A 120,293-nucleotide genomic window follows, 5' to 3' on the forward strand; every position below is an offset into this window, starting at 1 on the left:
AGAGACCTGGTCCACTGTTTTTAATTTGTGCCTTTAAATTCAGGAATGAAAGATTTAAATATTCAAAGGAAAAGTTTAGAAATCTTATCTTACAAAAAAGGATAAACATGGACATACACATCACCTGGTTCCTACTGAAACTTGGATCATTTTGATCTTGAGAATTGAGATGCTGGAATATAATTAAAAACTAGATGTGTCCTCACAATTCTCTCAAGCAAAGGTCAGAGCATAATCTGCCATAATTCATGCAAATTTTAGTGTCCACTGGATCAGTTGTTCCATAGTTAGCTGACTGCACACTTACCATGAAATTCTGAACAGTGACCTCAAGTGAATTTTAATACACACGGTTTGAATAAATAGTGATTTCATGATTATTTGGAAATAAACTTGAGGGAGAAAAAAGTAACAGAGAATCATATAAAACAATTTTTTTAATTATTAAGGAAAAATGGTACAGAAAGCAACAATAGTCACAAAAAACCCCTGTATAGATGTATGTATAAATGAAAATGTCTCAGAGGAAGTGTACTGAAAACATCTGCCTCAGACTACAATTGAAGGATGTAATTAAAACTTTACTTTCAGTTTGTTTGACTCTTCATCCAGTGGGTTATAAGATCAAAACACTGTTTATTCTGAAACTGAATAACATCTTATCTTTTCTTACAATAAAAATCATATTGGTTTGCACTTGAAGTCTCCCTGAAACCAAATTTTGTCAAATATTAATATTTCTCTAGAGTCTACTTTCTTCAAGTAATACTTTTGCTGAAAAATTTCTGACTGACACTTCTCCAAAAGCATTTGGGCTCACAAGACAGTAAATATATGACCAGCTTTTGGAAGGTTTTGACAAATACATTCATAAAGATAAATACCACTCCAGATAACTTAATTTAAGATGTCTGTTTAAACCATTGTCAGTTTGAGATACCAAGACTAATCCATCTCAAAGCTCAGGTTTGTCTTAACCACAGGATACATCTCATCTGTCTGAAACTCAAAATCCCTCCAGCACAGCCTGAGTAAGGAAGAAAGTGGTTTCCTTCCTAACTGCTTGTTTTCCTTCAGACAGCCCCGTTGTTACCTTAAAACTTAGTGTATTACCCTCATCTCTTAACTCCATCTATGTTTTGTTTAAAGATAATGGCAGTTCAAAGGTACATGTACTTACACAGCCCAAAACAAGTTTTGAAGCAGTCTGTATTAACTTCAGACCACAAGACATGTATTTGGTGTGCTTATCTTACTTTCACAGGCGTATGGGACTGACAGTCAAAAGACCTAGATGAAGCCTTTAGAAATGTGTACAGCCTTCTGTACAAAAGGGGTTCATACTCTGAACTGAAACAATCAGGCAAGAGTGGTTTGTCTCTGAGTTATCTTGCAGTGAGTGATGTACTTTGAAATTCTGTGTTGCAATGTGCGGCAGTAAAGGTATAAATTTCCCACAGATACAAAAGAACTGTGTTCAGAGGAATTGGAGGTAAAGATTACTGCTGCAAGCTGAAATCATGGAGCAGGAGAGTGTCCTGTGGGACACATGATGGCTTTTGGATCAACTCTGGTTCTGCATTTCTGTCATTAAAGACCACACGGCCTTTTCATTTTGCATGAATGAGCAGGGCCTGTGTGTGTGATATCAGAAACCAGATCAAAGAAAGAATGGGTAGGTGCCCAGAGGCAAGTGAAACTCTCCTAAGAATACATAAGAGAAGACTCAGTCCTGCAGATTCACAAGAACAGAAAAACTCAGAACATCAAGACTCTCAAGTCCCTCAAGGCCACAAGCAGATCACGATACCAGGTAAGAGTCAGTGAGTGTCTGAGTGTGAGGCAATAACTGAAAGTAATGTGTGAATTGTTATCTGCTATTAATAATAACAGCTTGATTCTACTAATAGTCTACCGAGTAAGAAGTGATCTAATAGATATTAATTGTGATCTTTTTCTCTCCTGACTTGAATACAAACCAGTAAAATTTACAAATTTACTCATGAAACCATCACATCCTTGCTTGACTCTCTAGGACTAGTACAGGCTCATTAGTGGTTGCCTGCCTGAGTCCCATCTGTACCTCACTGACCAATAAATATTCCACTAATCCTGCTCATTGTCCCTTCACTGACCTGCCTACTTTGCATTGTGTTGATATTAGTATAGGGAAGTCTGAGATGTTGCAAATCCTCAGGGCAGAGTTTGTTGTCAAGTACCAGATTAAAATGCCCTGTGGTCACTATGAAATAAGGCCTTTCTGTCTGCTCTACAGCAATCTGCTCTTGTATCTGCAGCAAAAGGATGATTTATTCAGAGGATCTGTTGTGGTAATTCCTGAACAATGGAAAAGGGATTTAAGGGGACCATTGGAGTCATCAAATCCACCCTTGTTTTAACTGAATGAAACATGCCCAATAGTTCCTTTCAGTGACTTTGGTCATTACTGCAGAAGTTTTCTGTCACCATTTTTACTCAGAGCTAATTCCAGGCCCTTATTTTTTTCATTCCTTGTGATATACAGTCTTAAATGTCTCATAACAACTTTATGCTTTTCTTTACATTATATAGTCTTTGTTCCAGTTTGTGTTGACCTGTCTCAAAATACTTAGAAGCAGAAGTTTGTTTTTTGTTAGGCTCTTCATTACCCTTTGACTGTAAAATGGACTTTGTATTCATCTGATCATCCCTGAAGACATTCTTTGTATTGTTCCAATTCTAGCACATCATTCTGGTAAGCAAAGTGTTGTGTTCAGTTTCTTAAGCAAAATATCTCAGTTGTTCTGCTGTTTCCTGCTTGATTTTCCCAGAATCTTAGCACCACTTTAGTTAGCAAAGATGTTAATATCATCAAGTCCAACCATTAACCTAGCACAAAACCTAAGGGCCTGTGGAAACCTATGTGTGTCATCTACATACCTTTGAAATAAATCTGTGGGTGGCAACTCAGTCACTTCCCTGGGGAGTCTGTCCCAGTGCTTGACAACTCTGTCAGTGAAGAATTTTTCCCCAATATCTCACCTGAGCCTCCTCAAGCACAATGTGAGGTAATTTTCTTTCATGGTGTCTGTTCTAACACCCATGGGCACTGGCACATACCTGTCTACAAAGACACAGTGCCCATAGAAGAGGCACTGGTCATCAAGGGCTTGTACACTGAGAAACAGATCTTACTCTACAGCTTCCTGGAGTGGGTTTAAAACATCAGTGAGAATTCAATTGGTGGACACCAATCAGCAAAGACTAGTGCTAAGTGAAACCACTGAACTTCAGTATAGGAGCCGACATGATAATGCATACCTTACCTATCTCTCATTAGCATGTCTGTAGTGGGATTTTCCCCACTTTGACCACATTTCCAATGGAGTTTCTGGTTTTCAGAGGTCTGTATCACATAGCAGAAGCAGGATGCTCTGCAAGGGAAGGTCAGCCAGTAACTGAAGCTGACAGCAAACGAGGCATGAAACAAAATCCTCACAAGAGTTGCAGTTCCATAATACCTGAAAATAAAAACCCTCCAGAATAGGTCAGCAACAGCAGCAATGTTAAGGCAGTAGTCCAGGCAATCCAGACAAAACCAAGATCAAGCCATAAAGTCAATCAGATCAGGGTCAGATATCAGCAAAGTTCATGGCCAGACCTCAGCCTGGCTGCCCTGTAGCTCTAGCAGAGACCATAGGCGAGTGGCTGAGCTCCTGAGCAAAGAACAGGCAGCCTCCAGCCAGACTCTCTGCTCTTCCTCTCAGCTCTTTCTGCAGCAGTCTGACCCAAGGCTGTCCTGCTGCAAAGTTACACAGAACTTGAACAAGCAAAGCCAAATGAGAAGGGGAAGAGGTTGCAAAGATTGGTGTTCTAAGGACTCAACAGCATGGATGTTACTGAACTCAGCATTCTGGATAAAGAACAGATAGATGTCATCAGAGAAAAGGAGGATGCTGTCATTCTCATCCCATCACTCATAATAGTACGTTTAGACTGGTATGAACAGCATTCTGCAACTTGTTCCAGTTGTCAGAATGAGCCAAGTAGCCACTGTTTAATTAGCAGCTTTTATTTCCCTAAAGTTGCCATTCTACGGTAAATGAGAGAGGGAGTAGAACTACCAGCAGTGGTCCCCTAAAACAAAAAGAAACACAGCAGAGGAAACATGAAGGCCTGTAATTCAAACCCTAAGGAAGATTTATTTTAAGAGCTTCTGCCCAAAAAGTTTTGACCAAATAAGAAAGCCTTAAGCCTGCCCCAAAGGCAGAGAGGGTATAGTTTTTTACTTACCGAACCACCTCTAGTTATAAACACCATTTCCGTTGATTGGAGTACAATTTATCCCAATGAGACCGATAAGCTACAATTTAAAGGATTTTTCTTTGCCTTTTTTTCTTCTGAAGTAATTAATAAATGACCAGTGTTCTGCACGTTAATATTCCTTTGTCAGGTGGGAAATAACACCTTGCGCACAGCTCTGCCTGTGCCACCAGTGTTGCTCCCTCAGTAAAACAATTCCGATGATGACATCAGCTACATCATCATTCTTCATATAAGGTCACAAGTACACTTTTTGAATTTTATTGGATGTTTTGGTTCCTTCAGATTGGAGATGAATCTTCTGATAATGTCTAAAAAGGTGAAGAATATTTCTATTGGTTCCTTCAGGTAGCTCATGCTAGCATGTGAATCTATATATTTCCTCCTTTGCAGTCATTTGTGAGATACAGGAATGCCCAGCCAGAGTTTTATCTAGGCAGTGCCTGGAGAGTGAAGTTTCATCCATCTGCGGTCAGGATGGCAGCAAAACGACATCTTTCAGCTCCAGTGCTGTGGTTGATTCTCCTCTCCATTCAGGTCTCCCTGGGTAAGTACATACTTTATTTCGCATAAGGCAGTGAGATAAAAAAAAGTATGCAAATTTCATATAAATAGGTTGTTATTCTACCAACCTCTAAAGCAAAGTGACAAAAAGGTGTTTAAATATGTTTCTGTTTTTGATTCAATCTCCTTGGTAATCCTGAGATAAGGAAGGGTAAGTCTTTTTTAAAAGTTTTGTATTTTACTCAGGTATCAGTGACTGGCCATTCTCAAAAGAATTCAAGTCCAAATTTTGTAAAGAGTTTAGCTGTACTAAAAAACAGGTGGGTATTCTTACTACTGTCTTATCTCTCCTGCTGAGCTCTTTGTAGCTGGAATTAATAATTCCAGGTCTTCGTTCAACACCAGTTAAAATTATATAGCTCTACCCTGTGAGTTTGGGTAACACAGCATCTCCTCAGTTTTTCCTGTATATTGGAAGCTTATCACTATTTGTCTCTCTGCTCTTCTGGAGCTATGTGTATATGCTTGATGCTGGTGATGAGAGGCAGATTTTGGAAACCTCATTTTTTTCTCTCTACACACAGAGGTGACATGGCATTGTGGTGGTGGTCACATCCCCATATGATGAGAACAGGACTTCACAGTTGACGTTTTGCTCTAGCAGGGCCCTAGTCTTGAAGGTTCTCACCAGTTGTGCGGACACAGTCAGAGCTCACATGGCCAGGAGCAGGAGGTGCTCCTAACGTACATTTTCACAATATGAAACATTTTTTATTTTGATACTTTAGTAGTGATGTTTTAAGTGTCAGCTGAGCTGTACTGCAGAAATGAGAGTGAGTTTTCTGACAACTCCTTGTTAACTTCAGGGAACAGTAAGAGACTGACTGGAAGATGCAGACAAGAGTAGCTTTACAAGGACACCATCATCAGCACCACCCTCATCTCTGCTCTGGCAGCACTTGCATTCTCCATGCTGCTACAGGAGTTTTGATGTTCCCTAGGCACAGAGCACTTTGCAGAGCACTGCAGGAGTCACAGCTCTCTGGGAGTGAACTGGCAATCTGCTCCTGAGGCAGCAGGCCTGGGCTGGAAACCTCCTCTTAGGGCCTGGGGACAGGAATGCATGATACACTCTCATCCTTTTTCTGTGAGAAGAATTTGGTTTTCAGCTGGATCAAGCAAAAATCTCATGCCTTCTCAGCCAAGCAGAACACCAAACCACTGAATTCAATGAAGGTACTTGTGGGACATGATGTGGACTGTGAGGAAATACAAAATTGTACCTGTACATACCATAAAAAATTAACAGAAGAGTGATTACAGCAAATGACAGCTTTTATTAGGAAATGTTTAAATCTGTTAGTTGGGTTATGCCTACCTCTGCATCCAGTCTTCCATACTGTTACATGCTGAAAATGTCAGATGTACAATTATTCAAAAATTCAAGTGCACAGAGGTCATAGAGTTGACTGAAGAGCTGTTTGTTTTGCTCCTGGATATGGCTAATAGAAATTGGTTATCTGGTTCCTTTAAAAATGCATTAGGAATTCAACTTTTCTTAGAACTCATTTCTCTTTTAAGTGTATAAATGTTATAGCTGAAAAAACTCCTTTTTTGGACTGTGTTCTTCAAATAGCCTGGGGGTTGCTCTCCAGAATATCTTTCTAGAGATTTATAAGACTTACTACAGAAAGATCATGCTCCCTCTGAGACAACTTGTTGCAGGCACAAAGTGGTTTTGTAGTTACCTGAGGATTGTGCTATGTGTGTGACTTTCTTACTCAGGAGACTTGAGGAGAGAGGATATTTTGCAGAAAGAAATAGGTTTTGGAAGTTACCTATATTGAATAGCCGCTTTTTGTTTGTTTGTTTGTTTCTTTGCTTATTAGTAAATAAGCAAATATTGATAGGCAGGAAATTGTGATGAAATCCAGCAGTGTTAGCAAAGAGGTAAAGCCTTTGCCTGTGTATGAGAGGTGATCATGTCTCAAAGCCACATTGTGTCTGATGAAACAGTTACAGACCACATGAAGATGGAGGCAAAATTGCCTTCCAATTGACTACTGCCAGCAGTTTACTCTGCAATAAGAAATGAAACAATGGTTGGTTTTGGAAAGAAATGGCTTCATTAGCACCAGCTTATGGGTTAAGACTGACACACTTGCAGTGAGTAAAGAGAATAATTGTTTCCAAATGCAAAGAAAAATTAAATATTCTCATTTCACAGTGTCAGATGACAGCAAGATGTGTGATATGTAGAAATACTTCTCTCTTTTGAAGAAGAGAGAGAAGGTGATATTTTACATAAAGGATTATTTTAAAGGAATCTTATAGGAAAACCCAAGGCTCTTAGTGCAAATTATCTTTTGTTGTTTATCAAACGCCTTCATTGATAGGAGATTATCTTCCTGGACTATTTGCAAGATTTTCACAGCTGCACTGCTTTCTATCCGCATCAGTGCCCAGTGCTGGGTCTGGATGAATACTGCAGGTTTCTCTTGGCACCTGGTCACTGTGGCTGTGAGTGCAGAACAACAGGGCCCAAGGCCAGGCATGGCTGTGCCAGAGTGGAACACAGATGCACCTCCCACTTCGCACAGGCAGTGAGAGAAGGTGCAGGTCTGTGCTTAAATGGGCCCATGGGCAGAGCGCATCTGTGGAAAACCCAGGTGGGGAAGGCCAAGGCCATTAAGGGTTCTTAGTCAAGACATTGACAATTGGATCCAGCCTGTCCTGTAAATGTTTGCTTTAATATTCCATTGTGCGTCAGGTCTTGAAACTGTAAAAAATTGTGACCAAAGTTATTAGGCTTCTTATGTGACTGTCCTGTAAACCTCCTTTAGCCATGTGGTCAATCCGAATAATCCCCCAGGCCCAAAAGAAGTTGCCAGCCCTCTTCAGGGATTTACCTGTTTCATAACATGCTGAAATGCAAACCTGATCAAACTGAAGACGAAAGTCAGATGTGGCCAACTTCTTCCTGTTTCCTTTTCACATTTAGCTTGTAGTTTGTCCTTAACCTGAGAATACAACGGTCCTGCATGTGGTTTTCTACTGTTTGATTTTCCACCCATTTCATGAGTAACCTCTTTCATGCTTCAAACAGCAGTGACTTTGATCCAGCTGGGAGTGAGGCAAACTTTTAGTCCAGTCACACGTATGTAATACTCATACTAATACACACCCACATACACCACAGCTGTACATGGCTGCCCACACTGGTGGAAACACGCGACGTGTGACACGTGACAGAAACATAAACAGCACCAGTGGCCTTACAATGATCTATCTTAACTTCTGTAAGGCCTTTGACACGGTCCTACACAAGTCTTGTCATTAAATTGGACATATGTGGGTTTGATGGATGGATATTCAATAGATAAGAAATTGGCTGGATGGATACATCCAAAGACTTACAGTCAATGGCTCAATGTCCAAATAGAGATCAGTAACAAGTGGTGTCCCTCAGGGGTTGGGAACTGTTCAAAATCCTTATTATTGACATTGGTAGTGGGATTGAGTTCACCCTTGGCAAGTTTCAAGAAGATACCAGGCTCAGTGGTATCTATCAGTGGCAGCCACTGAGGGAAGAAATGCTATCCAGAGGAATTTTGACAGGCTTGAAAAATGAGCCTCACTCCATGAAGTTCAACAAGGTCAAGTGTAAGGTGCTGTACCTGGCTTAGGACAGCCATCAGAGTCAGCACAGACTGGAGGGTGCACAGCTTGAGAGCTGACCTATGGAGAAAGACTTGGGCATACTGGTGGGACAAATTGGATATGGGCCAGCAATGTGCCCTTGCAGCCCAAAATGCTAACTTCGAGCTGAGTCTTCAAGTAGACCCCCTGACCTTACCACCTCTCCAGCAGCTGGCCTGGCCCCTCTTATCCCTCTGGTGGCCAGCTCCTCCAGTTACCTCGTTCCCAAAGACATACACACAGACTTGGCTTCCAGGCCAGTTAACTCACAGGATAATGAAGGTTGATCTACTGTAGCAATCACACACTGATAGGCAGTCCCCTCACCCACTCCAGTTGCCAATGTTTATTGTGGCAGGCTTTGTGAATCACAAAGCAGGGACATTACTCAGCATTTCCCAACCCTGATAAGTCAGTAAAAGAGAAAGTTTGCCTGTCATTAGAAATAATTTACATTTTAGCAGTGCAGTTAGTTCAAACTTGTAAATACAGACATAACTACTTGCAAAAAAATGCTCTTTAAATTGGACTATTTAGAAAGGTGAACCAAATAAGTCTGATGTAAGAGTAAATTAGGAGCAATAATGAATCTCATTAACATCTGCAATAAATAATCGTGATTAAGCTCTGTCCTTTCTATAACCTTGCTCTGTCTGAAGGCGCTGATGAATTGAGGCTGTCAAACGGAACTGGCCCCTGCTCTGGGAGAGTGGAAGTAAAACATGAGGAGCAATGGGGAACTGTGTGCGATGGTGACTGGACCATAAAGGATGCTGAGGTTGTCTGTAAGCAGCTACAATGTGGATTTGCTGTTAAGGCCCTTAATCGAGCTCCTTTTGGAGAAGGAACTGGACCAACGTGGTTGTACCGAGTTGATTGCCATGGTGATGAATCTGCTCTCTGGAACTGCACACATACAGGATGGGGTGCTTTTACCTGCCCTCATTACTTTGATATTGGAGTGATCTGCTCAGGTAAGAAGTGATCCAACCTTGTATAACAGAAGACAAGATAAGAGCCTGGGATCAAACTTTATCCTAGTTGGATAAAGCCAAGTACTCCCTCTACTCCTCCAAAGCAAATTGCCCCAGCATTAAGTCTTCTGCTGACTATGCAAGCTGACTTTGCCTGGGCACAGCAATGACATAGAATGAGCATATTAAATGACATATAACAGAAAAATAAAAAGCACTATTTATTTCTACCACAGCTCTCCCAGGCAACAGGAGAGCAGTACTGAACTTGTCTTTGACCAGAAATCGGGGCTAAAAAAGCAGGTGTAGGTAGAGAAGCATGAAAATGCAATGTTATGTCATACAACTGCCCTTCTTCTCCAGATCTTCAGGTAAGCTAAGCTAAGACAGTCTGCAATGGCAAAAAAAGTCCAGTATCTGTTTGGCTGCTTCCTGTGCATAATGTTCATGGTTATACTCTTTGGAAAAAGAACCACTGAAAGAAGTTTTTCCTTCCCAGCTTCAGGACTTTATATTTGTCCTTTTTAGATTTTTGTAAGGTTCTTATCAGACCATAGTTCTAGCCTGTCTAGATCTCTCTGAATGGCAGTTCTGCCCTCATGGTTATCTCCCCCGCCCCCCAAAAAGTGATATTCCACTTGCTGACAGTCTTCAGGTGGAGTGAAACTCACTAGTGACTGAGCCTGGCCATTCAATCAGCTGCTTAACCATGCTGTCCTTCCAGCCAAGAACATCCTAGTTTTTGGACATAAGAATATTGTGCAAGACAGTGTTAATGGCAGTGCTAAATGTGAGGTAAATGTGAGGTAAATGTGAGGACGTGCTGCTGCCCCCTCATCTATAAATCCATTTTAATCAGAGAAAGCAATACAGTCCCACAGGCATGATATACGCTTGATATAACCATGCTGACTCTTCCCATTCATCTCCTTGTGCCTGCAAATGAGTTCCTAGAAATCTCACTCTATTTTTTACAAGTACCAAAGTGAGGCTGGCCAGCCTGTAGATCTCCAGACTGTCTTTTTAGCAATTTCTGAAACTGGGTGCAACATTTCCTGTGTCCTCTTCCTAGGGTGCTTCAGCTTCCTATCCACTGAAATAATGAAGTCTCAAGGACACACACTAGTAAAAAGCTGTTTGTCTATTTATATGTTTGGGGATTACTACTTCTCAGTCATTGGCAGATGTTCAAAGCTTCCTTCCTTCTTTCCCAAGGATTTAGTATTTTCAGTTACTGAGAAATAAGCAATTTCATGCACCATTTTCTTTTTTATCAGTGCTATACAGGAATTGCCCCACTCACAATTCAGAAGTATCAGTGGTCCTCAGAGAAGTGAAATGTGTCTTGCCCATTAAGGTACAGGAGTTGTGAAAATAGACCAGTACAACCAACCCTTGATGCTGGACTTCTTGGTTTTTTTATTTTTTCCAGGCTTCTCTGATCTGCGTCTGACTGGAGGGGGCACTGCCTGCTCAGGACATCTGAAAGTAAAGCAAGAGGAAACTTGGGCCACTGTCTGTTTCTCACACATTAATTTCAAAACTGCCTCTGTTATTTGTAATGAGTTAGAGTGTGGCCAGGCTGTGGATACCTTGAGAGGAACTCACTTTGGAGACAGACATGAACTGATCTGGCAAGAAGAATTTCACTGTGAAGGGAATGAGACTCACCTTGCAGACTGTCCCAGGAACATACACCATACTAACACATGCTCTCATGATGCCACTATTGTGTGTTCAGGTGAGACTTTGGACTGACAGACATAATTCACCCGTGTCCTATATGCCTTCTTCCTGTTAACCCACAGTTCAGAGCATCTGTACACTTCTGTGGTCCTCAGGATCCTTGGATGCCTCCCCTACCACGCCTTGAGCCATTCAAGGGGAAACAGAAAATAACAGAGTAGTCCCACAATGTCTCATTCACTCTACTGAGAGTCTGCATCTAAAATGCGCTGTTCTAATCACTTCACTACCACACAGAGATTTCAAAAGGGCTGTTATTTATTTCCTGCTATTAGAATTATGAGCCCAACAGACCTAAGAATGCTCTACACATCCTTCTCTTATAAATAAAAGGAAAAATGGCCAGAGGAGACAAGCAGGAATATTGAGACATTAATTTATTTCCTGTGGTGCCACTGTGTATGTTAATACCTGGCACTTCAGTTAATTATAAAACTGGAAGATGTACCATATCTGCAAAAGGTTGAAGGAGGCACAAGTTACAAATGTAAGTAATTAAAAAGTAAAAAAAGGTTGCCAGAGGCCTAGATGACTTCCATTGTGACTGGAAGGTAACATTACTTAAGAACTCTATACAGTCATGGCTGCTGGGGGCTCTGAATACAACTATGTATTGCCATCCACTGAAAAAGTGAATATTAGGCCTAACAAACATAACTTTTTTCCTGAGGCCACAGTTCTAAAGGAGTAAACTAAATGTGGGGCAGAGCTGCTGGCAACAGTCTGACACAAAACGAGTCTGGAAATATGTTGGAGTTCATGTCCAAAGGGCTTCAGTCTGTTTCAAGACTGCCTTGGACACTGTGACCAGTGGCAGCCAAATACCTCAGTTAAGGCATCCAACAGGCCTTGGGTCCTGACTCTATCTTGCAAGAGTCTTAGCTCAGAGCTGAAATCCTGGGCTCATTTGAGGTACAATGCAAGGGCAAGGTAAGGGTAGAAAGTATGAGAAGACAGGGACTGCACGGGGCTGGCAGTAGGACACCACAGTGCCATCCATTCCACCCTTAATTTATTATCAATGCTGATGGTTATGGCCTGTGGTGTTCAGAACCTTGCTCTGGGGCATGGATGAAAGCTGAGAATTCCTCACTGCAATTTCTGTTTACCGGGAAATGTGACATGACTAACTACTGTGAGAGTGATACCACTTGCCTCTACTCTGAGTTCCTCATATGCAAGGCAGGGCAGAAACTGTCTCTGCAAGAGATGTTGAAGGTGGCAGCAGTATTGTGAGGGGAGGAGAGAACAGAGCAAAGAGGAGACACTGAATTTAAAGAGACAAAAGACTTTTAGTCATACAATGCAGGCTACAACATGGACAATAGAGACTTTTTCAGAGCTGGCTTATCAGCATCCTGTTCTAAGATGCCTTCCAGTAAACTGTCACATTACTCAGTGCTAGTTTCTTGCAGATAGAGAGAGCTCTTACAATTTTCATTGCAATAGCATAATACCCAAAAGTAACTGCTAAGCTTTTTTATTCTTTCTGCAGGCTACGGTGGGTACAGGCTGGCAAATGGCAGTACCACATGCTCAGGGAGAGTAGAGCTTCTTCACGGAGGCACATGGGGAACGCTGTGTGACTACATGTGGGATTTACCAGCTGCCAATATCCTCTGCCAGCATCTAGACTGTGGAGTTGCACTACTGATACCAAGTGGACGGTCCTTTGGGGAAGGAAATGGATCTGTCTGGAACGGCACATTCAGCTGCCAGGAGAATGGCTTGCCCCTGAGAGACTGTCCCGTGCATGCTCTAGGTCATGATGAATGCCCTGCTGGAAAAGAAGCTCGTGTTGTCTGTTCAGGTGAGCAGTGGAAAGGTATAAGATGGGAACTGAAAACTTCTTCCTTGAGGAAAAATACAGACTCAAAATTCAGAGGGCATATGTGAAGTCAGCCTCTGTCCTTTGCTGCAACAGGAGTCAGGGCTGCACTTCAGCTGTACCACAAGGCTGCTGTCTCTGAAATGCTCCTAGTGTCAGGTGACAGCAAGAGCAGGGCTGCTGCACAAGCCAGGATGAGCTGGGCACAGAGGCTGAGCACAACACAGGCAGAGTCCTTGCCACCAAGACACAATCCAAAGCATCTGCACAGAGGACAGAGGAAGGTACTGGTGGTAAGGTCCCAGACAAGTCAAAGGAAACAAAGAGATGCAGGGTCTGGCTGGAGGGAGCAGCCAGGCATGGCATGAGACAAGACTGGAGATGGTTACTCCTGTCATGTACTTGAGGCAAGGACTGAATCCCTGGTCCAGGTTTAAGTGAGGGCTTGGACCAGCAGTTGAAGGATGCAGAGCTGTAGGCCCTCAGTCATATTGATCTGAAAAATTAAGGTCTATTGGTAGACCCTAAGCCCCAAAACCTAGTGCCCTAATTTTAAAAATTGCAAATGGGACCTGATTCCGAGTTCTAGTAATACTTCTCAGTAAAATAGGCTGGACTGAAGTCTAGTTACGAGTATGGAAGTTTCTAGTTATGAGTATGGCCCAGTAAAGCCATTTTTACTACTGAATGATAAGGAAAACTCATTCCCATTTCCCAGTCACTTCCAAGTCCTCCCCATGACCAGCTGCAAATGTAATACTCCAATAATCCCTTTCTCTTACATTCAGGGTGTCCAGGGGGAAGGTTGGTGAATGGTACCACATGCTCTGGCATAGTGGAGATCCGCCATGGAGACACATGGGGAAGACTCTGCCACTCCCACTGGAATTTGCAAGCTGCCAGTGTTCTCTGCCATCAGCTGAACTGTGGATATGCAAAGTCAATCCAGATGGAAGATGGTTTTGTGGAAGGAAATGGGACTATATGGAGAGATGCTTTTCACTGTGAAGGGACAGAGTCCTGCCTGTGGGATTGTACTCAAGTGACTTTGGGCAATCCAACCTGTTCAGCCAAAGAGGCAGCCACTGTAACTTGCTCAGGTAAGTCAGAAGCAGCCTTTTATGGGTAGTGCAACTTCAGACCAAAGCAGTGCTGATGACCTCACTGATAGGATCTAGTCTTTGAGATGGAGAAGCCTTTCTCGCTTCCAATTGTAGGCCCTTGTGTGCACAAAAGCAAACAAAGCCTTAACAGGGACATTCTCCTTAATCAGTGGTGAGAATTAATATTTCACCAGCGCAGAAATTTGTCTTCCATAACTTTCCTGCAGGTTATTTCTATTGCAGTGAGATCAGCAGATGTTACTCAATATATTTCCCAACTCTTTTGAGCCCAGGTCTTGCTGAATCACTCAGACTCTCAGGGGGTGAGAGCCGCTGTGATGGGCGAGTTGAGATCTCCCTCCATGGTGTGTGGAGCAGAGTCCTGGATGATGACTGGGACATTAAGGATGCCCATGTGATGTGCAGACAGCTCCAGTGTGGAACTGCTGAGAAAGCCTATTACCTTCCAAAGGCCGAGCGAGGTATGGGTGTTGTTGGCCTAAGGAGTGTCCAGTGTACTGGAAACGAGACTCAGCTGATGCTCTGCAACACCTCCCATTATCAGACAGAGCCAATGGGAGTTTCTGAAGACGTTGGTGTGATTTGTTCAGGTGAGTTGCTGTGTGAAAGATACAGAATGTTTCCTAGGGTTTCTCCAGCCCACATTGTGCTGTGGCATCACAGATCTTAAATTGGCATGAGTCTGACCTTGATGATAGTTAAGGAAGCAAGTGTAATTTACATAGTGGTTTCTTCATCTGAATTTCTTACAGAATTATCTTCCAGAGTCAAAAAGAACTATATGAACACAGAAGCCATAAGAACACTAATTGCACTATGATTGCCAAGCATTCTTACTGCCACTTGAGAATTAAATAGCTTTTATCTTGTGACATTTCTATATTTATAGATACTTGCAGCTATTCTACAAAATATTACAACAGTTTCTACTCTTCTCTGATTTTGTAACCCATCTGTAACAGGAACAGTATCTGTCTCTAACTAAATGAGTTGAGAAAGAAAACAGGTTGTTTGGCTTTCTAAGATAAGGGTACCTCTGCATATACTTAGTATGACACTTCTTGCTTGCAGTATCTCACAGAAATTATTCAAACATTCACCTGGTGCAGGAGTAGGCCTTTCCCTTAATGCAGTTTTAGCCTCAGAGGACTTCTGCCCAAGCAACCATAGCAGTAGAATTGGGATATAACAAGAACATGATGTCTTAAAAGTGCTTTAAAAATATTGCCATTATTATGCTTATTATTATACAATTATTATTATTGCTGACCTGTGCATTATAGTTGTGTTGCATGTTGACAGCTGGATTTTCTTCCCACAGGCAGCAGACAGATGAGGTTGGTGAATGGAACAAACCGCTGTGCTGGGAGAGTAGAGCTTTATCATCATGGCATCTGGGGCACCATCTGTGATGATAACTGGGATCTATCAGATGCCAATGTTGTTTGCAAACAGCTTGGATGTGGGCATGCCATTGAGGCATTTGTCTCTGCTCATTACGGTGAAGGGTCAGGGCAGATCTGGATGGATGATGTGAATTGCACTGGGGCTGAATCTGATCTCTGGGCATGCCCCTCTAGGGCATGGGGCCAGCACAACTGCCAACACAAAGAGGATGCTGGAGTCCTGTGCTCAGGTGTGTTTGGAAAACGCTTTTCTAAGCCTTTGGGTTCAAACAGGAGGGTTGTATGAAAGGGAAGCCAAGAATAGTGGGGACTTGCTTGGACAGCCTCTTCCTGTCTTGATGACAAGCAGTTGGTCAGCACATCTTCATGGGCCTACCAAGATGCAAAGGACCTACAGAAGCCCATATTATGCACCAACACACACGCACACACATGAAAGTGTGTGGTGTGGTAGAATATTTGGGGGATAAATTTGAGGAGTTTGTAAAGATTTCCACAGCAAGGGGCTGTGTGCTTGTTACAGTCAGTTACAGCTGGCTCTGAAACCAATGGGAGCAGCCCACTGTGCACCACAGCATCAGACAATCCAAGTAGCTTATGGTGGCTCTGCTCATGTGTATTTAAGACAGAATGACAGCAGCAAGAGAGAGGAGAAATGAAAGAGAAGTGAAAAAAACCACTGATGACCCCTGAAGGAAGTGCAGCCTGTTAGGGCCCATGTTGGAGCCACTACAAACCCTGAAAGGACTGCAGCCTCTGGAGCATCCATGCTCCACAATACAGGTAGAACCAGTACAGGTAGTTAGCACTGTAAAAAAAAAAAAAGTGTTATTACACAGGCAGGAAAGCAACATATCACAAGAAGTTTGTGGCCATTTTTATGTTTTCACTTTCAGATTTCCTGGCTCTGAGGCTGGTGAATGGCAATGACTGTTCCGGACGTGTAGAAGTTTTTTACAACGGGACGTGGGGGAGCGTTTGTTCCAATAGCATGTCCCAGCTCACCGCAGTAACCATGTGCAAACACCTGGGCTGTGGAGATGGAGGAGCAATAGCCACGGACTTCAAATATGGCAGAGGGTCTGGGCCCACGTGGCTGGACCACATTGAGTGCACTGAGCAGCACAGCTCGCTCTGGCAATGTCAGTCAGACCCCTGGGATCCTCAGTCGTGCAATAACCGAGCTGAAGAGACCCACATTACTTGCACTGGTAATCAGAAATGCATTTGTATATGGCCAGACATGTACATTAACCTATGCATACACATAAGGACGTCACAGTAATTACTTTGTGTTCACTTGTTATTTGGTGTATATGATTTCTAGCTTCATGAAAATGACAGCAACTTTTTTTTTTTCTATATCATTGACTTAAATGAGTGAATTAAAATTACAAGATTATCACAGAGTGCTATGGTCCAGTGAAATCCTAAGGAATTCCCTAATAGGATGGTGCCACTGCATATTTTTTAATGCAAAAATCTATGATACACAGTCAGTCTGTGAGAACTGAGTTAGGATGAGACTTCCCAAGAGGTCTAGAGCCAAGTCTATGTTTCTACATGTAAGGAGGCATATCAGTGTATACACATAGCCATGGACAAGTGTACAAATCTGTTTGGTTCTAAAGGTCCATTTCTAATGCCTGCCCTTATGACAGTATTTCACACCTATGGATATCAATATCTGTAGTCATATATATATTCACTATAATAAAAATTAATTCCACATGACATTCAGATATCCTGAAAGTGATTGCAGCTGCCTTATGAGAAGAAGGAAAGCATAACCATCAGGAAGATTATTACTCACAGCAATGCCAAACAGACATCCACCAAGAACTAAACAGGCCATACACATATTTCAGGAAATAATTAACCTGATGGTTAATTTTCAGGTATCTTATACTCCCTCATTTTTTTTTCCAGAAAATAATTAAATTACTTCATTATTTAAATTCTGCAGGAAGAAAGGAAGCAGTATCTCCATCTGCATTTGCTGAGTGTCCAAACTCTACAAGTTGTTCAGGTACCTCCACCTCTTTGTTTTTCCTTATTGGCCCGTGTGGAACTTCCTGCTGTTTCAGTAAAACAGAAGGTTTCTGTGTTTTGCAGACAGGGAGAAGTTACGAGTCGTGGGAGGGGAGGATGAATGTTCAGGCAGAGTGGAGATGTGGCACCAAGGATCCTGGGGAACAATCTGTGATGATGCCTGGGACGTGGCAGATGCCCATGTTGTATGCAGGCAGCTGGGCTGTGGATCTGGTGTGTCTGCTCTGAGTGAGGCTGCCTTTGGGGAAGGGACTGGTCCCATCTGGTTGGAGAAGGTGCACTGTAAAGGAACAGAGCTGTCTCTTTGGGACTGTCCTGCCAAGCCTTTGTTTGGTAAAAACTGTGATCATAAGGAAGATGCTGCTGTGAATTGCTCTGGTTAGTGACTGGTCCTTTATTACACAGTTCTGGGAAGGAGGTGGGTAGGGGAGCATTATGCCAGCTGTGCTTCCCAGTGACTAGCCCTTTCATAATTTTGACTGCAAAAACATCACAAATTATATGCCTTTTCCTTAATCTGGACTCACCTTCCTTTTTCAGGTGTGACAAAAACAACAGCACCACCCACAAGAGCAGGTAAATTCTTTATCTCTCTTTTCTTTCTCCCATCAAATGACAATTTAATGTCCCTAATACTTATCAGATGAAACAGCAGCTTATTTTAGCTCATCAGAAAGCACTTCCCTCAGCCTTTCATAATGGAACACTGAGTGGCACCACCCCTAGCTGCTGAATTTTATCTGCTTGAGCAGGACCCGTAACAGAGCAGCAGGTGCCCTGCCTCTCCCTGCTAGCATGGGCACAGCAAGGGGCTTCACTTTGGGACACGTGATTCTCTACCTGTTTCCTCTTTGTTTCCATTCAGATCGTCCCCGGCGCCCTGCCATGGGCAGTACGAGACTTTCAGTGCCTGTCATCCTCTGCATTATCCTGGGGACCCTTCTCTGCCTGGTCCTTGCCATTCTTGCTGGGCAGATCCGACGTGCCAGGGCACAGCAGAGAGGTGGGTCTCTCAGCAGGACTGGTATGATATGACTCCTTTACAGGGCCCAAATGTTTAGTTGGCTGGAGAGGCAGTGGGGATGGGTAACTGAGATGAACTGCATCTTTTGCCACACTGAGATTTTTCACTTACTTTCTGGCAGTGAAAGAGCCCAGCGGTGCTTATCCTCAGTCAGCACCTCTGAGTGCCTTTCTAGGTATCAACCAGGCTATGTAGACCTAGGTAAGGCACTTCTTTTCATGGCCCCAGCCTGATTATGATCAGAGACTGTTAAAGTGATCATTACCTTTTATTTTCAGGCTACAGACTATCCTATGATCCCTTCTCCGAGGCTGTCTATGAAGAGATTGATTATAACCTGATGAAGGAAAAGCAGGGTGTGACTTTCCTCTCAGGTCTGTGTGTTTGTGTCTTGCTTTTCTCAAGGGAAAGCTCCTCCTTTCTGAGCCTGATCTGATACTTTGCAGCTCTCAAATCTACTGGGAAATTTAAAATTCCTGGATTTGAGGAGAGGAGCTTCCTGCCCAGTGGAGTCTGTCAATTCCTTTCCTAGGGACAATTTGTTTTGTGGAGTCCTCACTGCAGCCACAGACCATAGATCAGTATAGGTCAAACAAACAAAAGCCTTTTGCTGCAGTTATTTAAAGCAGAGACAAATAAAGGAATAATTTGCATCTCCCTCACGGCAGCTGGGTCCCTGTAGGTTTCCTTCCACCGACTACCTTTCTCCCTCTGTGGCTTGTCTCCCCCATGATCCATGAGAGGTGTTATAGGGCCCCTGAAGGTTATTCCATTGTATCCTTGCAGAAGTAATACTGACTGCCAAAGAATATGCTGGGCTTGGATGCTATTACTGGAGCCTGCTCTTTTTCTCATGGTGCAGTCTTAGCACTTAAGCAGAATTTAATCTGGTATCATGTTCTTTCTCATTTGCCTAGATTCTTATTCAGAGAGCTCAAAATCAAAGGAACAGTTTTATAGAGCAGACAGTGATGAAGAAAATGGTCCTGGAGCAACTCAAGGTAATGTGAGAAAGGGTTTGTACAGAGAAAGAGATCCCAAATCAGGGTAACTTTTAATATCCAAAGCATTATGAGTGATTAAGACTTTCATGTCCTAGTGATGTTTCCTTGTGATCCAATATCTTCTGTGTAACTCTTGTGGTGGAAGAGTGTCATACAATCTCATATACAAGTACTAGTTTTCTCTTCTATATGAGAAATTCAAAATAAATGTTTGCTGGTAGTTCTGCACACACCTCACAGGATCCAGTCACATGAATCCAATAATCCAACTGCTTCTCCCAGACATTGCAACCAGAATAGCTTGTAAATTGCTGCCTTATTTCCGAGACAAATGGGGAGAATTAAAACAGAGGAAAGAAATATTCCAAGTAAGAACAGACAATAAGTACAATTTGAGCTGATCGAGGGATATTAATCCAAGTGATCTGGAGAAAATACAGGTTCCTAGCTGTAGGGTTTGCCTGGGAAGGACATTTGGTTTGTTGGCTGGGTTTTTTTTGATAATTTGAAATAGGTAAGGGAGAGCAAGTGTTTGGAGAAGAACTGCATTTTCCTAGAGTTGGTCAAAAAGCTCTGTTAACTATTGTCTGGTGTCCAAGAGATCAACTGCCAAAGGCACAAGAAGTTTTGGACCCCAGTTGCCCATATCCCAGACTCTGCTGCACCATGTCTTTATTTTCTCCTGCTTTTCTTATATTAAGGACTTTTTTAGTTAAAAAATAAAGTAAAAGTTTACCTTACTTGCTTTGAAGTGCTTACAGAAAAGACAATTCTAAATAATTTCTCTTTCTTATTCAGATTGAATATTGATTTCTTGGTAAAAGGTGAAACAGGAATGTTTTGATTAACTTTTAAGTTTATACATGTATTATTGGTAAGCATATGTATGTACAATAAAACTGTGCACACTAACATTGCTGAGGGATGGATTCCAGTTAGTACAGACATGTCAGTATTACAGCCCTGTGTTGCTGGATCATCAGCTACTGCTTTCCCTAGTGGAAGTTAATACCTGTACTGTTCCAGAGACCTCTTCACTGCCTGAAAAAGCCCTGGAAGATGCTTATGATGATGCAACAGAAGCTCCTGGACCTAGAGATGCTTCTCTTTCTGGGCAGAATGAACAGGAAATCATTGGTATCCCTGGAGAAAGTGACAGAAACAAGGATTCACAACCAGGTGAGGCTAGAAGAGTAGTGCTGTTCTGTTCTTACAGCCAGCTAATCCATACCCATGCTCTGCTTTCCTTATGTCCATAAAATTCCTGCCTGTGGCCAGCCTAGCCTAAGTTTCCACTGCTGTGGATTGTTACTTTTTAGAATGACCATGGAGACAGAGGATAGCAGTCATCTTTGTAAACAGCCTTTTAAGTACCTGAAGGCTGATAACAGTTTGTTCACATACCTGTCCCCAGTCCTGTTTTGTATTTTGTTTCTCTAGACAGCCACAACCTCACTTCGTCAATTTTCTACTTAGGCCTTGCAGACTACAGTCTGCTCATGATGTGTCTCTAATCAGTCTGTGTCAGTAGGTCTGCATCTTTCAAAATTGTTTCAAACCCAAAATTTTGCAGTATTTCTTTACAGCATTACCATGCTGAGATCTTACTAGTGTCAGGTAGAGCAGAGGGACCAGCTCTTATTTCTTACAGCATATCCTTCTGTTTATGGATGCTAGTGTGATACTTCCCTTTTTTCCAACATGGCAGGCTTGAAAGGGCTCAATGTCTGATGCAGCTTCAAATTGTGCTCTGTAAAATACTACATATCATTAGACATGGATTTTTCAAATTATGCAATTGACTGTTTCTCCCTTCATCTGTAGTCTCTTAAACGTCCTTATTAGATATCATTCTATGTCCATGGAGGATGGATTCAGCTAGGTTTTTAACCTGGCATTAAAATTTGTCAGGCCCATATAATTCAGTAAAAATTAACAATAAATATTTAAGACAGACTTCTTTATCAGTGCATTCAATATTACTGTGGAACACCTGATCTGAACTCTACTTTTTGGGGTAGTAATAAATATTTCTGGCCAAATTGAGATGTGGAAAAATAATCAAAACATAGGACTCAAAGTAACTAGGGAGACATTAGAGATTTTTTTTTTTTTTATTTAGCAGCCCACGAACATATTCCTTTTAACACTGTGTATAAAGCTTGATCCTTGGATATGTATACAAGCAGCAGAAGGCAGAGTGACACAAGCATTTCTCAGGTCTTTCACAGCCACTCCTATCTAAGGTTCTAATTGCTGGAGGAGACAACTGGCAGCTGCACGACCACACAGAGGTAACATGTACAGGATGTCCATTTATCTATCTTTGTGTTCTTCCCTTCATGCTTTCAGACTGGATTCCCAGAAACAGGACCTCTGAGGCTGAGAGACCCTCATCCCCTGCTCTTGAAGATACGAGCTATGATGACATTGAAGATCTGGGGCCCTGATAGAGACTGCTGAACTGTGCTGACTTCTTCTGGAAATACACCACTGTTCATAAAATGCTAATCCTGTACTAGCAGAACCAGAACAACCTGCATTTAGGATTAGTTTACATAAGTTTGGGCTATTTCCAGAGAAGAGATTACATACATAAAAAATAAGCAAGCATGGCTGTTAAGAAAATATTTCAAATTTCTCTTATAATTTCTTGTTGCTAAGACTTAGTGGACACTTTTTGCTTTTATTTTCAAATACTTTCATTTTATTTTTTTTCTGAGTTAATTTTTAAAATTATGATTTATGTTTTTTATTAGAAACTGATCCAAAGATCTCAAATCATGCTTTTCCTTCTGGATATATGGGGACAGCTTTTGGGAATTATTCAGAATGGAGACTGAACTGCCAGAAAATCATCAAAATTCTGTTTAAGCCAAGTCTTTCAGAAAGGAATTCTTGCTGATTGCTTCTGCAGCAACATCAACAAGATCTGACAGGTGTGCTGCAGGCATGCTGCAGGCAGAAGGAGGAAAACACATACACTCATGGGATTTAACTGCATCATGCGATCTACTTTTCCTGGCTCACTAACAGGAAAACTCGGGAAACAGAAAGTTCTTGCAAAGAATAGGAAAAGACAGCAGAAATCAGCAGGGGCAACCAATTTTGTGTCAGAAAAAGGCGTAGCAAGCTATTTATCCCTGTCAGAACTATCTACACAGGACAGAACTTCTCTCCAGGTGCACCAGGCAGTGACCAGGAAGAAGGAATCCCTAGGGACTCAGAGATGGCAACAACTGATACCATAGGCATGATCCAGTTAAACTGAGTGCTCCCCAGGTGACTGGGGTATATAATCCTCAATGTGATTGAGTAAGTGGGATACTGGGAATGTGTTAAAATTTGTAGCCAAGCTCCTACAGAATTCTGCCTGCACCTGAATGGCACCTGCACAAGGAAATTTTTAGGATAATTGGAGTAATTGGATTAAAAGCATATTAACAATACAAGATTAATAAAAGATGTAAAATGGCTTAACTGTGGGATCTATCAGGAAAAGTTTCTCTTCTAAGGCATGAAAATAGATGCATACAGGATGAAACCCAAGAGAATCAGGCTACAGCTGAGCTCATTACAAATCCATCTTTCAAACTTTTGGAAAAAAACAGGTACAAAAGGAAGTTGTTTGTGAGTGGGGTTACAGGCAACAGTGCTTGTTGCAGAGTGTGTAGCCAGCTGTGTTGGAGTCACCTCTGTGTGTACATGTGTATCTCTCTGGGACACACACTCAGCCTCTCCACTGGCTGAACCAGCACTCGGGAAAGCAGCAGTCACATCCTCAGGCTCCAGTGGCCTGAAGAGAGGGGCCCACAGACCCCAGAGGATGCCGGAGGCAGTGACTTATTGCAACTCTTTGAAGTCACACTCTGCACTATTTTTGACCCTTTGAGAAAAATGTAAGGCAGGATTTCCCTTTGGAGAAGCCCTAACAATTTTCCTAACCAGAATTTTTATTCAGTCACTCATTCGTTCTTTTTTGCCACCAATATGCTTGGTAAGGACTTCACACTTAAGTTTCCACCTCTCTCCCAAATACTTTCTTAACGATTGACTCACTGCCCGGTGCTCAGGTGTTAAAAAAATACTTCAGTGAGGGGTCACAAACTGTTGTTGACCTTTCAGGTTTTTCATTCTTGAGTTAAACGTACTCGTAATTCAGAAAGCTGCTTTGCTAAAAAAAAAAAATCAAGATTACAGCCAAAGGAGGGATTCAGGAGCACGTTCCAGATCACATCCAACACTAAAGGGTTCCACTACACCGGGGAAGGAGCCGTGGCAGAACTACAGCGTCTGGGGACTGCATAAGGACTTCCTGTGGAATGGGCAGGGGAGGAACCAAAAGCGGGGAAAGAGAAGGGCTTACGTGAATGGAGGAGGAACAAGTGTGGGGAAAATGGAGGGTAAGGGGATAAAACCGCTTGCTGAACCGGCAGGGAAGCCGTGCTCCCGGGAAAACATGCTGCACTGCTCCGCTGAGTCAGCCCCCGGGTTCCCTCCTCGGGAGCCCGCTCTCCCCCGGCCTCTAGAAGCATAAGGCGAGGCGAGGCGCGGGGCCGGGCCGAGCGAGCAGCAGCCGCGGGGAGGCGGAGCCGGAGCCGGAGCCGGAGGGGCGGCGGGGGAGGCGGGGGAGGCTCCGTCCCGCCGCGGCGGAAGCGCCGCCCGCTCCCGCTCCCTGCTCAGGGCTGCTGCTGCTGCTGCTCCGGCACCGCACGGCACGGGGCCAGGATGGGCCGGACGGTCGTGGAGCTGTTTTACGATGTGATCTCCCCGTACTCCTGGCTGGCGTTTGAGGTGAGGGGTCGGCAGAGGGAGGGAGGGAGGCCCTTGCCGGGTCTTCGCGGTGCCTGAGCGGCTCTGGCTCCCGGCCGGTCCCGCCGCCGCCTCCCCTTGGTAAGGCTGCTCAAGGGCAGCTCGGCCGCTGGCTGCTGGCAGCGCCCTTTGCGCCCCGTAGTTACTTTTTCCCTCACCCCTGAGGGGTGCCTGGGTTTCTCTCTCGCGTGTTGAAATCCAGGGACAACAGGGAAGCGTGTCCGAGCCAAACGCCAAGTGCAGGAGTTAGTGCTGAACATTTTGCTTAGGGGATAGTTTTCATATTCAACAAGTGCGAGTGTCCTGATCATTAAATGAGCCTGATCTTTCCCTTACAGAGACCCCTCGGTTTTTCTGAGATCAGAGTTCTCTGGCAGCATCCAAGAAAGGCTTTAGGACTAGCCCTAATACAGTAGGAAAGGATTTATCTGTAGTATTTACTGCCTTAGCTGCACACAGCTCTGTAGACATCTATAGACTGTGAATCCCTCACAACTCTTTCACGTTGCAGGTTCTCTGCCGGTACCGGCACATCTGGAGTATTGACCTGCGCTTCCGTCCAGCTTTCCTTGGTGGCATAATGCAACAAACTGGTATGGAGTACAGGGAGATGAGCTCTGTAGGGAGACACCTCCTTCACTAGTGCACAGCACTAGTGTGCAGGCCCTTGGTGTGTGCAGAGCCCACGCAGAGCCAGCTCTGAACTAAGTTTTGACACCAGTAACAGATTAACTATAGGGCTGTGGAGCTCCAAGGGGATTGAGAAATTAGTCATAAGGAATTTCACGCTGTTGCAACTACACAGAAAGTCTATACCAAAGTTCATCAGTTCTAAAATACAGTAAAATAAATAATAATAATTTGATATGGAGTGTTTTCCTAGAGTTAGATTTTAAACCAGAATTAATTTGTGGAACACTTGCACTTTGTGATAGGCAGGACGGATTACAAGTATGCCCTGAAACAGTATTCATGACCTTAATTACATTACCAAGACTTATAAATCATGAATTAACAAGCCTTTACATCGGTTTACCCATGCATTACGAGTTGCTTAGCTTAAAGTCATCTGTCTGAATCAACATAAAACCCTGCTAGGACATTTGTACCTTGGTTTAAAACTGATTCAGCTATCTTAAAGCTTTGATATGTAAAAAACTGAAATAAACCATAAATCATAGCATTATCTTTGGAAAAGCCAAGTATCTTTCAGTAAGCCAGTATGAAATTATACTTTTGGTATATGTACATGTGAGGCATAATTCATCCAGTTTGTTCAGTGTTATTATAATACAGCTGGAAATCTCAACAGAACTTTTTCCTAAAAGGTAACAAGCCACCAGCAATGTTACCAAAGCGAGGTGAATACATGCTGAAGGATATGAAAAGGATGGCAAAATACTACCAGGTGCCTGTACACATGTCCGCAGATGACTTCCAGCGTATCACGGGCACAAGTAAGAGTCTTAGCTGGTACTTCTCATCCCTAGCACTTCTGGTTCCAGTTCTCCCTACCAGTAAAAGTGAAGATGAATTCCCTGTGTGCAGCCTTTTCCTGAACCTGTGAGCAGTGCAAAGGCTGTGCATTCATAGCCATGAAAGAAATTTCTGGAGAAATATGGCTGTGGATGTTACTAGCATGGGAGAAAACTGTGGATCAACCTGAGCTTTGCTGTACAGACTGTGGGTTTCTCAGGGCTGTTACAGGGGAGATCACACTGTGCTTAGGTAGCAGTTTTGCAGACCACACTGCTCCTGATGCTGTGACTTGTCTGAGTGTTTCTCTGTCTCCCCACGAATCCAGGCAGTCTGACGGCCATGCGCTTTATCACAGCCATGGATATGACAAACCCACAGTACCTGGAACCCTTATCTAGGGAGTTCTGGATGCGGTTTTGGTCACAGGTCAGTATTTGATGCAGCCAGCTTCTTGACCCTTTCTGTCACCCTTCCTGTCCCACATCATTCTAATGTGGAATTCCAGCAAGAGGAAGAAAATGTCTTAATGAAAAGTCATAGCAGGAACTCAAGGTCACAGTGGTTCAGAAGCCACTATGAAAAGAACTAGCTTATAATCAGTTAATTTGCCTTCTTTTAGGTATATATGGTGGGTCCAACAGGCTGGACCAGTGGGTCAGTGGTTCATATCAGAAAATACTTCAATACATTCCTAGATTAGGTGATTTAAGATTTTTTCTGAGGTAATTTCTCCAGCAACTAGTATTAGGATTATTTTTGTTTTCTTAGAAAGCTTACTTTTAAATCCAGAGCTGAGCTTTTGTTCCTTAAATACTGATTTACATATTTTATTCTTTTACCAGCATGAAGATATCAGTCAGCCAGAGAACATATTGGCTGTAAGTGTCTCCTTTTTCTTGGTGCTTCTGCATTTCTCATAGAGATTTTTATTGATGACTTTGATCAGTAATAAAGACATCTCTGTCAAATGAAAAAAATGGATTTAAATTCACTTGCAGCTCTGTTCCGAGCCACCAGCATTGCACCCCGACAGTTTGGAATTTTGGGGTTTTTTTCCTTGTCAGGTTTTACATAACACTCAGAACCAGAATACACCTATTTTTTTTGTTAGTTCATGTGGCAAGATAACCAGGCTAGACAATGAGTTATCTTTTGATACTGTTTTATTAACAGTCATGAAAGTTGAAATAGTTTCACCAGAATGCATTGAGGTGTTCCTACTGTATGAAATATTCAGGTGGAATGCAACACCTGGCGAAGGTGACTTTTCTTAGAGTGATGGAGTCAGATTTTCTATTAAGCTCAATGCTATATTTTGTATTATGTATTATTTTTATATTATGTAAAAGTGCCCTTTTACATACCTGGAAATTATACTCTTGATGTACTTATTTTTCCTTTTTGATTTTGTTTATTACAGTAAAAGCTGTAATGGCATGTAAGTTAGTATACTAGGAGATACTCTTGAAGGTCTCTCCTTTCTTCATTATTTTATAAGTTCTTGGAATATGAAGAGAGGAGTTGTCCTTGACTAGTCTCTCCTATCCAACATCCCTTGCTGAAATCTGAAACTTTCAGTCTTGCTATTCCCTCCCAAGTCCAGTCCTTGCACTTCAGCTTAATCTTAGCGTAGCTTTTTACCAAAATTTCAGCAAAGGTTTGCATTTTTCCTTTTTAAGAAGCAAGATTTTAAGGATATAAGTGTGGTACTTTCACCATGGTAGGCAGCCAAGCACCACACAGGTGCTCACTTGCTTCCTCCCACTGCCCAGTAGGACAGGGGAAAAGAAGAATAAAAACCAGAAAACTTGTGGGTTGAGATAAAATTACTTAATAAGCAAAGGAAAAGTGGAAGCAGAGTGAAAGAAAATAAAGAACCACCTACATGTAGACTGATGCTCAGCCAGTTCCTAAGAAAAAGGTAACCTGCCTAAACCCCCTCCTCACTAATTACTGCTGAGCATGGCATGTGGCATGGTCTGTCTCTTGGGTTAGTTCAGGTCATCTCCCAGCCTCTGGTGAAGCCCCAGTTTATTCATTGTGGTGGGGAGAGTGAGAACCAGATACTGCCTTTGACACCGTGCAGACACCATTCATCAATAGCTAAAATAATTAGGATGTTATCAGCATTGTTTTGGTCACAGATCTGAAACTCAAAACTACAGGAGCTTCTGTGAAAAGTAGTTCCATTCCAACTAGAACCAGTGAATAAATACATACAGAACATTGTCACATAGCCTCTGAATCTATCATTACTTAAATAAAGCAAGGACAGCAGAACTTCAGTGCCAAACTTCATACTCAGAATGATCTCTAATTTAGTCACAGTTTGGCAGTCAATGAGTATCCCCCCTGTTCACCAAGGACAGAGAGGAGTGTCTTCATTCACTCCTGCAACAAGTACTACACTTTCCTCTCTTCTGGAGATTTGTTATCCAAAGGTGCGTCAGAGATTCCAACCAATAATCCGAGTCTTTATAGGTGAATTTATTTTATACATCAGTCAGAAAAACTGAACGTTTTTACTTGACTTATTGTCTTAGTATTTTTTTACTTCTTTATTTAGTCAGCAGTAGCTTCACATAAATTGCTATAGCAGCGATGCATGGTCTGAATTCTGCCCCAGTCCACTTAAATCCTGTTCCTGCCCTGAAATGGTGAGGACAAATAATACATCACTGTGTAAATATTGCAGTCTAAACACTGTGGCTACCAAGCATTCTGTTCTAGTCCAGTGGTGCACTTGTTTAACCTCCTGTTCAAGCACAGTCAAAAAGAGCCCCTCGTCTCCCTGATGTGTTAACAGGAGAAGGTACATGAAAAAAAGTAATTGAAAGAAAGAGTCATTAACACCTGCATGTGCAGGATTACTTGTCCATATGCAATATTGTGGTTTTTTGGGGTTTTTTGTTGTGTTTTTTTGGGTGGGGATTGGTTTTTGTGTCCTTTTTGTGAAATACTTTATTCAAAGGGCACTTGTACGTCACTGTTCCCAGATAAATTGGGCCTTTAAATTTGGCTACTTTGTCTCATTGCTGTGTAGCAGAGGCTTGGGAGAAGTGAAAAAGATACAGCAGTAACACCAGCAACTGTTTAACCTCTGTGATTTAGTGTCTTTCATGCAGTGTCACTTATAGATCCCATGTGGCCACACTTGTCATACAAACTGTTTCTGTCTTGGTAGGCTCGTACAGTGAGATTTTATTTTTCATAACACCAGTTTGAGGTTTTTATAAGGTAGCTAATGAGTCATTGTATCAAAGGTTCTTTTGGGTTTTTTTTCCTTCGGCTTAGGAACTCCTGGGAAAAAAAGTGCAGATTTGGGGCTCAGAAGGTTTAAAATGTCTCTTCTACTTTGTATCTGAGAGTTGTTAAATTGATTAAACTTATTGATTAATAGGTTGGGAATACAGCAAGACAGTTGTGCAAAAAGTGCTTCAAGAGTATTTTGAAATTTTTTGTCAATAGACGTTAGGTGATAATACTGAAGATTCAAGTAATTAGACCAGGGAAGGAATTAAGAGCATTTACTTTTAGAGTATTCTTAATTGTATCATCTTTTCATAGGCTGCCCAACAGGCTGGGCTCTCAGCAGAGCTCTCCCAGAAGGCACTTGAAATGATTTCATCCCCTACAGTGAAGGACAGACTGAAAGAGACAACAGCTGAAGCAGTGAAATATGGGGTGAGATGCTTCCAAAGGCACTGGGCTTCACAGATACGTATTCCTTCCCTCTTAAGAATACAGGGAAGCAAGGAACAAGGAGGATGATTAGAAAGCACTTTATAGACTCCTTGTTTTTCAGTGTGTGTGAAAGCCACCTCACTGTTGTTGGTAATTTATCTTGCTGTCATCTGGGAAAGCAAGGGTGACCCACTCAGCTCATTCCAGCTGGACAGCAAGAACAGGATCAGTACTAAGAGATACTATTTATTGCTACTTGGAATAGAACTGTGGATTAATCAGGTTGTTTTTCATGCACCTTCAAAAGGGGTACACGGACTCTAGAGAGTCACCTACTTTCAGATGGCTTCATTAGGCTTATCTTTAAGAATGAAGAAGGTAAAAAGAATGGGAGGAAAAAAAGTTATCGGGAATTATTTATTCCTGAAGATTGATGATATGTCTGCAAGAAACTCTCTCATTTTAACATTCTCTGTTTCATCTCCATGGTGTCAATAGGCATTTGGGATGCCTGCTGTTGTGGCACATTATGATGGGAAACCTCATCTGTTTTTTGGCTCTGACCGTTTAGAGCTGCTAGGCAGCATTATAGGTGAGTCTACCTCATTGCATCACTTTGGTTTCATGCTTTCACCCTCTTGGAACAAAATACGTAATGCAGCTGAGTAAAACACTCTTAAGGGCTTTCAAATGTTAAATAATGTTGGTTATCCTTCTCCTGGAATGAAATTGCTGACTGAAATCTGTCTCAGTACATTTAAAATGACCAAATGATCCTTTTCGAGACCAGAAGTAACTTGAGTTCTCCATCCTCTCTTGGTATGTTTCAAGGCTTTGTGCTCCATGTGCCATTCTCAAAATACTACTGAAACTCTTTAGTTCTCAAAATATTCATGTGTAACCTTTTGCTACTAGACAGTAGGCCTTGGCTAAGATTATGACTATGGCTGGTACTGCTTTCTTATTTTTTTTTTAATCATTCTAACATTTTCATTTTATATTGGTTCCTTCTTAGTAAAAGCACATTATTACAACTCCCCAATCCATAACTTGTGTCTACCTACACAGCTGTTCATATATTGACCACCCTTCTTTTCATTTTTCTATTAACAGAACACACACTTTAAATGCTTTAAGAGATTGAAGTAGATTGTGATAAATAATAAAACTGAAGTCACCTGTTTTTATGAGTTAGAAGGCATTTGACTATTCATCTCAAGATTTGGCACTTGAGAAAGTGTCTCTAGAAAGAGTTATGCACATAATTAGCTCACATTTGTGGAAAACATTCAGCAGAAAATATTAATTAATGCAAATTAGTATTAGTCACAGGCTTTAGCAAAAGGGAAATTTTTTGAGAGTTTATTTTTTTAGTCTTTTGGATGAGTTTCTGATTCTGTAAAATATTCTTGATGAACACGAGAGTCAGGAAGAAGAGTACCCAACACCCACTACACTAGTCACTGATTTGGATGTTGTAGCCTGGTTTCTAGTCTCAGCTCCAAGGATTTAATCAGATTTTCTTTTTGATTCTCTGACTCCCCAGCCTTGCACTCTTTTTTTTTTAACTCCCAGTCCCCCCAAAATGAATCCTAAATAGAGCTCATTTCTCCCTCATGTGGACTACCCCTGACATGCAGAATGTTTCATCTGTAATGGAGGAAAATAATTCTTCTGCATAGTTTCAGTTGTGACTAGACAGTGAAAGATTTATGGAGCTGGCTGAAGCACACCAAACAAGATATAAATCTGTATTCCGTCACCAGCAATTACCCTTCATGAGAGCAGGAACAGTAATCCTGCTGCAGAAAAATGACCAGCCAATCACTTGTATGGATTACATTTTAACTGTCTCTTTTGTGTTGGTTTGTTTTACAGGTGAAAAATGGCTGGGACCAGTTCCAAGTCCTAAGCTGTGAAAAGTCCCAGGGAAATATATAAGAAAGAAAATATATATGTCAATCTTCAGTGATTATCTGAATGTATTCAATTTTATGGAAAGATGCCTTTCTCACCCTTAACAGTTCACTTTACTGCTTTACTGGTCTCATCTCTAATTTTGAAGAATTTCAAGGTTTGCCAGCCTGGTGATGTGTTTACCAACACAAATGTGTTTCTTTTCTTTCAACATATCAGAGATTAGCATTAAAGATTTAACTTCTTGCAGAGTGAACATTCTTCTTTCCTGGCTGGTTTTCTTTCCTTTACCCTAAAAACATGAGGACTATGTAGTTACTGGACTGCAATCTCTGCGTTTCTCATGTCTTCCTGCTTGTCCTTTTATAAACACACACACACAACCTAAGAGAAGCTGGCCACATTCTCCTTTTATTTTAAGTCCAGTGTACTACATAGACATAAGAAGCACAGGCTAAGATATTAATGCTTCCTTTTACTTTGCATCATGGCAGCTGGAAAGGACACAATTCAAGCCCAAAGAAGAGTCTAGGGAGCCCATAAAGAATTTTAAAAGGAACTGTCCACATCTTGGACAATATTTGATACACCTTGCTCTGCAGTGACTGATATTTGAGGAAACCACCACACATGTGGCACCAACCCCAAACTTTGCAGCAGGGGTTTTTAATGAATCCAAGTTTTACAGTAATGTCTTTGGAGGATGGTAGTGAACACCATTGTAGGTTCAGCTGGTAACTGAAGAAAACTCTGTTTTGCTTCTTCAAGGATGCCCTAATTGCTGCCTACTCAAAGGTGATTTGGATATGGCTGTGAAGGACTTCCAATCATGTAGTCTGCAGTGGAAAAGGTTGCAAACAATAAAATGAAGAAAATTCACATGGAAACAGTTTGAGCCTGGCCCTGTATCAGGTGAATTGGAGTAACACGTGGAAATTTGATTTATATGAAGTTTGATTTCTCAATGATTCCACACTCTCTGATGCATCACTGAATGAAACAGCAGCAGCTGAAATTCCCTGTTTTGTCTTTTTCTGAACTTTAAGGTAAAGCATATTCATTTATTTTCACTTGAACAGCAAATCCTGGAACAAAGCATCAGAAAAAAAACCTGCATCCTTCATGTTGTTACAGCTGAAAGTGTTCTGGCAGTATCATTTGTTCCCCCATCCACAATTTTTACTTCTTTCATTTCTTCAGGAAATACCCTAGGATTGTAGGAGTCCTTCCTCCTTTCTACCAGTACAACCATTAGTCTTTGGGCAAATCCAGCCTGGAACTTAAGGAAATCTTTGTGAGAGATAAGAGAAGTTAGAATGACAAGGAAGTTACCAGTATGTGGGTGCCATAGGTTTCTTTGAGTCACCTGAAGCCATGTTAAAGAGATTTTTTTTTGCCATTTCTTCCCTGAAACTTGCTAGTCTCCAATCTGTGCTATCAAACTGATTCAGAGATTGTGATAAAATGGAATTACTTAAAACATCACTTTAAGCCAGTAGTGCTGTCTCAGGAGTGGGTAAAATGTCCTTTTGTGGAAATAATGAACTCTGGTAAGGAGCTGGTGAGAATTCAGGGAACATCTGGAAGTAATCTCACAGTGAAAAGCAGGGTCTCATAAAACTTTGTTCTTTGAACCAGATCAATTGAAAAATAGCCAGCCTTTGTGGCAGAATGTTGTTGATTTGGCAGATGGACTGAAAGACATGGATCCTACAGGCTGCAATATATTTCACAAAATTATCTTAAATGCTCCTTGACCTACTTCAAATCAGTGGAAATTAAATGCTCAAAACCTTAGATACTAAAATCATACTTAAGCACTACTGAGATACATTGCTTATTGCCTGTAATAGCCACCAGTAAATGCAAAACCACAGCCTTTGCATTTGTATCAGTGAGTTTGCAGATTATTGCAATTCCAACTCTGTACCTATTTTGAGCAAAATTTGCCTGTTTGGGAGCAGAACTTTGTGGGAGTTCTGCCCCTCATTTAGACAACCTTGCTCCTGTGTTACAGAGCTGTGATGTGAGCACAAGCTCTTGGCAGACACTCTGGGGATGACCCCAGTAAACAGCAGCTAGCAGCTGAACTGTGATGCTCAGTTCTGATCTCTGTCATAGCACACACTGAAACAGTCTGGTGGTACCAGCTCCCCTCTCTGATCTGTTGCGGCACCAGTGGCCACCACCACGTGGAGCTGGACTGTTCACCTGACTGCTCTGAATGCCACAAGGTGGCAGGGCAGCTACAACTTGAGCACTGAAGATCTAAACACCAACAATAAGAACTACCAGCTCTTTAGGAATATTTAGGAATAGCTGGAAGAATTTTCTTCCGTGAAGATGATACTCTACTCAGCTATATACTAAACTAGTTCCTGAGAGCCCCACTCCTCACCACTTTCAAGGCAGCTGTTTAGCTGTCAGGCCAGGGAAGATACAGGGCAAAGAAAGGGATACTGAGCAAAAAGAGAGACTCTCAACAAAATTGGACTATGAATTCTAGGGAACAAACCTGAAGTTGTGTTCCCCTTTGCTCTATTACAGACCTCACCAGGAAATCAAGTCCCACTCCCCATATCTAGAAAAGCTGTGAAACTGGCATGGACAAGCAGGTCCCACTAATGCTAGGCTGAAAGCAAATAAGCATGTGTACAGATAGGCACATCAGAAAATGAGCAACAGAAGGGGGTTCTGTAAAGTAAGGAAACTAAAAAGCAGAGTTTAGGCACAGAGAAAGGTAGGTTGCATCTGAGCAAAGGAACTGAACAAAGACAAATAAACTGCCTAGATTAGGGCAAAGAGCAAAATCTCAGTGGGAAATGCTGCTCCATGAGAGGGAAGAGGCAGCTGAGAAAGGGAGCACTTAGGTAAATCAGACAGGCCAGAGTTGCTGGCTGTGGAAGGTGGCGTGGGGAGAAAGGTAAGGGACTAGGTCTGCTTGCTGAGAAGCTGTACAGCCCTTGCTGCACTGTCTCAGTGAGGCAGGGATGGCCAGGGGCCCATGGCTCTCCTCCCACCATGTCCATTACCTGTGCTCCTCACCCTGCGTGCAGCAGACAGTGCTCCAGCGCTGACATCACACACAGCACAAAATGGAGGCCTGCAGAACAAGGCACTGCTTTAACCTCCCCCTGCAAGCGCCTTCCTGCTGCCCTTTCAACCCTCAGCAAGCAACACCTCCTAAATCAAGCCTCTCTCTTTTCTCCCATCCTTACCTCTGTGCAAGTGAGAAGGAAACATTTTATTAAAGCACTTACTGGATTATGGTGCTGAGCCTCTGCTTTGCTGCCTTTTCCTTTTCCAGTGGAGCCAGCAACACTGCTGGAAGGAAGCAACCTGCTTCCTAGAAGGGAACCAAGCACAGAACAATACAGAAATAATCAAGAGGGTATCCCAGAAGCTGCACACATAGCTGGTTTTCACAGATCTGTGGCTCATCCACAGCTAAGAGTGAAAGGAGTGTACGTATGCCCAAACTGCTAGTGTTACTTTCACCTATTTCTCATTCCAGCTCGAAACATGAGGAAAGTGACTGCTTTCGTTTCATTTAAAAAACAATCATCAGCTACTGGTTCCAGACAATCTGAGTGCCTTATTCCCAAGGATACACATTTGTGAAGCAGACTCTAATCTTATGCTCACAGTGTTTCTCTTCCTTCTCCCTCTCACCCCTCCCTTGAGATTCCCACATCTCAGGGTTTAAGGAATTTGCCTCATCACATATCAACACCATGGCAAAACCAGGGATTAAATACTTGAAAAATTCACAAATTAAAAGCATTTTCTTGCTTTCTGTAATCAGCTTATATTCACCATACACATTTCTTAAGAAATGAGTAAGATGTCTTTAAGACAATAGCCTTCTTAAACCATTCTACATTTATTCTTAGGTGATCCTCCCTTCTATCCATCCTATGGTTAAAATTACTAAATATGGTCATTTCCTAACCAGTATAGTTTGTGGGAATTTATGCATAGCTGCATCACAACATAAATCTGTATTATAACTCTTCTTTAAATCAGAGGAAAATGGAAAGAGTTTGAATTAAAGAGTTGATGTTGGTGTGGAATGTGCTAAGGGGTAGAATGGGAAAGTGAATACTTCTGATGGCATATCTAACCACCATTCAATCAGGAAAGTGAAGAAAGCTAGTGTGGTATTCTTGCAGTAAGATAGTAAGCTAAGATGATTTTCCAAGGAACACTTTTTTTTTTTTTTTTTTTTTTTAACTTATATGTGATCACACCAGTATTTTCTAGGAAACAGATGAGATGCAACTATTTTTTCAGCATTTTTTCCAAGGCAGACAATCCCCTTTCCCAGTGACATGTCATTATGTAATTTTAAAATGAGATTTAAAAACAAAACTGGTAAATCCCTGCCAAATGCTGCTAAATAGTGGTTTTAAACATGAATTTACAATATGAGGGTTCTTCTCTATTTTGTATATATCCCACTTCCACTGTGCTGAAATTTAATTGTGATGTATTTTTTTCAGGAAGCGAGTAATAGGCCAAGTAACTAAATAAAACATATCTAACACAACTGGTAGTGTCTAAGTGTTAAGGAGAGTTATAGCTGAATTTTTATCCTGCCCTTGAGGCTAGGGGGAAAGTCACCTCTGCCTCATGTGACATGCACTGGCACATGAGACATGTTGGTGCTTTAAAGCCAACTCAGAAAATATTTTGGCAATGGCACTTCTTTATATCATAATCTGGGAACATAATGACCACAGACTGCTGACTTTTTTTTCCCTGTAACTTTGCTCTCTCAATCTGAAAGGCAAATTGGAGAAGCCAAGAATGTGTACATGGGTTAGGAATGCTGGATTTATTCAGCATAGGATCTAGACTGACAGTGGGCTTGTCTTAGGTTTCTCCATTAAAAAAAAAAAAATCCATTCATTCTGATTTTACACAGTGCATTAACTGTGGCTGAATACTTACTGGATAACTCAATAATAAGGCAAAACTAAACTACCAGGATACTGCTCTCTGTCCTCATGTTTGTAAAACCTAAAAAATTTATATTGCCTTCTCTGTAATGATTATTCTCAGTGATGCATATTAATGATTCATATTCTGTGAGACAATAAAAAGTCAGCAGATAGAGAAACTATCTGTGAAGAGCAGCAGAGGCCAATGGACAGGACCCCTGCCTCCAGCATCCACAACAAAAGAGGAACATCTCACAGAACAGAGGTCTCTGCAGAATATCTGACAGTATCTCATCTTCAATGCTGTTGCTAAGATACAGACAATTTTAAGAAGAGATCTGTCTGATGGTCACTCTTGGTATCTCATATACAGCAGCTGTGGAGACTAACTCTATCATCAAAGTTAGCTCTAAAGTTAGCCCCACTTTCTGACCCTTGTAATCTTTACAAACAGTCCTTATTCACACAATTCTTATAAAGATTTCACAGTTCCTTCCAACCAACTCTCTTCCTTGCCATACACATAATCCCTAGTATCTCTTACCACCTCAACATGCTTCTATTCCCATCTTCCAGCAAGAAACGTTAAATGTTTTGCCTTTCACAGTTTCTAATGACTCCCCAAACTGAAAAGAGTCTTTTCAATCATACTTTCCCAAAATCTTACACAGCCTCATTCTCAGAAACAGACTGAAACTGATTTAAACTTTCCCAATTTTAGCTTAAAGCTGATGCTCAAGAAGAAATGCTTCAGTCCCAACCAGTTAATTTTAACAAAGTGAAATACAACTGTAAACAGGGTCTGAGATCAGGGCAGGTGATCCAGCTCCACAGCAGGAAACACAACGGTTGTCCCTGCCACAGGACTGGAGAGAACTGCCAAGAACTATAATAAACTATAATAATCTCTGCACTGTGAATGGATCCAAGCTGATTTTAATCAACTATGTTAGCTTTAATCAAGTACTAGACTAAGAGCCCAGCCTTGGCAAAAACCTCTCAGTGCAGGTTAGCTTCCTGATTACCCACCTTCTCAGGAGCATACTGCTTTGTTCAGGAAGCAGTTCCTATGATCCCATGTCCAAACTATCTAGTTTATATGGGGACTGCATTCAGAAATGCAACCATAGCTCTCCACAGAAAAAAAATAAACAATTCTTTGCAGTCTGTAACTCCTTTTGCAGTATGTACAGCACTATTTATTCATGCCACTGAAACATTCTTTCCCCATTAAACTTTGCATGACAGCTTCTCTCCCCATTTCCTGGGCTATCATCTACCTGTGCTTCTAAAATAGTAAGCACAGCATACAGAAGATTTGGCTTAACCTCTCATCCACTTCTAGAAGCATAAGTAGAGGGTTTTTTCTATTTTTCTTTTTTACCTGGTGAGCTAGAAGTACTGGGTGTGCAGTCACTGTCATCCAGCCACATACTCTGAACCATTGAATCCTGTTTTGGAGGGCCCTTAAGTGAGCACATCAGCTCCTAGAGAGGGCAAAGAAGATGTGTTTTAATAATGCACTTGGTAAAATCGGGGAGGGTAGCCTCTGTTTGTTAGAGATCATACACCCACCCTGTCATTCTCCTCTTCCTCAGATGTTCCATTTTCCCTCAATCCACTACAACAACTGCTTACACTGGATGATGAACGTGAGAGTGGCTGCATCACACAGTATCCTGAAGTCTGACTCCTGAGCATTCTGTGAAATGCAAGCATTCAACATCATCATGCTTATTGTTACACGCAGACTGAATTTTTTGAGGCATAGCTTTATTACATAGCAGTCAGAAACAGTAAGAATATATTATTCATCCACAGCTAGTTTTTCCACCTAGGAACAGAATTCAGGTGAACTGGCATGCATACCTTAATTTCTAGTTGCTACATCATTCAGGAGAAACACCAATTCTGTCTCCATTCTGGATAACTGTGTGGAAGGACAAGTCTGAATGAATTTTTAAGTCACAGACCTAAGTGTAATAAAGCAGAGTGACTCAAACCACCTGCAATTAAGTATTAAATATATCTAGACATTCATTAAAACCAACAGATTTTAATTTGGAGACCAGAGATTTTAAGAGCCTAAATACAGGATGAAGAGATGTTAAACTCAGTATAAAGGGCAGGTGCAACCCAGTCTGGGCCGCCCATTCCCACAGCCACTCTCACACTATCATGTTTTGTCTTACCTGAAATTCCAGACAGAACAAAGGGACCATAAAAAGCATACTTTGCATGTCATAGAGCTTATAAATTGTTACTGCTGTTTTCTGTACAGGTAGGTGTAGCAGGAGGAGGCAGGAAAGCAGACAGACATTAACCAGTATTACAGAACAGTTAACTAAGAAAGTTTAAGGAAGCAATAGGGAGGTAGAAACACATTACTGAGCTCTGCATTATTGCAGGATGTCTCAGTGTCAAACTATGTAGGATCAAGTGCCAAGCTCTTGCATGGACACGTCAGAGCCTTCCTCCTGCTTACGGACAGGAACACACCTAGGTCAGGATCCCCATCCTGGTGATTTTCCATATGCCCAGTTGCCAATAAACTGACTCCTGTAGGTCTGTCCCACTAAAATTTAGCTCCCACAAGGCCATTCAAAGGGGACATTCAAAGCAAACTGTACTGGATCCTTTTACCACCACTCTATCAAATGGAACAGACACTGAGGTAGCCTGGTGCATGTCTCAGATCTATCAAAGAAGACCCTTAAGGTCAGCTCTTCCCAGCTGAGAATTTGGGATCCACTGCTTAGAGTCATTCAGGAGATATAGTCATTCAGTCCATGAGGCTCACACGTTTACATAGTAGAAGGTGCACTGTGCATGTAAGCCCCAAATTTATGGTGAAATACTGTCTGCATAAGAGACCAGTGAGTAAGAGAGAGATGAAGTGCTTAAAAATGTTAAGGAACAAAAAAAAATGTCAAGAGAGGCAAGAAAGATCAGACACCTTTAACATACTAAATATATTTATTCCTTCAGAAACACTGCAAAATGTGGCCAGTCTTGACCTACAAGCAGTAATGAAACCTAAAGTCCCAGGCATATTACATGCCAGCATGCAACAGGGAGAACAGTAAAGACAGGGCCAATAAAGGCCAAAGATATTTCCTCAAGAGATTAGGAAATATATTTTGGAGGAAATGAAGGCCAACATGCTTCTCCCTTAGCAGAGCAAATCAATAACATGAATCTAAGTGAAGTGAGATCTAGATTTCCACAAAGTATCTCCTTCTCAGCACCCTTCCTCAGCAGGTTTCTCCATCCTTGTTCTCTGCACTGCATTTCTTGACCTGTGTCAAGGCCCTAGAGACAGAGGTGGAGTTGTGTTCTTCTGCTCTTGCCTTCTGCAGACCAAACTATTCTCCCTCATCTGAAGGGAGAGGAAGGGAAGAGAAGGGGTTGCACAGAAGGTGGCCTCTGTTCCCCATCATTAATAGAGGCTGGTTCAGTGGCTGCTGATTTGGCAATGGGAAGGGCACAGAGCCAAAATGCTCCAACAGGAGCTATCTGTCCATCTCTCCATCTATCACTCTCACAGAATTCCTGCTCCAGGAACTGCCAGTGGAGCGTTACTTGGTGCCACTCGGTCTCTCCACAGTCCTTGAGGTCCTCTAAGCACGTTCATGCTCCTCTTAGCCAGGACTCTGATTTCACCCCAAAAGTCTTGCAAGTGTCTTCAGTGAGGTACCCAATGACTGAGTAGCATCCGGTCCACTCCTGTTTGGCTTGATGTCCCCACTCAGATGTGTCTGACGAGGGAAAACACACATACAAAAAACCCATGTACTTTTCCTAGGATATGGACATACACAGTACAGTGCTCGATTTTTCAGATGCAACCCAGAGAGTCGTCTGATCCTCAGGAGCTCTACTACTTGGTTACATAGACTGGGTTCATTCTTTTGAGTCTGTCCCTTGGGAAGAAGGATTATTTGGAAGGCTACCTGGACAGTAAAGCAGAAAAACTAAGGACAATTGTCCCTGTATGTGGGAGAGAAGACATCATTAGCTCAAGTGAACAATGCAGTTTCATGGATTGCTGGCTGATCACTGCATAAACGTGTGTTAAACTCAGCATGCGAGGACAGAACATAAGTGCTGCTTTGCCTCTACTGTAAAATAGTTAATCTATTACCTATGTGTTCCCTTTGTACTTATTGCCAGGTTGGTTTTAGTAGAACACAGGTGAAGAGGTTGATCATTCCAAGTTTTGAATCTGAAATGATTATGTAAGACCAGTAACATGACATTGGACATTTCTGAGGTAACAGAAATTACTTGTGACCCTATGGATAGAACCAGATGACATATTCCCAGTGATAGCCCATTCTATTATCTAATAGGGATTACATAAATTATTCCAGAACAAGGTAGAACTCTTCTGCATTGCAAGTATGCCTACATCTTGATCCTGGTTTCACAGCTGATGGAAAACAGGTAGGCTACCTCAGCAGAATGCCAGTAAACTGTCTCCAAGACAGACTTTACGCTCCCAGCCTTTTCCTGCAATATTGTGCTAATATTGTCTTGCTGAAAATTGTGTGCTTTACATGGTGGAATTACAAGTTCTTAACTCCCTGTCTCTGAAGTCATGCAAGAAGTATGGCTGCACATGGGCTAGTCCCTAACTTTGAGATCACAACACTAACTCTGACTAATCACTAATTGTGCAAAACTCCATGCTGCATCCCACCTTGTAAATGAACTGTCCAGGAATGGGCTAAACCACCACAGATATGAAAATACTTCTTTTTTTTTTCTGGTGATCCTAAGTGGTTTTGAGTCCATGACTGGAAAAAGAACCCTGGGAACAGAACTAGACAGACTGACAAATCATACAGTTCATGCCTAATGTGCATAAACAATATTCATGCAAGTATTGTTAGTAAAATCCCATGCTGTGTTTGCTCTCTGAAAGCATGTAGATACCAACTTGAAACAGCCTTTGCAGCTGGCTCACCTCCTTAGCTGATGGAGAATGGGGGTTGGGAAGTGGGGGAAGCAGAATTCTTGGTGATTATGCAAGGTAATCAGCTATCTAATCAGAACAAGAGTCCCTCACACATGCCTGTCAGGAACTTCTAGTTCACTAACAAGGTCCCAGGCAGGATGAGGAAGGGAAGGTGGAATGATGTGGTAATGCTGGAAGATGGGAGCTGCTGACCAATCAGCAGTTCCATGTTCGGCATTCCCTCTAGTCCTTAGCTGCCAGAGCTAGCACCTTAAATGGTCTGTATCTCCTAGATGTGCTCCCATCCTCCTCCACACCAAAATTCTGGGCACTCATACAACCAAAAAACTAGTACAAACGCAAAACCATGCCAGAATACTGCACTTTGGCTGTGACAAAATTAAGAGCAGTCCTACAGCATACAACTGGGTAGCTGAACTACTGCAGATAGTCACCAGCTTGTAATTCTTAGGGAGTATTGGGTGTAGCTGTAAGGAAGGCCCTTCCTTTGCAAATTTGGCACCTGAAGCAACTATAACCATGGACGCCTGGTTCTAGGGCACCTCCTGAAATTTTCTTAAGAGTCTCCACAGTCCTGAGAAAGGGAAATAACCTAATACAAAGTACTTGCTACCTTTCTTGCCACAGATCTCATCCTAAGTCTCTTGAAAAAAATTAGGTGTGGCAAAATGTTCCAGAAAGTCAGCTGCAGCCTTTGATTTAGAGACAGGCTGTTCTGGAGTCTTGGAAATGTAAATGGGTGGTTTCCCTGAAGTGTTCTAGGTAGGATCACATCCCAGTATAATACAGCTTAGCAGCAGCAAAGCTCCATTACCAGGAAATTGCATTTTTCCAGTTTTTGACAAACAGAAACTGGAGAATTAACTTGCAGACTACTGCATGAAGTGTTTTGCACATACCACTGGGTGTGGTATGGCATGCTTTAGCAATGAAACATAGGTGCAACACATGGGACCGTGCTGGAATCCTGCTGTAACACTTTGGGGAGACTGGAGACAGGTTAGTTCACGCTGGTTGGGAGCAGCGGCATGAATCCTGCTTAAAGGGGCAGAACGTGAGTACAACCCAACATCCCAACATACCCTTGTCCAAGCTTCTCCATGAAGCTCCAAAATCACTCCAGAGCAAACTATAGAGGAAACATACACATGAGTAAACATGGATAATTGGACAGCTAGGATTTTGCGTCTCCTGTTGGATGCAAGCTCACATTACACTAAAGATATAACCAAAATCAAGTGATCCAATCTTTCATCATGGTCTGTTTAAGAAAGCCAAGTTCCTGACAGGCTCTGAACTACTGTGCCACAGCCAGACATCCAGCTTTTGAGGTGCTACAATGCCTGATGTGGACAATTTCAGTAAAGCCTCCAACAGAGCAAGACATGCACCACACTTAAGCCAATACCAGAGACAGTGAGCATCTTTCAAAAACTAAAATTTATTTTCAACTCACTTGCTCTTCCTGCTGGGGAACTCTGGAGAGCTGGGACTGGATGATCCATCAGACTTCAGGTCAAAGAAAGTTCCTGGACAGTCCAACACCCTCTGTATCCTCTCTGTGGTGTCTCTGCTGGAAGAAAAGAGAAACCAGCTATACCCCAGGGCCAGAGTTAACTACCATCTATTCTAACACTCCCTTACAAGACACACTACAAAGCTGTATTACCTGTATACATGTAAAAGGGAAGCAAACACAGTTGTGCTGAAAAGGGCAGACTCCTTAGATGTGACATGTGACATCTGGAAATGGCCAACTTTAAGCTCCTCTTGAATTGATATAAAAGCCTGAATTAATTTCAGTATTCACCTTTAATTTTTTAACTTTTTCCTCTATCCTCCCCATTCCATTGGTGCTAAGAAGCTATAGAATTTCATAGAGTGTGTAAATATGATGGTTACAAAAGTGTTATTGCTACTAGGACTTTTCAAGGTACCTCTGAAGAAAGTTGTCTGTGTGAGTAACTGAAATGAGAGGTATGTTTAATTAAAGCAAGGAAAACTAAGGGATTTTGGGCAGGTTTTTAGAGCTTCAGTGATGGAGCTTGTCACAAAGTTCTTCCTCTGCTCTCTTGGCCAGTTGACCCTAGCTGTGGCACTCACATCCGAGTTTCTGATGATAACCCTTACTTATGCTAATAGAATTGTTTGTGAGACTGGAAATTACCCTGACAAAAAGTAATTCTAAAACTAAAACAACCCTGAAATTCCTACAACACACTAACAAGCAGGATGGACTGGGTCAGCTGTCAGCAAAGCCTGCATATCACTGAATTACAGCTTTAGGGTGAAGTCACACGTGACACTTTGAGCTCACTGGTCCCAGAAAGAGAGCATGCTCTAGCCTCCTTCATTCTTGCTGAGTGCACTTTCCATCAGTCCTCGTACCCATCAGACTTCTCCACGAGCCAGTGCATGGCAGAACCTTGCAGACAATTAATCCAGTGAAAGAAAGCTGATACTTTTTCTATTTGATTAATGGGTGGAATCAGTTCCATGAAAGGCCCACTAGGGATCTGAGCAATCATCACAAGGAATAGTCAAGATTGGGTAGATGAAAGGGACAGAGGGGAAGTATCATGTCTGCTTTCAGTAACAATGAACCGTTAGAGCAGTTGCTAGTGAAACTGCGCCTTCAAGAATGACCCAAAAAGTTTTTCAGAAAATACAAGCTCCCTGTTCCTCACATCTAAGTTTACAAGTAAGCAAAAGGAAAGCTAAATAAGCCAATTAGTTCATCAGGTCTCTCCAGACAAAGAGCAGGGGGAAAAAAAAGAAAATAAATCCAGGGGTTTTCCCTGTATTATGTATGTCTATATGTCATATGTATATATGTAAAGTCTTACAGGTTTTTTTCTGACATTTCAAATGGTTATTGTACACAAGTAATGGATTGAATAACACAGCCACCTAAGGTATAAAAGTATTTAAAGGAGTGAGAAGCTGTGGCTACTGTGACAGCTTAGACTGTTACAGGGCAGTTGTCCCTGAAGATTTAATTTTTCTCAAAAGTTCTGCTTTTATTCAAATTAGGTCATAGGCACCTCATTAAGAAAGAAGGGAAAATACAGTAATTTCCTCCTAAAATAAGTAGTTTCTACATTAGAGATGACTTTCCCCCTTTTGCACCCAGTCTTCTTGTTTCTTGGAATTCTTGCAACTGGGAAAATTGCATATTAGATGCAGAGCACTCATGCAACTTTTGAGTCAGCATAATCTTAAAAAGGTGTCTCAGCTAGAGCTGAGAGAAATTTATAATTTAACTAAATAATCTCTTGTGACCAAAAGACAACTTTTGAATGGTTATAATTCTGTCAAATATGCCAAATCACTCCTTGGAGCAGCATAATATCTATTATCCATTAATTATAATTATTTCTCAGACCATCTAACTTAAGCACTAGTTCATTTGAACTTAAAGCTTTCTAAAATAAATCCTTTAAGTTACCAGAAGTTTTGCCTATTTGAATATTTTAACATGAAAAGAAACAAACAATCAAGCATCCCCTTCCCAAATACCAGCCTTTCATCTGACTGTCTTTGAAAAGTGGTGAGTGAAGAACAAGAAACTGAAGAGTCCTGGATCATACTGCACAATATCTAAGAATGATCTTATAATGTTCCTCCACCCATTTCCTCCATTCTTCTTCAAATACTGATTCTCTCCAATTCCAAACGTCCTCTTCTAATTTTTTTCTGTTTCTGTTATTTGTCCATTTCTCCATCGGCTGACAATCAGTCCCTTTTCTTCCCATTCCAACCACTTCCATTTTAGTTCTCATTCCTGTTGGTTCCCCCTCTGCCTCTATGTACCTTCCTATGTTCCTTTTGTCATCTCCTCTTGATTTTTTTACCCTTTTTGTCTCGTCTCCCCACAGCTCATACCTCTTTTCCTCCTGTATGTTTTCAATGCCAATGGCACTACTCCGTCGCCCGTGGAAGCGGCTGGCTCGAGTACGTGATGGGCTCCTACCAGGCAAGGCAAAAGACTAGAAAAAAGGAAAGCATGACAGAAAGGAGAGGAACAAGACAGGAAAAGCTGTGCAGAGCTGAAAGCATAGGAGAAGAGTTTGCAACATGGATACAAATCCTCTCTTCTACTGCAATACAAGAGCTCAGCTCCACCTGTGCAAGGAGTGCTTTCTGTCAGCGAGCAAGAGCAGCCACGGCTTACAAAGGTGGTGTGAGGAAGAGACAGATATAAAGAAACAAAGGCAGAATACAGCCAGTATACAGAGAAACAGGCTTGGGAAGGGAGGTATCCCCATATGGTGAGAGGAGAGGCAGAACCAGAAAGGCAAAGAAAACCAGAAGTTAAAGGAGCAAAGGAGGCAGCAAACCCAAGTCATTAGTACGCTGTGACTTTGTTGTATTGACATTGAGAATGCATACAACCAAGTAAACTGTCACCAAGAAATCTTCACACTGAAGGGCACATTCTTGGCTTACTCAGAGATGTTTTTTTTGTAGTTTGCCTGTATTGACATCACTAGTGCAGAGACCACAACCAGCTGGATGCACTTTGGCCAAGGTAACCATATTTTCAGTATCAGAAACATGGATCATTTTCTGGAAAGATTTGTGATAGATTTTTAATTCATTAGTCACATATGTTTAGTATCCCTGTCAAAGAGGAAAGGCTTTGATAGTGACTAGAAATACTCATTCTTTTTCCCACCCCAAACTTTATTCATTCTCCTGTTTGTTCCCAACATGTAAATTCTTTTTACATCATAACAGCACCTTGAATATTTTGTGCACCTGCTTATATTACAGAAAATAGTCTCATTGGTGAAATCGAAGAAAACAGAACAGTTCTAGTGTCCTTATGTTCTCAGGTCTTGCCATATGACAATACAGTACCATTCCAGCCAAACCACAGTGCATGCATTTTTTAACACACGGCACCATACAGGATCTAATCCAGGATAGCAGAGATAGATCTCTGATGAAGAATCATGTTTGTCTTTCTTCTCCCAGTCTGCATCAATCTCAGCTCTAGTTTACACATGAACTGGGGCTAGAGATGGGCACAGACAAAACAGACCGCAACACATGCTGTCACCACTTGTGAAATGGGATGATACAACAAAAAGATTCACAGTGGGACAAGAGGACAACTAATAGGGAAAGGAAATATATGAGTGGTTACAAAGGTATGCCGGGTTCTCTTCTTACAGCCCACCCGAATACCTTACCGCAGCAATGGCCTTAGGGCCCTCGGCGACACTCTGGCTGAGGGCAAGGCCAGCTGTAGCTGGGCGGCTGGGCAGGGTGGCTGGCTGCTGCTTTCTCATGGATATCCCCATGGTATCCAGGCTCTGGCTGCGGCCTCTGATCACCCGCTGAACAGGAGGGAGGCAGGGAAACAGACAAACACAGATATACACATATAGACATGCACACGGTAGGGTAGTGTGAGAAGCACCACAGATTGAGTGGGAAGTTGTGACAGACTGACACCAGAACCACACAGATCCTAACTCCTGAAAGGCGGCACCTTAGACACTGCCCGGTTTTGGTCATAGATGATTCATGGAGCTCTGGGAAGAGCACTTCCTCAAGTATATTCTCTAGTTTCACTTCCCTTCTCCTATTGCAATGAATAGAAGTTTCCGACAAGTATCCCAGCACACTGGATTAAACAGCATCACCTGGAGTAGTCCTATCCAGTACAGGCTATAAAAACACAAAATCAAACTCCTGTTCGAGGCTGTAAGGCTCAGTCTCACATGAACTTGAGTTCTGGTTTCAATAGGAAAGCAGTCATATCAAAATCTGCAGCATTTGAAAAAGCCATTTTCTGGCTTAACTCAGACCTTTCCAGCCTTTTACAAATGTCATCTGTGTACAAGACGTGCAAATCACAGCATCTGCCAGAAGTCATAAAAGGACATTTTGGGAAAATTAGTGTAAGACATGGATGGGTTAAAATTCATGGCTAGCAGCAAAGGCAGTTTGTATGTAAAAAGACACCTCACCAAAGCATCCCAGACCTGACCAAAGCTATGCACACAGCTACCAAACCTATTTGTGAACAGGTTAGTTTTACAGACCTTAATAATTCTAATTGACCCACCATATAAAGCCATAAAGTCATCTGAAGAAATGCTATTTATAACACATCTCTCTTTCCAGAGATATAGCATTTTATATAAAAGAAGTGCCAAGGCACTTCCCATGTGAGTGGGAAAGGGCAAGTAGATAAAATAAGAAAGCAGTAAAGATTCTCTCTATATAACCTGCTCAAAAGTCAGTTTGCCCATTCATACAAAACCTTTGCTTTCTCATATCAATCATCTTTATCACTTCTAAAAGAAAGTTCTGTCACCTGGTTTATTAAAAAAAAATCAACAATAAAAACCCCCTAACATGCCATTTACACTGAATAAGGTAAATTAACTTTGGCTTTTAGAGGGTAAGTAAAGCATCACAGTTTTTCTAGACAGTACACTCAAAGATAAGTTAGAAACTCTTGCAGTGGCTCCTGCAATTCTTTCAGTTATAATTAATTCAACTCAATTTCAGAAAATTAATTCAAGGGAACTGCTGTAGGAACTGAAAGCCCTTTGCTCCTAGTTATTACAATTCCTCTTGCAAACACTGACTCCTTCTTCTGCAAGTCATGGAATAAAACCACATCTGACATTTGACACCACCACAAAGCATAAAGAGTTTGACTTCTAAGGGCCAGTATGGAATTCTAGACCACACTAGGTTTGTAGAAAGGCTCACCTTGAAGTTCTCGAGGAAGCCCCCACTGCCATTCTCTATCTTGTCATCCTCCCCTACAGGTAATCCCATCATGCTGCGGCTGCGAAGTTGCAGCTCCTCAAAAAGGCTCTCCAAGAGGGCACTCCGTGTTCTCTCCTGCATCAACATTGGACGTGAGAACAGCTGTTATTGGGAGCAGAGATTTTTTCCTGTTTTTTCAATGTCTTACATCCTCCTCATAAAAAAAACCAACAAACAAATAAAAAATCCCAAAATACCAACAACGACAAAAACAAAACCCCAACAGCAAAGTCTGGAATAGAATTTCGGTACCTTGAACCAAAAATCAGTAATATCAGCATACATCCTGTAACATTAACACTGAATTTCAGCTAATACAGAATTTCCTCCAGCAAAATATATGCATCATATTCCCACCTTTACTTGAGGATTAGATCTTTATATCAAAATGTACCTGTTCATAGTCTATCACACCTGCTAAAAAATAAGAAGGAAATATCCCGTAACTGAGTATAAAATCACATTTCATCTTCCTTTCTTAAGCAACACAAAATTAGAAGTCAGGAATTTTACTTTATTTTCTTTATCTGATAATAATATATTTATTGTATATATATATATATAATTAAAATTTTCAATTGAAGCAGCCTGGTAACAGACCCACCTCTAATTTAGCAAATTTCTCAGCTCGATAGCAGCTGTACTCAGCGTTGATGAGCTTGACCAGAAGGAATTCACGAAACTCTGCACTCTAGAAGACAAGATGAAGACTAGTCTAAACTGGAGACAAAAACACTAGTAAAAATATCACATTATAAAAGCTCTGCTTACTAGTCTTTGGACCTCCAAAGTGCTCTAGCCAGACTGACAATACCTACTCAGAACACAAGTGTGTGTACCATGTCCCCTGCCAACTAACACAGGACCAGAGAAACAAACCTTTTTAAATATGGCTGGATTTGGCAGAGGTGGTCCAAAGAAGGGGACATCATCTCGGGCTGTGACTGAAACCTGAAATAATATAAGGGGGAAAAAATGAGTATCAGAACACAAGTGAGACCATCAAACTACTGTGATAGATCTGATTCCTCCTAAAAATTTTACCTATACAAAAGAGATGTAATACAGTGTCCTGTGCATCCCTCTGTTTCTGAACTCAGTGGATGAATGTGTTTATTTATCTCCCAGAAACTCAGTCAGCTAGATGTGCACACAGTAAGAGTAATAAATAAAGCTAAATTGACAGCTTTTTTAAAAATTCTTTTAAATGATAACTAGTATAAACAATATATTTAGGGAAAAAAAAAAAAAAGCTCCTATTCAGCCTGCAAGATTAATTTCCACTAAAGAACTTTTGTCAGTGTGCTTGTACTGACCTAATTTTTTTTGCAGAGAATCCTTGGTGGAGATACACTGCACACTGAGGGGAGTATTTCAGTGCCACTGCCTCTGTGAGTCACAGGTGGCAAACATGCAAATGTTCTCCCAGTAAGAGATAGGTTTCATTTGTTTTATTTCTAGCATGCTCCTACCTGACATACCAATGTCTAAAGAAGTAACTGTAAGGCAGTCCAGTTTTTACACAGTCGCCTGTTTCTTCACAGAACTTACCCATAATTACATGTAGCTATCTTACCAAATACATAAAGTACCTCACACTATTTCACAGGGGGTTTTATTGTCATGTTTGAGATGAAGCAAGACCATTATTTGTCCTTTCATACAAGAGGGAATAATGTCATAACAACCACAACTGCCTCAAAACAACAAAACATAAATGTCACAGAGACACTGAGAGGACTGAATTTAATGAGAAGAAGGAGGAAATGGGCTCTTGATTTAATTAATATTTCTCACATATAGGCCACCTCCCCTAATTATAAAGCCTCCATCTCTCTCCTAATGGATACCTACCAATTAAAATCCTGCTTTGCATTTTTAGCTTTCTGATTGCAAAAATTGAATCTGTGAAATAAATTTTATTAATAATCCAATTTAACAGTAGGCACTAAAGCTTAAGTAAATGCAACAAGAAATGGAAAAGAAATCTTTCAAATGGCAGTCTTTTGTGTACTACTATGCTCTCAAGGCAGCATCAGTTAAAGGCCCTTTAGAAAGGCCTTCACAGAAAACTCTGCATTGGCTCTAGGGTGATTACTGGGATGATTTCTTCTTCATGGAATGAAGTAGCCCTATTACACTAACAAAAAAAAAACAGTACTGCGGACAGACAAAGATGAAAACAATGGCAGGAAGCCACACAACAAACAGCAAACTTTCCCAGCTCTTCCCTTGTCATTAAAAAGTCCAGTGAATTTTTGTGCCCTACAAAACAGAGAGCAAGAGAAGAACTGGAACTCCATGGCCTTGTCAACACATGGCCTTCACTACAAACGAACTGCCCACAGCATAGGGAACAAGAGAAGGTGGTTGCTCCACCACCGACACCCTCTTGATGGAAGAGGAGATGGGGATACTGTCCTAATTTTGATATTCTTGGTGTTCCTGTAGACCTCCAAGGCATAAGGATTCATCACCACCATATTATCAAAATCCCTCCATAATACAACACATGGCGCTAGGATTAAAATGTTTCCACAATGAAAAATCCATCACAGATCCAAGTTTCTTTATATTTTCTGCTCTCTCAGCATCACTGAAAGTGACACTGAAAGTTACCTGACAGGTAACACTTTCCTGCCAGATGGGAATCAGTTCTGGAATCCCCAGAAGCAGGTGTAGCTGGCTTGGATTCCATAGTTAGGTCAACCAGCTGTACCTGACCTGCAGCCTCAGACACGTGCAAGATGCAAGCATTGTGCTGTGCAGCACCAGCAATGCAGACATGAATTTTACCTGACTTATACAATGTAAGTGAGACAATCCCCAAAGTGGGATCAATTGTGGCTCATGCTCTTCGATGTAAACAAATTTTTTTTACCTGAATTCTTTCTGCTTCAATTCCAAAGCTGTAAGATTCAGAAATTCATCAGCTATTTTGAAAAGTATATAACTTAACTCTGCTTTCAGGTGTAGATACTCAAGAAATCAGGACAACATCTGGCTGAACCTGCACCTCTCCCAAAGGCCCAATAACCCGTTTTCACTTCAAGGATCAAAATCAGTACAGGTTAATCTATTGATCCTGGTTACCTTGTAGAGAGTGTCCCCAGTGGTGCTATGAGTGAGCTGAACTACCACATAAGCATGTAGGAAATTAGAAGCAATCATATCAGGGACAAAAGGTGTGCTTTCATCTTGGAAAATGATGGCTACAATATCATTCCCAATGTGACGCTTCCGCTGAAGCTGGAGAGGAAAGAAATAATGAAGAGAGAAGGCAGGTGAAAGAGAGCAGAACAGTATGATGGGACTTCAAACACCAGTCTGCCTAACATCTCAAACCCATCTCTTCACCAAACCACTACTTTTGCCATTACTCCAGCCATAATTCCCAACATTATACAGTCAGTCAGTCTCCCCTCTATGCAGTCCTTCTTCAAATACCCTTCCTCTCCCAGCCACACTGTTGTAATCCTTATTCCTCCTTCTGATACCTGCTGGGAATCTCCCTCTGTGAAGGGCAGCTTTGTGGACACGTGAAACATGATCTCCTTCCCCCGGAAATTTGTATAGACTGACTCGGTGCCTGTTTGGCCTCTGGTAACATCCAAGCCTCCCCGGAACCTGAGCAAATCCACGCCATAGGTCAGGCAGAACAGAAATGAGAGAGCAGAGAGAAGACAGATGGTATCAATAACAGTGGTACATCAAAGGACCATCAAAGGTAATTTTTAGGAAATCAGTGACAGTGAGGCACCAAATCTTCCCCAAACCAATGCACTGACTGAAGCTGCACCATGTTTGTGCTGGTGAACATGCCAGCTTGCTAAAAGCTACGAAGTTAAACCAGGGATCCTCAAAGTAGCTACGTTCTTTGGCACTCTTCTAAGAAACACACTCCATATCTTAGAACTACAGAAGGGATGAGATGCCTCACGGAAAGAGTCTGAAACAATACTGCCTCATACCACTGTGAAACAAACTTCCATTTGCACTGCCAAATACTATTATTCTTTGCTGATACTGCAGGTCAAATTGAGGTACCAGAAGACCTTTAAATCAAAATACCAGCAGAGACCTAAGCTCCAATTAGTTCCCAGACATGATGGCTGACAAAAGCATCCAGGGCTTCTTCACTTGCACTGGGATTCAGAAGACACAGCACTTCTCTGGAAGCTGGGCTGTAACAGAGTCACAGCCTCTGAACACATGATGCTCCCTAACTTAATCTGGCTTTCCAGCTGCACTGGGTACCTACCCACGGAAATCCTGCAGCTGAATCTTGTCACCAAGGAAATCCAAGAACTCCAGGAATCCCTGACTCTCTACAGTGTTACTGAAGACTTCTTCTTCAGTTGTCTACAGAAGGAAAGCAGAAGTAGTAAGAAGCACAAGGAGTACAAAGAGCAGGCAGTAATTTCTATAGACAGTTCAACCAAGAATCATCTCTGCTTGAATACATTTCTGATATGGGCCCCTCATGGTGCTGGAGTCCTGTGCCTCAGCCCCAGGCTGCCATGAGGGATAGAGCTAGGGATCAGAGATCCACAAAGCCTATACTGCCAGAGACACTGCAGGTGGAAAAGGCAAGCCAAAGGAACTACGGCACTACAGAAACACTGCTGCCTCAATGCCACTGCTTCTGGACAGTGCAGATCATGCTATTACATCCCTTATGCTAAGAAAACTGATTCTTTGCATTTTGTCCCAAGTACCATGGGATCTGATGAATCTTACCTGTCCAGGTTTTTGGTAGATGACCCCAAACTTGAAGTTATTGCTTATGACATGCTCATCAAATGCAACAATAAGCTGCGAGGCCTGAGGTAATGAAAACAGAAATTATCAACTGGATGTCATTAGCCAGACCTTTGTGGAAAAGTGATATACAGATATATCAGAACACTGTACCTTGGGATAGAGGACAGGAAAGAAGCGTTCAACATTCACATCCTCACAAAGTAGCTGTTGAGTGAGAGAGACGGAAACAGAAGTGTGATTATCATGTGCCCTGGCTTACTGTGGGCATGAGAGTGTAGGCACTGTTTACAATTATCTGACAGGAGCCCCTTCAGGCAAAAATTCTGAGGTAATATTAGAAGAGAAAGAAGAGAAGGCAAATTGAAGGGTAAAAGGGAACTACATGACAGTTCTACAGTGGAATAGTAGAAAAAGAGGGAAATGGGAGGACAGAGGTGAAAACAACTTGAAGAATGAGGCCTTAAGAAAAACAGGAAAGCATGAATCTCACCTTTGCCATCTGAACAGCATTGGGAAACTCATTCAGACAGGAAATGGGAATTAGATCATGTTTGGTGCCAGTACGAGTCCTGACACAAAACAAAAAAGGCATTAGAGACAAGGCTAAAGGGAGACACAAGCAACACTGGCTCTTTAAAGAAAGAGTAGCCATTTCTTCAGAGTACTGTTTAAGTATTAATTCCAGAGGGTTAATTTTAACTGCAGTGCATAGAATCACTGGAAAAGCAAGGCATTTGCTCTTCTTACTGCCCAGTATTTCTTGTGGTGAGCAGAGGAAGACAAAATAGGAGCCCTTAGTCTCTCTGCTCCTTTGCACTCTTGTCTGCCTTGAGGAAGTATTTTGCTTCCCCCCCACCACTGTTTTCTTTCACAGAAATCTAAATGTCAAAATACAATTCACAGACACAGAATAATAAGGGATTCCCATGATCAGTGAGGGCTTGAAAGATTGTTAAAAGGTCTGTAAGAAACAGCTTAGGAAAGCAGATCTATGCAAATTAAAGGAGGTAGAAACAGGTGTAGCATTGTTCCAGAAAACTGACAAAGGAAAGCTGCCTTCCTCTTTGTATGTGTAGTCAAGGAGATATCTTTCTAAGAAAAAAGAAATATTGGGCTGTCAAAAGCCTCTTCAAACCATGATAAACAAGCCATTGAGCAAGAACTACTGCGTATAACAAAGTATCTTACTAGAGGAATAACTACCCTTTTGCTCTTCCCTGGTCTCTTCCACATAGGAAGATAAACACTCCCAGGCACAGCTCACAAACAGGCTCTTTCTTTATTCCCAGATTATTGCTGGCAGTCTGAAAGATTCTCTTCAGACACTGAAGGAAACTCACCAGTGATTTTCTTGTAGCTAATTCCCATGTAACCATTTCTTTCCCTCAATCCTGGACAAATCCTTGTCAGCGGCAACTGTCCATCACCGGGTTGCAGTAGCACTGCCTACTGGGAGTGTACCCAGCCCATAGTGTGGTAAAAAGCTTCTCTGCAGTGGCCTCTCACCTACACAAGATCCTTCTCTGTTCTTCCTGCAGCTCATTCAGCAGCTCTCTCTAGGTAATATGTCTCTTCATAACCCTCTCTAAGGGTTATGACTTCATAGACTGCCCCAGGAATCTAGGTAATGTTCTAGATCACCTCCAAGGGAGCCTTAGTCTCAAATACAAAGCTTGGGCTAGCCTGTCCTCTAATTAGGGAATCCATGTTCTCCTAGAGAGTACTCACATGCCTCTAAGTAGACAGAATAAACAGAAAAGCTTTCTGTTTGAGGGAAGAACAGTATTTTCCACACAGGTACTACAAAGATGCACCTGCACCATCTTCTTTAAGGAAACTGCTGAGACCAACTCAAGAAGAGAAGGGAAGAAAAAAAGGCTCAAAGGTTTGTTTGCAGTTTCCTTTCTCTCCAAAAGAAAGACACAAAATTCCCATCCACATCTACACAGAGGGAGTGCAAGGATACACAGCACAGTAGCATACACTTCAATAACAGGCACTGTTACCTCAGCAACAGGCGTAGATTTTCCTGTTTCTCAATCTGTTCATACTTCACAGAAAGTACTAGGTAGCCCAAGGACATGTCACTGGAATAAAAGTTCTGGTGCTCCTGCAAACAGGAAACCAAAATGCATTATCCCCAACACACTTCCTGGAGAAGTTTACCAGGTTGGTTTTTTTTGCATACAACCAAGATTAACTAATGTTTAATTTAACTAGGAGTAGCATGCTTCCAGATGTGTGTATGCTGTCTTCCAGCCCACTTGATCGTAAGTGCATGAGCATACTGAAGTGCTTCCAGTCAGTTCACTTCCTCCTCACCTGTCCAACATCAGAAGGGCTCCTGAGAAGGAATAGTATTAGAACATTCAGCAACCTGATTTGAAGAAATTGAGTTTCTAGTAAATAAAATAATGTCTTTCATGAACTTTCCCTGTATCCATTCAGATTCTGATTGACTAAGCAGTATCTTGCATACATTCAACTGGACCTGCTTGTGGGTATTTTCTATCTCAAGAGCAATGGCAGGGTTATGGTAAATGGCTGAACTCCAAGAGTGCTCACATCTCAGGAAGGATACAGAAAGCAAAGCGGTTTTACAGATGAAGACTGGACACAGCAGTGCCACTAACACTGCCTGAGCTTTACTGGAGTGCACCTGCAACAGAGTCATGGAAACAATGAAAGATACCGCAAACATTTTCACAGTCTCTATACATAAGTGGCTGTAGCCATACATTCTTCCTGGGTATACAGCCATGTTCCAGTGCCCTAGGTATAGCAATGTGTATTTTCTATATTGCTATACCACATATATTGCTATACAATCTCTAACCACAAAAGGTTAAAGCCTTTTGACACAGGATGGGAATGGAAACCTCCAGCACAAAGAAAATACTATTTAGGTGAAATCATGCAGAAATGCCTTGTTCACTCTCAACATCCTAGTGGAAAAGCGTCCTCATGCATGACACAGAAGTGGGACAGCAAGTTGTGGTCAGCTGTACAGGCAAAACTTGAACAATTTGGAATATGTTCTGTGAAAGGAATACTCCAGGCACAATAAATTAGTGAAGAACCCAGTGGGAGCAAAGTATAACTTGATAAAAAATGGCTGTAGTCTGTCAGTTCCTTCCTCAGTCTTTTGCCTAGAATATATAGAAAATATATATGCCTAGAAGGTCTGCTCTGGCTCTGATTGATTGTAACCTCTCTCAAAACACTAGTAAAATTGTCTTTTGCTGTCTAAATCTTATGTATTAGTCATAGTTCTGACTCACTGTCAGAAATAAAGATACATCTAGTGAAATACTCTTATATCTATGTGGACACAGTCAACTTGAAATTAACAGACTTAAACCAATCCTCTCTTTCAAACAAAATATAGGAATAAGTAAGACTACAGTCACTACTGTAAACCAAAATGTGAAGATGTAGCTATCTAACTTTTTTAAGTATTAAAGATGTCATTGTCCTCACCTCCTCTTTGAGACAGAAAATACCCAATAGCCAGAACTGCCCTGATACTGACTTATGGGCAAAAGGTTCCATTGCTGATCAAATGAGGCAGTCTGAAAAAGTTATGGTCTAAGAGCAGACAAGAGGCATATAGAATAATATGGCCTCTAGCTGCAGTGCTCAAATCACAGAACTCCAGTGTGATCTGTCACATTGGTCAGTGGTACTAGAAGGGAAAAAAAGCTGAAATCAAAGGAAGCCACAAAGGACAGTTTATTTCTCCTGACCACGACTTTCAGGATACTAATGGATTTTTGGGATGTGAACAAGAATCAGGTGCTGTAAGTCACTGTGACCAAGGGCAGAAAGACAGAGCAGCTGAGGAACAGACATTCAAGGAGCAAAGCAAGACCATTCTCCATGGTCTGTTGAAGTCTAGAATCAAAATCCTTAAACCAAGAAGCCAAATTCCAGGCTGGATGCCCAAGACAAGCTGTAAAGGAAAAAGACAGCATAATGCCAACAAAAATCAGAACTAGAAGGCAAATCAAAAGAAAAGGAGCCAAAGCCTGAGGTTAGCTGCAGCTAAAAGTAACACTGAGTTGCAAAGACCAGAAATTATGATGCCTTTTGATGAGATTTCTTAGCCAGACCCCAGCAGATCCGACAGGAGGATCTCAGTTGCTTTGGAGACTGGGCTGTCAGCTCTGCAGCTGATAGCTAGGCAGAGATGCACAAACGGGTGCAATCCTCACAGGGGAATGGGTACCAGAATTAATGGAGGTCTTAAAAGAACTGAATTTTTGACAAAGCCATTGTTGCTATGTAGCTTGATCCTGAATGTAAGTCCAGGGTTTAAGCTGAGATCTGAGCAATTGTATGCATGAATAAACCTATAATTTACTTCTTATGTTTTTCTTTCTTTATAAAAACATACAGGCAACATAAGTCAGACCCATATTACTTCAACAGACAGCAGCCTTTATTGTTAGCTGTCCTGAAGTTAGAGATGAACAATCAAAAGGCTTTACAGTTGATACTGAAGATAGGAAGTCAGTGATGACAAGATACCCTGGAGCTGAGTGACGTATGTATTAAGTACAAATTTGTTCAGCCACAGATGCAGTTTCTGTAACATTTAATATAGTCTGAAAGATAGTTCTGGATTTCAAATAGATCTCCGTAAAAACAATTAAGTATCTTCCATGGGCCAAGGGAGAAGACTAATAGAAAATACAAGGAAAGCTGACAGTTTGCCAAAGAAGTTATAAAGCTACTAAGATATCTGCCATCTGCAGCAACTTTAACCAGCACAAAGAAAGGACAGCATAAAGGAGAAATACATGATCACATACGAATGTATAGCAAGAAAGCTTCTCTCTCAGCACTGAGAGCTTCAAGTGCTTGAGAAAATGGACCCTAAGTTTATTTGACTGGCAGTTACAATGTATACCTTTATTAAATCCTTCTTGGCTTCAGGCTACTTCTCTTTATTACAGCCTTGAGAAACAACATAGACATTGAATAATTCCCACAGGATAAGACATAAGGTTTTTCAGCCTTCTTCCTAAAGGCTAAATAAATCTCACTGTGTAATCATCATACAAAATACAGGTCACGAGGCAAGGAAAAGGAACTGAGCTATGACTTGAATGTTATTGATATTTTTTGGTGGTTGTTTTACAGGATCTGCTGTAAGATGTTCAGTAAAAAGTAAAAGTTCTATAAAAAGTATCACAGAATTGTGCAAGTTTGAGCAATCTACATATGCACATCCATATGTGCAAACACAGACATGCATATTAAGTCTGTAGTACCACAAAATACTTTGATCACCTGTCTTGCTTAAAGGATATTCCCTAAACCACTGGCTAGACCTCTCCCACCATGTGATGCTTTCAGACTCTTCTTCAGGTAAGAACTGTTTGCTATTATTCAAAGCATGAAAGAGATCTTTCCTGACATTGCTGAAATAACCTTCCCATGATACCAACAAGAAAAAGATCCAACACAGCATCAAAGCCACTGCTAACTTTGCACTGAAAAAAATACTCTTCTAGTGGAAAAGCTCTGAGGTCTCTCCTTAACTAAGCTTTTAAACCATAGGGAAAGTTTTCTAGCCATGGGTAGAGTTTTCTGTGACACAAGAATCCTGTTCACCTTATTCTTTTCTGACACTGGCTTGCCCAAAAACTTGCATGTTTAACTGAGCCTGGACACACATTCATGTCAGTTAAGGCAAAGAATAAAACACTGGGCACCAGAAAAGAAAGAATACAGGAGAGAGTTTGTCTGTAGTACTGAGGCACTGATAGCTGGGCACTTTGCAAATGTGAAGCTCTGCAAAAGAGGAAGTCATAATCAACCCAGGACATTCTGGATCTCACTTGGAAGGAATGATGACGATATGGCCTTGCTTGAGCAGGAGAATGAACAAGATGAGCCCCAGAGGCCCCTTCCAACCTCAACTATTTTGTGCTATCAGGTCAGCAGTGAATCCTATGTTCAGACTGAAAAAACCATATCCAAATTTTCCTCTCGTCCTATTGGATCTGGAAGCTTTAAAGCACAACCCTAAATTTACCATGACAGAAAAATAATTACAGTTAGCATACAAAAAGCTTCCAGAAGGTTACAGGATAAATGTCCATTAACAGATTGCTCAGCAGACCTGTTAGTCTTGAAGGGAAGCCTCCAGGAAGGCTTCTTTTTTTTTTCCTTATTTATAAATCACATTAATGTAATTTTCCAGGGTTGTGAACAAGATTCCTACAGAAGATCAGTCTGACAAGCCCAATTACTGCAAAACAGGTCCCCAGCACTGTGCAAAGCACCACCTATTTCTGGTTTTGAATTCGTTCAGCAGTCACTGAGGGAGATCACTGAATAAGACGCAGTGTGAGCACACTTGTCAGACTTTCTTATGTCCTTATACCATGAACTAAATCTCAGAAAAGATCATGGGTTTTTCTCACTTGCTCTTTATGGCTAATCTCATCTTGAGATTCAGTCTGGTAATCAGCCAATTCCCTAAACACCCAGGGCCCACCCAGATGGACCTTAATGGCTGACCAGAAACCGTTTACTTTATGAGGCCTAGCTCTGTTTCCCTATGTGTCAAACTGGAATTTTTATATTCATGGAACATTTAGCACCAAACTTACTTCAATCAACAACTATAAAACACATGGTCTGGTTTCATCATATACATTCTGTAAAGACCATACACTGAGGGAAATGGATTGCTCTGCTTCCTACTGAGGAGCTTGCACTATCAGTGCTGAAGTCCCCTCCGAAAATAATGCCATTTCCACTTCCAATACTATTACACTTCTGTTTGCTTGTTATCCCAAGGTTGGTATCTGTACAGGAGCCTCAAAAGACCTTCTTAACTAAATAAAAGCATTTCCTGTGCAAATCTTTCTACTAATACACAGGATGATGCACATTTCACAAGGGGACACGAACAGTTTAAAACACTACATACATACACATTGTAGTATCTACCTCATTTACATCAGTGCAAGGCACCATAAGGAACTGAAATGCAGTAGCAGTGCAGACATTTCTAAGTCCATCAGAAAAAGTCTAAGAAACATTTCAGCCTTGCGGCTGGGTGGGCAAAAAAGGCTCTGAAGGTCACCCTTACCTTTCCCAGAAAATGTTTGCGGTACAGCTTGGCTGTAGGGTCACTTTCCAGTTTCACTTTACCACTCCAGGAAAAGGGTACATCAGACAGAGCTGGACTCAAGCTGGAGAGGTTGTGGCTGGTCCCTTCAATCCAATAGCCCCCAAACTGGGGTAGGATAATGAGAGGATATGGCCACCCTTTCTGTAACACCTATTCAGAAGGACAGAGAGCATTAAAGCTAACAGATCTGTAAGCTGGAAGGCCAATAAGCTGAAAAACCAATGAAATCCAAGGACAAACAGAGAGAGGAGAGCAATACTAACTCACCTCATGGATGCTGGGATAAGGAATATACTCCTCTTCCGTCTGAAATCAGAACAGCCCATTAGCAAAATCATGTGACATCTTTTAAAGTATTATGCTCTCATGACTGTGCAAGCTGTGCCCTCAGCTTCTATTCTGCCCTAGGTCATCCTTAGAGTTTTATTTCAGGACTTAAGGTTAGACTCCATTTCCAAGGTCTCGGCATTGTAACAAAGAACTTTGAGAACAATAAACTTACAAGTCAGATTCCACCCACCCTCCTCCTCCAAACCACAGGGAGTATAGGCATGCAAAATGAGGAAGTAGCCAAATTATAGGTAAACGTGATGTGGTTAGCAGTGGCAGCCTCTCTCCTTTCCTTCCACACAGTGTTAGACAGCTGCTGTCCTTCTGCTGGCAGGGATGACAGCAGGAATGGCAGAAAAAGTGCTGTTATGAGATTGAGGCTGTGTCATATCCATGGCTGATCTGTGGTATGCATCTGAGCAATGCCGAGGTGTGACTCAGAGAACAGAAGCAGTATCTGAGCAAATTTATGCCAGTTGGATGCCCCCTCCATCACCACAAAGAGCACTGACTGAATAAAGCTATGTCAGTTCTCAATGTGGCTTTTTTTATAGGTCATCCCCAGATTAAAAGTCAAGGTCACATTTGATTTTAAGGTTAATAGGCCTGAGCTGAGACTGAAAAAATGGAGATTAATCCTCAACTTGAGGATTTAAAGACAGGTATCTATTCTTATTGCCTTAATATTGGGCAAAACAGATCAACTTTCTAGTAGCATCTCTATGAGTCATCAAGCAGACTACTGAAATAAATGCTATGTGGTTTCATAAATATTATTACAGCTCTTAAATCGAATAAATTTAAGAAATGACTTAGTCAAAACTAACACTTTTAATAACAATAAACTCTTATTGGAACCACTTAAATTAGAAAAAGGGAAATGTTAATTCTATTTCAGCTACATAGTTTCACCCTCTTGTGCAGCAACTAGGGAAAAAAAAAAGAGAAGTAAAAAGGCAAGCATGTAAGTGTTCTTGGGATGTTTGCAGACTCCCTGTCCATTCCAGTAGAAAAGCACACTGCAAGCCAGGTCAGTAATTATCTGCCATTCTCATCAATTTAGGAGGCAACAACAACTTGGCCTGACCTTGAGAGGAGCTGGAAGGGAACATCTTTGTTCATCCAGACGACTCCCCTGGAAATACAAAGTCACAGACAGTGAATCTTGTATTTTAGCATGTCTGTTTCACATACCCTCTGTGTCCTTCTTCATACCCTCAACATACATATTTTATCCCTCTATAAAATCTCCCATTTTAAGCAAGTTTGGAAGATTGGAATAAAAAGGAATAGTGAAGCTAGAAAATAGCCAGTCCTCTAATTTGGCATTAAAACTGAAAAGCTACCCCCAAGCTTACACCTCTTAAAAAGTAGACAACTGGCAGATATTAAAAATAATCTCCCAAACTGATTTTCTTATTTGATTCTCCAATCTCTTCTAGCACCTTTCCTTCATATCCTAAGAAAAAAAAAGAAAAAAAAAAAAGAAAAAAAAAAGCAACAATGACTACAAGATGTGTTGGAATGGCAAAAGCCTACTGGCTGCCTAGTCTCTTCCTGAATCAGGAGCTGGCATCCCAATGTGAATTTCCCCCTTAAGGCTGTTCCATCCTCTGCCTTAGCACAGCAAAGTAGATCACTTCCACCACACCTCTGCAGCAGAAGTGCACAAGAATAGGACAATTTTAGTGAGGAGAGCCCCAACACAGACTGAACAGAGGCCCAGACAAGAAAATATGAGGGTCAACAGGCCATAGTCCAAGTGGGAACCACAGACAGAAGAGTAAGAAGCAGAACTTGTATCATCATATAGGAAGGTGAGGACCAGGATTTAAAATGTAGATTTCTCTTACACACAGTACTTGAATATTCAACTATTGTCACCTAAATCTTGTAACTCTCATACTGAAACATGATGCTGAGACTACATTTTTATATACCATCAGTGACAGCTTAATGGTTTGGCTAATCAGGGATTCCAGACAGGATAAGCAGCTCTTGACTTGGTTGTGAAAATAAGCAGGATTGGATTTAAAACAGCCATGTCTGTGCATATATTCTACAGTGGAACTGGTTGGTCAACTAGGTTCTGGTAGAAATAGGTAAACTTCAGAGGAGCTCTACAGTGGAGACTTAGGAGGCTCAGGAACAAAAGTTTTGGACAATGCTCCAGCTGTACAGGGTGCAAAAACTGCTAGCATAGTACCAGCAACACGGAGCAACATCAACCTTAACAGCTGAGGATTCAAAGTAACCAGGATGCTCTTTGCAGGAGTAACAAAAGAAAAAAAAAGGAAAGAAAAAACCCAGCACATCTACTTCACATAAAAACAAGGTTTTAGGAAAATGAGAAAGTTTATTAAAAGAACCTAAGAAGGAGCCACAAAAAACCCTAAACCTGCATGAGATCATGAGGAGCCAGACCTTGAGTACACAAGAAATGCCTAACACCTAAAAAAAATCTCTTAGAAACATCCGAAGTAAACCAGTATGGCCACACTCCAGGATAAGGAAGACTAGTAGCAGGTGCATGAGGTAATTTTTCAGAAGTCTGAGGTTGAGTTCAATCACAGAAAGTAGCAGTAACAACAAAATTTAATTGGTTAAATACAGAAACACAGTAAAGCAAGCAAGGAACAATGAGCAGATAACAAAAAAACAAACAATTTTCCTCAGCTCTACTAGGAGAAAGAAGCTTCACATGTTATCTACAGGGTGGCACAAGATCAAACTACAAAAGCTGAGCTTTGAGACAGTTACACACCCTCCCCAAAGCAACTGTTTTCCTTTTGTATTTTCAACCAATGGATACTAAACAAATACCAGCCTGGAAATATTCTTCATAGGAAAACTTTAGAATATATGATCTGAATTGTGCTGTCAATACACAGCATTGACAAAATGAACAACCAATTACCAGGAAGTGGCGAGTTGTGAAATTAAGATGGAACACAGGTTGACAAGTGATCTTTATCTTTTGCAGAGGTAGTTAATAGCCATTTTGCATTTAGGGAAGTTGTAAAGGTGAAAAAGTTGGGTTCATGGAATGTAAGTGCTAAAATGTGTTTTGTTGCTGTGTTTCAACTGTCAACCCATTGAGCTGAGGTTCACAAGAAAGACCAGGTTCTGAAATGGATTTGGAAAAGAAACAGAAAGTCCTGTGCACTGTCAAAACAGGACTGAGGCAGGATGGACGCAGAGGTACACAGCAGCCACAGCCTTCCACAACAAACTGTGGGAAGTACTGGGGCAGAAATGGAGATTGGGAAACTGCAATCTTGTAATATTTCTCTCTCCTTCCTTGGCATTTTCGGCAGATCTGATAATGCAAGAATTTTCCAGTTTCACAGGAGGTCCTGGACCAGTATCCCAGCAAGGCCTGAGGGAAAACTTTCTGGGCTGCTGTAAAGATCTCTGTATCAGAGCCTCTACAGAGAGTGAAGGAATGTACCAGCACATTCCATGACTCTGCACAGTTAAGGAAGCTCCTGGTAGCCTGGAAGCAGAAGACATAAGTTTAAATCTACCGACCTCTCCTCTAGAGTGAAGCTTAGGATAAGAAGAATGCAGCCGTGGGCTGTACAGTCCAAAGTTTTATTTCAAAGGGAAACCAGGACCACAGAAAACTTCCAGCATAAGTTGTTGAAGTGTCAAAACATGGGCAGAACAACTGCTTGATGATCACTGTCATTCCTCAAAACGGAGAAGAATAAACTGCAGCAGTCTCAGCCACCCCTTGAGACATCCTTCTGGTTTTATCTGGTTTGGCTTGCAGCACTGCCAGCTTCCCTGGGTAGCTTACTGCAGACAGCATCAGTCTGGGGATATCTATCATATGTCCAAGGTCTTGTACACAGGAAGCACCCGGCCTGAGCAGGATGAAAGAATGAATGACAGAGGAAGAGGTGTCCAGACCCAGAGTCAGAGTCCAACATGGCGTAACAATGCTATGATAATACACATATTTTATGGGGAAAGAGCAGTGCCTGGAGGGCACTGTTCAAAACAGACAACTTGGATACAAAAGGGGATACAGGAAAAAAAAAGTAGTTGTGAGAAAATGAGACTGAACAATATGCAGAAACTGTAGGAGTGCAGAACAGAGGGAGTGAACAAAAGTGAAGAGGGATTGGTTATGGAAACATACAAAGACCTGAAACATCTGACCTTATTGGATGAAATAAAATTTCCTTGTTTTTCAATTGCCTGCACTGCAAAGCAATCTAGGAACAACATATTATTAAGCATTCTTAACAGAGTATATACTGTGACTTCACTAGATCTGTAAGCACAGAACAAGGTGGTCAATAGCCCACTTATTTCCAAGAAATGATAACTAAATTTGAAGAGAAAAAAGAAAAATAAAAAGAAACAAAAAAGGTAAACTTCTTTCCCAGATCTTGGGATTAGTTTCAGTGAAAAATGAGAGTACAACTTTACCTGTTAATTCATCACAAAGAATGTGAAATGGCTATCCTAATTTTCAGTCCAACAACTATATTCCAATCCAATTGTTAAAGTACTCAACAATCAATTCTATCCTGAGACTTTTTCCTTGTTATTTTACAGGAGTAATGTTCAAGCCTCCTGCTTTGGTTTTCACACACTTTGATTGCTAATGAAAACCCTAGATTTTGTTTTCAAGAGTGGTTCAACAAATCTAAAGGATAGTCACAATCAAATGGAAGGAAAAGTAAGGAAAGGGAAAGCAAGAACAAACAAAAGAGAATAAAGAATTACTAAAAATCTAAACAAAGAGCATAAAAAGTATTAGAAATTCTTTTTTTCTTTTGGAAAACACTTAACTTTCAAAAATCTGTTACACTTAACAGCAGTTATTGATTCTCCTAGTGCAAGTCAGGTGACAAAACAAGCTTAACCAAAAAAAAAAAAATAAAAAATACCATAAAGTCTTAATAATGGGCAGCTAAGAAAACATCATAGATGCAAAATTAGGCAGTCTGCATGCCTTGGAAATTCCCATCCGCTCCTTGTTATCTCTCTAACTAAAGAGGTGCAAATCCAGTCAGACTTTCCATGTAACTGGGAAATGAGTAAACGGGGAGATGAGAAACATTGGCAATCTTAAGGACCAGTCTTCCACAGAGGGACACCTGGTAGTGACTCTTCCTTATCTGTATTTCAAAAGGCCTGGGAAGGATGGTCACAACCTTTGAGCATGTGCTTGAACTGAAGCAGCACTGCATCCCAAGTTTACTTTCCTGCACAGAGGTAAATGAGCTAGAGGCACTCACAGAGCTTGCTATTCTAAAGCATTTAGAACACAGCCCAAACACAGTGTGAATGTCAGTACAGTGGTTGCAAGGTCTGTGTCTGTGTGCACATGAATACATGGCAGATACACCTTCAGCCCCTCCCTCCCACACTCCTTCTCTCTAGTCTGCCAAAAACTACTTCAGCCTCATCACTCTAAACTGAGCATTTTGCTGCTACCTTCCACCTCCTCGCCTTTGTCATCTCACTGAAGTCAGGCACTTTCTTCATATTCATAATTTGATCACTCAAATTGCAGAAAAGAAGTTAATTGGTTTTGGTAAGTGTAATTCCTGCACATAATAAAAGCCAGGAGTTATGTGCAGTGCTATGTGTTATGTTAGGTCAGGGTTAACCACAGCAATTTAAAGAAGGTGCACCACTCAGGGAAAATATTGGTAACCTGCTAGGATGTTCTGAGAACACATAATCTGAAAACATAATCTAACTTCATTGTTAGATATTTAACACATATAACATATTACTATTTCTTTATCTGATACGATAAAAAGGGAAAAAAACCCAACTCTGCCCTATTTTAAGTTTATAACATAATATATGCAGCTAAATGCATGTATTTCTGTGTAAGAATTAAGCCAGAGTCCTTCTTTCTCACACAAGACAGGACCTACAGTAGTTATTTATTAAACTACCTGACCTTGCTAAATGCAGTTAGGTTAACATCCCATTAATCACCTGTCATTATACCTGTTACCCAGCAGAAGTTTCATGAAGAAAATGCCAGAGATAACTTATTGCAACTTTGATTTTCTCTCAGAATCACACTTCTGCAAAGAACAGGCAGAATTATAACCTGTGTCTGTTGCTTCCATCATGCTGACTGGAAAAATGAACACAGAAAAATGCTTTTGAAATCCTATTGAGGAGTAAGAGATTGAGCCTAGAAGACCTAAAAATTCTGCAAGCCCGCATTAAAGGATATTGTGAGTGAAACAATAGGACAAATAGTAGCTGATTATTTGTTTGCTACAAAAAATTACGAGATCACAAAGTTTGACAGAATTACTTCTCCTTACCTGCATTTTTTCAATCATTTCAAACAAGTCCACAGTCTGTGAAAAGGAAAAGACAACAGAGAAAAATAATTTGACATTTGCAGAAGCTAACATTATCTTCTGTGGAAACTCAGATATGGAAGGAGCAAACAGCTCCTACCATATTTTGGCAAAGAAACTACTTGCTTGCTGAAGACACAATGAAATTGTTCTTCCTTAATTGGTAGCATGGACAAAACAACTGGTCAAATTGTCTTCTGCCTTGTGTTGCAAAAGTTTGACCTGAACCCTGGTCAGTCAGGTATCAGGAATTCCTCTCTTTCAATGGGTCAGATTGACTTGAGATAATATGGCATAAGAACTGGTCAAATTAGCAAGTTCAGGATTCTCACAGAAGGAGGCCACTATAGCTGTAAGACATACATGCACATGAGCTTGATTTCAGTCAATTCTTCTGCACACATAACTCAAAGTATGCACCAACCCTGAGCCAAACATGGAATGCTTTTACCTTGTTGGGGACAGCAGGAGAGAGGACACATGGAAAGCCTTCAGTGGGAGAGTCTATAACATCACTACAACCCTGCACTGCCTCCTCAGGCCTCCTGCAACAGACAGAGGCAGAAGAAAAAAAAAAAAAAGGAAAAAGTTAACTCAAGAGAATTCAAGATGTCAGTGCTTGCCTGTAGTGTCTCTTCTGCCTTCTGCTTACTATTCCTCTCCCCAGGCCATGTCTTGCCTATAAGGAAGCTGTCATTCCCTGTGAGAATCCCTGAGGTGGCTGAACTTACCGCTTACCATTTGCAAACATCCTGGATGTAACAGCAACAATTTTCTGGCTTCTGACTGCTCTGTCTCTGCTCACATACAATATTTTCCTCACAACTGTCATGGAAGTGCTGAATGATTTTTCTTTGCCAAGTTCCTCTTCCATCATGGATTTGGAGCAGAATTAAGACATGTCTCACAAGAAGCTTTGTAATCAGCTCTCAAAACAGAACCATATTAAAAAGGATGAAAGTAGTTCTGAACCATCACTGAAATCAGCACCAAAAGGACAGCCCCAGCTGCCACAGCCCAGGTATTAATCTCAAAGACAGGAGCATAACAGAGATGGCACTAGAACAGAACCATACTAACACCCTGCAGAGATGCAGGCACAGTTTTGTGTTACCACTGGTACAGCCAGCATGAAGATTAGGTGAGCTTTTGTCTGCACATCTGCTATGGAAAATATATTATTACTATGGTCCCTGCTGGAGCAGCAGTGTGTCCAAACAGCAGCAGGACTTTATTTGATTTCATAGAAGAGAAAATAAAAAGCAACACAAACACTACATTGTAGTTTAGAAGACATATTTAGCATTGCCCATGGCACTACAGTCTCACTGACAGCTGCACCTCTCCTACTATTACTTTATAAGCATTCCATGCCTCTCAGTATTTACTAGCAGTCACAGCTGGGCTTAAGTCATGGTGAAGGCCACTTAGGTGGGGCTGGGAACTAAGCACAGATTTGCAGGAGACAGGGCTCATCCACTTTGTAATGCAATCATGAATATGATTGTTAGGAGGTCATAGAATCACAGAAGGGTTTGGGCAACCTTAAAGATCATCTAGTCCAAACCCCTCTGCCAGATGTCACCTACTACATCAGCTTTCAGGGCCACATCCAGCCTGGCCTTGAACACTTCCAGGGATGTGCCATCCACAGTTTATCTGGGCAACTTGTTCCACTGCCTGAGTAAAGAATTTCTTCCTAACATATAATATAAATCTCTTCTCTTTTAGTTTAAAACCGTTCCCCGTCATCCTGTCACTACCTGCTCTGTAAAAAGTCACTCTCCCTTTTTAATAAGCCACTTCTAAGTACTAGAAGTCTTCAATAAGGTCTCCCTTGGCTGTTCTTTTCTCTGTGCTGAACAGCCCCAGCTCTCTCGGCTTGTATTTGTAGGAGAGGAGCTCCAGCTCTCGGAACATCTTTGTGGCTGGCCTCCTCTAGACCTACTCTAGCTGGTTCACATCTCTCTTCTCCTGGGGACCCCAGAGCTGGATGCAGTATTCCACATCAGGTCTCACCAAGAGCAAAGCAGAGAGGGAAAATCACCTCTCTCAACCTGCTGGCCACCCCTCTTGTGATGCAGCCCAGGGTATGTTTGGCTTTCTGGGCTGTAAATGCACACTGCAGGCTCATGTCCAGCTTTTCCTCTACCAGAGTCCCCAAGTCCCTCTCCACAGGGCTGCTCTCAATGAGATCATCTCCCAGTCTGTGCCCATGTCTGGGATTGCCCCAAACCAGGTGCAGCACACTGCACTTGGACACATTGAACTTCACAAGATTCTCATGGGACCACCACTCGTCAAGCTTGTCCAGGTCTCTCTGGATGCTCCCCTCTTCTGTTGTGCCAACCACACCCCTCAGCTCTGTGTTGTCTGCAAACCTGCTGAGGGTGCACTCAGTCCCACTATGTCATTGATAAAGATATTAAAGATCACCAGTCCCAAGACAGAGCCCGAGAGACACCATTGTCACTGGCCATACAATCATCATACAATGCAGAGAATAATCCTACAAGGCAATCCAGAGTTGCTGTCCTGTAGCTTTGAGATGCATAACTGCTGCTGCTTCCAAGCTAAGAGAGCGGTCATGCAGACCCTCACTTTGAAAGCAGTGACTACATTCCCTCTTGTATGGAGGTACAGCATATTTCTGTGATCTTGAAACTACTCTACCGCAAGTTCCAAAAATCATAATGCTCACCAGTTCTCTGACAATTCACAATTCATTTTAGTGGCCCAATGGCATCATGTAACTTGCATATAGGCTCATCTACACAAAGTAACACAATGCTTCCATCCCACAATTTTCTCCTGAAATTCAAATGAGAGAGATCTGTATAATGCATCTAGAAATTAATGCCATAACATGTCTGGGAGGGAGTTAGTCTTGACAACCTCAAATAAATATTGAAATAGTTTGATGGCAAATGTATTTTAAATTAATACATACATGCTTTATTTATCATCTTATTCATTTACTTGAAGAATGTTTGGGATGAACAAAATTTATGTCCAAGGCAGTGCACAAAACATTTTCACTGTCTCTTAAAAGTCTGAAGTTTCTGTTCTGTGAGCCCTAAAAAGGCAAGAGCTTAATTTGAGAAATTCTTGTTTTCAGAAAGAAGTGTAACAATAGAACCTTTTGTGCAACTGAATGTCCTGGGGCCTTGTAGAATGCTAGTGTTTTCTTTGGCATGTCACTGAGGTGAATCCTGAATCATTCAGAGGAGTTAAATACACACCTGCATCATGGAAATCTGGCAGCTCCTACATCAGGTCAACATGGGCAGTCCTGCCCCCGTCCTCTCACTAAGAATTCATCTCAACACTTGAGACTGGAAAACTTTGGGTAGACACTGTTCTTTACTGTTGAATCCTAGTATAGTTCTATTATCCAAATGAGTCCAGTAGATGACAAAATCATAAGTCTTACTGTACATTTAGAGATGTTCACATTTTTGTAATTATCCCAAATTAGGAATACACCAGGAGCCTTTGAAAATCCTAAAGAATGCCTTAGATTTTACGTTACCTTCTATAAAATATCACAAAAATCTGGGGCTATTATAATTATTGCTTTAAAGTCCACAATCAATTTCTGGAACTTTGAACTTCTGGAGTGAAAAGCACTAGACTGTATTATAAAAAGGGAACATACTTCTTTTCAAATTGGAACTTCAAACTCTTTGATCACAGAAAAGAAGAACATCATTCTTCAGAAAACAGAAAGCAATTCTGCAGATTGGGAGAGGAATATTTATGTGTAAATGTATACTTGCTGAAGCTTTATTCTTAGGAAATGGCAATAAGGGGAAGCATAGGGCCTAGAAAATGCTGAAGGCTACATTGGGATTTTGCTAGTGACAATAACCAGTGCATTAATTTCAAGCAGGCAGTCAAACCGAATGTAGGTACTGCTGATCCACTGATAAATTCCACTCTCAATTCTGAAATAGAACAAGAAGAACCTTTGAAGATGTCTAAGCAGTACAACTCTGCTCATGCCTTGTATTCCTGTCTTGCAGCATCCTCTGCTATTTCAGTCATGGGATCCTTCTACCCGGCTTTCAAAATCATTGCTATCTGCTGTAGCTGAGCCAGTTCAATAACCAAGTCAATGCAAGTATTTGCTCCAAGAAAAACAGAGATTGCACAGAATTTCATACACCCTTTCATAAATATTCCAAAGCAAATGGGGTTTGTTGCACTCTAAAAGGCAAGTGCCCCAAATCCTCAGATAACTGTTTTCCTGAAAATTTACATGGAAGCAGGTGTATAGCTGTTGTAAATACTTCTGCTAATCTGGAAGCCTTCCAGTAGGAGAAACACCACAGCATGATTTGCAGCTATCTATGGAACAACAGTCAATGTAATAACTGGTGTCCCAGCCTGATAAGAGTTTCTTGCAGGGAGATACTAATATGTTTTTTAAATCTCTCACTAGAAGGGACAGTAAATTCAGAAGAACTGAAGGTAAAGTGAGACAAGAACAGGTCTGAAATCCTCATAAGGAAAATTCTGGGCAACCACATCTCTAGAGCAACAGCTTCTGCTCCCTTGTTTCTGCCTTAGAGAGATGCATCTGCTTTACCAAATACAATTGTTAGCTATTCGGTGGAGACACTGAACACATGACACGAATAGCCCTACTCTCAGAACACCTGTACAGCTTTAAAATGTGCTTACGCATGGATTCCTAGAGCTCAAGAGATGGAATTACTGAAGCAGAACTAGCAAAAGGAAGCAAACGCTATAGATGAGAGGCGGCTTGCTTTCAGCTGGTCACAAACTTTCTGCCCACAGACTCTGATTTACAGTAAGGAGCCTCTCTCCCACCCGCATTCCCCTCTGGCTGCCGTGCAGCTCCCGTGGAAGCCACCGCTCCCACTCGTGGGCAGCCCGTGCTCAGGACTTCGTGCACCCACAAAGAAGTGGGCAGGGTACCGGCAGGGCCCGGAGAACCCCGCCAGCTCTCCTTGCGGGGCACGAGAAAGGAGAACTCCAGGGATTCATCTTGCCATCCAACTCGCACTCCCACCTCCTGTAAAGTCCCAATAGGAGAGGACCCCCACTCGCAGGACGGCAGGAGAAAGCCGGCCGAGCCTCCCCCTTTCCCTCCAGGGGAAGGGCACCCGCGGCCGCCCCAGGGCCCGCCTCCGCCGGCCGGAGCGGGGCCGGGCCCTCAGCCAGACCCGGACCTGCCGGGCTGGGCACGGCCATCGCCTTCCCCCTCCCCGGCTCTCCGCCCTTCCAGCCAACCCGCCAGGGCTCTTCCTGCTGCTCCAGCACTGCCATCCCGACGCCGGCAGCCGCTGCCCTGCCCCGTCCCCAGGCTGCCCGGGAAAGGCAGGGCCCCAGGCCCCGCGGCCGCCGGCACCGGTCCCGGTGGCGGTGCCGGTACCTACCCTCCGCTGGCTCCGGCAGGGAAGCCGTGCTCCCGGGAAAACATGCTGGACTGCTCCGCTGAGTCAGCTCCCGGGTTCCCTCCTCGGGAGCCTGCTCTCCCCCGGCCTCGCCATGAAGAAGGGCTCAGGCTCCCTCCCGGCCCCCTGCGAAGCCGCGGCTCCCGCCCCCACCCCTCCTCTTCCTCTCGGGCCGGGATTCACCGGATAGACCGGGAAGGGACCCGCACGGCCCGGTCCGGGCCCGGCGGGCAGCGGCCCCGGAGAGGACAGAGGGGGGGAGGAGGAGGAGGAGGAGGGATAGAGGACGAGGAGACAAGGGGGGATGGGGTGATGACTTCTGCCCCTCCTCCGCCGTGTCAGAGCGGATCCCCCTGGAGCCCCCCGTTGTGGGAGCCCATGGATGGAGCACAGCGTGCAGGAGCAGCTGCTGGGACAGCCGAGCCGGGGACGCTGCTCTCCAGGTCATCCGTGAGGGTAACACAAGCACAGGGTTAGACAGGGACAGCAGAGGGGTTTCACTTATTCAACTCTGCTGTAGAACAAGATCACATCTCCGGGCTCTCAGTATCCAGTGAGGAAAGTGAGCATCAAAGCGGATCTCCACAAATCCCCGTTCTTTTAAAGGGAAGGCTAGGAAGATAGAAAATCCACTAAATCCAAATCCTTGTCATTTGGACCTGACATACATCAAGTACCGCAGAGATTTGGCTCTGCACCCCTTATGAAATAGCTCATTGATGCAATGTGTAAACTAGGGAAGCTCAAATTTACAGGGATCACAAAGTGCCTTAACCACATGTATTTCCATTCACTCATCAACAGATTGTCATTCCTGATAAAAAACTGAGCATGAGAACATGGTCTGCTATAGCAGGAATATGCATATACCTGTATATGAGAACACAGAGTTCTTCTGGACACATTTTTTCCTGTGCTTCTCAGTTTCATTCCACAGGATGATGTCATGTTTTCTCTTTACATCAAGACCTATAAAAGCAGCAGCTACAACCTTATGTCAAATGTCAGCCTCATACTGGGTTTGTTCTAACTAATGAAGGGGACATAAGGAAACACAGAACAAGAGACAGAATTTACCAGAAAGCTAGGAAAAGATGTAAAGCAAGAGTGCAAAGAATATGCAGACAGACCAAACAGAAAATATGAGCTAGCAGATAGAGAAAAAAGAAAGATGCAGAGAGAAAGGAATTGTATCAAAATTTTGGGGATGAACACAGCATTTTCATCCTAATGCTTCCTATAAATTCTACTCTTGAAAGACCTGGATAGAAATGATTATGGGGACTTCAAGGGTCTGTGGGTGGGAAAAAAGACTGTAAGAAGTAAGGAATCAAGATAGGTGACAACTTTGAATGGACAAAGAAAGGGTCCACTTGCTGGTTTTAGTGACTTGCATGGAGCCCAGGTGACTCAATTTCCTCTTGTCTCCCTCTTGTAATTCCCCAGAAGGTCTGATGCTGGAACATGGGCCAATTCATACATCCTCACTCCAACTCAAATGCCTCCCAAATGGGCCCAGGGCACTGAATAGAACAGCTGCTCTCTTCACAAGCAGGTCTTACTCATTCACCTGAATCTCTGAGCAGAGATGTGACTGGACCAAGGCAAAGAGCCAAGCTTGCCATTTCTGCTGCATCTAGGAAGAAGAGACATTATTTTTTGCTGTTAGAGAGAGCTGCCAGCAGTAACTACTGCCCTCCCCCATCTCAGGGTCATTATCAGCAGTGCTATCAAGCCTGGCCATGGTGAAAGCAAAGCTTACAGAGAGGCTCAGGTCTTTCTGCCATTCTTGTTCTTCGGCAGCTTGCCACTACAGACAAGAACCAACTTTATTCACATACAAAATCACACTGAGCTCAGCTTTCATTTAACTGCCTCACAGCTTTACCTAAATTTCTGTGCCACTCCAGTTGTGTACAAAGCCCTCAATATGCATAAGCAAAACAGCAAACAATTATTAAATACCCTAATTACTGTTCTAATTAGCCTCCTTTAGCAATAGCAATATGAATAAATCACATGTAAGCAAATCACAGGACCACTTTCTGCTCCTCAACTTACAATCAAGCTAACAATTGTTACTATTTACCCTGCTGATGAAAAATATTACCTATTATAATCCTTCAGTTGTAGTAAGTAGATTCAGCTCCTAATGATACTTGCGTTCTTATATGACTAATTGAGTGTACTTACAGTCTCAGATTTTAATCCCTATATGTGTCCTTACTTGCATGGATCATTATGCATTTTATAGTTATTGCGTGGTTCAGGGACTGGCATACAAGTTTTTGTTCTTTCAGGCATCATTGTAGGCACGTTAATATATGTAGTAATTGATGTCTATACCTTTTGCTATATATTTTCCCAGTTTTTGTTAGCAGATTTTTTCCATGTGTTTAAATTCATTATCATTTTATCTTGCTCACATAGGAACAATCTGTATTAGCTGTAACACAGAAACTGGTCCCTGCAATTCTGTTAATTGAGTCATTGTAGGAACATCAGCAGCTCCACGGAAGCTGCGCAGTACCACATAAACACAGCAGTATATCCTTCAAGGGTAAACTCTTCAGGGCAAAACCTGTATTTTTTTAAGTTTTACCACAATATTACACAAACTCATAGCTGCATCCACAGACAGAAACACACATGTTTTCACATCAACTGTTTCCACAGATCTATGCACACAGCTTCTATATATAGCACCGGGTGTGCACAGACAGCACCTCCCGCAGCGCACTTGGACTCCTCATTTTCTGTCCAGGACTGACATAATCAGGGTGGGATTCCTTTGAGCGTGGGGAGACCCTCTCTCATGCCCCTCCATCCCTTTAGTTTGTTTCATTTCCTACACAGACATCTGCTCTCCCCACCTCCACTCTCCCTTTCTCTCTCTGCAACTGCTTCTCTACACAATGCAGAATAGCACAATGTCTTTTAAAAAGCACACACACTTTCCCTGATGAGGCTAAAACTGCCCCAAACTCTATCCATTACACAACGCCATGCAAGCAGCAGAGAAGATCCGGATCAACCCTCCCCCACCTATCTTTGCTCCCATTCCTTCTAGATGCAAAGTATTTTTAATTGGCATTGCAAGCAAGACGAGAATAAAAGCAGCTAAGCTGTTCATCCCCTACCTGAGCAAGGATCTCTCATCCCCAGCTGGTGAGCAGATGGAGACAGGGAACCCAGCTGCTCTCCTTTCCTTGCACTATCAATTATTCACGTAGGTTGCAGTGTCCTCCCTCTCCCTCCCTCCCTTTCTCTTCCGCTGCCCCCACCTGCAGCTGAATGGAGATGGAGCAGGTCGGTGCTGTCACACTTGAAACTAGAGATCATTGCCGATTGAACAGCCAGCCCGTGGAGCAGCTGTGCTCTTAAGCAGAGATTTGCCCTGGCAGAAGGGGAGAGACTGGCAGCTCCAGAGGTGGAAGACAGGCAGCTCTGTACATCCACATCCTGCTCCCTGCGCTTCTAATCCCAGAACTGCAGGGATGACCTTTAAAAATGAAACAGGGTTGTTTGGTTGGTTTTTTGTTTTTGTTTTTTTCCACAGAAAAGCACATTTTTCTAGTTCTCTCAAGTATATTGACAGTTATTTGGTGACAGTGAAGTGGGTCATGCGAATTCATGTGCACAGATCAGAGTAGGAAGGGAAAGTATAAGACTGGAAAAATCTGAAACATGATTACGTAGTACTGATTTAGTCCCATAGCAAAGGCACTGGGAGAGGATAATTTAAGGGGACAGGATGACGTGGAACTTTCTGTAAATGATTTTTGGTAATCATGAGGCATGAGACTGACCTGTGGGTTGGAATGATTCTTCAGTTGCAATTTTTGTAGATAATTAAAGGATTTTTACTTGGTACCAGTCATAGGCAAAGGTAAAATGAGTTCTGGCAGACCTAGATCAAGGCATTCAAAACACTTTGCCTTTGTAGAGGGCTACTACCCACAAATGGTTGAGTGTTCTAGATCTGCCTCACAGCAAAATCAGTTTGAAATCCCAGGACAAATTAACTGCTCCATTTTGCACTGGAGTAACTCACCCTGAATCATTCCAGTCCCATCAGTTTGCTGGGGACCCTTCTGCTGTGTTATGACAGTAATTTGTTCTGTTAATTCTTCCCATGACCATAGCTGTGGCAGAGTCACCACAGAGACAAATAAAAAACCCCACCGTACAAAAGTGCTCAAACAGTAGGTCATCGTGGCTTTCCTACCCTAGTTAACTTTTCCCATCTTTTGAAAAAAGTGTCTGCAGGAATTTTACCAGAAGTAGTGAAGGGTTTCCTGAAATTACATTAAAAATAAAATGCCTAATAGAAAACCTTAGTGTTTCAACTACAATTATGAGTAAAACTCCTGAAAACCAGCAACTCTTTTTTAAGAGGGTACTGTGATTGTTTTTAATTATCTTCTTGTTTTCAAAACTTTACAGATCAAGTTTTGTCAAGCATTTCTCCACAATTCTGCAGGCTGGAAATGTTGTATTTTAAATAAAGAAAAGGTCATCACCTTTTTGTTTTCATGTGAGCATTGGAACCACCAAGTTTTATAGATGGAACAACAAATTTCCCAAAGATTTGTTTTGTGCAGTTGTTCCAGGTCCAAGATAGTTGAGTCTGCTGGAGCACTTACAAGATCCTTCTCTTGTGCTGGATCTTTGATGAGGTTCACTTTGAAACCTTTCCCTCCTTTGGATCTTTTTTCCCAGTTGACCATTTTAATTAAATTTACAGGAACCTTTTCTCTGAGATAACAGAAAGAAAAATCTGTTTGAGATAATTATCAAAGGGATAATTATCAAGTTATCAGAACATATTTTTAAGAAAATTACCAAATCAACAAATTATTTTTGAGACTTTGATACCCTAGTTTTTGTAACTATTCCAGAAGTTACAAAGGGATAATGGTATACAAGCAGAGACAGAGTGTCTAAAGTAAGTTTTATTTCTAGAAAAGTAGACTAAGAACAAGACATGGTAAAACTCAGTAAAAGTAAGAAAATCAGCAATGTAAATATTATAGAAGCAGTTATTTTTGGTTTCTCAGTAAGCAGCAAATATCAGTACCTGATATCTACCTACAGATATAGGAGCATAGATTTATGCTTTTTTTTCCTGAATATTAGACTCATACTGGACTGGTTGTATGACTATTTTGGTATCTTACAATTTAGTATTATTAATATATACTATATATACAATTTATATACTGTATGCAAGTTAGTATTATAGTAAAAATTAGTATTATTCATAACCTGATCAATACAGTTATAACATCCTGCCATTTATACAAGTCTTTAAATCCTTAAGTCTAAATAATCCTTAGATTATAAACTGACTGGGTCTTCCCGTATGTCTGTAAAGACTGTGGAAGAAATTGTTTACATATAAATACAAATACTTCCCATTTCCTTGCCACCTTTATTTGCTTATCTCACAGTGCATTACTGATATTGGTTCCTGTTACAACCACTGCTCCACATAAGGATAAACTGTCACAGAGATACTAACCCTCACTATCACCCAGGGCCAGAAAAAGGAAACAGAGCTCAGAGTCCATCAGCACAGTTGTATAAACAGCTTCAGATGCCTCCATGCCGTGCTGACACAGGAGAGTCCCACTCGGATCAGCCAGTGGGTCCAGGTGACATCCTTAATGCCAGTGCTGGTACAATGAAGGGGGCTGGTACAATGAAGGGGGCTGGAACAAGTGGCCAGTGATGGAAAAGGGATATGGCAGGACTCCTTTGCAAGCAACTGAATTTTAAACTGGCCAATGACAGTGCAGCATCTCTCAGCAGAGCCCTTAGATAACAATTCCGTTTACTTTCAAGCTTTGAGCAAAGCTGCCTGCGAGCAAAACTGAATTATATGAGAAATATTTATCAATTTATCTGTCTGTCAGTACTGTATGAATTGGGGGGATTTTGACAGTATAACTTTGGATATTTGTCAACAGGGAAAATTCATTAGGAAGGAAATTATGGGATTGCTTGCTAATTTCAGAGATGACTGGAATGGCCATGATTCAGAAAAGATGAAGCAGCTCCTCCACAGAAGTGTCATCTAGGTACATCACTATAGGCACAGCAAAAGGACATTCAGGTTGCACCAACGTTCAGGTTGCACCAAGGAAAATTTCAGCTATGTTCAAGGAGGAATTTGTTCTTCCTATGGGGGTGATTCAGTACTGGGAATTGCCAAGAGAGACTGAGTAATATCATTCTTGGAGATCTACAAAAAACATATATACAAAGCCCTTCTATCTTTGAAGTTGACCATTTAGTGCACAGTAGTTGATTTAAATGAGACTTTTTCATACTGATTTATTCTATGGTTTTATTCCTGCATGTTAGAAAATCAATGGCATGAAATGTTCAAAAACTCAAAGTTCATCATTTCAGCATAACATGTAAGAGTTTCAAGTTCTGCAGTGTATCAGATCATAACCAAGTCAAAATTCTTCACCAATAGTTTCCACCCAGAAATCAAATTCTCTAATCATTCAGCAGGTAAAAAATTTCTTGTCGTATGTGAAGGAACATAGATAATCAGAGTTTGTATCATCCAGCAAGCCTTGCCCTGGACATATATCACAGGGGCTCAGGGAGAGGATGACTCAGGACGATGGAAAAGACAAGATGCTCTAGCAGAGGAAGGCCCTCAAATTAAAGACCATATTTTGTAAACAGTACTGCATTACCTATATAATAATCATGCTTAAGAGAAAGGATTTAGGTTCAAGGCTTTACAGCACCATTAACTTCATAATTGGCTTTAACTAATAATTTTAACAAAGGAAAACTCTACACTCTCAGTAAGCCTGGTCCTTTAAAAGCACTGATATATGAATATAGCCAGTTCACATCTGTGAATTACAAGTGAAATCAAGGCAGAGAAGTGAAAGGATTGCCAGGGTCATGCTAAAACAGATGGACAACAGAGAGGCAAGTCATAAGACTGAGGAAAGGCTGAAAAGCACAAGGGTGAAGATATGGGCCTTGCCTAGGTTGGATCAACAAGTTTAACAATTTGCAGTAATGAAGTGGTATTCAGACAAGGGGAATAATAACTGCTTAATCCAAACAAAAAGATAGGAAGTACAAGCAAAGATGTTTTGTGGCAATGGCTGCTAGAAAGAGACATAGGATGAGAAGGAAGAGAGGTCAGAACTGGATGCGGTGCAGATGAGGATAAACAGGAATGTGTGAATGGAAAGAGAATCGGAGAAGTAAATTTCTTTTGCAGAATTAGGGATAAAGGTGCTCGCAATTTCCTTCTGTACAGATAATCTGGACCAGCAGGGATTATTCCCCACAAACATCTTCTGAAGGGCGCAGAAGGGGTTAAAGCAGCCCGCAGCACAAAGGGTGGCGGGAGCGGCTTCTGTCAGACCATGTCGAGCCGCGGAATTCCCAGGGACGGAACACCCGGGCCCCCTCCTCTGGGAAATGAGAAGGGTGCGGCGGCCCCTTTAATAACGGGAGCCGGTGCTGATTAGTGTGGACGGCACGATCCACTGCGGAGCGGGAGAAGGGAGAAAGGAGCGGGGAGCGGGAGCAGGGAGCGGGCAGCCCACCCACAGGCTGCTGTGCCCGGAGCGTCTTAGGGACGCTCAACAGGGCTCACACCCCCGGCGAATCCACACAGGCGGGAGGTCGTGCTGACAATTTCTTAGGCATGATAAACACCTGAAATACCGTGAAATTATCTGTTTCGGTGAAACATTTGTACTTCAGTGAAATATTTCAATTTTTCTTTTTTTTTTAATTTTCATTGAAGGAGGATGCGAGCTAGCTCAGGAAAATCTCGACCCTGTTTCCAAGGCATGAAATAAGAGTCGGACCCCATTCTAAAAGAGTACATTCTCTGAGAGACATGCAGTGAACGAAAGGACTTGGTTAAAGTCACAGCTGAAGGCTGTAACTGGAATTTGATCTGAGATTACCTGAATCAGAAGTCAGTGCTAGTTACAGGAACAATGTCCTTGTTTCCCTCTTCCTTCCCACCTGCCATACAGCACCTTTCTTCACTCAGGGCAAGAGAAAGGCGTTGTTTCTTAAGGAATCAGGTCAGTAAACAAACAACGTGCAGACTGTTCACAATTAATTACTCAATAGAATTTCATTGGAAAGAACCTAGCAATTATTCCACATCAACAGGCCATCTGGAAAGCAGTAAGGGTGGTTTATGCAGAGCATTAGGAGACAAAATAATGGATCATTTATTTATTAATCAATAAGGACACATAGAGAATAAGGAGGGTTCGGTAGTGGAAGCATGTACAACAGCAGACAACAGCTGATACTTGCTTTGAAAAATACTTGGCATATATAAAAACTTTAAAAGAATCATTTCATGACATTCAGTAAGAAGGTGTCTACCACTTAAGAACCATACACTAATCCTAAATATCTAGAAAATCTATTCATTAAGAATGTGGGGAACATTTTGCTTCTGTGAATGGTTATATATGTGTCCTAATGTGTTTGCACATTACATACTACATACAGTTTTACGTGGCATGTGTGGCCTGCGCATTATAGGTACCCATACATTTATCAAATACATATATTCTGTGTATCAGACACGCAGTAAAAATGGAATCTATGGCTTCAAGTTTACTTGTTACAGAGAAGTGCCCCCTAAATGTTTTTGAGTACTATCAAACAGTATGTCTCACAAATTAGTGTTTCCACTTCAAACTTAAATGAAAAAAAAAATAATAAAAAAGTTATTCTATGGCCAGTTTGTTAACCTCAATGGCCTGGACAGCACTAAGAGGACAAGCACCACTGGAAAATCTGCTGGTATAGAGCACCTTGGTAAGTAAGAATCCAGTATAATTCCCAGACTGCAGGGAGCTGAACTGCTACAGTAAAATAAAAACTTATATTCAATTGCAGTGAAATTGGCACACTTACTTCCCTGTGGTAGGGTGGGGGGAAGAATCAAAAGGGTTAGAGTGAGAAAACACATGGGTTGAGATAAAGACAGTTAATATGTAAAGAAGAGTCTGCATACGCAAGCAAAGCAAAACAAGAAATCATTCACCACTTTCCATGGGCAAGCAGGTGTTCAGCCATTCCCAGGACAGCAGGGCTCCATCATGTGTCATGGTTACTTTGAAGAAAATTAACTCTACTGCAGCCAAAACCAGCACGGCATGGGATAAAAAGTATCCAGGCATTCTCAGGAAGCAAGCGGTCTTAAATAAATTGTAGCCCTGAAATAAAGAATGCCAGCAATGCTTTGGTGACATAAAACTGGGAACAGGGAAAATCTAGCAATCTTTTAACAGCAAGTAGAGCTGCACAAACTAAAATGTAATGAAAGGAGGGCAAGATGTTTACTTCCTTCTCAAGGAATATTAAGAATTGATAAATGTATTTATATAACTGCTGTAAATATATTTGTGGAATGAAAGGCAGAGCTATAATCAATCATGGGACTCTACCAAAACGAGAGAAGTTAGATTTGTTAGGTAGTAAATATTTACACTTTGTTAGTGCTCAAATAACCAGCCCAGCTGGCTTGGTGTGAATGCTATGGAGATAACTCGGAAGGGTCAACAGTTAAAGCAAAGAGTTTAGGATCAGCAGCAACTCTCTCATCCTGAAGAGTTTTGCAAAGCATATCAAATGTGGAGAATCACCTAACCACAGCCTTGTTATTTATAATACCAGTATCTCATCTATGACCCCAAAACAGTAATTTCTTTTCCCTTTGACTAATTCAAGAGCATACATCCAGTATTAAGCTGAAGAATGTCAGTTTTAGTTTTTTCACCATTTTGTATATGTTCTTCAAGCTGTACCACTTCCATTATCTCTTACTGACCTACCACAAAAACCTCTTACTGTGGCAATTTCTATCCAAAACTTCCATTTAAAGAGCCACAATTCACAAGAAGCCTTGATTTAGTCTATTTTTTTGTTTTGAGGTATGTTTACAGCCGAATTCCACATTGCTTATTTGATCTATCAGTTTCAACAACTTGTAAGAAAAAATATTCAGCCTCCAAATTGATAAAATGTAAAATAGGAGAATAAAAATAATTTCTGAAACAAGCCTTTGCATGGAAATGAACATATCTCTGCCTTCTCCAACTCCATAATTAAGTGTACTGACATGGTGGATACTGTATTGCCAGTTTCGTGTACTTGAGGTCCAGAATTTTAGAAACTGCGAGACAGGCAAAGCTCACCATAGCTGGGCTGCCATGGAATGACACTTCAGGGTAGGATTACAAGAGGAAAGCAGCAAGCAGAAGCAAGACATGCAGAAAGCTGTAGTCTTCAATACAAGCAAACAATTGGGATTTTGCATATGTAAAAATCATCTGGCCTTTATGGTGCTCATAGGAAGTTGAAAATAAATTCATCTCCATACAGTCTGCATTCTGCCCTGAACCCAACTCTGCAAATATCGTCTAAAAACCTCAGGTGAACATAATATTGCCAAGGAAGCAGAGAAGTCAGCTCCATCATGGAGGCCCTTTATCTTTTCTTCAGATGGCCAAATATTCATGCCATAACAGTACCTGAAGTACAAATTTAGGAAGTCTTGGTGACGGTCAAAGTTGCTGCTGAGTAGCTTCATGGGCAGGAGAATCTGGCTAAAGGAGCACCACCATATATCAGAGATTTGGAAATTTCATCAATATTAATGGGACCCAGGAATTTTGTCAATATCAGTGGATCTTACACAGGTGTAGACTGGAAACTTGTGAGAGCTCTGGGTGTCGTATACTGCCACACACTCAGGTGTGAGAAGTAAAGGGTCATATAATGGTGATTCTGATAAAAGACTATTCTCTCCTTTTTTCAATCAAGCAAGGCAATATTTGGAGGAAGCAGGGAGGAACAGAGGAGGCAGTGGACAATAATATAGACCTCATGAGTGCTTCCAATATAGTCAAAGAAATCTCTTCAGCGAAGACTATGATCTCCCATGCCTCAAGTGTTAACAAGAGCTTGTCAAATAGTTAACACCTTCTCATGAATCACTCTGACATCTTCCATCATCTGCAAGGCATTTCACAGAACAGTTCTATGAAACAGAGGTTGCCAATAGCCAGTAAACTTAACTCTTCTCAAGAAACAGAGGCACTATCACAAGGATCATCTTTTGCATCAAATACTTCTTCACTTCAACACAAATGTCCACAAACTATGACCACTCAACCCTGAAATTCTCCCTTCAATGGCACTCATTCTTCTCATTTTCACAGAAAGACTCTTTACAACCAGTCAATGCTTTCTCATGAAACAGGTACAATGTGGAAGAAGCAAACTTGCACAATCATCACCATTAATAAATTCTCAAAGCCATCAGTTCAACTAGATATACAGTTAATTCCACATATTGAGTGTCCTGGCTTTTTGTTGCCTACAGTGAACAAGAAAGCTATCTCTCAGCAACAGAAGCCCTGATAACACAGAGTTCCCCTTCACAAACAATAGGAGTTGCCGTATCACTACTGCTGCTGCCTCAGGAGACAGCAAAAGGTGGTGTATTGCTCTCACAGTGCTCATTTACAAGGAGCAGGCTGGACTGGCAGTGATGTGGTGTGGTACTTTTATCAGACTGTCCCTGCAGCTGATGGCTGACCTTGGAAACAGTCGTTTGTCCCCACAGGAGCAAACATCTGAAACATCGTCACAATGACATTCTAGAATGTACCAAAATGACAATGCAGATGCCATACAAACTGCAACACTACAAGGCATGAGAATGGCACATACCAGAAATGCATTATGATGTGCTCTTGTTAATTTGGCAGGGTCCAATAGGAATGCAAATCCATGCCAGAGCTGGCCAAAGTCTGTCTGTATCACTAAACAGACTGACAGCTCAGGCTGAGGAACCATGCCAAGAAAAAATTACGTTCTTTTCAGCTCATGTGACTATATGCGTTCATAAAATATTTGCTCTTTCACTGACCCCTGTGAATGCCTGTTTGCAGGGATGTAACTGAAATATAACACCCATTTTTCCTGAGGCAGAAAAAGGACCCAGATTGAGTTTCCTCCTTCCGAGGTGAGCTGCCTTTATGGCACGTGGCTGGAGCAAAGTGCAGTGAAAACTAGTAATAAAACTAGGCTGAAACAGTGTTGCCTTTGAGTGGAGAATATCTAATGAGGGAAAAAAAGGATCCCAGTTACAGATCTAGTTTTCAAGCAAAACCTATCTTTACTAAAATAGATTTTCCTAATTTTTCTTTTATTTCTCAGAATTTATTTTCATACTAAGTTATCTATCTCTGGTCTCCCATAGCTAAAATACTCTGTGGCTTTGTCACATTTGCTTTAGACTATGAGCACCTTAGGCTGAGAAGGGGCATCAAGGAACATGTAGTTTTCTGTTCTTGACTGGCTACAAAGCACAGCACTCAGAGAGGGACCAGTACCAGTAACAGCAGTGTCCTCTTCTTCTCCAGGGAACAACTCATAAATAAAATAGTTACTAAAACTCATTAATAAAATAGTTAAGTTAGGATTTCTCTGTCTGACAACACTTTCCCCATTCTCCCACCCCACTGTTTACTGAAAGATTTGAAGAAAGTGCAATGTTATTCAATAGGAATGTAGGAGCATCTCATGGAGAGTCACTGTGTGTCCCACCAGTGACAGGAAACAATGCCAAATTTCTGCTTAGGAATCTACGTGCTGGAACAGGCACTTCAACCTCTTTTTCATTTTCTCACATTTATTACATTTTTTCCCACAGCAAGTTGCACAGTTGCTAAATTCCAACCCAAGTAGTCTGTATTTTACTGTTGGGTGGTAATTCCCAAATATTTCAGGTGTGGTTCCCTAGAAAAAACATCTAGTGCTGTGGAAAAGAAAAGGGCATCCCCCTTTCTTCAACACTGAAATAGGCTATGAGGTTCTTTCTCCTCTCCCATGGCCATACTGGCATTTTCTGCATGTTTCTGTGACTGTTAGTGTATTAACATGAGAGAAAATAGCACTTTTTTTTTCCTTTTTACTTGTTTATGCCCTGCTAGCCATTCAGAACATGTCAGGGAGGGCTCCAGTGCATAACAGGTTTGGCAACATAAGCAGCAAGAATATGTCGCTAGGACCAGGGAGGAAGATAAGGAACAGAAACTGTGGCAATTACACATTAACTTTTCTCACTGCATCTCATGTCCTTTGGCTGAAAAGTTTCCTATTTTAGAATGGTGAAATTATGTCTGGAGAAAAGGAATGTTCCGTAGTAAAGCTGCTCAGCATACACAGGTCTGATTTTCTCTTCTTTCCAGAGACACCTAGTATAGTCTAGAAAGACAGCAAATTATCTTCCTGTGTTCTTTTAATATTCTCAGTTAAGTCCTTAGTTTCATTTTACAACTATTTCCTTCTGCTCATTTGCTCTTTCCACACTGTGGAAATCTCCACAGTATTCCATGTGATTCTTTCACCATATTCTGGCAGTAGGATCTTAACTGCCCTCCTTCTTCACATTTAGTCACGGCCATCTCCTCCTCTGTCTAATCCACATTAAGAGCTCTAAATTAGCAAAAGAGGAGGGGTCACTGTAGTGTCTCATTTAGTAGCATTTCAGTCACCAGGGTGGGTTACTTCAGAGAAGTGCATACTGCTAATTTACATCACACATACAGTAACACCTCAGTAGAAGTACTGCCGTGTGTAGAGATTCTACACAAGTGAAGAAAGTCTTCCAGCAAAAAGTAAATAATTTAGACCAAGCTGGGCTCTATCATTAAACTAAATCAGCTGCAGAAAGTTTCACCAATACTAGTGAAACTTAACAAATTTAAAGTTCTTGCCCTAAGGGCAACTCAGAATTAAAAAGTGAGGAAGCTTCTAGCCTTCACTTTTTTTTCTTTTTTTTTTCCCTGACAAAATGTAAAACATTATATATGTGAATTTAAAAGTCTGTAAGAGGATATAAAACCCCTCATATGATCTTGGTAAATGCTTGCTACTTTTCTGTTCCTCTCCTGGCAGGAAAAGGAGGTGATGCTTTGTTAATTTTAAATACTTATGAACATTAGGTGTGCAGACGGCCCTGAAAACACATCTTGAATGTGACTCTCCACTTTCAGAAAAGAGAGATCCTTTAGTTCTGCACAACTTAACAAGTATCTCTAACTCAGTCTCTGTACATTTATGCTTTTCAAGCATCCTTTGGACAGCTGAGGAATTAAGAGTATTAGTAGAAGCTCTTTGTGTAATATCAGTCCCTCTGTGACCGCATTTCAGCCCTGATCTACAGAGAAAAGCCACTGCAGGTGGAAGACAGCCATGCCAAAAAAAAATCCAGCACACAGTGACTACACGTGTGACTTCCAACCATTGTCCTGTAAGAACTGGAGTAAGCTGGAAGGAAACAGAGATTGCCAGTTCCCAAGAAATGCATGACCATTAAGCTCTGGCAGGTCAAACACAAATATTTTTTCCCGAAGTTACACACATATTTTGAATATCCAACCATAGGCATTCTGCTTTCCTTGGGGTTTTGCTTTCTCCTGCCTAAAACATTATACTGACCAGAAACATCAACCAGAGCTCATGACTGCCCCATGATCTCTAGATAAAATGCAGTGATGCAATTTGCTTAGTCACAAAAGTGACTATGCAAAACCTAGGGGACAAAAGGAGAGGCAGACAAGACTGGAAAAGGTGATTCAATAACACTTTGTCCCCAATACCTGCTCAGGTTCTCAGAAATTGCTTCAGGATGAGGTTATGGGGAAGAATAGACATAGCGATTACGGTCAGATTAATCGTGCCATGGTGTGCACGTCACAAGCCCTTGGGAATAAAGCAAGCTTCTCTGCATACCGAGCTGATAACTGAGCTTATTGTAGGAACTAAGTTAATTAGTAGCAGTCGGGGCAGAAGGTTGAGTAGATAGTGAGATGAAACAGGGGAAAGGTGAAATGCTTCTTAGAGGCTGACAACAAGATATGGGAAAAAACAAAGAAAGAATTAAAAAAAAGGAAATTCGCAGTCCTAACTATAGAAATATGCTGTTAAATGAAGGTTCCCACAGTATGACTGAACAACAGAGAACAGAAAGCTTTCTGTGGAAAAGAAAAACATCTCTACTGCACATGAAAGGGAGACAGTTTTGCAAGGCAGGATAAATATCCTTGTTTACTCTCCCAGGCTTCAACACCTTGTTTAACAAACCTTGCAGAGAAATATCTCTCAGGCTTTACCCAAGCCCCACTGCATTTTCTGTGTCTTTTAATCACCAAAATCTTCTTGATGCAGCTGTGTGATCAATTTTTCTTTGTTATGGATCCCAGTGACAGTCTTAACCAGACTGCAGAAAGAACCAAAACAACAAACAGACAAAAATTTCAGAAGTCCTTCAGAAATGCTGAAAGGCCTCATGTAGAAGCACTTTCCTGCTAGAAAACATACTGCAGAGGTTAGTTCATAGAAATTCATCCTGCTTCGTATCCTTAGACTCACAAAGCAGTATGTATCACATTCATAAACATGTTCAACTAATGCACTCACAGCTGCATCATAAAGTATTGTTGTTTTACGCGTGCTTGTAAATGAAGAAAAATAATTCCTAAAGATTCAGCACTGTCATCCATGAATTGCACGGGTAAAATCCACAGGAGTTACTGAACTCTGAACTTTAACAGAAATAAACTGATACAATCAATGCAATCAACAACCAATTCAACACAGACCTACCATTTCTAGCCTTTTTCATTCCAATATTTCGTAACTGTGTCCAAGACTATTTTTTAAAATGGTGCACCAATCAAAACTACTATACAGATTTTCAGCAAAACCAACATCTTTCTATCTATCCACAAATCAAATACAGCATTTCCAATCACAAAAGTAGCTCTCCAAAAAAAATAATGAAGGATTTTTTCACATTTCTGACTTTCTATTATCCACTAGGAGAGTGCCTGCTCCGCACAGGAGAATGTGCAGATAAGCAAAATGCCTCAGCTCCCTCCACACAGCTGAAGTACCTTCTGTAGGAACCCACAAGGGGGATTCAACAATGGTCAAATTGTTAAGGTCTTTGGACAGTAGACAGTGTACATACCAGAGCTGGGAGTTGGCTAAAGTCATCAGGCTGAGCTAGTAATCCATGATATATCTAACAGGCTTTGCTGAGTTAAAAATGGGACTTAGGTTCTTTCTACACCTATGAGGCTTACTCCATCCAAGAAGGAAGAATTTCCTTCTGCTCCAATGGTTTGGGCCCAGTCAATCAAATGGCAGCCACTACAGCCCTGGAAATTATTCCCACTCTTCCTCCCTTCTCCTCCACCACTCTGGCTATGCATTCCTATTTCTTCACTTTAATGGGGAGCTAGTGGTTAGATGATACGTTAGGGACTAGATTAAGCCCACCAAATTCACTGAGGAAAAATATAAATACTTTCCCACTGAGATGTCTGGGCTGGTTCAGCAAGAGATCACCTGAACACTGAGTCACTGCAAGGAAGACAGAAGGAAATGGAGAACAGGCAGGGAGATAATTTTAATTACCTCCTCAAATCAGTAGGATATAAATCTTTTATCTCTGAGGAATGATTCTAACAACCACCAGCTACACTGGTTAGAAAGTAGTTGCTGTTTGTACTGACACGTGCAGATTCCACCATGGGTCAGTCAAGATGATGCCTGTGTAAAGAGGCTGTCAAAACAGTTTTCTCAAATCTTCCTTAGCAGTTAAGGTGTTCTCAATACCAGGCAGCCCCAAAATGAAAATCATATTTTTCATCTAAACAATAGCCTTGCAAAATGGCATGCTGCACGCCAGAATCCTGACTTTCTCCCCTTTATGTGGGTGTTAAGTCTGACATCTTCAAAAGAATTCTCTTTGAAAGCAAAGAATGGATAACAATCAAAGCTAAAGTTCCTTTATCTGTCAGCAGCCAGAAAGGCAATTATAAGGAGAAAATATTCAAAACACAGAAACATTGACAAGTCCAGACTGGAAGGGCAGATGATCTGGTCCAACCTCTTACTGAAAGCTGAGCCCTGGACTCAGCTGTGTCTTGAGCATTTCCAGCCAAGAGGATTCTTCCATTTCTCTGGGCTAGAAATAGCATTTTGCTGTTTTCATATTAAAGGCTGTTTTTCTTATGTGTAGAGGGACTTACACTTTTTCCTGTTGCCTCTTATCCTGTCGCCATGTACCCTCATGAAAACACCCTCCCTCCTCTCTGTAACTACCTACTACTATTGCAAAACTGTGAGTAGACACTTATCACCTGCCCAAGCCTTCTCTCCTCTCAGCTGTACAAATCCAGCCTCTTAAGCTGTCAGAGTTCTTCAACCCGCAAGTCATTCCCCAGACCATGCCAAATTTTTCAGACCACATCCAAATTGGGGGGACAAAACTGTACACAGTATTTTATGTGTGTCCTAACAAATGCTGCTCAGAATAATCCCACCCCTTGATCTGTTCACTACCCTCTTACAGATGCAGCCCAGGACACAGCTTGCCTTCAGTGCTTCAAGGGCACACTGCTGACTCCTGTTGAGTTTCCCTTTCATCATGTCCAACAAATTTATTTCAGCAGAGCTGCATCCCAGTCAGTCTGGCCCCAGACTGTGCTGGGGATTATTCCAATAATTCCTGCAGGTTGGGATAATAATAATAATAATAATAATAATAATAATAATAATAATAATAATAATAGTATAAAATAATTCAATCCCTGCTGTTTGGGATTATTCCATCCCTGCAGGACTTCACATTTATCTTTGTTGAACCTCATGCAATTCTTGTTGGCCCAAACTTCCAAACTAAGTGCTATTAATAAATATATAGGGCATCTTCTTGTTACAGACCACCATGAGCTGCACCCTGCTCCTGGGGATAATTCATCCTATAGTACTCAAGAACTTGCAGTGATGTAAGCACTGATGAGTTCTTCTATAGGTATTTAAGAGAAATCTCTGAATCAGCAGCCCTTACCCTTATGGAAGATTCCAACTTCCCAGGTATCACCTGGGAATAACAAATTGCTTAGATGAACCCATCTAGGAAATTCCTGGAGTTTGTAGGCAATAACTTCTTGTCACAGATACTCAGTGAGACAGCTAAGAAAGATGCCCTCCTAGACTTGCTATTTGTGAAGAGAGAAAGACTCGTGAGAGTGTTGGTGCTGCCTCACCCAGAGTGCTGGCAGCACTTCTGGGCCCCACCATTTCAGAGGGGTGGGAAACTGTTTGAATGTGTGCAGAGGAGGGCAACAAAGCTGGTGAAGGGGCTGGAAGGTGTGTCCTGGGAGGAGCAGTTGAGGGCTCTGGGTTTATCCAGCCTGGAAAAAAGAGAGGCGGAGGAGTGACCCCCTTGCTCTCTGCCGCTTGCTGAGGGGAAGGGGAGATAGAGGTTCTGATCCTTCTTCCTGAGGATCCAGTGGAGATGGTTCAAAGCTGTGTCAGGGGACATCAGGAAGCATTTCTTTACCCAGAAGGTGGTCAGACACTGGAACAGGCTTCATGGAGCCATACCCCAAGCCTGTCAGTGTGTAAGAGGCATTTAGACAAAGTCCTTAATAACATGCTTCAGCTTCTAGTCATCCTTGAAGCAGGTGGGGAGTTGGAGGTGTAGATTCCTTCCAACTGAAATTATTCTATTCCTATTCCTATTCCTATTCCTATTCCTATTCCTATTCCTATTCCTATTCCTATTCCTATTCTATTCTATTCCCTTCCGTTCCCTTCCATTCCACTCCAGTTTGCAGACACACACCAAAGGTTCAGATACCAGAAGTAATTCAGTACCTAATTCAGTTCTGTTGCTTATCATTGCCTCTATTTCCATTCCCAGATACAACAGGGAGTAAAAATGTTTTTAACTCAGCCCTCTGTGAAATAATAACCTCTTGCCCCCTTTTTTCTCCTTTTGTTTGTAAAATCAAAGAGGGCATAAAACAACATTTGACAAACAGGACTGGATCAGGACAAATTATGAATTTGCATTTTACAGAAGTCATAAATAGATTTATGTGTGATGTGTTCCCCACGTGATGTGGGCTGGGCAGGCAGTTGTTCCTGCTTTGTGAGGCAGAGATCAAGATTCCTTTGCTACGTGGGGAAAACCCCAGAATTTTCAGGGAACTTTCTCACTGAAGTGAAGCAGACCAAAGAGATACGACACAGGTAAGCACGCCCCCACGGCTCACTCCGCCCTCTTTCCTAATGAGTTTCCTGCTTTTGTGGGACAGACCGAGAAGAGCTGCACAAGAGTCGAAGGGGTGTGATCGTCTAGAAACTGCTTTGGATTCAGAACCTGGAAAACAGAGATTCTACTTTCCCATGCAAAACTTGAACAATGGGATCTTCCCATCAGTTGCTATCTTGCCATACTCACTAGTTTCCGACCTTTATTTTTGAATAGTTTCCCCACCAAAAAACTCGAAAGGAGGAAGGGAGAGTTTTAACTAGTGTTCTATCCTCGGGTCAGAACGGGAAGCAGCAGCTCACATTTTTCCTTGTGATGAAGAGAGAAGTTAAAACATGACTGCTCGTAGCTTCCAAAACCTCTTTCTGGTAAGTACATGCTAAAAAAAAAAGTGTTTCTTTTGTTTATATGCATTTAATTATTTTTTCTGTAATAAGGGGAGAGCAGACAATGTAACATGTAGCTATATAAAACTGTTTATTTGTTTGGAGATGTATATTCATAAAAAGTATGCCCACTGTCTCATGCTTTTTTCCTTCAAAGAGGTCTTCACCAAAACAGTGGGACAGATGTAGGTTAGTATAACACGTGCAAGACAGCTCCTTAATTTTGGTATTCTTGAATGCCACAGATCCCTGGTATTCATTTCATATTGACTGCACACAGTGACAACTGCTGTCCTTTCACAGAAATGGGGTTTGGAATGGAGGACAGGAAGGGCTCTTGTGTCTGAGAACAGAGCAAAAAACCAGGCATATCAACAGAGAAAGAACTGAGAATACAGGCAAATACTGAAATAAATGCCTACATTTTACAAAAACACACATACCCTAGCTACACCCAGAACCTAAAGTTACATTACTGCTCTAGTACTACACTGAAGTAAGATGCTTGATTGACCAGGGCAGACAGGTCTATTAAATAGTGCTGCTTTTCTTCCGGGATTTGAATTAATATTTGAATGTTGATTATGCAAGGCACAAATGTCCTAGAATTAATCCTAATCCTAGAATTAATCCTTATGGTTATTCCGTGTCTTGCTTTCGCAGTAGCCTCAATCTGCCTCCCTGTTAAGCCAGACCTTTTTAGATATGTCTGGTAATAAGTGCTGATGGTCTATTTATGCATTTTATGTTTTGCGACTGTGTCCAAGTATTCCAACTATTCAATATGCATGCTGACAGGAAATTCTAATATGTTTACATCGGTGTACACAGATTTCCCAGGCTTATGATGCACATGCATGTACTCAAGTGTTATGTTTCTACTTCAGTCACAATACTTAGGAACGTGTTCATATGCTCATGTTTCGTGTTGAAAAAACTCTTCCATCTTCCACAGATGTCTGTCCCTTTAAGTGCCCATCCGTTCTCAAGTGCCTGCTACCGCCATCCCTTCTGCCATGTGGTTAGAGACACGCTGGAAGAACATCCGCCAAACCTTGCTGCTCCTGTTCACCGCTGCTCTCCTCATCGGGGTCACCATGCTGGCCATCTCGTCTAACATCAACCCAGTAGGCTACTTCTTCCTCGGGGTAGGGGGAGTGTGCCTGGTCGGCTATTTGCTGAGTGTGTTTGTCGAGTGTTACCTGAGGAATCAACACCGGCATGACGCAAATGAAATACCTCCAAACAGGCAAAACCAAGCAGGGTAAGCAGCAACCTGGTTACTCCTCTTTAACTCTCTCACTTCACTCATGGACATTCTAAACACTCTTTTGCTGCCCTTCCCCTGAGGCAGCAGACTCCATTCCTAAAGACAAAAGTTCTTTTCAGATCTTTTTCCCTCATTATTGATGTGGAGGTTGCAAATGTCAATGCCATGCATGTCCTGTACCTTTTATAATACCAATTTTCTCCTCCCTGGGAACTGATCCACTAAAACTTGCCAATGTTAAACCGATCCAGGCCCATTTTATTTTTCTTTGAGTAATCGAGGCTTGCCAAACAATGAGTCAGACAAGGAAAAAGAAAAAATGTTGAAGCAATACCAAATGTTATTTGGGTTTAGCTCTATAAACCTTATCTCTAGAGCAACTGTTTCTTGGCAAACTTGAAGAGAAACCTGTAACTGGGTGTGTTTTGCTCTTAAAATTCCTACTTGACGCTAATAAAACCCCTGATTTTTAGAGACTCTGAGCACTACCAGCTCTTTTTGGCTTCAGGTTCATTTGCAGGTTCTCAGCATCTTCTAATTTAACCCCAGTTTTCCTACTGTCATTGAAGAAGTTAACTTTATTTGTAACCTTGCCTCCTTGTATAATCCAAATAATCATTACCCATGTGCATAAAAGACTTGATGTTCCTAAATACAGTGTGTTTTTTCAGAAAGACTATATAAAAAAAGAAGTCTAAATTTGGCCCTACTCGTTTGGAGGCATACTTGAAGAAAACTAGTATCCTTTTATTTAAAAATACAACCTGAAAAAGAAAATGTCTCCAAAGTAACTTTTTTTCTTTGCAGATAGTTCTTTTAAACACAGAATAATTAGTCCTTGTTTAAACTAAATAAAAGTACCTAATTTTCTCTTCTTAAAAAATGGATGGACATTGAGCTAATATATTAAAAAAAAAATAGGTCCTGTTTTATTCCGTGAGATAACTAGTAGTTAGCAATCCTTAGTGATAAATTTTAACCGTAGGAGATAACTAGTAATTAGCAATCTTAGTGATAAATTTTAACTGTAGGAGAACACTAGGTTAAGCCTAGGACACTGAACTGAACAGTGTGGGTAGCTTCACTAACTCTGGGGAGTGTGGGAAAATGGTCAGATGAGCTGTTTTCTTTACCAGTAAGAAAGACATTCAGTTGGCTGGAGAGGTGAGCTGATCCAGAATATCCTACACAGCAATTCCATGTGAGATACACTGCCTCAGTCCCATTTGTTGATTGTTGCATGGTCCCTATACGCCATGATCTGTACTATAAATATAAACTATGCAATAAAATAACGAGTGTATCTGGCATTGCTCCTGGCACAGGGTGAATGCTGCCTACGAAGCGCCCACCTATGAGGAGGTGATGACCATGTCAGCTCCAGCAATATGGACAATTACATCCAACCCAGGCTCCGTGCCCTCACCACTGAGCGAGCCTCCCCCGTACAACGTTGTTGTTGAATCCTCTGCCCAACAAGAGATGATGGTGGAGGCTCTCCAGGGCCCAGTGCCAGCAGACACAATGCACACCTCTGAGACAGACACGGGCTCCAGGGCGCACCTGCAGCTGGTGCTGCCCCCAAGACTGCAGCGGTTTGTTTTGGACATCCATGAGGAGAAAGATGTTGAAGAAAGGTTTGAACCACTGGAGCCACTCACTCCACCACCTGCTTACGAGACTGCCATCAGTGATGAGGTCTTTGAAGATGCTCACCAGCCCTCTGGGTTAGGACTGATCTCACCTTCCATGAATACAGAACCAAACCCTCACCCCAATACAGGATGCTCCTAGAGGGATGGTAAACAGCTGATAATGTTTTGCCGAAACGTTTGTCTCACCATTCTTTGAACCAGAATTGAACTACAGACACAGTTTCTGATGTTACTAGAATCTTTTTGCACAAAATAGAAATCAATGCAATACTACACTGCTTTGTCTTGGTATATACATAAAACCACTATGAGGAAAGCTGTGTTATGTATGGCAACATTCTCAAACTGGAGATACACCTTTATGGAAGAGGAGAAGTAAATCCTGAGAGGAGACAAGAGAACTTGCCAAAAGAAGGACTGAAGGACTGTACGATGCAGCCAGAAGAATCTGCCTGGGAAAGGGGAGGAATAGAAACAACACTAAGCACATTCTGCCTGTGCATTGCAAACAGGAATATTGCTGAGTGCTGTCGGGTTATCAGCCACCCTGAAGTCCCTACAGAGTGAACAAGCATGCGCTCCCCATGTTACTGTTTTGCAGCACCACAAATTTTTGGTCTGTTTTTTACTGTCCCTCTGCCACACCTGCTCCACATCCTCAGCTGTGCTACATGGGAGTGTGACTGAGGGGAGAGTGTCTGGCTGCATGTGGAAGGTGGTACCACCTGACACCTGTCACATAGGGTTGAAAAGCTGATAATACGCATCAAATGACTTCTGTTGTTCACAAACTTCACATCCCACACAGCCAGTGGTGGACAAGGGAGATAAGTTTTCCCCCTGCAAGAGAGGGCAGTGATGGGATACATGCACATGTAAGCATCCTCTGCTTGGACTTAGTGGCTCTACAACAGGGTGTATGTCTGCTGTATTACAAATGGACTCTAACAGATGGCCTGAGACACTTTATTGTCCTTTATTATGCACAGAAAGGCCAAAGCTCCTCCAGTTCTCTGTGGGCTCTGGAAAGGTCCAGTCTGCCTGCCAAGGCAGCGGAGCACCTGAGGACAAAAGTCCCAAGACACATTTGGCCTTCATCATGATGGTTCTAGGCTGTAGGCCTAGGTTCTAGCTCTCACTGATCAGTGATGCTGTGCCTTTTTAAATGGGTGAGCTAAACTGATTGGCTCTGCAGAGTCAAAGTGGTCTGCAGTCTGCAAAGAGATGCATTTGCGTCTGGTGAATTTCCAAATTAAAAAATAAAAATGGTGGTCTGATTCTCCTGTGAAGGAGAGCAGCAATCACAGCCTTGCTCATGACTGCATCTTTAATTCATATGAGGAACCATCAAACCATAGGCTAGAAGCAAATAAATTATTTCTTATTGTTTGATTCTTTATAGTCCAAAGGAAAAATAAAAGACCTTTTATGTTGTTTATAAATAAACAGGACTGCATTTAAGATTCCTGGTAACATCATTAATTTTTCCTCCCAAAAGAAACACTCCACAAAGCCATGCTTTTGCTTGCATTCTGCTTGTTTGATAATCTTGGCTTAGAAAAAAGAGAGGAGTTCCATTTCTGAACCGACAGCTGAAACACTTTATTATCATTATTGATGAAACAATTATGATACCTCTATCATGGAAGTATTAGGAGAGACAAATTTGCTGATCAAGGCAATGTGGTTTCTTTAATGTCAATCACTACTTGCATTTCCCTCCTGTATCTGTTAACAGAAAAGAAAAAAAACTCACCAAAGGGTGTCACAGGTATGTGACACAGGCATAGAAACTTTGAGTCTTAAACTGGGCAACTCAGGACCTTCCTGAGTGCACCAAATTGCCAGGAGTCAGGAAGAAATTCAGGTGACCAGAACAGTCTAAAAACTAGCCAAAACAAAGACCAAAAATGTCACCAGTTAACGATCAGTACAATTTTGTCTTCAACATTTGTAAAGGTTGTCAAGCCTTTGTACTTGTGTTAATCTTTAGCAGATAGAATTCCTGTGTGCCAGGACACAGGAAATCTATGAGCTAAAGAATAATGTGCAGAAGCCATCCGAAGTTTTAAGTGACTTTTTTTTGTAAGTTGTATGAGGAGCAGCTGTGGGAGCTGGGATTGGCTCAGGGGAGACTTTATTGCTCTCTACAACTCCCTGAAAGAAGGCTGCAGCCAGGTGGGGCTTGGTCTCTTCTCCCAGGCAACCAGAGGCAGGGCCAGAGGGCTCGGCCTCAAGCTGTGCCAGGGGAGGTTCAGGCTAGACATCAGGAGGAATTTCTTCTCAGGACGGTTGTCGAGCATTGGGGCTGCACAAGAGGTGGTGGAGTCACCATCCCTGGAGGTGTTTAAGGAAAGACTGGACGTGGCACTCAGCACTATGGTCTACTTGTCATGGTGGTGTTTGGTCAAAGGTTGGTGATCTCAGAGGTCCTTTCCAACTGATTCTGTAACGAGAGCCGTGAATTTGCTTCCAGTAGGATGCTCATTTGATTTTCCCTTTATATTTCCCTTCCTATTTCTCTGCACATCCCCTGAGCTCCATTTCTTGCTCCCTCTTAATTACAAGCACGTTGTCATTTCTGACTGTAGCTGATTTCCGCAGAAACCCATCTCAGCAGAGGCAAAAGAAACTAAAACTAAAATAGTAAAAAGCAAAGAAACTAAAATAGGTTAAAAAAAAAAAAAAAAAAAAAGAAGAAAACAAAAAGAAGGCTTCCCAGGAAAGCCGCACCCCCGGTACTCCTCCCGGCAGGCCCAGCCCGTGCCCCGGCTCCGCACTCCCTGAGGGGCCGCTCCCCAGCCCGGGGCAGGAAGAGGCGGGAAAGCGCGTCCCGCGCGCCGCGGTCACGTGACGGCGGGAAGGGCGTCCCGCCGTTTGAATCGCGGGGGCCGCCGGGAAAAGGCGGGAGGGACGGCCATACTTTCCGCCCACCCGCCCGTCGTCAGGCGGCGGCCGCGGCCCGCGGGGTCCCGCCGCTTCCCCCCGAGCCGAAAGCCGCGACGGGGACGCGGGTGGCTCCTTGCCGCGGCGCTCGGCCCTGGTGTCCCCGCTCCTCCCAGGATGCTGGCGGCGTGCGGCATGCAGCGGTGCCACCAAGAAGCGCTGAAGAAGAATCGGGTGATGCTGGCCAAGCAGCTGGTGTTGAATGTGCTGGTGCAGCACATGGTGGAGAAGGACATCATCACCGCGGAGATGGTGGAAATGATACAGGTATTATCGCGTGTTGAGCTTTATTTCTGGCTGAGCTCGGTGTCTTTCCTTGCAGAGGCAGCGTGGAAGGAACTCACCTGTTACCTGCAGGTTTCAGTGCGATTGCGCTCAGAGGACCTGCAGGGGTTTGGTTGCAGCGTGCAGGAGAGCTGCAAGGTGCTTTTTTAGGAAGAAAAAGCGCATTTCCTCTAAGATTCCTTGTGTTCTGGTGTGCAGCTGCAGCAGGCTGCGCTTTGTGGATCGGATGGTGGCTTCCAGTCCTTTATTGTAATTTTGCCCTTATATTTTTTTTTTCCAAATGAAAAAGCAGGAATAGTATGTATTTCCAAACGATACTGTGAAAATAAGTGAATGAGTGTGTTATGTACCAGTTCGCTGTGGCATCTTCCATATGAATAATTTGTGCTTCATTATGTTTTTGTAAATAGCATGAAGCACATTGCAGTGTTCTAGGTTCACTGTTAAATAGCAAATGCTGTTTGTTTGTAGGCTCGTGTTTACTTTCCCTGTGCAGTGGGTAGAGAGAAGTTATTGGAAACAGCTTGGGATTTTTCCCAGAGAGGTGGTAATGCACAGAACACTGTGCAGGATGGACATGCAGGATTTCCAAAGAAAGCAGACTGGAAAGGAAGTGGTTGAAGCTGCACGTCAGGTGCACGTCAGGTCTTACTGCTAAGATTTTGATAGCGGTGAAGAAATAACTTTCTGATTAATTTTGAGTCACTGTCAAAGATAATGTGAATCACTTTGCTTACTGTGACGCAAAGATAATATTAGGTGCCTCATGGGGCCTGTCAAGGATGTTACTGCTGAATTGTGGGTGCTCCAGGCAGTCTCACCTGAAATAGCTCCAATCCCTAGTGGAAGAGAACAAAGATACAAAAACGGTGAAACAGTGCAAGCCAGAGAATGAATCAAGGACTTCTCCAGGTTTGGGCTGAAGTAGTTGATTTCTTCATGGTAGCTGGTATGGGACTGTGTTTTGGATTCGTGCAGGAAACAGTGTTGTAATGTAGCGGTATTTTAGTTATTGTGAGCAGTGCTGACCCAGAGCCAAGGCCTTTTCTTCTCACCCCACCCCACCAACAATGCTGGAGGTGCACAAGAAATTGGGGAAAGTGGGGGGGACACTCATCCGAGACAGCTGACCCCAAATGACCCAAGGGATGTCCCGCTCCATTTGGTGTCATAGTCAGCATGTAAAGGTAGGGGAAGAAGAAGGAAGGAAGGGGAAACTCTGAGTGGCAGAACATGGTGCTAATGATGCCAAGGTCTTGTGTGTGATCCCTGTATTGGCCATTCACTTAAATGTTTGACTCAATGATCCTTGTGGGTCCCTTCCCACTCAGAATATTCTGTGATTCTAAGTCACCATTGTGAGTGATGGAGCCCCGCTGTCCTTGGGAATCTGTGGAATGGCTGAACACTGCCTGCCAACAGGAAGTAGTGGATGAATTCTTTATTTTGCTTTGTGTGGGTGGCTTTTACTTTACCTCTTAAACCATCTTTGTCTCAACTTTTCTCACTTTAATTCTTTGGATTCTCCCCACTGTTCCACTTGGGGAGGAAGTAACTGAGCATCTGATGCTTAGCAGCCCACAGGGGTTAAGCAACAGCATTGCTGAAGTGTGGATGGTGAGTTGGACTGGGCTTTTGATGGCTTGCAGTTTGTCACCAAAGGGGGAGCAGGGATAAGGGAAGAAAAGGAAAAACAAAATCCTCTCAAATGTAAGGTAATGACAGGGGAAGTACTCTTTTTGGCAAGGTGCTGTTGTAGTTAAAAAGTATTAAACTGAGACAGAAGGGAAGAAGCCTAAAGGAACTTTCCCCTTCAGATACGAGTAAAAGGGAATGCAACAATACTTAGTAATGGATTATCAGTAAGGAGAAAGGTGTTATGATGGATAAGTAATGATGGATGGTAAAGAGTGATAGCTTAGTGGGAAAACTATGCCTAATACAATAAACACACCTAACTAAGAGCTTAAATATGTATAAATAGCAGTAGCAGCCTGAGCAACAGAACAAGAGTGACTTGAACTACTGTTGCAGGGTATTGCTCCGGAAATTGCAACAAAAATTAAAATATGGCAGAGGTAGAAGGAAAGCTGCAATTGCAAAATATGCAATGTACTAGAAGGATAGAAATGAAGGGACCATTTACTGGATAGTCCTAGAGGTAGGAGTGCTGTGGAGAAAAAGTAAAGTGCATTTTAAAAAAAAATTGTTCAAGTGGAAAACACTTTGGCTTTCATTTTCTTGTAGTAGGTCTGTGAATTTTTAATATTCTTCCTGTCTCTGGCAAATGTGAGCACAGGTCTTAGAAGTGCTGTTAAGTAGCCTGTTATTGAAAATGTATCGTGATGCTGATCATCAGTACCTTAATGGAAACAGGAGGAGCCAAATGCCATTTTCTGATGAAAGAGAATAGATTGTCCTGGATATTATAACTGACTGGTTCTATATATATCCTCCTGCACCCCCAATAAGTCAGGAAGTCAAGATCTGGGTAAATAGTTATGTTCTAAATCATCTTTTCTTAAAAACACAACAGTTACACTGGTCCTGATGGCTTGATTTAAGCTAAACAAAAGAAGAAAATGGTTCTGGAAATAGAGAACTTAAATAAATTTCTGTAATCTAAGAGAAGTGAAATAAATCAAGGAGCTCAGGGAGATGAAGCATGACATTTTTTCCAAGTGTGAGGTGTCAAACCAGTACTGAAACTTTACCACAAGTAAGAAAAAGATGGAAGAGGGAGTGTGTTGCAGGAAGAGCCACTGAAGACAAAGGTGGTTGAACTGGGTGAAGCGCTCACAAGAAATATGAAAAGTAGAGAGTCTGTAGGTGTGCAACACTGGAGAAGAATCAGTAAATAGAAGCTGCTTCCTTTGATGTGTGAAATGTGGGGAGATAGTAGGATCTGACGGTATTGAATTTAAATTGGGTCATTCAGAAAGATACTAAACCATGAGAGTTTTTTTCTACTGTATACACTTTCAATAAAGAGTAAAGAAAAAAATTGTGTTTACTTTTTTTCACTGTGGTGAAAATGATGCTATAATTATCTAGGTGAAAACCCAGAAGAGGGGGATTTCAAACACAAAGGAAAAATTATGGTGGAAATGAAGTGGGACAGTGGAAACAGCTGTTTTTAAGGCAAGCTCCAACATCTACTTGCCTTCTTGTTGGAGCCTCAGATGTTCTTCCAGAGCTCTGGGATGGACTTCTAAAATTGCAGATATGGTAGCAGGAGCTTTCTTGCTTTTTAAATGAGTACTCTGTACTGTAATCAAAGACTGAGATTGTATAGATACAGAGATTTCAATACTTTGTTGGTCACTAGACGGTAATGAAGGGGTCACTGGTTTTGACAAGTGATGTAAATTTGATTAGGATGTTTGTCAATTATATGCTTTTTCTTTGGATTCTGCGGGTGTGTAATAGGACTAATTCAGAATTTATTTACAACTAGTTTCTGTTATGCAGATTATCAAACCCATCTGTGAGGGTAAAGAAATAAATTAAGGATGTATTGGGAAATAAAATGAAAGAAGTGTCTTATTCTGAATGCTTGCTGAACATTATTTAGAATAACCTAAATGTGATGTTGAAGATGAAGTCATATTAGGAGGCACAGCCCTGTGAGTGTTTAAGGAAGCATTAAGGAAGAAGTCTGCCAAAAGCTGACTGCTGTGCAGTGCAGAATATGAACATTATGGAAATTTCTTAAATTTTTCAATAAAACTAATGTTCTGGTCCTTGAGGTCAGCTTGTGTTCTTAACTATCATTTATGGCTTAGAATCATAGACTGTGAAAAAGATGAATTACCTTTAGCTTGTCCCAAAACAGCTGCAGATCTTCTAGAAGGGAAGAAAAAGATACTTTAGAAATCAAGTGTCAATTTACTTTATTAGTTACAATAAAGTTCAATGAATTTACAGCACAATACAAGTACATGGAGCTGGTTATTTTCAATGGACTAATGGAGCAGTGTTACCAGGAGAAAGGTACTTTCATATTTCTGGGAAGACACAAGTAAGACATTATTATCAGTACTTCTAGTCAATAGTACTCAGAAAATTCAGAATCCTATGGGAATAGGAAAAGGTACTTACAATGTTAAGAGGTCATTTATGAAAGAAAGTAACTTGTTTCCTGTAGCAAATCAAGACAAATTTATAGAAAGAACTTTCATAAATAAGGGAAAGGACAGAACACTGAAGTCAAGGAGCACTGTTGATAAAAATAAATGCTCTTAGTCAGTCATGAATGAATATAGATCTAAAATTATAAATAGGTTCATAAACATTGGGTCAACAAGATTTTGCAATATCCTCCCAAACAATGCATTGGGGCCAAAACCAAACTATTTTTGACATTGAGCTTGATAATTATGAATGAAACCAGATGCTGATATCTTCTGTAGCAGAAGACCTACACATGCACCCCAAGGCTCTTTTGTTTTCTGATTTTTCTGTGATTACTGTGTTGTTAGGCCTTAATTCTGTGCAACTTATCAGCTATTCCCAATCGTCCACCAAAAGGAGAGATCTTGTATCTAAGTGAAAATTTAAAAAATAGGATGAATTCCAAATAAATAAAATTTATTTCTGATACCCAGTATTTTGTTATGTGATTCTTGGTGTGGTTTAGGGAAGGGTATAATTGTGTAAATTATACATTTTGTTGGCAAATACCTGTTCATATTCTAACAATTAGAACTTCTTGGCACTGTTTCATTTTTTGATGGTTACTTTTCCACATGTACTAATATATATTGCTTCATTGGTTTAAGTGTTCATCTGTACATAGGAAATACCATTCTAGAATTGACTGCATATAGTATGTATTTTACATAATGTTTTCTGGAGGATTTGACTATCTGCATGACAACATAAACTACTGAATAGTAGTAGAAGCATTATTTTCAACTTTGTGTATTCAGAGAAGTAGATACTATTCCAATGGAAACTGGCAGTAAAATTTTAGAGAGAATACGGTTTATTACTGTGTGTGGTCATGTATGAATTGTTGGCTTGTTCTGTTGTCATGTACTCCCACTCTTGTGCAAATAGGAGCAGAGGAGTGTGAATGAATCAGCTAGGAAGAGTATGATGGATCTAGCACAGCTAAGCATAGTGGTGGAATGTTTTTCTGAAATAAAAAAAAAAAAGGAAAAAGTTGTTCTGATGATTCATTTAAAGTTAATTATGTCAGGTGTTACTTGACACTTGTTACTTGTTAATTTTTTTTTCCTCTGGATTCAGGCCAAGTCTGGGAGCTTTGACCGAAATGTGGAATTCCTCAATTTGCTGCCCAAGAGAGGCCCCAATGCCTTCTCGGCCTTCTGTGAAGCTCTGCGAGAAACCCAACAGCAACATCTGGAGGCGGTGATCCTGAATACAATGTCCAACCTGAGCCATGAGATTGCAAGGGTACAACAGTTTTAAAAAAATAAGATGGATTTGGGCACAAAAGCAGCTTTATCAAATGGGAAAAACTCAATTGTTTACAAAGGATAGGATGGTTTTGTTGCAAGTTGAAACTTGTAGTAGCTCTAGTAAAAGCAGAGAGGAAGAAACTTGGGAAGAAGAGAATTTTCATAAAGAATCACAAGGTGGTAGAGGTTGGAAAGGGCCTCTGGAAGTCATCTCTTCCAACTTCCCTGCTCAAGTATTACCTTCAGTAGGCTTCCAGGGTCACATCCAGGCAGTTTCTGAATATCTGCAGGGATGGAGACTGCAGTCTCTCTGGGCAACCTCCTCCAGTGCTCAGGCACCTCACAATAAACAAGCATTTCCTGATGTTTCAAAGGGAGTCTCTTGTGTTTCAGTTTGTGCCCATGGCCTCTGGGTCTGTAACTGGGCACCACTGAAAAGAGCCTGGCTCTACCCTCCTTGTGCCCTCCTTGCAGGTATTCATACACATCAATGAGCTTGCCTTGAGGGATGAGGAATCACCTCCCTTCATCTCTTCTGCTGGCATCACTCCTTCCAGTGCAGCCCAGGGTACACTGGTGGCTCCTGTTTGACTTGGCAACACCAAGTCCTTTTCTGCCAAGCTGCTTCCCAGCTGGTTTGCCCCTCGGATGTATTGGTGATGGGAGTGATCTCCCCCAGGCACAGGACTTTGCACTTCTTTTTGTTGAGCTGTACAAGGTTCCTGCAGTGTTTTTACATCCAGCAAGTTCTTAATGGATGTGTAATCAGTGATCCAAAAATTGAAAGAAAAGTAATTTTTTCTCTGAACTTTTTTTGGTTTCATGTTCAGTGATTGTCTGAGTAAGCTCTTAAGGAAACAAATACTTTTATTTTTTATTATTTTTTTTTTCCTTTTCACTATGTGTAGTTAGTGTTGTACTAAAGGAAGAATTTTGTAAAGATTCCATGTTCTTTGTGCTTTGGCAAGGATGAAAACTCTCAGTTAACATATTTTATACAAAGGAAAGGAGAGTAAATACTTCTAGACAAATATTCCCTTACTAAAAAGTAAAATTTATCAGACTACCCTTTTAACTTTTTGGTTTCAATTTTACTTTACTATGCAAACAATGAAATTTTGCCAGCAAACAAAAATAGAGGAATCACAGACAAATCAAGTTTTTGTTAAAACCAAGGAAGCTAAGATGACCCCAGCTAATAGATTCTAAACTGAGGATTTGCGTAGAAGTGGAGATGATCAAAGGAGAGGAGTCCTGCATTGATAGAAAGTGCTGCTGCTGTCTTGTCATGACGTTTCTTTTGGAAGTGGACCATAATACTGTCATTTATTATTATTATCATCATAATACAGTCATTTTTATGTGTAAATAAATGCATGTATCTTTTCTTCCATGATATCTTCAGCTTTGTACCATAGAGAAAAAAAAATAGCTATTTTATGCTACTCTTTTTCATGGATTTATTGATGTCTTTTAGCTTGAACACTGTCATGAATCAGATCTTCCATACCCTGCCAGAGAGTCCTGTAATTCAAAGAGAGCCCGTTGGCTTGGTGAGTTGTGCATGATTTGCTACCTGGTTGGCTCCTGCCAATTTCTTAAGACTGTCTTAATTCAATTCTAGAAATAAGCTTGCCACCACTTGGCTTATCCCAGGAATACAAACTTCACAGTAAACTGCATTATGATCAAGGAGGGTGCTTTATAGCATTTGGGAAGAGACAGCCAATACATATTTCTTGTTAGCTTCATTTATTCTTATGGGACGCTTAGTTGCATAAAACAGTACGTCAGTAAGATTCTAGATTTTGCAAAGGTTTTCTTGAAGATTTTTAATCGAATTTCATTGAGCTAGCGCTCTGATAAGATACTGACTTCAGGCAGTATTCCTTAACCAAGACTTCCTTAAAAATTTAGTTTAAGGCCTTATATGTGTTATGTGGGTCCAGCTTGCTTTTCTGTAGTTTCTATCAAGTGCAGCAAATCAGCTTTTCATTAACATGTATTTGCAACTTAGACCAGGGGACTGGTCTAATAAAGAACTGTTGGAATTAATCTTCTTGCTAGTTTTTATGTTGCCTCTGGTAATGCCTGGAGTACTTTTTCCCTAACTGCAGGTTTACCTTTATGCTGGTTCCTAGGAGCTCTTGCTGGTGTTAAAGTGCCTACTTTTTGGAAACTTTTATTTATGTGCAAGGGTTTTAGGTTGGGTTGTTTTGATTTTTTTAGAGCATATGTTCCTCCAACCAGGAGAGGCATGCCTCAAAAGGCTGAAAGAGGATTTCAGAAGAGATCGTGAATGCCATTAGCTCAGTTTCTTCGGTACAGAGGAGTGAGTGTTTGTCTGCAAATGGCAGATAGTTGATTATCATTCCCCTCATCTGCTGTTATCCAGAGGAAGGTGTTCAGAGGCAGAGAAAAAAAGAAAAGGGCTTTGCACTTCATGAAAGTTAAAATTGTCTCGTTTGATCACTTATGCATGTGTTCAGGATGGGAGGCCTTTTATGAAAGGAAAGAACTATTCTGTTTGAAATTTTCTAGCCACATTTCTTCAGCCAAACTCTGAAAGTAAGAACATACTGTGCAAAACAGCAAAAAGCACAAGGATCTTAAATTAGATGAGAATTCTGTTTTCATACTCTAGACTAGGCTTTAGATAAGGCTAACCCACATACAGGCAAAAATAAATGCTGTCAGTTAAAATAAATAAAATGAGTATACCATTATAGTACTTTTTTTTCTCTTCTGTGTTTCATTTTGTGTCAGTAGTCCCTGATCAAACAAAATTTTTGGAGGTATGAAATATGCATAAATGAATATAGCTCAGAATTTGCAAGTTACTACCTTAATGCAGAAGCTTTGTGTCTGAATTTTTTTGTTTTTATTGATATATTTGGTTTTGCACAGAACCAATAGAACATTCCTTGGATAATGGAGATGGTCCCTTAGTTCCTCCAGTGAAGTATTGCACTCCTGAATTTTATCACAATCATCAGCACTTGGTAAGTTGTTGGCAGAGGAAGTCTTGAGATGTGAGACATATGAGATGTTTGGATCTATCAGCTGAACATGTACCACTTAAATTGAGTTGAAATGCTTCACTGGGATGCAGATCAGGGTTGTGCTATTTGTGTAACTGAAAGGTGTTACCAGTCATGCTCCATTTGACGTGGTTCTCATTTACAAGTGTCACGAAATACTGAGAAGTTCTGTAACTCTTAACAAATCTTTGCCTCTGTTTTTTTGATTGTGAAGAGCCTGGTGAAATATCTTCTCTACTATTGCTCTCTGTGAGCTGTCAGTATTATTGTCTAAGCTTATTTGTCTATGTCCTCATCTTCTGTAAGATGACAAACCCTGTAAATGACTTTAAGATAGTAGAACTGTTTTAAACTAGAAAGTTGGCTGTTTTAATTGCCAACTGTACCCAGCAGAGTTCTTAGGCTTAATAACCAGATCAGGATTCTGTGCTAGAATTCTACATGTGGGTAGAACAATCTGAATTTCTAATCTTTCTGCTGCAGTTTGAAATTATATGTGTACTCTAATTACTTTTTGTTGATTCTGTCTGTAAAGCATAGATTGTGGTGGGGTGGCCTTAAGGAAAAATTACTTTGTGTTGTGGGATAAATATTTCATTAGGGTTATGCAAAGTCAGAGGCTCTGTGTATAACAAAACAGTTTTTGTTTGTGTGTTGTTTTTTGTTTGGGTTGGGTTTGGTTTTTTGGGGGGTTGTTGTTGTGGGGTTTTTTAGAACTGCCTGTGGGCATGACTTGATTAATAAGCAGTGCCAGTGTGAGCTTGACTGAGCTCCTTTTACATCTGTGTCTGGATACAGCTTATTTGATATTGTCCTTTGCTATTAAATTTTACTTCCAGTTTACGGGAGTGTTAGTAAGTGAATTACTATTGGTTTGTTGTTGTTAGAGTGGTAGGGACAGAGAGGGAGCTTAATCTGAAGGCACCCCTCTTAAATTAGTTCTTTTCCTGTTAACCTCTTTTGCCAGTTGCATAATTTTAAAGATCAGTGGCTGATGGTCCCTTGCTGTTACAATTGCACTCATTGCTGTTTTACATCTCCCGCTGCTCCCAACAGCAGTTAAAAATGTTAGCTAAATTTTACATTGTGTTCTCCTTTGATGGGAGTGACACAATTATATGGGGCCTTGTTGAGGTGAGTAAAGGGGAAAAAGTTAGCAATATCTAATTCACAGTTTGAAATGGGTAAGCTGTGTTTCTTTTAAAATGAGGAATAAGGCAAGCCAGTCTAACTTATTAATAGTAGTATTGTAGCATTGTCAGTTGTGGAGGCTGGCAAGCACAGGCATATCAAGTTGGTGTGGAATGATAGCTGTTCTATTCTAACACACCATTATTTCCTTGTGTAGTCTAAATTTACCCATTTTTAATCTTCCTTTCAGGCATACAAGCTGACATCAGAGCCCCGAGGCTTAGCACTGATCCTCAGCAATGTCCGTTTCAGCAGCGAGAGCGACCTGGAATATCGCACAGGGGGAGACGTGGACTGTGCTTCCCTGGAGATGCTTTTCAAGCATCTCGGGTATCAAGTCACTGTTTTTTGTGATCAAACTGCACAGGTAAGGGGCTGATCCCAGTACTTCACAACTGGTGTGGCTGAGAGTTTGTTTCATAGTTGTCTCAAGAGGTTCCCTTTGGTTCCTAGCTAAGCTTTGAAGATATGAATTATCACTGAAGGACAGAAAATAAGGCTAAACATGATGTCTGCTCTCATGCTGATCAACATGAGAAAGCTTGGAAGGCTGAGCTCTTCCAATGCATAGTAGTATCACAAAGGACTACAAGAGGTATTACTCTGGTCTGACCCTAGTGCAAAGGGCAAGAATTTTGAGACCACACCTGGCATGTGTGTTAAAAGCACAAATTAATAAAGTCTTCAGTTTACTTTAGATAGACTTTTCCAGTGTCCTACTCTCCTAAAAGTTAAACTTTGCAAATATTTAATGTAGTCTTTGCTACTGTGATGTTTTCTTGTCACTGATGATGTCAACTAGGATCCTATTTATCAGTTTTCCAATATCCATGTAGTTCAGTTCAGCTCTTTAAGTCTTTGCTAAAAATGTGTATGTGCTTCACTTAGGTAAATTGGTTGTGTTCCATGACTAACATAATCAAGCCATTCTCCTTAGGAATGCAGTTGCTGTCCTCTCCAGCATCATTTGATCTTAGTCCTTTTAAATCCCGATGAATTCAAGTGATACAGGACCTGTTAAAGAGTGTTCTATTCAAGAACAGAGCTTTTGCAACATTGATATAAGATATTTGCACCTGCTGTGTTGTCAGAGTTCCCAAAGTCTTCCAGTTTAAATTTTGAATTGAAAACTAATGTCTGAATGCTTGAAGTCCCAGAAGTATGTATCTGTTAAGTTGCTCCAATATCCAGGCCAGATTCCAGTGTCAGTGTAAAACCTCTGCAAAATTGGCCTAAGTGATTCCTGCTTCACACTGTTACACTTAGGACTGAATATTGCATAAAAGAACAAGAATATTTTGCCTTTCTTTTTTTTTTTTTTTTTTAAGTAGAATAGGTCTTTTTCATGTATATTTGATGTGTGTAAGGGTTAAATTTGATGTGTGTAAGGGTTTTCTTTGTAACAGGAGGGCCATTTGTGTTCTTCCCAGAAAATTGATTCACTTTACCTGTGGAAGTCTGGAAAGCATTGAACTTTTCTTTTATTTCCCTGTTCTAGGAGATGCAGAATTCATTGGAGAGATTCTCCAAGCTGCGAGAACATCGAGATGTGGATTCCTGCATTATAGCTCTGGCTTCCCATGGTGTGGAGGGTGGGGTTTATGGCAGTGATGGCAAACTGCTAGAGGTATATTGCTGAGTCCTGATCTCATGTTGTAGGTTATCTCTAGGAAATTAACAATGTTAAAAACAACAAGAAATTATGCAAGACTGAGGATTCACATTTCTTAAAATAGGAAAAAACAAGGGCTGGAGGGAAGGAAAGGGCAGGGGGCTGTCTGTGGGAGGTCTGTGAGAAAATGAAAAATGGCAAGTAGGAGAAATCATCTCTCTGTATAAATAGGTAGAGTGCATGAACCCAAGCAAGTATGGGTCTGGGGAGAGGGTGGAGAAGGGATGTGTTTGTCACACACTGAGTTTGCAGATAAAGGAGAAGATACCAAGACTGATGAGGTAATAAAATACAGGGAAGCAAGGTAAGACTGGGTTGGCTTACAGAAGACCACAGTGAAGAAATTTCCTCTTTCTTCTCTCAGTTGCAGGAGGTTTTCCAGCTCTTTGATAATGCAAACTGCCCAAATCTCCAGAATAAGCCCAAAATGTTCTTTATTCAGGCCTGCCGGGGAGGTGAGTGCCCAAACACTAAAAGCCATGTACTTGGCATGCCATTAAAGGCTCATTTTGCACACATGCACACCCTCACATTCAACTTGCTGTCAACTTTCCTCTTTGCTTCTCTCAGGTGTAAGTGGGACCCATATTCACCTCCCTCTGCCCTGCTGCTGCCACTGCATCTGTTGCTCTGTAAGTGTCTTTAGCTCTGCATGAGGTGTGTGCATTGACTTGCAGACCCCAGAGCACTTTAGTGACATAAAGCTCTGCCATATCCCACTCATCCCTTGAGGCTTCCTCATGCTGTGCCTGCAGTAGGGGGAGTGGGGCACATGATGCACGAATAGCAGCACAGCATGGAGCAGTACACTAGCACTGGAGCCTTGCTGAGGTCCTGTATTTCTCTTGATCTTCCATGTGTTGTGTCTCTTGTGGCTGTCTCTTGAGCTGTCAGAGTTGGTTCCAATTATTTTTGGGGTTTTGTCTTTTTTCTTTACCTTAGCCTGTTCTCAGCCTCAAATGACCTTGTCCACATACTGCTGTTGAATTCTTACATGTTGTACAGAACTCTTTTCATGATTCTTACAGACTTCTTTTCTGTGCTTTGTGTACCTTTTATTTTTAATTCTGCTATTCCTTTTCCTTCCTTTTCTAACTAAACAAACACCTCTGTAACTAACTACTTTTCATATCTGCTAATAATCAAATTTTTCCCTCAAGTATTTTTGGAGTCTGAAATTGCAGGTATTCCAAAGTGAAGCTCTGTCTTACAGTTTCTTTTTCTCCATTGTGATAGAGGAGTTTTCCTGGTGTGTATGGTTTTCCCCCTGCTTTTCCCTTGTTCCTCACAGTTGTCTCCCTTCTTTCTCATTTTTAGCAAGCTTTATGGTTTGTCCTCTAGTCTCTACTCTTGTTCAATCCCAATGCAGGGAAAAGCCCAAAGTCTACATGAAGTATTTTGGTGATCAGAAATATTTGATCCTTTTAAGCATTTGGGAATATTGTAACATGCATGTTTGCAATATTAATTGAATCTGATTGCTTTCCTTATGGGAATGAACATTTAGATACTCTTGAACAAATATGAATGTGCAGACTCAGGGTGGAAATAAGTGTAATAAGCCAGAATTTTCAGCTGACCTCATTAGGTAATTATGTTTATTTGACTGTAATGTTACCTGTTAAGACTAAAAAATCAAGCTTGGCCTTTGTATTCCAAAAAAAGTTGCAGTTAAGGAAAAGTGGCAAAGCTTGCTATTTAGGATGCTTTAGAACTAGGATATTGCAATAGACAGAGGATTCAGATACTTGAAAATCTGGAAGGAAAAACTCAATTTAATAAAAAGCCAGCAAAGAAGGCAAACCCCTGCCTTGTCTGACCTCTTTTAAACCTTGATTAATAGCTGGAGGGGAAAGCCAGTTAGAAAGTAATTGAATTGCCAGCAAAAAATGTGTATCCTTTAGACAGCATTCAAAGGACTGTGTAAATAGTATTGTCAAATTTCAAATAGTAATCAGTCCATTTGTGCCATACAAGTTAGCTGGAACTAGTTGAAAAAGATGAGAAATGCGTAAGTTCTTCTTCTCTGACCTTACATTGTAGGCCTGCTCTATCTTCTGTTAATGATGCATTTTTAAAAGGTAGATAAAGAACTGATGGTACAGTCCTAATTCCCACAGAGCCTTTGGCAGGAGTGTACTAAAGTTTAGTAGTCCACCTATGGTCATGGATCAAAAGCCAGTGGCAACAGAAAACAATGGGAAGAGTTTCAATGTGGTGTAAAATGAAACTTTGATGTTGCTTTATATCTGTTTGATGCAGTAGATTCTAAAGAGTGAACAATTATTCTAATAACTAGGTAGTTAGCAGTTATTTAAATTAATTGGCAGAACAGCTGAGAGCTTCAATACAATTTAGACTAGATGGATCTCTGGCTGCGGCTCTGTGAGTTAGAGGTTAGTGCTTTTGCACATTTTAGTTAAGTTGACTGAGTGGTGTTTGAAGACATGCATGAGGAAGATGTGTAATTCTGAAGTGTAATTCTGAAGCTTTAATCAAAAAAAGTTTTGATTTTATACATAATGGGGTGATGACAGTGTGAATAATAGAGTTTGACTGTAAAATTACCTGAGTCTTCTGAAATAAAATGCACAGTGAACAGTACACTAAATTTTTAAAAAGACAGATAACTGGAAGGATTTGGGGAAATGTGATAAAAGACATGAAAAAGTGTGGTTAAAAATGAAAAAAACTTGCATTGCTACCCTGAAGAGATGAGGAAAGGAACTTAATGGAAGCCATTATGAAATTCTGAGCTATGGACACTTTAATTCTAGGCTGTTTCAGACAATCACACCCCTCCCACGTTTTTTTTTTTTAGAGGAAAAGAGCAATGTTGCTGACTTATGAACTGACCGCTTTCTGCGCAAAATTGAGATGCCACCTGTGCCACTGCCTGATGAAGGGTTAGAAATCCAAATGTATTATTTAGGCATGAGCTAGCAATAAAAATTGAAAAACATCTTAGGAGGAAGGCCTCTTAAATGGACACTTAAACCTCGTAACACTAGACTCTGATTCTGCTGTTAGGAAGTAACAATAATAGGTTCTCATCTTAGAACAAAAGAAAACAAAAAGGCAAAATTATGTGGAAAATCCGTAAAATGCAGTTTTAATTTTCTTGCAACGTGGCTGGACTATCAAAGTTACCACCACTAAGCAATTAGTTGAGATTGTAATGGAAACTCTGCATCATGTAGAAAACCAACTGAGAATATCTACACTTGCATAATACATACTAATGAATCCTGGAAAGGGCATTAAATGATCTCCAGGTTTTAAACTAATCTCCGTGGGCTGGAGTTCTCTCTCATGTTTGGGGTCAGATTATTTTGCGTTTTTCTGCTGCACAATTTATGCTTTTAGTTGAAACAAGCAGTATTGTAATCAGGTTTTAGAACTAGGTGAGATACTTGGTCCAGGTTTTTTGCATGTCCTGGGTGTAGATCTTAGCAACCAAAATTACAGCTCTTCTTTGAGTTCTGCAGTAAATAGATAGTTAGCACTGCAAAGTGCACTAGACATTTTTGGATATTTCTGGGGCAGGTATGAGTGGAAAAAAAAATCTTTGTGGCTAGGCATCAAATCCTTCCATGAATGGTGGAGAACGGCCAGGAACATCCCTGCTTTCATTGGTTATCCCATGATCTGCACAGGAAGAGGTGGGAGCAGAAATCAGCATGCAGATAAAGTCAGGTTAGGTTAAGCAGGTGAAGCAGTTGTTGGTATCTGCATTAGTTTGTGCAGAAGAACTTTCAGATGAGTTTAAAACAGATGAGAAAGCCTAGAGCTAATGCAAAAACTTTCTGCTTGACAGTAGTTGTGACGTTGCTGATGACAAAACTAAGGAACTCCAGGAAAGCTACATCCAGTAATTCAGGATAATTTCTTCCCCTCTTCTCCCTCTCCTTGTTTATTGGCACCACAGATGAGGTAGACCGGGGAGTGGATCAACGAGATGGCAAAGGACGGTCAGATTCTCCAGGCTGTGAGGAAAGTGATGCGAACAAGGAAGAAAGTCTGAAGCTGCGGCTGCCGACATGCTCAGATATGATCTGTGGATACGCTTGTCTGAAAGGTACTTGGCCTCTACATGTTGGGCATAAGGAGGTTTCATGTGTCTGTGTTCCCCAAAAGTCTTCATGGTGGACACTCTCTCACCAGGCACTGCAGCCATGCGAAACACCAAGCGTGGGTCCTGGTACGTCGAGGCTCTCACCTCAGTGTTTGCAGAGGACTCCCAACACACTCATGTGGCTGACATGTTGGTGAAGGTAAAGCACGAGGGCATTTATTCTCCCACTCCTTCCTGGTTTTTGAAGGGCTTTCCATTGCTTCAAAATGCTAGGATTAATCTAGTGCTATTAAAGCACTTATTCTTGCCTGGTTTGTAGCAAAATTACAATTCTTTCCTCGTTCTTATTTATTTATTTATATACAGTTCCACAGCAGTTTAACCCAAATAAAGATGCTGTTTCCTTGACTCCTTCTGTTTCATTTGTGTGGTTGCATAGTGAACTTGCAAGTAGAGTTCATATTGCTTGCCAAGAATTCCTTTTCTTCTATAGAAATAGCTTTTTGTTTTCAGGTGAATTAATTCCCTGAACATGTAGACAACATAGCTGCAAAAGCACCAGTACTCATATAAGGTAAAGACTGAGAAGTGGAGGAAGGAGTAGTGAAAAAAGCAGTGTGACCACAGCAACTTGAGCTGCTGTGGAACTTCACCCTAGTTCTTTATCCTTCTTATAGTTAGGGGGCTACTTAATACATTAAACATAATTATCTATGAGTACAGAAAGAAATTACATTTTTCTTCTGTCCTTTTAATCCTTCCAGTTACTTAAATTTATTTTTTTCTTAATCTCACACCTAGGTGAATAGGCAAATCAAGCAACGGGAAGGTTATGCCCCAGGCACCGAATTTCACCGCTGCAAGGAAATGTCAGAATATTGTAGCACACTCTGTCGAGACCTTTACCTGTTTCCTGGCTATCTACCAGGAAAATAACCTTGCCAGCTCTGTTTGAAGAGAGACACTGCCAAAGCTGAACTTTGACCATGGATATCTGTTTTCACTCTTACAAGCTGTGACATAAGATGTGCAAGCAAGCAGTGCCAGTATAATTCTTCGTCTTTTTCAAAAATCAACTGGCAACTCTCCTTGCAATCTGACTCAGTTCAGGGTTTAAAATTCTAATATCCCAATTGGCTCTGTTTGTATAGAAAGTGATGGAAAGAAGATCAGCATTGGAACTGGAAAGAAGTGGGAACATCCTTTGGAAGGAGATGTAAGGACATTTGTAAACAAAGTGAATGTGAAAATGGAAATGGACTGCTAGTACAGTTTTTTTTAAGTTAAGCCTTTCTGAAAGGAAAATCAGTCAAAAGATGCTACTTACACTTGTACTCTAATGATTTTAAATACTTTCTGCATGATTCTTCATACAGGACAGTCGACTCCTGTGCACATTAGAAAAGGGCTCCTTATGAAGGAGAATCCTCCCCCTCTCTAAAATGCAAAGTTATTGTTCTCAGTACATAACACTTTACGTTTTGATCACTTAAAAGTCTATTTTTCTACGTGTCTTCTATAGCCAAGTCATCAAGAAAACTACAAGATATCCCAGATTATCAGCAAAACACAGACATATATGCCTGGCATATAAATGACCAGACACATAAATACACATAGACAAATATGCCTGCATAAGACACTCCAGAAATAGTTTTGAATCTAGAAATTCTAGATTAACTCCCCTTGGTCCCAAGAGTGAGCAACTGCATGGACTATTCCTTTTGAGGAATTTGTTTGCCATAGTACTTGTTTGTCACAATAGACATTCAGTCCGCCAACTTCTCAGGAGTCTATAAATTGCACTGTACAACTGAAGCCCTGAAACTACAGTCTTGTACAAGAGGATGTTTTTTCTTTTTAATTAACAGAAATATTCAAGGCAGCTCTTCACGGTCTAAGCGTGTTGCTTGGAGTATTTATCACTGCAGTTTTCTTCCCTTTTAAATGAGAGGGAAGAGTTTTACATTATTGTCCAGTTCTGTGAGTTTTCTTTCTTAATCCATGATCATTTAAAAGTGTAATCTGTCACTTCTTATGGAAATTCCTGACACAGTCTTACCATGTTATAATTTGTGTCCTGCTGTGTCCAACTGTAGTTTCTCCCACTCCATAGGATGTGGGAGATGGGCATTGTTCTCTTCTTGTGGTAGACCCTAAATCCTGAGATACTGGATTACATACAGACTACAGGTAGCTCACTTCAGTCCATTTTGTAGCACTAAGTTGGCAGAGTTCCTGGCTTTTTTTAAATGTAAGTATAGTTTTTAAAGTATATTTTTCAGGATAGAATTATGAATAGGAAGCACAAAGATATATGGAGGGAGGCTGGAAAACTAGGCATGTGCTCTTTCTATTATTCTGCCTAGGAAATGAAGGCTGTGTTTCCTCCAGCTGGCAAAGGTGCAGCATTAACAGGTATCCTGCATTTATCCTACACACAATGGGATGAACAGAACAAGAATCATACTTGCCAATTGGTGCCTTACTCTGAAGTCTAATATACCAGTTTATGGGCTCCTGTACCTCCCTGGAGTATAAACACTGTCTTCCTGAGTGCTCCCTCTATGAAATGGTGCAATATTTTACAGATAGGTTTATTGATGAAGCAGTCCATTCTGATGGATTAAATTTCTGTAGGATTGCATCAAGTTGCATAATCACTGCCACTTTTGTATATCTTTTTTGTATAATTGTATTTTACTGCCTTGAGGTGTCAAAATAAAGAATTTTTGTTTGATTAATCTGTGTCTTCTGTTAGGAGAGTTACACCTCTGCAGAAATGGAGGTTCTACGTAAAGAGAGTCTTGTGTGATTTCATGAAATAGCACATCCCAGAGGGGGTTTTGAAGCCTGCTACTTAAAGCTGCAACCACTATGAGCTGCTTGTAAGTTTTGGTAACACCTGGGCCAAAGACTGACACATTAATAAAGAGATATGAGGCAGAACCACCAAGTAGGAGCTGATGTTGTGCTTCAGCACATAAAATACTGACCTTGGGAAAATTTTGAGCTTGGTGTTTTTGAAGGAAAAGGTGTCAAAATGAAGGGTTCCTGGAAAAGAAGAGTTTTGGAGGGAGGAAGAGACTGAAAAGAAAGTGAAGATACCATCTGTCAGAGTGATTATGGAAGTGGAGGAAGGTCCAGGGGATCAGAGAGCTGCATGAGAAGGGATGCCAGGGAATGTGTAGAGGCCTGATGCATAAAGCCCAAGACTTGTAACTGGGAGCAGCTGTACAACACAGAACTTTCTGTTCCACCTTCACAAGTAAGCCATGATCTTACTGCTGGGCAGGGAAGCTGAGATCAAAGTAATGCACCTGGGAGAAACTCAATTAGTGTGAAATAAGGTAGAAGCTCTGTTCTTGTAAGCTCTAAAAATAATCCCCAGACTCCACATCCACTAGAGGTTGCAATTTACCCTGTTTCATCCATGACACCTTGAAGAGTTATCTCTTTTTAGTGAAAGAGTACATTGGTTTATTAAAAATACTGAATTCTAATATGGGAAATCTAGTACTGATTTTAGCATTGGAATTACCAGCATATACCTGTGCAGAAAGTGATTCTAGTAGGCCAGAAGATGAAGTAAACAAGATGTTTGTATTAGCTGAGTTCTGAGATACTAGCATAATTTAGGGAATTACTTTTAATAGCTGGGATAGCAGGGCAGTGTTAACAGGTTCACATTTTGTCTGGAAACCAGAAGGATAGGGTCAAGGATTTTATTTGAGATGGGGAGTAAAAACAGTGAGCCCAGTGTAGAACAATGTATTTTAAAAATCTTGAGTTGCATGAGAATAACATTTATTAACAGAACAGTTCAGTAAATAAATACAATTTTAATTCTAAACTGATTTTGTTTCCCTATTTGTGATTACTAATAGATAGCCAAAGGATTTGATTTTGTAAAAGTAGTTACTGGTCCCCTCAAAAATTAGGAGGTACAGAATGGTATTGAAAGAGAGCATATGCTTCCAAAACATTAAAAGGTTTGGCTAAACATCTATAAAACATCTTACAAAATTTATGCCAAGCTGAGACTTCTAACATGCACTGTACCTGTTATACTGTTGTATAATTTGTTCTTACCCCTCAGGGTATGAGAATTCTTCACTATATCACAACAGTAAATTATTAAGTTAGGAGAAGGAAATGCAAGAAGATACTGTTATGTAAGGAAATGCAAGAAGATACTGTTATGTAAGAGATTCTGTCATCGGCATATGCATACAGAGAACAGTTTCTTTAAAAGGAAGGGAATGAAATGGAAATCTCCAGAGAAGTTACAATCAACTTGTCACAGGATCAGCAGCCTTGGTGAGTCTTTTACACTAGGAATGAATGCTATGTCCTACTCAGTGCCATTTGGCCTGCTGTTGCTGACTTTGCCACTTCTCATTGAAATCTTTTCTGTTGAAGTTTGATATTCTTTTGTTTCCATTCATCTGCATTTGATATTTGTTTATGGGAACTGCTATGTATAACTTGGTCTTCAGACCATATTTTTGCACAAACTGTTTTGCCTGCATGCACAAATTCTGAAGATGACATCTGTGTAATTTACTACATCTTTCAAAGAGCTCGGAGTTGCACTCAGATTTCTCTGACTTAGAAAAGTAGATGGAACTGCTGTGGTTTAGGCTGATTTTTTTTTTAAATTTTAATTTTCCTTTTGGCTCTCCTAAAAGTTTTTATTTGCAGCTGCAAAAAATAGGAGCAACAGTAATGCCTGCCATAGAAACCATGCTTTGACAAAGGTGAATTTCACATTGTATTGATAAAATACTTGGATTTGGATTTGGATTTGGATTTGTTAGGTACAGGTGGTAAAGAAAAACACAAACTTAACAGCTGTTGGTATTCAGTCACTTGTAAAAGATGAAAGGAAAAGGACGCACTGAGCATAGGCTTGAATTTACTAAATAGATTCACACAAAAATAAACACTTAAGGAAGTCTATAAACTGCCACTTACTGTTGCAAGTCTGGTTTGGTTATTCCTCCTGCCCAGCCTGGAAACCCTGGGCTCCATGCCTTAGCAGCTGCACCCAGGACAGGTGCTAGTCCCATCCTAGAGGCTGGGCAGGAGCAGACACTCCTCCACTCCTGTTTTTAAGACCAGGATGCCAACACCCCTGGTGTGACCAGTTCCTAGCACCAAGTCCCCTCACACAGGTCTGAGCTCATTGAGTTGGTCCAGAGAGCTATGGCTGCTCCAGCTACTGTTGCTGAGACCACACTTGCTTCAGCTCTTGTCCCAGCACCCCAATCTGACTGCAGTCACTGGGCCAAATTCACTCATGCCACTCTCACCAGCTGCTGGCACCTCAAACTCACAGCACTCATGTACATGGGATAATGACATTTCATGGAGAGATAGTTAAGAATGCATGTAATATGAAGACAGACACTGACCAGCCTTGCTCTTCATGAAAGCTGTCCTTTTCCATCTATTCCCCTCATTATTCCTCCACTGCCATCTTCCTTCACAGTCCTAGTTCAAATCCTTATGTTCCTCATTTCCTCCTTTGTAATAGTTACAAACTCGAAGCCAACCCTCTCCAAAGCTGTGAATGTACCTTCTTAATGGCCTGTCAAATAGGGACTCTAGACATTTGCTCCTTTGCATGATCTCTGCTCCTCATTGTTTCTGGGTTCTGGGTATTTTTATTTCTGGCTTCCCATTTTCTGCATTGAAAAGCTCCTTGACTGGATAACTTTAATAAAGGTGACACTTTCACCTTTCACGTGCTCTTACATAACTCATATTTATTTTGTGGGAGAAACAGCTTAGGAAGTGATGATGTTGCTCATTTTTCTTTCTCCCTCAATGAAAAGCTTTACAGATAGCAGATGATAGGAAAAAAAAAGAAGAAAAAAATAAAGCAGTTTTCTATGAAAAGAACTGTGGCCTATATTATCTGCTCCATTCCCCACAAACTTCTGTGCTTGCTGCTGCCTCAGGGTACAGCAGACAGTAGCTGTGACTCAGCTGAGGACATAGCTGTTGCCACAGCTGCTCAGTGCTCTGTTTCTCAAGGCAGTAACTCACAGCAGCAACCTGATTTTGTCCTTTGTACACTGTTATCTCCTCCTTGCTTTTCTTGTGGCAAAGGCCCAGGACACACAGAATGACAAGGGGCAGGTCCTGTCTACTTGGCACCCCTAAGATGTTCCAGGATCTTTAACAGCCCACAAACCTTTCCTGACTCCTGTTGAGCTGCTTTAATTGGTTTTATGTATAAGAAATTTGAATTTGAAACTGAATTTGAAATTTGAACGGAAACCCAGGAGGCTCTGTCTGAACATCAGGAAACACTTCCATACCATGAGGGTGCCTGAGAACTGGAGGAAGTTGCCCAGAGGCTGCAATCTCCATGCTTGGAGGTACTCAAAAGCCATCTGAATATGGTCCTGAGCAACTGGCTCTAGAAGGACCTGGCTGAGCAGGGAAATTGGGCCAGATGTCTTCCAGAGCTCCCTTCCAACAACAGCCATTCTGTGATTCTGGGTATAAAAGATACTGAGTGCTAGTTATGCCAGGGGATGAAGGTTCACAAAGGTATGAAGAATGCAAGGACAGCTGTTCATTTGTGGTGAGGCAACCAGCAATAATGGGTGTGCTTGAAGAAAAATTGTTAAATGTGAGGACAGCATAATAGTAATTCATTTGAGGAATAGTCTTCCAAGGCCTGCTAGAGAACTTCCCCTCTCAGATGCTGATGCTTCACAAAATTGTCCCTGAAACAGGCTGTGGGAATAATCCTCTTCAAGCTACAGGAGGGTGCTCTTGTCTCTAATTCTGGTAATTTGTCATTTCCATCCTTTTCTTCCTTAGTTTCTCTCTGCCATCAGTACCCGTTCTTTCTGTGGTTCCCCACCCTT

At 41.4% G+C, this 120,293-nt stretch overlaps 5 protein-coding genes across 20 annotated transcripts; 4 read left to right on the top strand and 1 right to left on the bottom strand.

Moving 5' to 3' along the window:
• The first annotated feature begins 4,779 nt into the window (after nucleotides 1-4,779).
• LOC102111026 (antigen WC1.1-like) lies at nucleotides 4,780-22,113 on the top strand. The gene is made up of 16 exons (XM_088051299.1): nucleotides 4,780-4,849; nucleotides 9,165-9,479; nucleotides 10,912-11,220; nucleotides 12,721-13,035; nucleotides 13,842-14,153; nucleotides 14,450-14,767; nucleotides 15,499-15,813; nucleotides 16,480-16,794; nucleotides 17,550-17,612; nucleotides 17,699-18,013; nucleotides 18,176-18,211; nucleotides 18,501-18,638; nucleotides 18,938-19,033; nucleotides 19,577-19,660; nucleotides 20,690-20,842; nucleotides 22,016-22,113. The coding sequence occupies exons 1-16, from the start codon at nucleotides 4,780-4,782 to the stop codon at nucleotides 22,111-22,113; spliced, it is 3,252 nt and encodes a 1,083-aa protein (XP_087907425.1).
• A 2,181-nt stretch (nucleotides 22,114-24,294) lies between these two features.
• GSTK1 (glutathione S-transferase kappa 1) lies at nucleotides 24,295-31,811 on the top strand. 2 transcript variants are annotated; one of them, XM_005523806.3, is made up of 8 exons: nucleotides 24,298-24,457; nucleotides 24,987-25,068; nucleotides 25,804-25,932; nucleotides 26,280-26,380; nucleotides 26,797-26,832; nucleotides 29,522-29,638; nucleotides 30,137-30,230; nucleotides 31,517-31,811. In XM_005523806.3, the coding sequence occupies exons 1-8, from the start codon at nucleotides 24,392-24,394 to the stop codon at nucleotides 31,555-31,557; spliced, it is 666 nt and encodes a 221-aa protein (XP_005523863.1). In that variant the 5' UTR covers nucleotides 24,298-24,391; the 3' UTR covers nucleotides 31,558-31,811. The 2 variants fall into 2 exon arrangements, with proteins under 2 accessions (XP_014108886.1, XP_005523863.1); XM_014253411.2 differs by lacking the exon at nucleotides 25,804-25,932 and having other exon boundaries at nucleotides 24,295-24,457.
• A 134-nt stretch (nucleotides 31,812-31,945) lies between these two features.
• Nucleotides 31,946-75,688, bottom strand: LOC102107718 (rap1 GTPase-activating protein 1-like). 15 transcript variants are annotated; one of them, XM_088051996.1, is made up of 24 exons: nucleotides 72,274-72,401; nucleotides 67,320-67,413; nucleotides 66,830-66,865; nucleotides 61,606-61,653; nucleotides 60,456-60,494; nucleotides 60,147-60,338; nucleotides 55,045-55,148; nucleotides 53,529-53,607; nucleotides 53,189-53,242; nucleotides 53,015-53,098; nucleotides 52,536-52,636; nucleotides 51,772-51,901; nucleotides 51,368-51,523; nucleotides 49,154-49,225; nucleotides 48,879-48,965; nucleotides 48,215-48,349; nucleotides 46,678-46,824; nucleotides 45,365-45,468; nucleotides 42,936-43,052; nucleotides 38,074-38,200; nucleotides 37,883-37,985; nucleotides 34,816-34,901; nucleotides 34,588-34,658; nucleotides 31,946-32,640 (listed from the first exon to the last, which is right to left on the bottom strand). In XM_088051996.1, the coding sequence occupies exons 1-23, from the start codon at nucleotides 72,315-72,317 to the stop codon at nucleotides 34,635-34,637; spliced, it is 2,163 nt and encodes a 720-aa protein (XP_087908122.1). In that variant the 5' UTR covers nucleotides 72,318-72,401; the 3' UTR covers nucleotides 31,946-32,640; nucleotides 34,588-34,634. The 15 variants fall into 15 exon arrangements, 14 of the variants coding, with proteins under 14 accessions (XP_087908122.1, XP_087908121.1, XP_087908128.1 ...); XM_088051995.1 differs by having other exon boundaries at nucleotides 31,946-32,834; XR_015771988.1 differs by having other exon boundaries at nucleotides 34,588-34,901.
• Nucleotides 75,689-91,340: 15,652 nt separating this feature from the next.
• TMEM139 (transmembrane protein 139) lies at nucleotides 91,341-96,231 on the top strand. The gene is made up of 4 exons (XM_005523808.3): nucleotides 91,341-91,437; nucleotides 91,676-91,827; nucleotides 92,801-93,109; nucleotides 94,441-96,231. Exons 3-4 carry the CDS (start codon nucleotides 92,862-92,864, stop codon nucleotides 94,907-94,909), a joined length of 717 nt encoding a protein of 238 aa, XP_005523865.1. The 5' UTR covers nucleotides 91,341-91,437; nucleotides 91,676-91,827; nucleotides 92,801-92,861; the 3' UTR covers nucleotides 94,910-96,231.
• A 1,462-nt stretch (nucleotides 96,232-97,693) lies between these two features.
• On the top strand, nucleotides 97,694-116,150 carry CASP2 (caspase 2). Its single transcript, XM_005523809.3, has 10 exons — nucleotides 97,694-97,983; nucleotides 103,255-103,422; nucleotides 104,905-104,980; nucleotides 106,335-106,429; nucleotides 107,850-108,026; nucleotides 109,158-109,286; nucleotides 109,696-109,786; nucleotides 113,260-113,409; nucleotides 113,496-113,605; nucleotides 114,208-116,150. Exons 1-10 carry the CDS (start codon nucleotides 97,834-97,836, stop codon nucleotides 114,340-114,342), a joined length of 1,281 nt encoding a protein of 426 aa, XP_005523866.1. The 5' UTR covers nucleotides 97,694-97,833; the 3' UTR covers nucleotides 114,343-116,150.
• The last annotated feature ends 4,143 nt before the right edge of the window (nucleotides 116,151-120,293 follow it).

The sequence above is a fragment of the Pseudopodoces humilis genome, chromosome 2, assembly GCF_049639895.1.
Source record: "Pseudopodoces humilis isolate 2021_Gansu_Grassland_sample_001 chromosome 2, ASM4963989v1, whole genome shotgun sequence".
In the NCBI taxonomy this organism is placed as follows: Eukaryota; Metazoa; Chordata; class Aves; order Passeriformes; family Paridae; genus Pseudopodoces; species Pseudopodoces humilis.

Bases quoted from the DNA above. Each gene is read 5' to 3' on its own strand.
- LOC102111026 (XM_088051299.1), top strand. From the start codon at position 4,780: ATGGCAGCAAAACGACATCTTTCAGCTCCAGTGCTGTGGTTGATTCTC. The intron at 14,154-14,449 runs GTAAGTCAGAAG...TTTTGAGCCCAG, and splicing joins AGCCACTGTAACTTGCTCAG to GTCTTGCTGAATCACTCAGA. The intron at 19,661-20,689 runs GTAATGTGAGAA...GTACTGTTCCAG, and splicing joins TGGTCCTGGAGCAACTCAAG to AGACCTCTTCACTGCCTGAA.
- TMEM139 (XM_005523808.3), top strand. From the start codon at position 92,862: ATGTGGTTAGAGACACGCTGGAAGAACATCCGCCAAACCTTGCTGCTC. The intron at 93,110-94,440 runs GTAAGCAGCAAC...CTCCTGGCACAG, and splicing joins AACAGGCAAAACCAAGCAGG to GGTGAATGCTGCCTACGAAG.
- CASP2 (XM_005523809.3), top strand. From the start codon at position 97,834: ATGCTGGCGGCGTGCGGCATGCAGCGGTGCCACCAAGAAGCGCTGAAG. The intron at 104,981-106,334 runs GTGAGTTGTGCA...GGTTTTGCACAG, and splicing joins AAAGAGAGCCCGTTGGCTTG to AACCAATAGAACATTCCTTG. The intron at 113,606-114,207 runs GTAAAGCACGAG...TCTCACACCTAG, and splicing joins TGGCTGACATGTTGGTGAAG to GTGAATAGGCAAATCAAGCA.
- GSTK1 (XM_005523806.3), top strand. From the start codon at position 24,392: ATGGGCCGGACGGTCGTGGAGCTGTTTTACGATGTGATCTCCCCGTAC. The intron at 25,069-25,803 runs GTATGGAGTACA...TTTTCCTAAAAG, and splicing joins TGGCATAATGCAACAAACTG to GTAACAAGCCACCAGCAATG. The intron at 30,231-31,516 runs GTGAGTCTACCT...TTTGTTTTACAG, and splicing joins GCTGCTAGGCAGCATTATAG to GTGAAAAATGGCTGGGACCA.
- LOC102107718 (XM_088051991.1), bottom strand. From the start codon at position 72,317: ATGTTTTCCCGGGAGCACGGCTTCCCTGCCGGAGCCAGCGGAGG. The intron at 53,608-55,044 runs GTAACAGTGCCT...GTTTTGTGTCAG, and splicing joins AATCTACGCCTGTTGCTGAG to GACTCGTACTGGCACCAAAC. The intron at 49,226-51,367 runs GTAACCAGGATC...ATATTATTTCAG, and splicing joins CTGGGGACACTCTCTACAAG to GTTTCAGTCACAGCCCGAGA.